The sequence below is a fragment of the Pezoporus flaviventris genome, unplaced genomic scaffold (assembly GCF_033815535.1).
Source record: "Pezoporus flaviventris isolate CSIRO_AGI_PZ_B2104156 unplaced genomic scaffold, CSIRO_AGI_Pfla_v1 ptg000037l, whole genome shotgun sequence".
Taxonomy (NCBI): domain Eukaryota; kingdom Metazoa; phylum Chordata; class Aves; order Psittaciformes; family Psittacidae; genus Pezoporus; species Pezoporus flaviventris.
Genome location: NW_026892585.1, coordinates 16,117,052 through 16,261,230, shown reverse-complemented (window position 1 = coordinate 16,261,230; position 144,179 = coordinate 16,117,052). Strand labels below are relative to the sequence as shown.

At 39.7% G+C, this 144,179-nt stretch overlaps 1 protein-coding gene across 1 annotated transcript; it reads left to right on the top strand.

The window, feature by feature from the left end:
• The first annotated feature begins 32,953 nt into the window (after window positions 1-32,953).
• Window positions 32,954-116,871, top strand: HIBADH (3-hydroxyisobutyrate dehydrogenase). Its single transcript, XM_061464834.1, has 8 exons — window positions 32,954-33,086; window positions 41,355-41,515; window positions 45,816-45,925; window positions 48,393-48,514; window positions 103,444-103,577; window positions 104,136-104,212; window positions 111,182-111,338; window positions 115,864-116,871. The coding sequence occupies exons 1-8, from the start codon at window positions 33,017-33,019 to the stop codon at window positions 116,020-116,022; spliced, it is 990 nt and encodes a 329-aa protein (XP_061320818.1). The 5' UTR covers window positions 32,954-33,016; the 3' UTR covers window positions 116,023-116,871.
• The last annotated feature ends 27,308 nt before the right edge of the window (window positions 116,872-144,179 follow it).

Here is a 144,179-nt window from a genome sequence, read left to right as displayed (position 1 = left end):
GCCTCCTTTCCCCCATGGCCCTGCTCTTCTCCCGTCTAGGGAGATCACTATTTCTTGGTGCTTTCCTTCCGGAGCACACGTTTGATGCCAGCTCAGGACACCGTGTAACCCGGCATCAAGCTCTCCCTGCACAGCTTCTCCTGTTTCCTGCCTTCGCTTAGGAAAGCTTTTGCAACAGCATCGCTGCTGCAGTTCCCTCCAGCTCGTCTCCCTCTGCCTGGGCTGCAGCTCTGGTGTTTCACACCGGTGTCTTCAGCACACGCCCTCCATCGCACTGACCAGGAGGGCTGTGATGTGAGGAGTTATTTGCACTAGCCCAGGAGATAGGGAGACAGAGACAGAAATGTCGATACAGATGTAGAGATGTAGAGATAGAGATGCTATAGCTTTAGCTGTAGCTAGAGCTAGAGCTAGAGAAGGGAGTGTTTGTGTATATTGTGTTTTCCTTGCTGTTTCCAAGAGGTGCTTACGCTCACTTTCTACCAGAACTGGGCAGAGGCAGCAGCATTTTCTACTAGTGCATGTGAAAAACAAAGGTGTTCTGCCTAAAAAAACAGTTTGCTCAAAAAGACACCAAATGCCCTCATTTCAGACAGGAACGCAGCTGGGGCTGCCTTCTGCAGCCTGCACCGGCATCTCCAGTAACAATCTCGGTGACTTTCCCTTTTCCCACCCCGACAGACCACTCAAGAAATGAGACCATGGGAGAGAGACCAGCGCTCATTCTGCGTGTCGAGGAGCTGAACAAACGTGCTGGGGGGATTTGTTGCCAATCTCTCAATCTCTGCCCTCCACACAATGCCCTTACGTGATGCTTAAATGTCCTACAGTACTGAGTCAGTGACTTGTTTAGCCTGAGCGCTGCAGGGAAAAGCTGCTCAGTCCACGCAGCTCAAACCACATTGGGATCAAAACACTTTATTGAGCTATCGAGAACATGGAATTAGGCAGCAGCCAGTGAAGTGTTGCATTCTAGTAGTAATTCCAGAGGTAAACCCCCAAGCTGGACACGTGAATGTTACTGAACACAAGCAAATACCTAAGCACCCCGTGTAACAAACGCAGAAGAGGTTCCTGAAGTTCTGAACACACAGATGCATTTACAGGGACGCCCCGCAGCGGTGCCCGGTGCGTGGCCGCCACGGGCAGAGCCATCCCCCTGGGCCTCCTGGGCACAGGCACTGCCTCAGGGCCAGCAGCCCGAAGGCCTTTCTCCAAGACGTGCTGGGAGAAGGGGCAGCAGCAGCAGGGCTGGGGTGGGGTGAGCAGGGCTGCGGGGGGGGCCCCGTCTACCCCCGTGTCATAGTGCCAGCACCCGGCAACGCAGCATCACAATGCTCCGGGGCACTATAAGAGCAGCGCTCTCCCCCAGGGCTTTGGAGCTCCGGTGCCAGGCACCGGAAGGGTTCTTGCTCCCAGGCTAGATCAGGCCAGCGGCACTTTGCTGCTCTTGGAAGCCCCTGCGGTGGCGCCAGGTGCAGGCAGAAAAGGCAGCGCCAGCGTCCCCTCGTCCCCTCAGAGGCATAACCAGCCCGGGGACCGGGAGCAGGTCTCGCTCACGTGCTCAGGGAGTAGCCGATCGCCAGCACTGGGGTCAGGAAGGAATTTTCCCCCGGGGCAGATTGGCACCGGTCCCCGGGGGTTTTTTGCCTTCCTCTGAGCACTGAGCGTGACCACTTGTCAGGGCTCCTCTGGTCCTGCTGCTCTGCCTTATCGCCTGGTGCTCATGCACCACGAAGGTGGCCCCTCGTGTCCTGCAGCTGGGGGGGGAAGGCTTTTTTGTCCCCAGGCTGGACTAGCAAGTGTCCCCAGGGTTTTTTGCCTCCTCCGCAGCCGAGCACAGCCCCTTCATGGGGCTCTTTTGGGCTATTGTAGCCCAAAGGCAGCTGCTCGTGCTCCACGCAGGTGGCCTTCACGCCCCGCATGCGGGAGGGAGGAAGCCTTCTGCACTCCCAGGGTGGCCGCAGGGTGGTCCCAGGACTTGCTGCTTCTCCTCTGTTGCATTGAGCAACCCCCCTTGTCAGGTCTTCCCTGGCCCATTCTGGCTGGGTTCTTGCACTACTCTCGACCCACCATGGCACCGCTACTGCCCCAGCTTTCCTTTCTCGGGCTGCAAGGGAGGGCTTTTCCAGCTAAACTGAAGGGCGGGTCAGCCTGCTGCTGGCTACATGTCTGCATCGGGTTAATGCTTCTGGGCATCAGCCCTGCAAGGTGTAGAAAAAAGAAAACAGAGTCTAAGGTAAGCTAAAGTTTAGGCTAAGATAAAGTCTAACCGCTGCTAAACTCTAAGGTAACCTAAAGTCTAAGCTATGCTAAAGTCTACGCTAAGCTAAATTCTAACCTGTGCTAATGTCTAAGCAAAGATAAAATCTAACCTATGCTAAAGTCTAAGCTAAGCTAAAGTCTAGCCTATGCTAAAGACTAAGCTAAGCTAAACTCTAAGGTAACCTAAACTCTAAGCTGTGCTAAAGTCTAAGCTAAGATAAAGTGTAAGGTAACCAAATGTGTAAGCTAAGCTAAAGTCTAAGGTAACCTGAAGTCTAACCAAAGCTAAAGTCTAAAGTAACCAAAAGTCTAAGTGAAACTGAAGTCTAAGCCAAGCTGAAGCCCAAGGTAACCTAAAATACAAGCTAAGCTATAGTTTAAGTTAACCTAAAGTCTAAGGTAAGCTAAAGTCAAAGCTAAGATAAAGTCTAAGCTAAGCTAAAGACTAAGCTAACATCAAGTCTAAGCTGAAATAAACCCTAAGGTAACCAAAAGTCCAAGGTAAACAAACCTCCAAGGTAACCAAAAGCCTAAGGTAAATTGAAGCCTAATGTAACCAACAGTCTAAGCTAAGCTAAAGTCTCAGCTAAGCTGAACATGTAAGGTAAACTTAACTCTAAGCTAAACCCAATTCTAAGCTAATATAAAGTCAAAGCTAACCAAAAGTATAAGCTAAGCTAAAGTCGAAGCAAAACTAAAGCCCAAGGTAACGAAAACTCCAAGGTAACCAAAACACCAAGACAACCAAAAGTCCCAGGTAAACAAAAGACAACGATAACAAAAAGGCCAAGGTAACCAAAGGTCTAAGGTAACCAAAAGAACAAGGGAACCAAATATCCAAGGTAAATAAAAGTCCAAGGTATACAAAAGTCCAAGGTGAACAAATCTCCAAGGTAACTAAAAGACCAAGGTAACCAAAAGTCCAAGTTAATCAAAACTCCAAGGTAACCAAAAGCCTAAGGTAAGCTGAAGTCTAGTGTAACCAACAGTCTAAGCTAAGCTAAAGTCTTAGCTAAGCTGAACATGTAAGGTAACCTTAACTATAAGCTAAACTGAATTCTAAGCTAAGCTAAAGCCTGAGGTAATCAAAAGCACAAGGTAGCCAAAAGACAAAGGTAACCAAAAGACCAAGGTAACCAAAAGTCCAAGGTAACCAAAAGTCTAAGGTAACCAAAATCTAAGGTAACCGAAAGAAAAAGCTAAGCTAAAGTCTAAGGTAACCAAAAGTTCAAAGTAAACAAAACTCCAAGGGAAACAAAAGTCAAAGGTAACCAAAAGTCCAAGGTAACCAAAAGTATAAGGTAACCAAATGTCCAAGGTAACCAAAACTCCAAGGGAAACAAACCTCCAAGGTAACCAAAAGCCTAAGGGAAGCTGAAGTCTAATGTAACCAACAGTCTAAGCTAAGCTAAAGTCTCAGCTAAGCTGAACATGTAAGGTAACCTTAACTATAAGCTAAACTGAATTCTAAGCTAAGCTAAAGTCTAAGGTAATCAAAAGCACAAGGTAGCCAAAAGACAAAGGTAACCAAAAGACCAAGGTAACCAAAAGTCCAAGATAACCAAAATCTAAGGTAACTGAGAGTAAAAGCTAAGCTAAAGTCTAAGGTAACCAAAAGTTCAAGGTAATCAAAACTCCAAGGTAATCAAAACTCCAAGGGAAACAAAAGTCCAAGGGAAACAAAAGTCCAAGGTAACCAAAAGTCTAAGGTAACCAAAACTTCAAGGTAAACAAAAGTCCAAGGTAACCAAAAGTCTAAGCTAAGCTAAATTCTCAGCTAAGCTGAAATCGTAATGAAGCCTAAACTCTAAGCTAAACTGAAGTCTGGAGCTAAGCTGAAGTCTAAGCCAAGCTAAACTCTAAGCTAAGATAAAAACTAAGCCAAACCAAAGCCTAAGGCAACCAAAGTGTAAGATAACCTCAAGTCTAAGGTAACCAAAAGTCCAAAGGTATCCAAAAGTCCAAGGTAACCAAAAGACCAAAGGTATCCAAAAGTCCAAGGTAACCAAAAGACCAAGGTGACCAAAAGTCTAAGCTAAAGAAAAGTGTTAAGGCAAACAAAAGTCCAAGGTAACCAAATATCCAAAGTAAGCAAAAGTCTAAGGTAATCAACAGACAAAGACAACCAAAAATACAAGGTAACCAAAAGTCTAAGGTAACCAAATGTCCAAGGCAGCCAAAAGATCAAGGTAACCTCAAGTCCAAGGTAATCAAATGTCTAAGGTAATCAAAAGTCTAAGGAAACCAAAACTCAAAGGGAACCAAATATCTAGGGTAACCAAAAGTCCAAGGTAACCCTAAGACCAAGGTAACTGAAAGTCCGAGATAATCATAACTCCAAGGTAACCAAAAGTCCAAGGTAACCCAAAGTCTGAGGTAATCAAAAGTCTAAGGTAACCAAAAGTCTAAGCTAAGCTGAAAGTGTAAGGTAACCAAAACTCTAAGCTAAACTCAAGTCTATGCTAAGCTAAGCTAAAGTCTAAGCTAAAGTAAAGCCTAAAGTAAGCAAAAATCCAATGTAACCAAAACTCCAAGGTAACCAAAAGTCTAAGGTAACCAAATTCGAAGGTAACCAAAAGTCTAAGCTATGCTAGAGTCTGAACTAAGCAAAAATCTAAGGTAACCGAATGTCTGAGGTAACCAAAACTCTAAGGTAACCAAAACTCCAAGGTAAACAAAACTCCAAGGTAAACAAAAGTCCAAGCTAATCAAAAGTCTAAGGTAACCAAAAGTCTAATCCACGGTAAAGTCTAAACTAAGCTGAAGCCTAAGCTAAGCAAAAGTCTAAGCTAAACTAAATTCTAAGGTATCGAGAAGTCTAACGTATCCAAAAATCTATGGTAACCTGAAGTCTAAGGTAACCAAAACTCCAAGGTAACCCAAAGAGCAAGGTGACCAAAAGTTCGAGATAATCATAACTGCAAGGTAACCAAAAGTCTAAGGTAACCAAAGTCTAAGTTAACCAAAAGTCTAATCTAAGCTAAATTCTAAGGTAAACAAAAGTCTGAGCTAAACTAAAGCCTAAGGTAACCAAAAGTCTAAGGTAACCAAATTCGAAGGTAACCAAAAGTCTAAGCTAAGCTAGATTCTGAGCTAAGCTCAACTCTAAGGTAACCAAAATCCCAAGGTAACTGAAAGTCCAAAAGTATCCATATGTCCAACGTCAACAAGGTAACCAAAAGTCCAAGGTAACCGAAAGTCTGTGGTAACCAAAAGTCTGAGGTAACCAAAAGTCTAAGGTAACCAAAAGTCTAAGCTAAGCTGAAAGTGTAAGGTAACCAAAACTCTAAGCTAAACTCAAGTCTGTGCTACGCTAAAGTCTAAGCTAAGCAAAAGTCTAAGCTAAGATAAAGTCTAAGCTAAAGTAAAGCCTAAAGTAAGCAAAAATCCAATGTAACCAAAACTCCAAGGTAACCAAAAGTCTAAGGTAACCAAATTCGAAGGTAACCAAAAGTCTAAGCTATGCTAGAGTCTGAGCTAAGCAAAAATCTAAGGTAACCAAATGTCTGAGGTAACCAAAACTCTAAGGTAAACAAAACTCCAAGGTAACCGAAATTAAAAGGTAACCAAAACTCCAAGCTAATCAAAAGTCTAATCTACGGTAAAGTCTAAACTAAGATGAAGCCTAAGCTAAGCAAAAGTCTAAGCTAAACTAAATTCTAAGGTATTGAGAAGTCTAACGTATCCAAAAGTCTATGGTAACCTGAAGTCTAAGGTAACCAAAACTCCAAGGTAACCCAAAGAGCAAGGTGACCAAAAGTTCGAGATAATCATAACTCCAAGGTAACCGAAAGTCTAAGGTAACCAAAGTCTAAGTTAACCAAAAGTCTAAGCTAAGCTAAATTCTAAGGTAAAAAAAAGTATGAGCTAAGCTAAAGCCTAAGGTAATCAAAGGTCTAAAGTAACCAAAACTCTAAGGTAACCAAAAGTACAAGGTAATCAAAATTCCAAGGTAACCAAAAGTTTAAGGTAAACTCAAGTCTAAGGTAACCAAAAGTCCAAGATAATCAATAGTCCAATGTATCAAAAACTCCAAGGTAACCAAATGTCAAAGGTAACCAGAAGTCTAAGGTAACCAAAGGTCTAAGGTAGCCTAAAGTCCAAGGTAACCAAAGGTCTAAGGTAACCTAAAGTCCAAGGTAACCAAAGGTCTAAGGTAACCTAAAGTCCAAGGTAACCAGAAGTCCAAGGGACCCAAAGGCTAAGGTAACCAAAAGTCTGAGGTAACCAAAAGCCTAAGGTAACCAAAAGTCTAAGCTAAGCTAATCACTAAGGTAACCAAAAGTCTAAGCTAAGCTGAAAGTGTAAGGTAACCAAAACTCTAAGCTAAACTCATGTCTATGCTACGCTAAAGTCTAAGCTAATCTAAAGTCTAAGCTAAACTAAAGCCTAAGGTAACCAGAAGTACAAGGTAACCAAAAGTCCAAGGTAACCAAAAGTCTAAGGTAACCAAAACTTCAAGGTAAACAAAAGTCCAAGGTAACCAAAAGTCTAAGCTATGCTGAAATCGTAATGAAGCCTAAACTCTAAGCTAAACTGAAGTCTGGAGCTAAGCTGAAGTCTAAGCCAAGCTAAACTCTAAGCTAAGATAAAAACTAAGCCAAACCAAAGCCTAAGGCAACCAAAGTGTAAGGTAACCTCAAGTCTAAGGTAACCAAAAGTCCAAAGGTATCCAAAAGTCCAAGGTAACCAAAAGACCAAAGGTATCCAAAAGTCCAAGGTAACCAAAAGAACAAGGTAACCAAAAGTCTAAGCTATGCTAGAGTCTGAACTAAGCAAAAATCTAAGGTAACCGAATGTCTGAGGTAACCAAAACTCTAAGGTAACCAAAACTCCAAGGTAAACAAAAGTCCAAGCTAATCAAAAGTCTAAGGTAACCAAAAGTCTAATCTACGGTAAAGTCTAAACTAAGATGAAGCCTAAGCTAAGCAAAAGTCTAAGCTAAACTAAATTCTAAGGTATCGAGAAGTCTAACGTATCCAAAAATCTATGGTAACCTGAAGTCTAAGGTAACCAAAACTCCAAGGTAACCCAAAGAGCAAGGTGACCAAAAGTTCGAGATAATCATAACTCCAAGGTAATCAAAAGTCTAAGGTAACCAAAGTCTAAGTTAACCAAAAGTCTAAGCTAAGCTAAATTCTAAGGTAAACAAAAGTCTGAGCTAAACTAAAGCCTAAGGTAACCAAAAGTCTAAGGTAACCAAATTCGAAGGTAACCAAAAGTCTCAGCTAAGCTAGATTCTGAGCTAAGCTCAACTCTAAGGTAACCAAAATTCCAAGGTAACGGAAAGTCCAAGAGTATCCATATGTCCAACGTCACCAAGGTAACCAAAAGTCCAAGGTAACCCAAAGTCTGTGGTAACCAAAAGTCTGAGGTAACCAAAAGTCTAAGCTAAGCTGAAAGTGTAAGGTAACCAAAACTCTAAGCTAAACTCAAGTCTGTGCTACGCTAAAGTCTAAGCTAAGCAAAAGTCTAAGCTAAGATAAAGTCTAAGCTAAAGTAAAGCCTAAAGTAAGCAAAAATCCAATGTAACCAAAACTCCAAGGTAACCAAAAGTCTAAGGTAACCAAATTCGAAGGTAACCAAAAGTCTAAGCTATGCTAGAGTCTGAGCTAAGCAAAAATCTAAGGTAACCAAATGTCTGAGGTAACCAAAACTCTAAGGTAAACAAAACTCCAAGGTAACCGAAATTAAAAGGTAACCAAAACTCCAAGCTAATCAAAAGTCTAATCTACGGTAAAGTCTAAACTAAGATGAAGCCTAAGCTAAGCAAAAGTCTAAGCTAAACTAAATTCTAAGGTATTGAGAAGTCTAACGTATCCAAAAGTCTATGGTAACCTGAAGTCTAAGGTAACCAAAACTCCAAGGTAACCCAAAGAGCAAGGTGACCAAAAGTTCGAGATAATCATAACTCCAAGGTAACCGAAAGTCTAAGGTAACCAAAGTCTAAGTTAACCAAAAGTCTAAGCTAAGCTAAATTCTAAGGTAAAAAAAAGTATGAGCTAAGCTAAAGCCTAAGGTAATCAAAGGTCTAAAGTAACCAAAACTCTAAGGTAATCAAAACTCTAAGGTAACCAAAAGTACAAGGTAATCAAAATTCCAAGGTAACCAAAAGTTTAAGGTAAACTCAAGCCTAAGGTAACCAAAAGTCCAAGATAATCAATAGTCCAATGTATCAAAAACTCCAAGGTAACCAAATGTCAAAGGTAACCAGAAGTCTAAGGTAACCAAAGGTCTAAGGTAGCCTAAAGTCCAAGGTAACCAAAGGTCTAAGGTAACCTAAAGTCCAAGGTAACCAAAGGTCTAAGGTAACCTAAAGTCCAAGGTAACCAGAAGTCCAAGGGACCCAAAGGCTAAGGTAACCAAAAGTCTGAGGTAACCAAAAGCCTAAGGTAACCAAAAGTCTAAGCTAAGCTAATCACTAAGGTAACCAAAAGTCTAAGCTAAGCTGAAAGTGTAAGGTAACCAAAACTCTAAGCTAAACTCATGTCTATGCTACGCTAAAGTCTAAGCTAATCTAAAGTCTAAGCTAAACTAAAGCCTAAGGTAACCAGAAGTACAAGGTAACCAAAAGTCCAAGGTAACCAAAAGTCTAAGGTAACCAAAACTTCAAGGTAAACAAAAGTCCAAGGTAACCAAAAGTCTAAGCTATGCTGAAATCGTAATGAAGCCTAAACTCTAAGCTAAACTGAAGTCTGGAGCTAAGCTGAAGTCTAAGCCAAGCTAAACTCTAAGCTAAGATAAAAACTAAGCCAAACCAAAGCCTAAGGCAACCAAAGTGTAAGATAACCTCAAGTCTAAGGTAACCAAAAGTCCAAAGGTATCCAAAAGTCCAAGGTAACCAAAAGACCAAAGGTATCCAAAAGTCCAAGGTAACCAAAAGACCAAGGTGACCAAAAGTCTAAGCTAAAGAAAAGTGTAAGGCAAACAAAAGTCCAAGGTAACCAAATATCCAAAGTAAGCAAAAGTCTAAGGTAACCAACAGACAAAGATAACCAAAAATACAAGGTCACCAAAAGTCTAAGGTAACCAAATGTCCAAGGCAGCCAAAAGACCAAGGTAACCTCAAGTCCAAGGTAATCAAATGTCTAAGGTAATCAAATGTCTAAGGCAACCAAAACTCAAAGGGAACTAAAAATCTAAGGTAACCAGAAGTCCAAGGTAACCCAAAGACCAAGGTAACTGAAAGTCCGAGATAATCATAACTCCAAGGTAACCAAAAGTGCAAGGTAACCAAAAGTCTAAGGTGACCAAATTCGAAGGTAACCAAAAGTCTAAGCTATGCTAGAGTCTGAACTAAGCAAAAATCTAAGGTAACCGAATGTCTGAGGTAACCAAAACTCTAAGGTAAACAAAACTCCAAGGTAACCAAAACTCTAAGGTAACCAAAGTCTAATCTAAGGTAAAGTCTAATCTAAGGTAAAGTCTAATCTAAGGTAAAGTCTAAACTAAGATGAAGCCTAAGCTAAGCAAAAGTCTAAGCTAAACTAAATTCTAAGGTATCGAGAAGTCTAACGTATCCAAAAATCTATGGTAACCTGAAGTCTAAGGTAACCAAAACTCCAAGGTAACCCAAAGAGCAAGGTGACCAAAAGTTCGAGATAATCATAACTGCAAGGTAACCAAAAGTCTAAGGTAACCAAAGTCTAAGTTAACCAAAAGTCTAATCTAAGCTAAATTCTAAGGTAAACAAAAGTCTGAGCTAAACTAAAGCCTAAGGTAACCAAAAGTCTAAGGTAACCAAATTCGAAGGTAACCAAAAGTCTAAGCTAAGCTAGATTCTGAGCTAAGCTCAACTCTAAGGTAACCAAAATCCCAAGGTAACTGAAAGTCCAAAAGTATCCATATGTCCAACGTCACCAAGGTAACCAAAAGTCCAAGGTAACTGAAAGTCTGTGGTAACCAAAAGTCTGAGGTAACCAAAAGTCTAAGGTAACCAAAAGTCTAAGCTAAGCTGAAAGTGTAAGGTAACCAAAACTCTAAGCTAAACTCAAGTCTATGCTACGCTAAAGTCTAAGCTAAGCAAAAGTCTAAGCTAAGATAAAGTCTAAGCTAAAGTAAAGCCTAAAGTAAGCAAAAATCCAATGTAACCAAAACTCCAAGGTAACCAAAACTCCAAGGTAACCAAAAGTCTAAGGTAACCAAATTCGAAGGTAACCAAAAGTCTAAGCTATGCTAGAGTCTGAGCTAAGCAAAAATCTAAGGTAACCAAATGTCTGAGGTAACCAAAACTCTAAGGTAAACAAAACTCCAAGGTAACCGAAATTAAAAGGTAACCAAAACTCCAAGCTAATCAAAAGTCTAATCTACGGTAAAGTCTAAACTAAGATGAAGCCTAAGCTAAGCAAAAGTCTAAGCTAAACTAAATTCTAAGGTATCGAGAAGTCTAACGTATCCAAAAATCTATGGTAACCTGAAGTCTAAGGTAACCAAAACTCCAAGGTAACCCAAAGAGCAAGGTGACCAAAAGTTCGAGATAATCATAACTGCAAGGTAACCAAAAGTCTAAGGTAACCAAAGTTTAAGTTAACCAAAAGTCTAATCTAAGCTAAATTCTAAGGTAAACAAAAGTCTGAGCTAAACTAAAGCCTACGGTAATCAAAAGTCTAAGGTAACCAAAACTCTAAGGTAATCAAAACTCTAAGGTAACCAAAAGCACAAGGTAATCAAAATTCCAAGGTAACCAAAAGTTTAAGGTAAACTCAAGTCTAAGGTAACCAAAACTCCAAGGTAACCAAAAGTCCAAGGTAATCAATAGTCCAATGTAACAAAATCTCCAAGGTAACCAAATGTCAAAGGTAACCAGAAGTCTAAGGTAACCAAAGGTCTAAGGTAGCCTAAAGTCCAAGGTAACCAAAGGTCTAAGGTAACCTAAAGTCCAAGGAAACCAAAGGTCTAAGGTAACCTAAAGTCCAAGGTAACCAGAAGTCCAAGGTACCCAAAGGCTAAGGTAACCAAAAGTCTGAGGTAACCAAAAGCCTAAGGTAACCAAAAGTCTAAGCTAAGCTGAAAGTGTAAGATAACCAAAACTCTAAGCTAAACTCATGTCTATGCTACGCTAAAGTCTAAGCTAAGCTAAAGTCTAAGCTAAACTAAAGCCTAAGGTAACCAGAAGTACAAGGTAACCAAAAGTCCAAGGTAACCAAAAGTCTAAGGGAACTAAAACTTCAAGGTAAACAAAAGTCCAAGGTAACCAAAAGTCTAAGCTATGCTGAAATCGTAATGAAGCCTAAACTCTAAGCTAAACTGAAGTCTGGAGCTAAGCTGAAGTCTAAGCCAAGCTAAACTCTAAGCTAAGATAAAAACTAAGCCAAACCAAAGCCTAAGGCAACCAAAGTGTAAGATAACCTCAAGTCTAAGGTAACCAAAAGTCCAAAGGTATCCAAAAGTCCAAGGTAACCAAAAGACCAAAGGTATCCAAAAGTCCAAGGTAACCAAAAGACCAAGGTGACCAAAAGTCTAAGCTAAAGAAAAGTGTAAGGCAAACAAAAGTCCAAGGTAACCAAATATCCAAAGTAAGCAAAAGTCTAAGGTAACCAACAGACAAAGATAACCAAAAATACAAGGTCACCAAAAGTCTAAGGTAACCAAATGTCCAAGGCAGCCAAAAGACCAAGGTAACCTCAAGTCCAAGGTAATCAAATGTCTAAGGTAATCAAATGTCTAAGGCAACCAAAACTCAAAGGGAACTAAAAATCTAAGGTAACCAGAAGTCCAAGGTAACCCAAAGACCAAGGTAACTGAAAGTCCGAGATAATCATAACTCCAAGGTAACCAAAAGTGCAAGGTAACCAAAAGTCTAAGGTGACCAAATTCGAAGGTAACCAAAAGTCTAAGCTATGCTAGAGTCTGAACTAAGCAAAAATCTAAGGTAACCGAATGTCTGAGGTAACCAAAACTCTAAGGTAAACAAAACTCCAAGGTAACCAAAACTCTAAGGTAACCAAAGTCTAATCTAAGGTAAAGTCTAATCTAAGGTAAAGTCTAAACTAAGATGAAGCCTAAGCTAAGCAAAAGTCTAAGCTAAACTAAATTCTAAGGTATCGAGAAGTCTAACGTATCCAAAAATCTATGGTAACCTGAAGTCTAAGGTAACCAAAACTCCAAGGTAACCCAAAGAGCAAGGTGACCAAAAGTTCGAGATAATCATAACTGCAAGGTAACCAAAAGTCTAAGGTAACCAAAGTCTAAGTTAACCAAAAGTCTAATCTAAGCTAAATTCTAAGGTAAACAAAAGTCTGAGCTAAACTAAAGCCTAAGGTAACCAAAAGACTAAGGTAACCAAAATTCCAAGTAACTGAAAGTCCAAAAGTATCCATATGTCCAACGTCAACAAGGTAACCAAAAGTCCAAGGTAACCCAAAGTCTGTGGTAACCAAAAGTCTGAGGTAACCAAAAGTCTAAGGTAACCCAAAGTCTAAGCTAAGCTGCAAGTGTAAGGTAACCTAAACTCTAAGCTAAACTCAAGTCTAAGCTAAGCTAAAGTCTAAGCTATACTAAACTCTAAACTAACATAAACTAAGATAAAAGAAGTTTATTTATAAATAAATAAAATACTCTTTCCACCTGTAACCTGACTTGTGCCGTATTTGTTTTTGAATGGAATGGCATGGAATGGAATGGAATGGAATGGAATGGAATGGAACGAGATGTAATGGAATGGGATGGAATGGAACGGGATGGGATGGAACGGAATAGAATGGGATGGGATGGAACGGAATAGAATGGAATGGGATGGGTTGGGGTGGAATGGGATGGGATGCAATTGGATGGAAGAGAGCAGAATAGAACAGAAGAGCTATGATATGTTATGCATATAGTTCTGCATGACAAGCTGTGATCTAGGTCTGAGGGGCTATCTGCAGTGCAGGTGCCAAGGAAGGCCGGTCCCGGGCACTTAGGCCTATGAGCACCCTCTGGATCCTGACAGAAGTAGACCAGCGTTCCTCAAATGCTCTCCTTCAGACTTGCATGGGGTGCCACTGGAGAGAGAGTATTGGGCCAGAGGGACTCCTTATGGAGCGCTGCTGTTCTCAAGCTCTTGTGCTTGGTTCTGTTTCTCCAAAAGAAACAACTCAGGCATTTTTAAAACCCAGCATCTGGGGGAAGGGTGGGGTTGGGAGTGGGGGGAAATCACAAGGAAATGAGCAGCTACTGCCCACATAATGAAGATTTGCAACCACGGAGTTCAGGAGCGCACCCTGCTTCAGGCCGAGGGCTCGATCTTGGAGCCTCACTGAGGTCAGAGATGTGGTCTTTTGCTACCCTCTGGAAACCAATTAAACTGGATGAGCACAGAAGAGTTTCAAAAACCAGTTCACACGTGGTTTTTTGCAAACCTCTTCAGGTGCTCAAATGGTCGAGAGACAATCGACATCTCTCACCCCCATCAGAAGGCACAGGCCTCCTTCCCACAAAGTGACAGAACCTATGATGGGACATGATACCCATTTGATCCCTTTCAGTAGTGCAGGGCTGGGAAGAAATGTCCTCTGGTATTTCCCCAGCAGGTACTCTTAGGGAAAGAAGGAAGTGGAGAGAAAAAGACTGGAACTTGGAAGAGACCTACAGTGATCATCAAGTGCAACTGCTCAACCACTTCAGGGCTGGCCAAAACTTAAAGCATGTTATTAAGGGTGTTGTCCAAATGCCTCTGAAACACTGATGGGCACAGGGCACTGGTCACCTCTCTAGGAAGCCTGGTCCACTTTTTGGCCACCTTCTGGGTAAAGAAATGCTTCCTGCTGTCTACTCTAAACCTGCCCAGGCACAGCTGTGAACCATTGCCATGTGTCCTATCAATGGATCCCAGCGAGAAGAAATCAGCACCTCCCTCTCCATTTCCCCTCCTAGGGAAGAGCTGTAGAGAGCAATGAGGTCAGCCCTCAGCCTCCTTCTCTCCCAACTAGACAAACGCAGTGTCCTCAGCCGCCCCTCACAGGACATGCCTTCCAGCCATGTCACCAGCTTTGTTGCCCTCCTGGATGCATTCAAGGACCTTCATGTTCTTCTGAAATGGTGGGCCCTAGAACTGCACCCAGTGCTCAAGGTGAGCCTGCACCAGCACTGATTACAGCAGGACAATCACCTCTTCTGACTGGCAGGTCATGCTGTGTGCGATGCACCCCAGGATGCCGTTTGCCCTCTTGGCTGCCAGGGCACATTGCTGACTCGCACTGAGCCTGCTGCCAACCAGCACCTCCAGATCCCTTTCTGCAGGGCTGTTCTCCAGCCACCCCTCTGCCAGTTTACACTTGTGGCTGGCACTCCTGCATCCCAGGGGCAGGATTCAGCATCTGCTCTTGTTCAGCTTCATGCCGTTGGTGATTGCCCAATGCTCCAGTCTATCTAGATCCCTCTGCAAGACTTCTTGTCCCTCAAGAGAGTCAACAGCACCTCGCAGCAAACTTGCCAATGATGCATTCAACTCCTGCATCCAGATCATTGAACAGAACTGGAACTAGTATTGAACTCTGAGGAACACCACCAGTGACCAGTTGCCAGCCAGATGTAGCCCCGTTGGCTACAACCCTCTGAGCCCTGCCATTCTGCCAGTTCTTCACTCAGTGCACCTTATATCTGTTCATCTCACAGCTGGACGATGTGTTCAGCAGGGTGCCGTGAGGGACAGCAGCAAAAGCCTCACTGAAACCTGGAAAAATTATATCCACCACCATCCCTTCACTCACTAGGCTGGTGACCTTATCACAGAAGGAGCTTGAGTTAGCTAAACAGGACTTTCCCTGTGTGAACCCGCGAGTTGCATGTCAGTTTTACACTTCCACATTAAAGGGCATGTTACAATGAACTAAGCGAGGACTAATGATTCTGCCAGGACCCACAGTGCACTGCACTGTAATTTGGGGTGCTGTGTTCAGTGGATTTGCTTACCATCGACATTAACAGACAAACACTTGTGAGACTAGATTGGAGAATTTTTTTCTGTAGAGGACCATGGGTACAGGCCTGACATACGGGCCCACGAATGGATGTGCCAGCCTGTGCAGAAGAACACCAGTCCTTTGCCTGTCAGAGCAAAACTCGTCAGTGCTTCCCTTTACCGAGCATGTGATGTGTGGCTGTAACACAGAGAAGAGATTTCAATCCATCGCCTCCTTTCCCCCATGGCCCTGCTTTTCTCCCGTCTAGGGAGGTCACTATTTCTTGGTGCTTTCCTTCCGGAGCACACGTTTGGTGCCAGCTCAGGACACCGTGTAACCCGGCATCAAGCTCTCCCTGCACAGCTTCTCCTGTTTCCTGCCTTCGCTTAGGAAAGCTTTTGCAACAGCATCGCTGCTGCAGTTCCCTCCAGCTCGTCTCCCTCTGCCTGGGCTGCAGCTCTGGTGTTTCACACCGGTGTCTTCAGCACACGCCCTCCATCGCACTGACCAGGAGGGCTGTGATGTGAGGAGTTATTTGCACTAGCCCAGGAGATAGGGAGACAGAGACAGAAATGTCGATACAGATGTAGAGATGTAGAGATAGAGATGCTATAGCTTTAGCTGTAGCTAGAGCTAGAGCTAGAGAAGGGAGTGTTTGTGTATATTGTGTTTTCCTTGCTGTTTCCAAGAGGTGCTTACGCTCACTTTCTACCAGAACTGGGCAGAGGCAGCAGCATTTTCTACTAGTGCATGTGAAAAACAAAGGTGTTCTGCCTAAAAAAACAGTTTGCTCAAAAAGACACCAAATGCCCTCATTTCAGACAGGAACGCAGCTGGGGCTGCCTTCTGCAGCCTGCACCGGCATCTCCAGTAACAATCTCGGTGACTTTCCCTTTTCCCACCCCGACAGACCACTCAAGAAATGAGACCATGGGAGAGAGACCAGCGCTCATTCTGCGTGTCGAGGAGCTGAACAAACGTGCTGGGGGGATTTGTTGCCAATCTCTCAATCTCTGCCCTCCACACAATGCCCTTACGTGATGCTTAAATGTCCTACAGTACTGAGTCAGTGACTTGTTTAGCCTGAGCGCTGCAGGGAAAAGCTGCTCAGTCCACGCAGCTCAAACCACATTGGGATCAAAACACTTTATTGAGCTATCGAGAACATGGAATTAGGCAACAGCCAGTGAAGTGTTGCATTCTAGTAGTAATTCCAGAGGTAAACCCCCAAGCTGGACACGTGAATGTTACTGAACACAAGCAAATACCTAAGCACCCCGTGTAACAAACGCAGAAGAGGTTCCTGAAGTTCTGAACACACAGATGCATTTACAGGGACGCCCCGCAGCGGTGCCCGGTGCGCGGCCGCCACGGGCAGAGCCATCCCCCTGGGCCTCCTGGGCACAGGCACTGCCTCAGGGCCAGCAGCCCGAAGGCCTTTCTCCAAGACGTGCTGGGAGAAGGGGCAGCAGCAGCAGGGCTGGGGTGGGGTGAGCAGGGCTGCGGGGGGGACCCCGTCTACCCCCGTGTCATAGTGCCAGCACCGGGCAACGCAGCATCACAATGCTCCGGGGCACTATAAGAGCAGCTCTCTCCCCCAGTGCTTTGGAGCTCCGGTGCCAGGCACCGGAAGGGTTCTTGCTCCCAGGCTAGATCAGGCCAGCGGCACTTTGCTGCTCTTGGAAGCCCCTGCGGTGGCGCCAGGTGCAGGCAGAAAAGGCAGCGCCAGCGTCCCCTCGTCCCCTCAGAGGCATAACCAGCCCGGGGACCGGGAGCAGGTCTCGCTCACGTGCTCAGGGAGTAGCCGATCGCCAGCACTGGGGTCAGGAAGGAATTTTCCCCCGGGGCAGATTGGCACCGGTCCCCGGGGGTTTTTTGCCTTCCTCTGAGCACTGAGCGTGACCACTTGTCAGGGCTCCTCTGGTCCTGCTGCTCTGCCTTATCGCCTGGTGCTCATGCACCACGAAGGTGGCCCCTCGTGTCCTGCAGCTGGGGGGGGAAGGCTTTTTTGTCCCCAGGCTGGACTAGCAAGTGTCCCCAGGGTTTTTTGCCTCCTCCGCAGCCGAGCACAGCCCCTTCATGGGGCTCTTTTGGGCTATTGTAGCCCAAAGGCAGCTGCTCGTGCTCCACGCAGGTGGCCTTCACGCCCCGCATGCGGGAGGGAGGAAGCCTTCTGCACTCCCAGGGTGGCCGCAGGGTGGTCCCAGGACTTGCTGCTTCTCCTCTGTTGCATTGAGCAACCCCCCTTGTCAGGTCTTCCCTGGCCCATTCTGGCTGGGTTCTTGCACTACTCTCGACCCACCATGGCACCGCTACTGCCCCAGCTTTCCTTTCTCGGGCTGCAAGGGAGGGCTTTTCCAGCTAAACTGAAGGGCGGGTCAGCCTGCTGCTGGCTACATGTCTGCATCGGGTTAATGCTTCTGGGCATCAGCCCTGCAAGGTGTAGAAAAAAGAAAACAGAGTCTAAGGTAAGCTAAAGTTTAGGCTAAGATAAAGTCTAACCGCTGCTAAACTCTAAGGTAACCTAAAGTCTAAGCTATGCTAAAGTCTACGCTAAGCTAAATTCTAACCTGTGCTAATGTCTAAGCAAAGATAAAATCTAACCTATGCTAAAGTCTAAGCTAAGCTAAAGTCTAGCCTATGCTAAAGACTAAGCTAAGCTAAACTCTAAGGTAACCTAAACTCTAAGCTGTGCTAAAGTCTAAGCTAAGATAAAGTGTAAGGTAACCAAATGTGTAAGCTAAGCTAAAGTCTAAGGTAACCTGAAGTCTAACCAAAGCTAAAGTCTAAACTAAGCTAAAGTCTAAAGTAACCAAAAGTCTAAGTGAAACTGAAGTCTAAGCCAAGCTGAAGCCCAAGGTAACCTAAAATACAAGCTAAGCTATAGTTTAAGTTAACCTAAAGTCTAAGGTAAGCTAAAGTCAAAGCTAAGATAAAGTCTAAGCTAAGCTAAAGACTAAGCTAACATCAAGTCTAAGCTGAAATAAACCCTAAGGTAACCAAAAGTCCAAGGTAAACAAACCTCCAAGGTAACCAAAAGCCTAAGGTAAATTGAAGCCTAATGTAACCAACAGTCTAAGCTAAGCTAAAGTCTCAGCTAAGCTGAACATGTAAGGTAAACTTAACTCTAAGCTAAACCCAATTCTAAGCTAATATAAAGTCAAAGCTAACCAAAAGTATAAGCTAAGCTAAAGTCGAAGCAAAACTAAAGCCCAAGGTAACGAAAACTCCAAGGTAACCAAAACACCAAGACAACCAAAAGTCCCAGGTAAACAAAAGACAACGATAACAAAAAGGCCAAGGTAACCAAAGGTCTAAGGTAACCAAAAGAACAAGGGAACCAAATATCCAAGGTAAATAAAAGTCCAAGGTATACAAAAGTCCAAGGTGAACAAATCTCCAAGGTAACTAAAAGACCAAGGTAACCAAAAGTCCAAGTTAATCAAAACTCCAAGGTAACCAAAAGCCTAAGGTAAGCTGAAGTCTAGTGTAACCAACAGTCTAAGCTAAGCTAAAGTCTTAGCTAAGCTGAACATGTAAGGTAACCTTAACTATAAGCTAAACTGAATTCTAAGCTAAGCTAAAGCCTGAGGTAATCAAAAGCACAAGGTAGCCAAAAGACAAAGGTAACCAAAAGAGCAAGGTAACCAAATGTCCAAGGTAACCAAAAGTCTAAGGTAACCAAAATCTAAGGTAACCGAAAGAAAAAGCTAAGCTAAAGTCTAAGGTAACCAAAAGTTCAAAGTAAACAAAACTCCAAGGGAAACAAAAGTCAAAGGTAACCAAAAGTCCAAGGTAACCAAAAGTATAAGGTAACCAAATGTCCAAGGTAACCAAAACTCCAAGGGAAACAAACCTCCAAGGTAACCAAAAGCCTAAGGGAAGCTGAAGTCTAATGTAACCAACAGTCTAAGCTAAGCTAAAGTCTCAGCTAAGCTGAACATGTAAGGTAACCTTAACTATAAGCTAAACTGAATTCTAAGCTAAGCTAAAGTCTAAGGTAATCAAAAGCACAAGGTAGCCAAAAGACAAAGGTAACCAAAAGACCAAGGTAACCAAAAGTCCAAGATAACCAAAATCTAAGGTAACTGAGAGTAAAAGCTAAGCTAAAGTCTAAGGTAAACAAAAGTTCAAGGTAATCAAAACTCCAAGGTAATCAAAACTCCAAGGGAAACAAAAGTCCAAGGGAAACAAAAGTCCAAGGTAACCAAAAGTCTAAGGTAACCAAAACTTCAAGGTAAACAAAAGTCCAAGGTAACCAAAAGTCTAAGCTAAGCTAAATTCTCAGCTAAGCTGAAATCGTAATGAAGCCTAAACTCTAAGCTAAACTGAAGTCTGGAGCTAAGCTGAAGTCTAAGCCAAGCTAAACTCTAAGCTAAGATAAAAACTAAGCCAAACCAAAGCCTAAGGCAACCAAAAGTGTAAGGTAACCTCAAGTCCAAGGTAACCAAAAGACCAAAGGTATCCAAAAGTCCAAGGTAACCGAAAGACCAAGGTAACCAAAAATCTAAGCTAAAGAAAAGTGTAAGGCAAACAAAAGTCTAAGGTAACCAAATATCCAAAGTAAGCAAAAGTCTAAGGTAACCAACAGACAAAGACAACCAAAAATACAACGTAACCAAAAGTCTAAGGTAACCAAATGTCCAAGGCAGCCAAAAGACCAAGGTAACCTCAAGTCCAAGGTAATCAAATGTCTAAGGTAATCAAATGTCTAAGGTAATCAAAAGTCTAAGGAAACCAAAACACAAAGGGAAACAAATATCTAGGGTAACCAAAAGTCCAAGGTAACCCAAAGACCAAGGTAACTGAAAGTCCGAGATAATCATAACTCCAAGGTAACCAAAAGTCCAAGGTAACCCAAAGTCTGTGGTAACCAAAAGTCTGAGGTAATCAAAAGTCTAAGGTAACCAAAAGTCTAAGCTAAGCTGAAAGTGTAAGGTAACCAAAACTCTAAGCTAAACTCATGTCTATGCTACGCTAAAGTCTAAGCTAAGCTAAAGTCTAAGCTAAACTAAAGCCTAAGGTAACCAGAAGTACAGGGTAACCAAAAGTCCAAGGTAACCAAAAGTCTAAGGTAACCAAAACTTCAAGGTAAACAAAAGTCCAAGGTAACCAAAAGTCTAAGCTAAGCTAAATCCTCAGCTAAGCTGAAATCGTAATGAAGCCTAAACTCTAAGCTAAACTGAAGTCTGGAGCTAAGCTGAAGTCTAAGCCAAGCTAAACTCTAAGCTAAGATAAAAACTAAGCCAAACCAAAGCCTAAGGCAACCAAAGTGTAAGGTAACCTCAAGTCTAAGGTAACCAAAAGTCCAAAGGTATCCAAAAGTCCAAGGTAACCAAAAGAACAAGGTAACCAAAAGTCTAAGCTAAAGAAAAGTGTAAGGCAAACAAAAGTCCAAGGTAACCAAATATCCAAAGTAAGCAAAAGTCTAAGGTAATCAACAGACAAAGACAACCAAAAATACAAGGTCACCAAAAGTCTAAGGTAACCAAATGTCCAAGGCAGCCAAAAGACCAAGGTAACCTCAAGTCCAAGGTAATCAAATGTCTAAGGTAATCAGATGTCTAATGTAATCAAAAGTCTAAGGCAACCAAAACTCAAAGGGAACCAAAAATCTAAGGTAACCAAAAGTCCAAGGTAACCCAAAGACCAAGGTAACTGAAAGTCCGAGATAATCATAACTCCAAGGTAACCAAAAGGCTAAGGTGACCAAATTCGAAGGTAACCAAAAGTCTAAGCTATGCTAGAGTCTGAACTAAGCAAAAATCTAAGGTAACCGAATGTCTGAGGTAACCAAAACTCTAAGGTAAACAAAACTCCAAGGTAACCAAAAGTCCAAGCTAATCAAAAGTCTAAGGTAACCAAAAGTCTAATCTAAGGTAAAGTCTAATCTAAGGTAAACTCTAAACTAAGATGAAGCCTAAGCTAAGCAAAAGTCTAAGCTAAACCAAATTCTAAGGTAACGAGAACTCTAACGTATCCAAAAATCTATGGTAACCTGAAGTCTAAGGTAACCAAAACTCCAAGGTAACCCAAAGACTAAGGTGACCAAAAGTTCGAGATAATCATAACTCCAAGGTAATCAAAAGTCTAAGATAACCAAAGTCTAAGGTAACCAAAGTCTAAGGTAACCAAAAGTCTAAGCTAAGCTAAATTCTAAGGTAAACAAAAGTCTGAGCTAAAGCCTAAGGTAACCAAAAGTCTAAGGTAACCAAATTCGAAGGTAACCAAAAGTCTCAGCTAAGCTAGATTCTGAGCTAAGCTCAACTCTAAGGTAACCAAAATTCCAAGGTAACTGAAAGTCCAAAAGCATCCATAGGTCCAACGTCACCAAGGTAACCAAAAGTCCAAGGTACCCAAAGGCTAAGGTAACCAAAAGTCAGAGTAACCAAAAGCCTAAGGTAACCAAAAGTCTAAGCTAAGCTAATCACTAAGGTAACCAAAAGTCTAAGCTAAGCTGAAAGTGTAAGGTAACCAAAACTCTAAGTTAAACTCAAGTCTATGCTACGCTAAAGTCTAAGCTAAGCAAAAGTCTAAGCTAAACTAAAGTCTAAGCTAAAGGAAAGCCTAAAGTAAGCAAAAATCCAATGTAACCAAAACTCCAAGGTAACGAAATGTCTAAGGTAACCATAAGTCTAAGGTAACCAAATTCGAAGGTAACCAAAAGTCTAAGCTATGCTAGAGTCTGAGCTAAGCAAAAATCTAAGGTAACCAAATGTCTGAGGTAACCCAAACTCTAAGGTAAACAAAACTCCAAGGTAACCGAAATTAAAAAGTAACCAAAAGTCCAAGCTAATCAAAAGTCTAATCTGCGGTAAAGTCTAAACTAAGATGGAGCCTAAGCTAAGCAAAAGTCTAAGCTAAACTAAATTCTAAGGTATCGAGAAGTCTAACGTATCCAAAAATCTATGGTAACCTGAAGTCTAAGGTAACCAAAACTCCAAGGTAACCCAAAGAGCAAGGTGACCAAAAGTTCGAGATAATCATAACTGCAAGGTAACCAAAAGTCTAAGGTAACCAAAGTCTAAGTTAACCAAAAGTCTAAGCTAAGCTTAATTCTAAGGTAAACAAAAGTCTGAGCTAAACTAAAGCCTAAGGTAATCAAAAGTCTAAGTTAACCAAATTCAAAGGTAACCAAAAGTTCAAGCTAAGCTAGATTCTGAGCTAAGCTCAACTCTAAGGTAACCAAAAGTCCAAGGTAACCAGAACTCTAAGGTAAACAAATCTCCAAGGTAAGCAAAAGTAAAAGGTAACCAAAAATCCAAGGTAATCAAAAGTCTAAGGTAACCAAAAGTCTAAGCTAAGCTGCAAGTGTAAGGTAACCTAAACTCTAAGCTAAACTCAAGTCTAAGCTAAGCTAAAGTCTAAGCTATGCTAAACTCTAAGCTAACATAAACTAAGATAAAAGAAGTTTATTTATAAATAAATAAAATACTCTTTCCACCTGTAACCTGACTTGTGTCGTATTTGTTTTTGAATGGAATGGCATGGAATGGAATGGAATGGAACGAGATGTAATGGAATGGGTTGGAATGGAACGGGATGGGATGGAACGGAATAGAATGGAATGGGATGGGTTGGGGTGGAATGGGATGGGATGCAATTGGATGGAAGAGAGCAGAATAGAACAGAAGAGCTATGACATGTTATGCATATAGTTCTGCATGACAAGCTGTGATCTAGGTCTGAGGGGCTATCTGCAGTGCAGGTGCCAAGGAAGGCCTGTCCCGGGCACTTAGGCCTATGAGCACCCTCTGGATCCTGACAGAAGTAGACCAGCGTTCCTCAAATGCTCTCCTTCAGACTTGCATGGGGTGCCACTGGAGAGAGAGTATTGGGCCAGAGGGACTCCTTATGGAGCGCTGCTGTTCTCAAGCTCTTGTGCTTGGTTCTGTTTCTCCAAAAGAAACAACTCAGGCATTTTTAAAACCCAGCATCTGGGGGAAGGGTGGGGTTGGGAGTGGGGGGAAATCACAAGGAAATGAGCAGCTACTGCCCACATAATGAAGATTTGCAACCACGGAGTTCAGGAGCGCACCCTGCTTCAGGCCGAGGGCTCGATCTTGGAGCCTCACTGAGGTCAGAGATGTGGTCTTTTGCTACCCTCTGGAAACCAATTAAACTGGATGAGCACAGAAGAGTTTCAAAAACCAGTTCACACGTGGTTTTTTGCAAACCTCTTCAGGTGCTCAAATGGTCGAGAGACAATCGACATCTCTCACCCCCATCAGAAGGCACAGGCCTCCTTCCCACAAAGTGACAGAACCTATGATGGGACATGATACCCATTTGATCCCTTTCAGTAGTGCAGGGCTGGGAAGAAATGTCCTCTGGTATTTCCCCAGCAGGTACTCTTAGGGAAAGAAGGAAGTGGAGAGAAAAAGACTGGAACTTGGAAGAGACCTACAGTGATCATCAAGTGCAACTGCTCAACCACTTCAGGGCTGGCCAAAACTTAAAGCATGTTATTAAGGGTGTTGTCCAAATGCCTCTGAAACACTGATGGGCACAGGACACTGGTCACCTCTCTAGGAAGCCTGGTCCACTTTTTGGCCACCTTCTGGGTAAAGAAATGCTTCCTGCTGTCTACTCTAAACCTGCCCAGGCACAGCTGTGAACCATTGCCATGTGTCCTATCAATGGATCCCAGCGAGAAGAAATCAGCACCTCCCTCTCCATTTCCCCTCCTGGGGAAGAGCTGTAGAGAGCAATGAGGTCAGCCCTCAGCCTCCTTCTCTCCCAACTAGACAAACGCAGTGTCCTCAGCCGCCCCTCACAGGACATGCCTTCCAGCCATGTCACCAGCTTTGTTGCCCTCCTGGATGCATTCAAGGACCTTCATGTTCTTCTGAAATGGTGGGCCCTAGAACTGCACCCAGTGCTCAAGGTGAGCCTGCACCAGCACTGATTACAGCAGGACAATCACCTCTTCTGACTGGCAGGTCATGCTGTGTGCGATGCACCCCAGGATGCCGTTTGCCCTCTTGGCTGCCAGGGCACATTGCTGACTCGCACTGAGCCTGCTGCCAACCAGCACCTCCAGATCCCTTTCTGCAGGGCTGTTCTCCAGCCACCCCTCTGCCAGTTTACACTTGTGGCTGGCACTCCTGCATCCCAGGGGCAGGATTCAGCATCTGCTCTTGTTCAGCTTCATGCCGTTGGTGATTGCCCAATGCTCCAGTCTATCTAGATCCCTCTGCAAGACTTCTTGTCCCTCAAGAGAGTCAACAGCACCTCGCAGCAAACTTGCCAATGATGCATTCAACTCCTGCATCCAGATCATTGAACAGAACTGGAACTAGTATTGAACTCTGAGGAACACCACCAGTGACCAGTTGCCAGCCAGATGTAGCCCCGTTGGCTACAACCCTCTGAGCCCTGCCATTCTGCCAGTTCTTCACTCAGTGCACCTTATATCTGTTCATCTCACAGCTGGACGATGTGTCCAGCAGGGTGCCGTGAGGGACAGCAGCAAAAGCCTCACTGAAACCTGGAAAAATTATATCCACCACCATCCCTTCACTCACTAGGCTGGTGACCTTATCACAGAAGGAGCTTGAGTTAGCTAAACAGGACTTTCCCTGTGTGAACCCGCGAGTTGCATGTCAGTTTTACACTTCCACATTAAAGGGCATGTTACAATGAACTAAGCGAGGACTAATGATTCTGCCAGGACCCACAGTGCACTGCACTGTAATTTGGGGTGCTGTGTTCACTGGATTTGTTTACCATCGACATTAACAGACAAACACTTGTGAGACTAGATTGGAGAATTTTTTTCTGTAGAGGACCATGGGTACAGGCCTGACATACGGGCCCACGAATGGATGTGCCAGCCTGTGCAGAAGAACACGAGTCCTTTGCCTGTCAGAGCAAAACTCGTCAGTGCTTCCCTTTACCGAGCATGTGATGTGTGGCTGTAACACAGAGAAGAGATTTCAATCCATCGCCTCCTTTCCCCCATGGCCCTGCTCTTCTCCCGTCTAGGGAGATCACTATTTCTTGGTGCTTTCCTTCCGGAGCACACGTTTGATGCCAGCTCAGGACACCGTGTAACCCGGCATCAAGCTCTCCCTGCACAGCTTCTCCTGTTTCCTGCCTTCGCTTAGGAAAGCTTTTGCAACAGCATCGCTGCTGCAGTTCCCTCCAGCTCGTCTCCCTCTGCCTGGGCTGCAGCTCTGGTGTTTCACACCGGTGTCTTCAGCACACGCCCTCCATCGCACTGACCAGGAGGGCTGTGATGTGAGGAGTTATTTGCACTAGCCCAGGAGATAGGGAGACAGAGACAGAAATGTCGATACAGATGTAGAGATGTAGAGATAGAGATGCTAGAGCTTTAGCTGTAGCTAGAGCTAGAGCTAGAGAAGGGAGTGTTTGTGTATATTGTGTTTTCCTTGCTGTTTCCAAGAGGTGCTTACGCTCACTTTCTACCAGAACTGGGCAGAGGCAGCAGCATTTTCTACTAGTGCATGTGAAAAACAAAGGTGTTCTGCCTAAAAAAACAGTTTGCTCAAAAAGACACCAAATGCCCTCATTTCAGACAGGAACGCAGCTGGGGCTGCCTTCTGCAGCCTGCACCGGCATCTCCAGTAACAATCTCGGTGACTTTCCCTTTTCCCACCCCGACAGACCACTCAAGAAATGAGACCATGGGAGAGAGACCAGCGCTCATTCTGCGTGTCGAGGAGCTGAACAAACGTGCTGGGGGGATTTGTTGCCAATCTCTCAATCTCTGCCCTCCACACAATGCCCTTACGTGATGCTTAAATGTCCTACAGTACTGAGTCAGTGACTTGTTTAGCCTGAGCGCTGCAGGGAAAAGCTGCTCAGTCCACGCAGCTCAAACCACATTGGGATCAAAACACTTTATTGAGCTATCGAGAACATGGAATTAGGCAGCAGCCAGTGAAGTGTTGCATTCTAGTAGTAATTCCAGAGGTAAACCCCCAAGCTGGACACGTGAATGTTACTGAACACAAGCAAATACCTAAGCACCCCGTGTAACAAACGCAGAAGAGGTTCCTGAAGTTCTGAACACACAGATGCGTTTACAGGGACGCCCCGCAGCGGTGCCCGGTGCGTGGCCACCACGGGCAGAGCCATCCCCCTGGGCCTCCTGGGCACAGGCACTGCCTCAGGGCCAGCAGCCCGAAGGCCTTTCTCCAAGACGTGCTGGGAGAAGGGGCAGCAGCAGCAGGGCTGGGGTGGGGTGAGCAGGGCTGCGGGGGGGACCCCGTCTACCCCCGTGTCATAGTGCCAGCACCCGGCAACGCAGCATCACAATGCTCCGGGGCACTATAAGAGCAGGGCTCTCCCCCAGTGCTTTGGAGCTCCGGTGCCAGGCACCGGAAGGGTTCTTGCTCCCAGGCTAGATCAGGCCAGCGGCACTTTGCTGCTCTTGGAAGCCCCTGCGGTGGCGCCAGGTGGAGCCAGAAAAGGCAGCGCCAGCGTCCCCTCGTCCCCTCAGAGGCATAACCAGCCCGGGGACCGGGAGCAGGTCTCGCTCACGTGCTCAGGGAGTAGCCGATCGCCAGCACTGGGGTCAGGAAGGAATTTTCCCCCGGGGCAGATTGGCACCGGTCCCCGGGGGTTTTTTGCCTTCCTCTGAGCACTGAGCGTGACCACTTGTCAGGGCTCCTCTGGTCCTGCTGCTCTGCCTTATCGCCTGGTGCTCATGCACCACGAAGGTGGCCCCTCGTGTCCTGCAGCTGGGGGGGGAAGGCTTTTTTGTCCCCAGGCTGGACTAGCAAGTGTCCCCAGGGTTTTTTGCCTCCTCCGCAGCCGAGCACAGCCCCTTCATGGGGCTCTTTTGGGCTATTGTAGCCCAAAGGCAGCTGCTCGTGCTCCACGCAGGTGGCCTTCACGCCCCGCATGCGGGAGGGAGGAAGCCTTCTGCACTCCCAGGGTGGCCCCAGGACTTGCTGCTTCTCCTCTGTTGCATTGAGCAACCCCCCTTGTCAGGTCTTCCCTGGCCCATTCTGGCTGGGTTCTTGCATTGCTCTCGACCCACCATGGCACCGCTCCTGCCCCAGCTTTCCTTTCTCGGGCTGCAAGGGAGGACTTTTCCAGCTAAACTGAAGGGCGGGTCAGCCTGCTGCTGGCTACATGTCTGCATCGGGTTAATGCTTCTGGGCATCAGCCCTGCAAGGTGTAGAAAAAAGAAAACAGAGTCTAAGGTAAGCTAAAGTTTAGGCTAAGATAAAGTCTAACCGCTGCTAAACTCTAAGGTAACCTAAAGTCTAAGTTATGCTAAAGTCTATGCTAAGCTAAATTCTAACCTGTGCTAATGTCTAAGCAAAGATAAAATCTAACCTATGCTAAAGTCTAAGCTAAGCTAAAGTCTAGCCTATGCTAAAGACTAAGCTAAGCTAAACTCTAAGGTAACCTGAAGTCTAAGCTATGCTAAAGTCTAAGGTAACCAAATGTGTAAGCTAAGCTAAAGTCTAAGGTAACCTGAAGTCTAACCAATGCTAAAGTCTAAAGTAACCAAAAGTCTAAGTGAAACTGAAGTCTAAGCCAAGCTGAAGCCCAAGGTAACCTAAAATACAAGCTAAGCTATAGTTTAAGTTAACCTAAAGACTAAGATAAGCTAAAGTCAAAGCTAAGATGAAGTCTAAGCTAAGCTAAAGACTAAGCTAACATCAAGTCTAAGCTAAAATAAACCCTAAGGTAACCAAAAGTCCAAGGTAAACTTCCAAGGTAACCAGAAGCCTAAGGTAAGCTGCAGTCTAATGTAACTAACAGTCTAAGCTAAGCTAAAGTCTCAGCTAAGCTGAACATGTAAGGTAAAAAGATAAACTGAATTCTAAGCTAAGCTAAAGTCTAAGCTAAGCTAAAGACTAAAGTAAGCTTAACTCTAAGGTAACCTCAATTCTAACTTAATCTCAAGTCTAAGGTAACCTCAAGTCTAAGGTAACAAAAACTCCAAGGTAACCAAAAGTCCAAGGTAATCAAAAGTCCAATGTAACCAAAAGTCCAAGGTAACTAAAAGTCCAAGGTAACCAAAACTCTAAGGTAACCAAAGGTCTACCAAAAGTCCAAGGTAACCAAAAGTCCAAGGTAAACAGAAGTCTAAGGTAACTAAAAGTCTGAGGTAACCAAAAGTCTAAGGTAACCAAAAGTCTAAGCTAAGCTAATCACTAAGGTAACCAAAAGTCTAAGCTAAGCTGAAAGTGTAAGGTAACCAAAACTCTAAGCTAAACTCAAGTCTATGCTACGCTAAAGTCTAAGCTAAGCTAAAGTCTGAGCTAAACTAAAGCCTAAGGTAACCAGAAGTACAAGGTAACCAAAAGTCCAAGGTAACCAAAAGTCTCAGCTAAGCTAAAGTCTCAGCTAACATAAAGTCTAAGCTAAACTAAAGCTTAAGTTAACCAAAAGTCTAAGGTAAACAAAAGTCCAAGGTAACCAAAAGCCTAAGATAACCACAACTACAAGGTAACCAAACGACAAAGGTAACCAAAAGTGCAAGGTAACCAAAGGTCTAATGTAACCAAAAGAACAAGGTAACCAAATGTCCAAGGTAACAAAAAGTCCAAGGCAACCAAAAGTCCAAGTAAACAAATCTCCAAAGCTCCATAGCTAATGTCTAAGCTATGCCAAAGTTTAAGCTAAGCTAAAGTCTAACCTATGCTAAAGACTAAGCAAAGCTTAAATCTAAGCTAAGCTAAACTCTAAGGTAACCTAAAGTCTAAGCTATGCTAAAATCTAAGCTAAGATAAAGTCTAAGGTAACCAAATGTGTAAGCCAAGCTAAAGTCTAAGGTAACCTGAAGCTTAACCAAAGGTAAATCTAAGCTATGCTAAAGTCTAAACTAAGCTAAAGTCTAAGTGAATCTAAAGTCTAAGCCAAGCTTAAGTACAAGGTAATCTAAAATCCAAGCTAAGCTATAGTCTAAGTTAACCGAAAGTCTAAGCTAAGCTAAAGTCTAAGATAAGCTAAAGACTAAGCTAACATAAAGTCTAAGCTAAAATAAAGCCTAAGGTAACCAAAAGTCCAAGGTAACCAAAATTCTAAGGCAACCTCAACTCTAAGGTAACCAAAACTCCAAGGTAACCAAAAGACCAAGGTTACCAAAGGTGGACTTGCAAGTGTCCCCTGGAAACCTAGTCCACGGTAATCTAAAGTCTAAGCTAAGACAATGTCTAAGGTAACCGAAACTGTAAGGTAACCTAAAGTCTAAGCTAACCTAAACTCTAAGGTAACATAAAGTATAAGCTAAGCTAAAGTCTAATCTAAACTAAAGTCTAAGGTAACCTAAAGTCTAATCTAAGATAAAGATGAAGGTAACCTAAAGTCTAATCTAAGATAAAGATGAAGATAACCTAAAGTCTAAGTTAATGTCTAAGGTAACCTAAAGTCTAAACTAAGCTAAAGTCTAAGGTATTGTAAAGTCCAAGCTAAGCTAAAGTCTAAGGAAACCTAAAGTCTAATATAAGAGAAAATCTAAGGTAAGCTAAAGTCTAAGGTAACCTAAAGTCTAAGCTAAGCTAAAATCTAAACTATGCTAAAGTATATGGTACCCGAAATTCTAAGCTAAGCTAAAGTCTATTGTAACCTAAAGTCCAAGCTAAGATAAAGTCTACGGTACCCTAAAGTCTAAAATAACCTAAAGTCTATGCTAAGCTAACATGTAAGGTAACCAAATGCGTAAGGTAACCTAAAGTCTAGCTAAAGACTAAGGTAACCTAAAGTCTAAGGTAACCTAAAGTCTAAGATATGCTAAACTGTAAGCTAAACTCAAGTCTAGGGTAACATAAAGTCCAAGCTAAGCTAAAGTCTGAGGTAACCTAAAATCTAAACTAAGCTAGTCTTAGGTAACCTAAAATCTAAGATAAGCTAAAGCCTAAGGTAACCTAAAGTCTAAGTTAAACTAAAATCTAAGCTATGCTAAAGCCTATGGTACCCGAAATTCTAAGCTAAGCTAAAGTCTAAGGTAACTGAATGCGTAAGGTAACCTAAAGTCTAAGCCAAGCTAAAGTCTAAGGTAACCTAAAGTCTAAGCTAAGCTAAAGTCTAAGGTAACCTAAAGTCTAAGCTATGCTAAAGTCTACATTAACCTAAAGTCTAAGATATGCTAAACTGTAAGCTAAGCTAAAGTCTAAGGTAACCTAAAATCTAAACTAAGCTAGAGTCTAAGGTAACCTAAAATCTAAGATAAGCTAAAGCCTAAGGTAACTTAAAGTCTAAGTTAAGCTAAAATCTAAGCTATGCTAAAGTCTATGGTACCCGAAATTCTAAGCTAAGCTAAAGTCTAAGGTAACCTAAAGTCTAAAGTAACCTAAAGTCTAAGGTAACCAAATGTGTAAGGTAACCTAAGGTCTATGGTAACTTAAGGTAAGGTAAAGTCCAACCCAACTAAACTGGATGAACACAGAAGAGTTTCAAAAAACAGTTCACACATGGTTTTTTGCAAATCTCTTCAGGTGCTTAAATGATCCAGAGACAATCAACATCTCTGACCCCCATCAGAAGGCACTGGCCTCCTTCGCACAAAGTGACAGAGCCAACGCCTATGATGGGACGATACCCTTTCAGTCCCTTACGCTAGTGCAGGTTTGGGATGAAATGTCCTCTGGTATTTCCTAAGCATGTACTGTTAGGGAAAGAAGGAAGTCGGGAGAAAAAAGTTGCAACTTGGAAGAGACCTACAATGATCATCAAGTCCAAGTGCTCAACCACTTCAGGGTTGGCCAAAAGTTAAAGCATGTTATTAAGGGTGTTGTCCAAATGCCTCTGAAACACTAATGGGCACATTGCATTGGTCTCCTCTCTACGAAGCCTGTTCTAGTTTTTGGCCACCCTCTGGGTAAAGAAACGTTTCCTAGTGTCTACTCTAATCCTCCCTTCACCGTAATGTATTCTAACCTAAGTCTAACCTAATCTAACTTAACCACAACTAGCCTAAACTAACCTAAACTAAGATATAAGAATTTTATTTGCAAATAAATAAAACACTTTCTCCACCTGTAACCTGACTTGTGTCTGATTTGTGTCTGAATGGAATGGAGTGGAATGAAATGGAATTGAAGGGATGGGACAGAATGGAATGTGATGGGTGGAATGGAATGTGATGGGATGGAATGGAGTGGAATGGAATGGGATAGAATGGAGTGGGATGGAATGGGATGGGATGGGATGGAAGCCTAAACTAGCCTAACCTAACCTAATCTAACTGAGATAAAATAACTTTATTTATTAATAAATAAAATACTCTTTCCACCTTTAAAATGATTTGTGTGTGATTTGTTCCTTTGATAGTGTCTTTGGTCCTGAAAACCTCTTGGCATTTCAGGTAGATAACGGTCTCATCATGATACTACTCACAACTGTGAGTGTAAGGAATGGAATGGAATAGTCACAGAATCATAGAATAGTCAGGGTTGGAAAGGACCTTAGCATCATTTAGTTCCAACTCCCCTGCCATGGGCAGGGACACCACACACTAAACCATGTCACCCAAGACTGCCCAACCTGGCCTTGAACATTACCAGGGAGAATGGAACAGAACAGAAGAGCTATGACATGTTATGCATATAGTTCTGCATGACAAGCTGTGACCTAGGTGTGAGGGGCTATCTGCAGTGCAGATCCCAAGGGAGGCCAGTCTCCTGAAAGACTGTGCCCCTGCAGCGAATGGAAGTCTATGAGGAGCAGCAGGTATCTACTTGCACCCCCTGTAGGACCCCACAGTGGACCCAAAGCAGGCTGTGATCCCATGGGAAGCATGTGCTGGAGCAGGCTCCTGGGAGGACTTCTTACCTTGTGGAGAGAGGAGCCTGAACTGCAGCAGGTTTGTTGACAGGAGTTGTGACCCTGCAGGGGACCCATGCTGGAACAGTCTGTTCCTGAAGGATTCACCCCATGGAGGGGACCTACTCCGGTGAAGCCTGTGAAGAACTGCAGCCTGTGGGAAGGATTCACATTGGAGAAGTTCATGGAGGGCTGTCTCCTGTGGGTGGGACCCCACACTGGAGCAGGGGAAGAGTGTGAGGAGTCCTCCGCTGAAGACGAAGGAGCAGCAGAGAAAACATATCATGAGCTGACTGAACCCCCATTCCCTGTCCCCCTGTGCTGCTGAAGGAAGGGGAAGTAGAGAAAACTGGGAGTAAAGCTGCGCCCGGGAAGAAGGAAGGGGTCCTACTCTGAGATTTGTATGGCAATAAATTAATCCCTATCCCCCCAAGTCGAGTCTGTTTTGCCCATGCTGGTAACGGCTGGATGATCTCTCCTCTTCCTTGACACAGGAGCCTTTCGCTGTATTTTCTCTCCCCTGTCCTGTGAGAGCGGCTTTGATGCGCATCAGCCGTCCAGCCAGGGTCAACCCGCCACAACGACGAAGCCAGTCACAGCCTATGTGCTGACTCGGCAAAAGCAGTACGAGGTGCCTTTTTCGCTCACCCCGAAGGTGCAGTTTACACCATGCTGCCCAGGCCGTGCGTCCCCGCATCTTCGCACCATGAACCGGACCCTCCCTTCACTTCAGCGGCGACACAGGAAGGGGAGGCCGCAGCGGGCAGGCGCAGCGGAGGAGGGCTCTAAGGAAACACCCCCCGGGGGCGCCGCAAGTCGAGGGACGCAGCTCCCCACCGCCCCCCCCCTCCAATGAGCAGCCCCAGCGCCTGCCCGGCCCCCGACCCGCCCCTCTCCGCGCACCGGGCGCGGGGAGAGAGCCCGCCCCCATCCGTCACTGGCCGGCGGGCGGGGCCGGCCGGCAGCAGGGGCGTGGCTTTGTGCTCCCATTGGCTGGGCTCCGCCGAGGGGAGTCTGTAGTTGGCTGCGGCAGCTGCCGCTCGCAGCGCGCTGGCGGTGGCGGGCTGGGAGGTGTCGGGGCGGGTGGCGCGGGCCGGAGGTCACTCGGCGCGGGGCGCAGCATGGCCGCGGCTGTGGTGCGCGGGCGACCTGCGGGCTGGTGGCGCTGGCACAGGCGGGTCGCGGCGATGGGTAAGGACCCCTCCCCTCGGCTCCAGCGGGTCCGCTCTGACCGCCGGGCGGTCGTTGCCGGGCGGGGAAAAGCCGGGCCTTCCCCCGGGCTCGGCCGGAGAGCGCTGCTGCTGCACTGCCTTAGGTGGCCCACGGGCCCTCCGCACCCCGGGGCCCGATGCAGCAGTCGGCCCCGCGCCTGACGGGCCCCGGAGCCGCCTGGCTGCGCAGGACGCCCGGGAACGGACCCCACAGGGCAGTAGTGGGGGTTGTCAGTGGCCCGGCGCGCTCCCGCGAAGCGGCCCCCGCTGCTGCGTTATGTGGGGCCGTGCTGGAGCTTCGGAGTGGCTCAGCTCAGTAAATGTTTTCATTCACTTGCTTAAAATAGCATGCCTGGAATTATCAGAGCCCACGAGTGGTGCCTGTGGCACCAGTGACGTGTTGGCAGTACCTGTTACCTAGATTTGGGGTGTTTGACCCTCTCGATCATTGTATATGATTATTTTCCTAAAATTGAAGGTAAATCAAGCAGCACTTCCCGCTGTTCCATCTCCACAGGCAGTCACTCGCATATATGTTGGTTCACAGGCAGTGGAAGGAGCAAACACATTTAAATGTCCTGTCAGTGTAAGTGAAGGAAGAATACATTTGCAGAACTGGACCTAGGTGTTTTCCCTTTTCAGAGTCCTGAAAATCATGCTATTGTTTTTTAGCACTGTTTCCACTGCGGAAGCAAATGATTGAAAATATACCTTTAGTAGCCTTTTCAATATAATATTGATAGCAGCCTGTGGTTCATGTGTGCCACTGTATAGTTAGGCTCCACACCAAATAGGTGAAAGTTTTTGAAGTAGCAAAGAGGAGGAAATATGTATTTTTAATGCTATATGGTTCTAAAATATTGACACTTTAAAAAGTGTTTCAAGAATTACTCAATTACTTTTTAGTAACTTTTAAACATTTGTAATTCTCCTTTAAACCTCATTTAAACTGATCAGTGAAAAGTGTTTGACACAATTTTGAAATTAGCTTTCAGTGTTATCTTTGCTTGACTCTCTCAGTAATGCATGAACTTTATGGGGTTTTTTTACAGTTGCAGCTCTGGTACTGTGCTAAGTAATAGCTCAGGTGCAGTAGGCATATTGGTCACATGCTAGTAAAGTTAAATACAGGAGACCTGTTTGTGTATTTAGTACCGTCTGTGATAACACAGTTCAAATCAATAGCTTTCAGTATATTTTGAACTTGCAGTGCATGGTAGCTGGTGGAATTTTTGTAAGAGCTTTGAAATACACTGTCTTTGTCAATATCCCAATGGTCATATTTAACATAGAGAAGATAGAAGAGATCTTGTTTTTTAGTGGTAAGAGCAGGTGTGAGAAGCAACCAAAAACATTACACTGGCCCTTAAAGTTGAAAAATACAGTTTGTCCTTGCCTGAAGACCTGAATGAGAAACTGTGACTGAGTCTAAACAGAAATTGTGACTCTCCCAAGAAACTTCCATAGAACAGAATTTCACTCACAGCATTTATCTTCTGGCTTAGTAGTGACTGCTGAAAGTCCTGTTGGCTCTGACAAGTGTTTATGAGATGAAGGTCTAAGTATTAAGACTTCTTAACTGCTAAGCTCTACTGCTTAGTTATATGTCGAGATTTCCCCATCTCTAATGCGCTTATTAGGCTTGCCATCCTTTTCTTTAGTTTTGAATAGCCTAGAAGTTGTCTTTAGATCAGTGTTTTCTTCACGTATCATTCTGAGTGAAACGCCATCCTAGCGAGAGAACTCTGCCAGATCCAAGAGCTGTCCAACACCACAGCTTTGTTAGTGAGCAGACTATCTTCATTCACTTACAAATGCTCCTCAATTTCTTGTCAGTTGCTCTTTGCAGCTGGTGCAGACCATGATGGTTTGTTTCTTCTGTATGATTATACTAGAGACTGTTAAATCGTCAAGGAGGAAAGTAACAGAATGCAGATTTTGGAGGAGCATCTAAAGTGTGTATGTTCATGTATTATCAAGTTAGACAGAGACCTTGTATTGTAATTTGCAGTTGGCAGTCACTGGCAAATGTGCTTCATGGAGAGGGTGTATATGACCTTACTTGGAGATACGTTTTTGGTGTATGTGGAAAAATCCTCCCCGGGGATTACTAGAGGGGATAAAGTGGGGGTTAATGAGGTGTCATGGCTGAGAAAGGAAGATTTTTCTGGTGAATGAAGATTCATCAACTCAAGTGTTCATCAGAGGAGACACTACCCTGCTAGAGAAAGAAAATGTCTTTACAAGTAATTTTGAATGAATAGTAATGGCCCATTCAGTTAATAGTTAAATAGTACTTTTGTTGGTGCAGGAGTTGTGTTTGAACTGTCAAATGTTTGCATGCTCTGTTGCACAGAAGCGTTAATTAGAAAGCAAGGATTATGACAGAAAGACATGCCATGACACAAGTCAAGCACATTGCTAAATGGAGGGATCAAGTGTAGCGTACACTTGATACTCTTTTAGATGAAAAGTACTTCCTACATATTTTTGTCCTTAATGTATTAGCAAACACTTAATGAGGTATAGCTACAGATAAGAAAAATGAGGTAAGAAGACTCTGACTGTTGCAGGATTGCATGTCTGGTTTTCATCATCAGACCTTTGCGGAGGCAATGAAAAGTAAATTGGATGTTTTTAGTGTAAAGCTGGCCAAATTTTGAGTTGGATAATCTTAAATTATGATTTTGGCAGAGTGCAGTTCTGAAAATCATTGCATAACCTTTAAAAGCCTGTGACCCTGGGGCAACTTAAATTCCATTGGCAAAGCTGCTAAGAGCAGAAAGACCTAATTCTGCCTGTGTACAGCTGGCCTCTCTTAACTTCTATGTTTCTCCATCTAGTTCCCTCCAGGATCTAGATCAGTAGAGGTTTTGTAAGTTTCTATAGAGAAGTCTGCAAAGAACACAGAATCTCTCTCTCTTCATTTTTTTCAAAACAGGAAGGAGAAAAGGGATCATGTCTTCTCTTGTACCAGACTGAGGATGCTAAATCAGTGGCAAAATCCTTTGTTTAGTGGCTTATATTGAATTGTGTCCCTCTCCTTGTTATGTTACTTCATATGCAGCAGTACTTCCTGAGCAAAACAAGTGACATCAGTAGCTGAGCTTCCTCTGTGAATCTTCCCCTGCTCCTGTTAAATCTCTCCAACTGGGTTGGGAAAGAGCTCGTTTGACTGATGCGAAGAGATCAAGAATATTAATGCAACTTTGATTAGGAAATTTGTATGGGACAGGAATGTGTGTGCTATTCTCTCTTGTTCCAGATTTATTGGTTTCATTTGACTGTGGGGCCACAGATTCTATCCCAAGAGCTAGAAATTTTGGAGAGCATGGTTCAAAATAGATTTTATAAAGCCAAAAAGTAAGTAATATAGTTGAGATTACAATTTGAGAGTTGCTGGTTTCTCAGTCCTGTCCTTGGCCGGTTAGTCTGTGCTTTCCAGCCGAGTACAACCATGTTGGACCTTCTCCAGCTCTACTGTCTGTGGTCCTATCCAGCTGTTAGTTCCATTTTGTTTAAATACGAAGAGATTTCCTCTACACTGCATATTGTAGTGACTGTGCAGTCTGGTATTTGCAGTGAATTCAAGGCACCACTGGAGCTGAAATTTCTTCTCAGAACTGTAGGAGTCATTAGGTTGGGAGACAGTGTAAAATGAAAGGTAAACATCTAAACTTGTAACTGTAATCATTCAGATTAAAAAGATAATTGTTTGAGTATCTTTATGTAGAAGCTTGAAAAGACAAGTTTTAGGTCATCGTATAGGCCAGGTATTCTATGGTCAAGATTGCAGACTGTGCATTCCTGAATTTGCTCTCTTAATGGATGTGTTCTATTCAAGAAAAGACATTCAAAGATTCACAAACACTTAATTATTTTTTAATCAAATTATTTTTAAGGTAAAATTCTTATGAAATTGTAGATTAGGCCAAGTGCTACTATTGTAGGCTGACTTTTCAAAGCAAAACATTTTAATCTGTATTGTCTGTAAACCCCCAATATGGCAAGAGGGTCATAAATTAATTCTTCTCATCAATGGAGTCTCCATAGTCATGGGGCTCTATGAGCACATGTTCCCTCAAGAGTATAATAAAAAATCTCCTGGGGAAAGCCCGAATTCTTTGGAGTCAGTGTAGCTGTAGCTGGTTTTACTGTCTATTAAGTTGATCTATAGATTAATCTGTGTTACTGGTTCTGTTTCCAGTGAAGGAGAATTAGTTGCACATTGTATCAGTGCTTATTTTAAAAGTACCTTCTGTTGCTTCTCTGTCCTGTTAGAATTTTAATGTGCACTGAGCATTTTTCCAGGCATGTGATTGCAGCAGGTTACCGTAAATTTTATGGTTGAAGTAAAATGGACTCAATGCCACAGGGACAGTTTCTGCGAATGCTTGTACAATTGGTTGGATTAGTTAAGCCTATGTGTATGTGGCTTTGCAGAATACCATTGTTCAAATTATACATTTATTTCAAAACTGATCCTGTACCATTTATCACATGGTGAACAGTGCCTGGATATTCAAGCTGGACATCACTTTCCATGATAGCACCTGTGGAGTTTCATTTAATATGAAGATGTGAAAAATCATGTCTTAAACATCCTCTGTTTGGCAAACCCCCGCTGTCTTAAGCAGTCATTAAAAAATATGCCATGATTCTAAATGCAGTTGATTCAAATTTAATTGAAATTGGGTATATCCGTGAGCTAATTTTGTCAGTCCTTGAAAGCAGTTTTTCTCTATTTGAGTACCTGGGGATCCGGAGTTTTTTTTCAAAGCTGTTTATCAAATTATATAATTGTGAAGTGTCTAATTTAACACTGGGCTGTGAAAAGTTAAACTACACTAAGAAGTCAGAAACCGAGTCAGGAATAGAACTATTTCTCTTACAGGGCCCAATTCCTGTGGATTTCAATATGTTCTAGCTAGCACAGACAGAAAATGGTCCCTGATTCATGAACTAACATAAGAGAAAATCAACAGAGACAGACAAAGGGGAAAATAATAGAATACAGTGACTCAAAACTAAAAATACCAACAGCATGTTGCCTTGTATTCCAGCTCAGCTGTTGCTATGCCTTGTGGGGATACTGCAAAATTATGATTTTTAAGGAAGGTCTTACAGTAGAAGAATGAGTTGGTTTCATGGATATTTACATTGTGAACAGCTGCCTGAGAGAAGTAATAGAAATGCTTGTTGGCAACAGGCCTGTCATTGCCGTCCAATTACCAGTTCATGTCTTCATAGTAAGATGTGATGATAGCCATGAAAAGTTGTCAAAGCAAAGCAGTCTTAGGTGACATAATAGAGAAAAGTATGGCAGGATGCAAAGAAGGAACAACAGAAAGTAGCATGGGCAAAATGTCCTTCTGAATTCCCAATATTTCCATGAAGATCAAGGCAAGATTATTTCTATTAAATTAACCCAGATGACCATGTTCTGAAGTAGCTGAGATCTCAGATGTGATGAATGAGGAATTGATAAAATTTAAGCAGATCATGGATGGATCTTCTAAGCTTTAGGTGTGAGTGACAAGCATCACTGCTGGTGTTCTGATACAGAAAAAAAAAAGGTATCAAGAAAGTTTTCTGAAGATGCTGAAGAGATTTCTTGATGTTTAGCTTGAGATGATGGTTAGATGTCCATGAGATAGTATGAGGAAAGCAGCAATCAGGATAAAAGTGAAGTCTACAAGAATGAGCCTAGACATGGCAGCCAGATTTATGCTTCTGATAAGGTTACTTGGAATTCACAAAGAAGACTGAGGTTTCGAAGCAAGGCTATCTTTAAAGGTAGACCAGGTTGCTCTGGGTGCTCCAAGGTTGCTCCAAGGATGTAGGTTCCACCACTTCTCTGTGCAGCTGTTGTAGTGCAGAACCTTTCTCATCATCAGGGATGCTTTTCTTATTTCCAACTGGAATTTCCCTTCCTGCAGCTTCTGGCTGTTGTCCCATGTCCTATTGTTGTGCACCTCTATGAAGAATCTGGCTTCATTTGCCCTGTAACTCTTCTTTCCTCTCACTCTGTATGTAATAGAAGACTGCAGTTAGCCTTTGCTTAAACAAGATAAGCAAAGACAGTTCCCTTAACCTCTGGTCATACACCATATCATCCAGCTCCTTGGTCATAATACTTGATATCTGCTGGGCTGTCTGCAGTTTGACCACATCTCTTGTGTATTGTGCTGTGGGGGGTGGAATCAGCAATTTCTTTGACTTGTTCGGTATGTCCTTGCTAATGTTGCATGTTATGTCATTTATCTTTTGCTGCATGGATGCACTACTTACTCAACTTGCTCTCTGTGGGAATCCACAGGTTCTGCAGAGCTGCAGCCTGTGTAGCCAGTCCTCAGCTTGCCATGACATCTGCTGCCCAAAGCACAGGACATTGTATTTGTCTTTGTTGAACTTCTTAAGGCCCGTGTCCTCAACCTTTCTGACTGGTAGTCCTACCCTGCAGTTTTTCAGCTATTCCCCCCATTTGGGTGTCACATGTGGTCTTGCTGAGGGTGCTTATGTCCCATCACCAGAGTCACTCATGAAATTTTTAAATAGCAGCAGCCCCAGTATTGACCTATGAGGAACATCACACATAACTGACTGTAGCTAGTCTTCGAACCACTAATTACTGTTGTTTAAGCCTAACATTCCAGACGGTATTTCATCCATCAGTCCAGTCCAGTGCATACTTTCCACATTTGGCTAGTGGAATATTAGAGGAGACTGTTTTGAAAGCTTTGCTGAAGTCAAGGTAAGTAAGATCCCCTGGTACTAAGTGGTGGAGAAAGAAAGATGCTGAAAACCAGGACTTGAACTTCTTCAGGAAGCTGGAATCTTTGGGCCAACAAGAGGAGCAATCTTAGAGTAGTGTAAGTGATGTACTGGGTACATGATGATTGCTATGGCTCATGATGGTGGTTTAGGCTCTTAGTTCATTTGTTTCCTAGATCTGACATCTAGAGCTTCTAAAAAAAGCAACGTGCTCTTTTCGTGACTTATCTCAGTTCGTACTCAGCATTTTCCCAGTGCAGTTTTCTTTTAAATTGTGCTACTTCTTTAGCTATGTAATTGCTGCAGGCATCCGTGGAAACTGTCTCAGACCAAAGTTCTCTCAACAAACCTGATTTATTAAATGTGACACTTCCAGAATAGTGCTGCAGATCAAAGAGCATGGCCATTGCTGGCTAAGAAGGAGCTTGAAGTCAGAAAGACTTTAAAATGATTAATCAAGTGTTATTGGCCTAGAGAGGATTCTTTGCTAAGCATTAGGACCTCTTAGAGTCTCGATCCAGCTTAGACATGCTCTCTGTATGTGTGCTTCAGTTACAGTAGTTCTGTAGTTAGTTAGCCTCTTTCTGGCTGCTTAGATGCCACATTCCTTAGTGTTTATTCTGCATAACCTTTTCCTTTGTTGTAAAGGAGAAATTATTTTATGAATTGGCAAAGAAATCTCAGCACTGGCAAATTGTGCTAATTTGGAGTGATGAGATGGTAATTGCGGTAGATGAATACCTGCAGTGCTATTTATTGTCCAGCAGTTGATACTTGCTACTACTTGTAAAAACTGACTGAAACTGTAGCATTTTCCACAGATTGTAGGTTATGCTTTATAGTTCTGTATTGTTAGTACAGCAGATAGAATGCAGGAGTTATTCCTGTAAAGACTTCATAATACGCTATAGTTTGTTTCAGTTTTCAGTATTTACATGGCTTAAAGTATTTGCAATGATTTATTATGAAAACTGTCACCTTGTATGTGGGTGCAGGATCAGAAGAGTCTAGTTACTGTCTGTGAGGGGCAGCATGAAATAAAGTGACAGCCTTAGTCTATTTCTAGAGAGGAGGTGCTATATCCCAAGGCTGCAACCAAAGTTGCAAAGGAGTCTGTAAATTATATATAAAATTTTATTTTGCCTATCCAGTTTAGGATTTAGACACATAAAAAAATACAGCCAAGCCTGCATGTTTTAAGTCTGTGTTTGAGCCTTCTCAGACCTTAGCTTTCAGGGATGTTGCTGAAGTTTGATTATTACTATACTTTGTGAAACACCCACATAAACCTTTGATATTAGAAAAACCATTCTGGGATGGTTTAAATTATGTAGAATAGGATTCACATTTCCATTGTTTTAAGCATGAAGTTGATTAATTCAGTGAAAACAGATAACATGCTAGCTTTTGTTTCAGCATTGTTACACATTACTCTAAAATACAAATATATTGATATATATTGTTTTGAAATCAGTGTGTTCTAGGGCAATGGCTTCCAAAACCCCAGTTGGATTCATTGGGCTGGGTAACATGGGAAATCCAATGGCAAAAAACCTGTTAAAACATGGATATCCAGTTATTGCATATGATGTGTTCCCAGAAGCTTGCAAAGAATTTCAAGACTTGGGTGCTCAGGTATAGTAATAAACTTTCTTTATTTCAACAATGACTGTATGTGTTGAATGGTTCCTGCATGCAACTCAACTAAATAATCTGGGTTTTTTTCTTGGTTAAGATCACAATTGGAATTAAAACAGCATAGTGAATGCAATCAGAACCTAGGAGGTTTCACTTGTGGGCAAAGACATGATTCTAACCTAAGTAATTTTCATGCTGTTAGCCAGAATTGCTACCTTGCTGGACTTCTCTAGCTGGTTTTTTCTTCCCCCTCCTTTTTATGAGAGTAGGTTGATGGCCTGTTCTTTCACCTCCTTCTTTCTCATGCTTCCTCTTCCCCCAGGTCTAGATGTCCAGTGGGCTGCTTTTCATCTGGTTCCTACTTTGACCTTTTCAGGTTAAATGACCCTAGTTAAAAATTCCTGCTGGCATAGCTGTAAGGGTTATAGGGACATATGAGCTTTCCTGCTGCTTCAAGGTGCAGTCCTCAGGGGTAGGGGAAAATTCTAATTATTTAAGGAAGGTTATGGTGAGAGAAGAGGAAAGAACAAAAAAGAAAAAGGAGGGAAGGAAATCGATCACATTAAGGAGCTTTACCTTCCTGCCACATACCCTGCAAAATCTTGGCCCTGTTCAGTCAGTGCTACTGCTTTTGTTGATCTGTTAATACACCCAGAAACCCTTTCAGTCTCTCAGATGGTGGGTTATTTCTAGGTGTCTGAAATGCATTTGAATGTTTTTAACGTGCTTCAGAGCAATAGCAGTTTAGACGGTTGTGAGTGGGTGGATAGGTGCATAAAACACTGAAACAAAAGAATGTACTCGCATGAGGAGAAACCAATGGAAAAATAGTACTCTGATTTGACAGTGTAGAGGATGGGAAGGAATTCTCTAGCAGTGGCAGGGAAATTGTAGGTAGATCTAGATAGAGGAACTGCATGCATTGAAAGTCTAAACTGTTGAAACTTATTGCAGCTGTTTTATAATAATGAGGTAATATCAAGGTTCCCAAAAGATGAAATGATAAAGTGTACCTATTGGTAATTAACTGCAGCTCCCCTTGAACAATTACAGAATCATGGCCTCAAGTGGGAAACTAAGCTTTGCAGCTTCTTTTCCTAATTACCCTTTTTATTTTGTTAAAGCAGCTGAGATCCTCAGGAATGAACCAGACCCTTCTTGGGTCAGAGACTGGGCAAATGGAACAATTGGTTGTATTTTTAATCTGTATTCTGCAGTGGGATCTCTTTGCTGTGGCTGCCCGTTTAGATAGCTTATTGCCATAGTAATAGAATCCTTGGCATCCTCTGCAGGACTTAACATGTGATATTAAAGCTGAACTGTAGTCCTTTTAAAAATAAATCCCAAAGTATGTTTTAAGATCATAAATCACTAAGAGAATACATGGGTAGGCTTAAATACAAATAAAACACACTTAAAGAAAATATGCAAACATAACTTCTTCTTCTTGATCTATAGGTGTAAATCCTACCCTGACGTTTTTTTTCAGGAGCTGGAAAATTGTGGGTCCAGGGGGCCTTATAGAAAGTGCTGTAGAAGGAATATTGGGCTCCAAGGGCTGCTTTCTCTTTAGTCTGGCTGGTAGGGTAAAATCATCAGGAGTGTTACAGAGGTGAATAGATTCCCCCCAAGAGACAGTAAAGTTGTCAGATGTTCATTTTTAAAGTCAGTGCTACTACCAAGGCATATGGAGGGTGATGGATGCTTGATCATGATTCCATATATTCTGTGACTCCACTTTATCTTCTAAAGTAAAGAACTGTGAGGTAATGTATGTCAGGAGGCAGCCACCTGCCTGCTGATGGTGAATAGTAAGGGAAAAACTGTCTGAGCAGGAGCATATGGAACCGCTTGCGGTGAAACTTGGAGAAAGTTGCAAGGCTGCAAACAAAGGCAAATACTGCTCACGTGCTGTGAGCAAGTAGGCTGCCTCCACACTCTACTGTCTTTCTCCTTCCTCCTAATTATCACTTTCTTTCTCACACATATGTGTCACACAGTTGCTTTGCTTCAGTTTATGTATCTATTTGACAGTTTGAGAACGTTACTGAAGTCATCTGGTGCATAAAGCAGCATAAAAACAGAGTTTCCTTCAGTGTATTCAGTAAGAATGGCATTTCAGGCAAGCAGAATTATTGACTTATCATAAATATAAATAAAAAATTAGGAAAGCATTTTGGACAGATATAAGCAGATGCACATGTTGAAGGGCATAAACCAATGTCCAGTTGAAGAAAAGTCTCCCCTACCTAGCTGCGCCCTGGAAAAGTTTGTTTGAACTGGCAGGTGTCAGAACATATATGAAACTTGGTGAGTATCACTTGGTGATACTCCAAGCCCGTATGCTCTATGTTAGTAATCAGCAATTAGTATTTGGTATGTTTTTTAAAGTTACACACATATTCATAATTATTTCAAATGCTTAATGTTTCTTTATAGCTTTCAAATAATTAAACTTGATTTCTGAGACAGAAAGTCCCAAATAAAATAAAAGAGGTTGTGTATACTGCTTGTTGAACCAGGTAAATAGGTTTCCTCTGGAATTATTAATCGTATTTGTTCACAGTACCAGAAAAGTCAAGAATGGCAATTCCACTTCAATTCCTACTTGTTTTTTTTGCTACTTACTTCAAGGTAACAAAATGATTTTCCTTTGTGTGGTTGTGGAAGTACTGTCCTAGTCTATGTACATTTTTAATCTCATTTTCTTCCTATAAAAGGTATGTCAGTATTCTGAAACATATGGGTGGATGGAATAAATTAAAGACACTACAATGTTTTTTTGTATATCTCTGTTGCTTAAGAATTGTTTAAATCTGTAACAAAAAAAACATCTATATCCTGTCTAGCCAAGTGCAAATGTGAGGCTGATGTAGTTTTTAAGCTGTGTGTCCAATATAGTATGTTTCTCAGCTTCTGGTCGAAAGGTGAAAATGGGTCACAAAGTCTTCAGCTGAAAACTTGTAAACCTCTAAGAATACTGGAGATAATAGTTTCAGATAAGAAGATGTATATAAATGCTGGTTCCAGCTACACACATCTTCTCTCTTTCTGTAATAATACCCATTGGAACTGAACCAAACCAAAGATACTCAGAACTAAAGACAAAGGTTTCATACTCTTATATAAAGAGCTAGGTTCTCCGGTCTCCAGGGAAGCAAGTCATAAAATTAACTAATCAGATATAGAAGCTTTTCTGCTTATAATTGCCTCATTTATTCCTCTTAAGCTTTGTTCTTTAGACTAGGGTATGTTTCCTTTTATAACTGTGTGGTATACCAGATGTTTTGTGTACTATTAACTTATTCTTTCAAAACCAAACCTGCCTCTTTCTAAGTCCCGTCTATGCCAGTTTCTTTTCCTTTTTTTTTTCTGAGTGAGCTTTGTTCAGTGAGTATATACATTCTTTTCTTCTCTTACTTATTTTATAGTCAAAATCAAGAAAGTTTCTTCTGCTGTATCCCAGAAGTCCTTCAAGATCGTATTCAGCATTTCTTACAAATGTGTATATAACACGCTTTCTTTGATGCTGAGTCATTATAAATGCATTGTATCTAAAAAGTGAATGTATTTACATAGGGCCATTAGTCTCAAAACTAACAAAAATGGTAACAAATACCTGTAGTTATCAATAGATAAGGAATGGTGAAATGAGGTCATCAATTTGTTATTTATTTAGCAGCCAATACCTAATGATATGTTTTGAAACTTGGTCAGATATTTTTAGTGAAGGATGCTTGAGTTGATAATTTTCCTTTTAAAAATGTCAGCTGTAACATTGTGAGGAACATCAGTTCATCTGATTTTTTTTTTTTAAGGGGAGGTTGAAAGGTGCATTAAGTAATATTTTCTTTTACCTCAGTCTTCCTCTCCTCCAGTGTTGTACATAAGACAAGAAAAATAGCGAGATTTTTGTGGTGCTTCCTGTTGTCCCTCTTTAGAAATGTTCTAGAGCAATATTTCGTATAGAGGGGTGGTTTACAGTGAATTGAAGATTCATGAGTGGATTGGTGGGATGCAAGCATCCCCATTGACAGATGTTCTGGAGGACCTTCTGTGATAGGACATCCTTTCCACATTTTTTTGTTTTCTGTTACTGGATCCAATTAATCAATGTTTCCATTAGGAGGGCAGGTTTTGCTGTGTTACATTTTTTTACCTAGCTTTGTTGTGACCAGTGCCCTGTGAATACTGAAAGCAAACTCAGGAAATGTGTCTGATGTCTCTTTTTCAGGAAGTGTAAGCTTGCATAATTTTAATATGGGTTTGGTTTTTTGTTTTTTTTTTTCTTTAAAAGGTAACAGATTCCCCAGCAGATGTAGCAGAAAGAGCAGACAGAATTATTACCATGCTGCCTTCAAGTCCCAATGCAAAAGAAGTTTACACAGGAGCAAATGGAATTCTAAAGTAAGAATTTTTTGCAGTTTGGAGCATTCCCAGTCCTGCTCATGGCTGTATTACATTGTTTGTCAAATGATTGCTGTTGCTGTGACTCTTGCTGTGCCTTCAGGGCACATCTTGTTTTCCTCTGCTTGTCATTACTGATATTTCTAATTACATGAGTTCTCTTAATCTGTGTTTGCATTTGAATGGCTTTTAGCTAAACTCTTCATTTATTTTCAGTAGAATAATAGTTCATGTGAATTTGAGGTAATTTAACTATTATCTACCTTCTCAGTTGCATGTTTCTTTTACTGTATTACAGACAAGTATAACTAGAATATTTGCTGGCAAAAATTATTTGCTCCAGTGCTTCATTCTTTAACTTCAAATTCTATAAATTAAATGTTCTGAAGTGATGTCATTTTGTCTCATGGTATTAAAGTGCATTAACATGGAATACCTCACAAGGCTTTATTGTTTTATACTCTTATTGCCTGTTTATTACACAAGAAATTATCTGAAGAGTTTGTTTAATGCAAAACTGTTTTTTAACTTTTGTGGAGAGATTTCCACAAATCCATAGTTTGGGGAATTCTAATACTCACAGTTTTTGGACTTTTCAAATAAAAAAATAAATAGTATTTAAAAGGTTTTTCTGTACACATGTGCACTGCTCCTGACAGGCTGACTAAGGCTACTCAGTACCTCTGGGGATTATGTAGGATCTCACAGCTATCCGGGTTAATAATATAAAGGAAGAAACATACAGAAGACAAAAACACAGTAGATTGTCTAAAACTGATGATAGGCAATATTAAGGTGGATGATAAGAAAATGAAGTAGAGGAGGATTATTTCTATTCTTCTTGCAATATCAGAAATAATAGCTGCTTCCTTCCCTTACTGTCCATAATTAATTCCTCACAAAGTAGGACTGAGCAGATCTAAGTATCCATAACTTAAGACTCTTCAGGGAAGGGTAATTGGATCAGTCCCACAATGCTGGGCAAGCAGCTGCAGGAGAATTGTATCCAGGATGGCGGCACTTGAAGACTTTGCAGTACTTACTGATGTAATACAGCCAGTTAATCTTTTGAGGACCTAGTAGATGTGGAAGAGCACAGGGGGAGCAGGGAATGTGGAAAGCAGTCCTGCATTGCTGCAGTTTTTCAGCCACTTCAAGAGAAGAAGGCGTAATTTGACAGTAGTGGTTAATTGTCACACTAGAGTGACCTGGTCCTTGGTGATTGGTTTGACTTTGATCATGTTCTGAAGAAGTTGGTTTCTTTATCTACTGAAGAAAACACTGAGGCTCTGAGTGTTTAAAGGTTAACTTTCTCATCCTGTTGTGTTACCAAGGAACTGCTCCTTATTCTGAATGTTAGGGGAGATGATGTAATACTGTATCTACCACAGTGGTTTTCATTTACATATGTTCAAACTAACTGCAGCAGCTCATCCCACCTGTGAAAAAGGACAGGTTCTGCCCAGTATGTGGCACTGTTTGAATCTGAAGCTGTAGTAGGGCCCACGGTTGTATGTGTGTATTCAGACTATTTCCAGCAATCTAGGCAGTTTGATTCGGCAAAATTCACTGTACTGTCAAGAGCACACAAGGTGCAGCAAAGCTCTTCATCTGTTATGCATAGCTTCAAATTACTTGCCTTTTTATGACAAAAAAATTATGCTGTTTGATTTCATGGTGGTTGCTGGTCCAGTGGACATGAAGTCATGCAATTGAATGGAAAGAGGGATAAAAATATAATCTTTTTTATTATTGTTGAGGGCATTAGAAAATTGTACTTTAATTGCATTTTTTGAACACATATACAACTTTTTGTGTTCTACAGTTTGGGGTACAATTCTTCTGCCTAAATTTAGCAGCTATCAATGGGAAAATTTAACATTTTCCCCCCTGCTTCACTTTAGAACTGCAGTGGGTTTTTGTGGTGTTAGTTAAGACCTTTATGTTGAATAAATTTTAGCAATGATTAAAAGAATGCAGTCAGGCTATTCTGATAAGTACTTAAGATATTGTATATGTATAGAAAGAAAATTGTATTAGTATATATGAAATTTTAGGCTGCTTTACCATTTAGTTCAGTTGCTTGCAGTACATCTTAGATGATCCTTATGTGATATACTGCCCAAACTAAATGATTTTGATGTCCTTTCCAACCCTAACCATTCTCTGATTCTATGGCAAGTTTTCCTAAGGCACCATTTTTGTGTATTTTTTTTAATAATAGTGTTTAGGAAGCATATCCTTTCTTGTGTTCAGATTTTATTGTGTTTGAGTCATTTAGAACTGCAGTATACATACTCAGCAGTGTACATACTGAGCAGATCTTGCTCAGTAACTTTTAAAACTTTCTGTTTATTAGTGTACCAAAAAGTGTCTCTACATTTATCATGTTGAGGAAAGCCAGTACCGTGATAATAGTTGCAGATGTCTTGTACAACAAATAGTTAACAATAAATCTTAATTTTAGGAAAGTGAAGAAAGGCTCATTGCTAATAGATTCCAGTACTATAGACCCTGCAGTTTCAAAAGAATTAGCCAAAGCAGTTGAAAAAATGGGAGCCGTTTTCATGGATGCCCCAGTTTCTGGAGGTAAGTCTTCATTAAGAGTTTGCCTCATATTGGACATGTTGTCTCTTTGTTTGCAATTTCAGCCATCAGTTTGTACCCTTGCTGGTAAAAGTTGCTTTTCTTTGCTACATGTACAGCATTATTTTTTATTTATTTTTTTTTTAAGAAATGTGTGTTATTGTAGAAATATTTTTAAGATTGAAGAATTTGCTTTTGTGTTAGACCTGGGAAAACTGAGCTTTCGTATGATGTGGTACAGTGGTCCTTTTAATTTATTTTGTAAAGTTGTATTTTTATGCAGGTATTAACATCTCTTCAGTCTCCATACATTTCTTTCTGTTTGGGAAAGACTGTTTAGTTACCATTAAGCAGTTCTGCTCCTTTTTCCATTAATTAACAAGGAAATAATGAAGAGAGGGATGAAGGATTTTGTTGTCTGAAAAAAAAAGAGAGCTTTCCTCTGGTTTTATAACAGTTGAAGAATGTGGGTGATACTTATATATTCTTGAAGTTGCTGATTACTGATCAATGAAATACTGAGTATTTCATCTCTTGTAAGAAATAACATAGGGCAGAGAGGTCTTTTATTCTGTGGAGAGAGGAAAGCAGAAGCACCAAATTAATGTTTTGAAAACAGAGCCATCATTGAATTCTTCTCTAAAACCCCTAGAATTAGAAGGTGAGGAAAACTCATATTGTGTGGGAAAATCTCAGAGTATTTACAATCCACTCTAAAATTTAATATTAGTGGCATCATGAGAATTCTTCATTTTCCTGTCTTTAATGAGGTAGTTCAGATAGTTGTACCTGAAAGAGGATAAAAATGTGAAGGGTAAGAGAATGTAGCCTTACAGAATTTATAAGAGGTATGATGCTCAAGCTAGAAAGAGCATAGCCTGAATTACAGCTCATGAAGATGAGTGTGGGTGAGGAGCAAAAACTAACCATCCTTTTAATTTTCAACTGAAAACTAAGGCAGGGTTTGGCTACACACTAGAAGCCAAAATTTTCATTCAAATTCTAACGTTAACAGAAAGTTGGAAGATTAAGGTAGGCAATATTGAAAAAGATAATGGGGAAGACAAGATTCTTGCTTCTCAGACAAAATATTAATCCCTTTTTTTTATAAAATTAGATAACTTGTCAGCCTGGGAATAAAAACCATGGGAAAAAAGTATGCTGTGGGCTGATTATATATATCTGATCCTTTTCTAAACACAGCATGGCCTTCTACTTATCATTTGGGCAATTCTGACATCTTCCATGTGGTTCTTTTCAGTCGCTTTCCCCCAAATATGTTGTTTACCCAAGGGAATTATTTACCTTCTAGAAATCTCTGTAATTGTTTTTTAACTGCGAGGCTTTAAGGCTGCTATAACTACGAAGAATGAAAGAAAACCTTGATTCCAAACAACCCTACCTGTCTTGGGGGTTTTGTTTCTTGAGAAAATGGTGATGTTGAGTCTGGGTTTAATATACAGTGGACTGGTCTGAATACAAATTGCCTTTTTGGCATTAGTGGTTTATCTGAATACAAGTTATTTGGTGTTTAGTGTCAGTTACAGATGGAGTGATATTCTGAAGGAGGGAAAAGAACTGAGATTTAGCTTTCTAGTACATCAACATTTGTGAATGCCAGGGAGTGCTCTGTACAAATCATGTTTGAAGTGGGCAGTTGCTAGAAATGTGGAGAGGTTAAGTGTGTTGGAAAGAGATTTTATGTTATGCTTTGTTATTTCCATCTTTCAGGACCTAGCACATCAAGTTTTTGGGTGTTTTTGAATGTCCTGACTGGATTGTTGGCCTTCAGACAGAAGACTAAATGGAGAAGTATGCTCAGCTCTTTAGAAATTGGCAGGCATTATTCTGTTGCTGTAGACTTGGCAGGAGTGTGAGGGAGGGTGTTTGTGGGATGCAGTGAGGAGGAAGAGAAAGCAGCATGCCTGAGCTGTTGTCTTTAGATCTGTCTGTTTACTAGCTGTTATTGGCAGACAATTCCACTTGTGTTTTTAGATATTTGGGTGTTGCCTGATGGACGCTCATGTTCATCTGCACTGTGAACAAGTTATTTCTCAAACTAAATAATATTTTGAATATTGCTTGGGTTATAAACCTTACAGAGAAATAATGGTGATTTTAATCCTGTCTTGATATTGCAACAAAGTATCTTAAGGCCTAGTGTTAGTGCCAGATTTTATTGGCTTATTTGCAGCCCTTAGCCCTGAAAGATACCCCTGATCTTTTTCAGATGGCCTGTGCACCAGTGTAGTAGAGACGTCTTCTTCATATGATTCATCTGCAGCATTTACTTGCAGCTTACAGTCAGGACGCATTAGTGGAAATTGATGCACCAAGTTATTTTGTATTAACTGACTTTGAAAGTACTTCTTATCCCTGTAGTTGCATGCAGATTATGCTGCTAATGCTGTCTAGAGATAGCAATCGGTTTACCCTGGGATTAGGATCTCTTGCAGGTCCACATGAGAAAGTTGTGTCAGAGTTCCCAGTGCTGCCCTGATTTGTGAGCTTTGTGAGAATATAACAAATGAGGAAACTTCTTCAAAATCTGTGTGGTTAGGTTTTTTTATTGTTTTGGTTGGTTGTTTTTTTAAATCTGGAGGAGTATATCTTTTTGCAAAGATTGGTTTCTGCATCTTGGTATGTATTAAAGGCTTTTAAAGCACACATTATCACAGAAGCGTATTTAAAACTGGCTTCTCCTGGTGGTGAAGATACTGCTGGTTGAATAAAGGATCTAAATTTAGCCTTCAAGAATTGGATTGAGTTTGTCCTTCCACTGATTTCACTGACAGTATGATACAGATTCCCACCTTGCAATCCAGAACAAGCCTTGCTAATGCTTTCACTGATGTTACTGTAACATTTCTCTGTGAGTCCTTGAAGGGCAAATTGCAGATTTATCTCCTGTATGACCAGATATGTACTTAATATGGAGCAAAGAAAAATAATGTTTATAAATACTGTGAAGATCTTTTATTTCATTTCAAAGAGCAGTATATTTCAATATTCCAGCTTTTTTATTAAAATTAAAAGAGGGCACCTGCTCAGAACTGAACGTATTTCAGTGGCATCATCACACTGATAGCAGATTAAATAGGCCAAACGGTAACTGGTGAATGTGATTCTCTTACTTGAACATTGAACGTTTACTGCAGTGTCTTTTCAAAGGGAAGCAGAAGAGAGGGTCTTGAAGAAAAGTTAAAACTATGTATATGCACACCAGTGCTTGCAAAGATGATTTGAAAGATGTTTTCAGGCTAGACTAAATAATAAAAAATAGTAATTAGTGGTTCAAATGTTGTATCTCTTAGCTTGTAAATTCTGTTGTAATAAGGAGGCAAGGAGACATCACTGATGTGTTTGCCAGATGTTTTGTTTGGTTTTGGCTTTTTGACCTGCTAATTCAGTGGCTGGAATATCTGTTAAGATCCTTGAAACACTGGCATGATGAAGCAGGTTTATGACTTTGGAACTAATAATTCTGACCTGTCACCCTCTATGGCAGGTGTTCTTGTCGGTGAGGAAAAGATCTAACGGCATAGCAGTATTTGCTCCATTGTTATTTCTTGATTTATGCTTTTATGCTTTCTTTCTAAAGCCTGAATGCGTGTACTCAGGATGGCCGCAATGTTCTCTGTGCTCCTGGTACTGAGCATATAATTTTCACATCATGTCTTCTTCAGTTCTTCCTCAGCCATTCCACATCTTGCCTAATCTTTCCTAACATGTTTCTTAATTTCTGTGTGTTCATTTTTTCTGGGTATATCTGATCTGATTAACTTTTTACAAAGTTGGTGATGTAGGTATGGTGGTAGAAATTACAGTGTGCAACCTTAATGTTAAAGGTCATATGAAAAATGTTGTTGAGTTATTCTGAAATTTAAATGAGGTAAAAGTATTGCAGGAAGTAACTGATAAAAAAAGGGAGAATCAAGTGAAATGAGGACAAAGAAATATTTTGACATCTGAGATGGTTAAAAACCTTCTGATTCCTAATAGCTTACATTTTAACCTCTGTAATAATACTTACGTTTGTCAGAATTAAGCTGGTTTAATAGACTTATTTTGTTTGAGAGAAGATGGAAATTAATTAAGATCTTGAAAATGTTACACATTCGATGAGGATGCAAAAGGTAGCAGGAGGCATGAAGAATAAACAGGTTTGTTGAGGGTATCATCTAAAAGTGTTCACTGAGGTGGAGACAATTATCGTACTATGACTAAAAGGGTGAAATGACTGATTTTATTAAAGTATAGTGTATTTTTTGGCTGTGCAGTTGTGTGTAGTCTGGCCAACTAGTGACCAATGTGTAGGAAATATATCTGTCTCCATTTATTCAAAGGTGTGAAGATGAGTTATTTGTGATGACCCAATGGGATATAACTAGGAATAATAGGCTGGAAATCGTTAAGGAAAGAAAAAAATTCATGCTGTGTCTACCAGGAAAAACGTCTTATTGACATTCTTAATGCATTGTGGAATAATTTTCCAAAGGAGGTAGCTGAAGCCAAGTATCTCAACATGCTTTAAACTGTACTGGGCAAAGTGCTAGGAACTATTCTGTAGGGAAAAATCTTTAACTGGCAGGAGGATGGCTACATGATCTAATAGGTCTTTTCCATCTCTAATGTCTGCAATTCTGTTGTGTTCTCACACATGGTGTTCAAAAACAGTTAAAGGAACACTGTCCAGATGGAAGTTAAAAATCCCTATGGCACTCTTTGAAAAGGAGTAAGGGATAACTGTGGAATTAGAGCCAACATTCCTTTTCTCAGTAAAACTGGTTCTAATATACATGGCTGTATGTGAGCTGTTACGGCATTGCTAATAGCTGCTCTGTTTGCTTGTGGTTACTTTAATGCTAGTATCTGTCTCATCCTGTCATGTGTTCTGTGATACACAGAGTAAGAAAGTTCTTCACATTTTAGCCTGTCCTAAATCCTAGGGAATAAAATCATTTAATTTCATCTTTTAAATGTTGATTGCTTCTTCTAGAGAACCTTTAAAGTTAAGGAATTGCAGGTGGTGGTTGGAAATGTTTCTGGAATGCGTGATGACTTTGAAGCTTTCTACAAAGTTTGTTTTAATTTTGTATGTTTGTAAGCTTTTTCTCTCTTTTTGCTCCTTAGACAGAGCCTCATGTTTAAAGTGTATATTTTTCATTTAGTCAAAAAAATCTAGTATGACTTCCGTGCTCAGGACAGTGGGGATGATGAGCACCAGACCTTAATAACCCCTTGACTTCTTCTGAGTACTCATACTGTACTATGCTACTATGCTGAATGTGGATGGCACACGTGTCAGCAGCAAGCCCAACACCCCACGCACCAGAGCAGGAAGTACAGACTGGAAGGTGCAGCACAGAGTAGAACTGGAAGAGCACTGTACTGGCACAGCAGCCTTCAGTGTGAGGACAGTCCTCACCCGCTACAAGCATTGGAAGTGCCACTGGAGAAAGTGCAACTTACTCTGAATCTTAATGCATTGAAGTTATACTTGCAATTCAGTGTTGCCTTAAACAGACTTTTTCAGTCTGTGGGTGCAACTCCTGTTGTTTAAAAATAATCCAGAGAAATAGTCCAGAGAAACCTGATTTACTGTCTTGGTTTTGGCTGGGAGAGAGTTAATATTCTTCCTAGTAGTTGCTACAGTGCTGTGGGTTTTGGATTTTTTCTGCGAATAATGTTGATAACACACCAATGTTTCAGTTGTTGCTAAGTAGTGCTTATCCTGGTCAAGGACTTTTCAGTTTCCCATGCTCTGCAACAAGGAGGTGCATAGGAAGCCAGGAGGCAGCAGACAGGACACTTGACCCAAAGTAACCAAAGGGATATTCCATACCATGGAACATCATGCTCCGTATATAAAATGTGGGGAGTTGGCCAGGAGGGGTTGATCGCTGCTCAGGGACAGGAGTTGGTCAGCAGGTGATGAGCGGTTGTATTGTGCATCACTTGTGTTTCTTGGGTTTTACTTTTCCCTCTCTTTTTATTGTCTCCTTTTTAAATGACTATAATTATTATATTATATTTCATTATTATATTTCATTTAGTAAACTGTTCTTATCTCAACCCCCAGATTTTACTCTTTGTTCCAGTTCTCCTCCGTGTCCCACCAGGTGGAGGTGATGGTGCGAATGAGTGGCTGTGTTGTACTTGGTTGCTGGCTGGGGTTAAACCACAATACTTACTTAGATGGATTGAGCTACTGAAGACTTAGAATTACATGTTTTATTTTATCTCTATTCTGGTTTCATCTGGGAAAATGTTAATTCTTCCTAGTACTTCCTATCACAGTAGACAATGGGATAAAGACAGTCTCTTAATCAGCAGGGGAGATCTGCAGATCTTAGACTAGACACATGAGAAGAAACATTAACATCCTAAGTAAAAAAACCCAAACCAACCAAAACCCCAAAAACACAATAGATGGGGGAAACTATTTGTTAGTCAGGGTCAACTGACCTTGCCTTTGAAAGTAAATTGTTTGTTGATCCCCTAAATGGCAAAATCCAGGATCAGCAGGAATGAATACCAGTCTTCTATAAACTCATATCCGGATGATGCTAGTATTCTGGGTTACTTATGTTTTCTTTTTAAAGTCATGGTGATGAGTTGGGCAAGGATGGGATTTAGGTGTGACACTCCAGAGCCATTCTAGGTCACTGGTTCGTTGCAGAAAGTTCTCTTGTAGAGGAGGATATCTTTATATTTTGACAAATTTCTTGAGGTGTGCTAATAAAAAAGGGGAGAATGTTCTGTTGGAAGTACTCTCTCTGCAGTTTAAACAAATATCTAAAAATTATTCTGTATTTATAGTGCTTACTGTAGTATCGCCTGTTGTGAAACAATTCAATAGCTTGAGCTTTTGTCCTTGGCAGGACTGCTTGTAATTAATCCACAGAGAGCACATAGAAATATCAAGATTTCCTAATTCCTCCTCCTCCAACCACAATTTAAAAATCTTTATTGTTTATATGATTAAATAAAAGCATAAGAGAAACAGTATTGCCTTTTACAGTTGATAAGCATTTAGTATTCAGCTGTGAGCGTACAATCTATGTAAACATTCACCTTTCAGTTTTAGTCCTGTTGGCTCACCACTTTGATCTACTGAAATGCAGGGGAGAGAGGAGAGTCACATACAGTTCTTTCATGCCAAGCACAACACAGGACCTGAAGTGAAAACAGAATTACTTACTGCACTGTATTTGGCCTACAACTTTAAACCTTAAAACTTAGTTATCCTTTTCATTGCTGTAGTTTCTCTGGGACAAAATTTGTAGAATTTCCTAGACTTTAGACAGCTTTAGTCTGAATCTATTCATAGGAAGAATTAAAGGGTGGCTTGACAGGAACGCAGTAGGGCATGGAAATACCACCCTAATGCTGACCCTTCAGTTTCTGTTCCTGGTTCTATAAGCAGTTGTGTTTTAATTATTCTGTATTTTGAAAGAATGTTAAATTTATCTGAAGTAAAATGGGGGGTGGAGAGGAAGAAGGTGAATTGTGGAATACTGTGTAATGCTTTATTAAAACCTGTACCGATTTTAAATAAATCCACCTAATGATTTTATAGCATCCCTTTAGGTTGTTTAAGTGTTAGTAAATAACAGGGATTTTAGAAGCATGGTTTAGGTCAGTATCAAAAATACTTATCTGACATATAATCATTATCCATTTGCTTTATTTGATATGAGCTGCTGCAAACTGTAAGATCCTAGGTACTCAGTAACTACATTGTTTAACCATATGCAGTCAGAAACAACACGTTTTTGCTGTCATTTTGTTTTGCATCTGTGTTTCCTTTGCTTTCTGAAATTGTATGGTGGGAATGCATGGCTTGTGGCTCTTGGCATATTTGCAGGTGTGGAAGTACAGAGAAAGTTACACTGACTTTTAGCTCTGGCTGGGGAGCACACGATTTGCATTTCATTTGTGTTAGATTTCTTGGTTTTGCTTAAAGTCTTGACTTTTCAAAAATCAATATAAAAGGAACTTGTAGATGTGTGCATATACATGACTATACATAGCTCTTCAAACTCCGTTGATTTTTGATGTTGAACATTTCTCTGATTAAACTATTTCCCAGAATCGCTACAATTACCAGAAGTATAAAAGCAGTACTTGGGAGCAGCTAAAGGTTTTTTGTCTTGAATAAGGCATTTTATACTGAGTATGATGGAATAATAGAGATTTCTTCTCTCTTTTAAAAGTTGGAGGACAATTGGGAAAAGGAATTTTCAGTAGTGTAATCAGCATGTGGTACATTGTAGTAGAGCTCTTGTCAGAGTGTGTGTAACTTCCTATTTCTGCAGATACTTATCTTAGAATTTATATTAGTGGGGAGTTGGGGGTGTTGCTGGAGTAGTGGGAAGGTTTCATAGCAGAAGTGTTAAATGAGAAGCTGATGGGAATTTGGCAAGCAGGAGAGTTTCCTGAGATGGAGCATCCTCTTAGCAGCCTTGGGCTGAACCCTGGCTGCTTCTTAGGGCTCCCACCCTGTCCAAGATGGAAGTTCCTGCAGAGAGCACTAATAGCATCCCTTATGGCTTCAGTGTAATATGCTAAGGCATGGGGTTTGACTGCTTTGAAACAATGCAATAAATGCCTCCCAGGGCCAAAATGGACATGCCTGATCACCTAAATGCAGAATTCCTGTGCTACGACAAACTGGACTATAGGAAGGTATTCCTATTTGTGGTGCAGTGACTGCACACCTAATAAAGAAGGTGATTAATCTGTTACTGTTTGGTCACTGGCACTTTTTTCCCACTGTATTAACATGCTTAGCAATTCTTAACACTAAATAGGTGCACGTAGTCACATTTAGTATGTTGTTTTCCTTAGCAGACAATTACACCAAGCCTGAGTGGAGCATTTTTTGGTAACTGGGTTAAAGGATCCTTAGAAGATTGAAACAGTAGGCAGCAAAGCTTGTTAAGGAGCTTTTATTTTACAAGCCGTCAAGAATTCAGAATATGGCTTGCTTACTACTTAAAAAAGTCCAAACGTCCCTTAAAGACTCCATTTCAGAGCCAGCATCAAGTCTATGCTGTACTTGTCTAAAAATCCAAACATGCACTCTTAGCTGTTACTGTTTACTGAATCAGAACCCTACTGTTTCCACTTGCACTGTATCTAATTTATCCTAAGTGACCACAAAAACTAAAATTATTTATATGTTGGCACCTAACAGCTCCACCATAGTTAAGGGTCTGTTGGCATTTCCATTATAAACCTTCCCTTTGAGAGGTTTATAACTTGGTGGTTTTACTTTTGCTTCAGGCTCAAATGTGGCATTTTCCTCCAATTCTTCTACAGAATTTCATTTAAGCCAGTTTGGCCATTATTTATTTTAGAGTGTGTGTGTTGGGGAGAGGAAGGGAACACACTATTTAATTTTGGTTTCAGAAGCTTTTTGGTCAGACTATATAATGAAAGAAAAATGGTGCTTTTTATTTTATTTCGTAGGTACTTAACCCTTCTTTTCATGTGTCCAAGTTACTAAACCCATGCTTTTTCGGGTTGCTCCCAGTGTTCATGTGCCACACATTCATTCCCACCAACTCACCCATCTTGCCTGCCCCAACCCGATGACATGCTTTAAGGAAGCATCCCCTTGGCTTCTGGCAGGGAAAGGTTTTGGGGGGAGTGGATGCAGTAGCATACAGTGGATGTCCTGTTGAGACGCCTCAAGCCAACCAGTCCAACCGAGAAAACAGATGGAGCTTAATTGGAAAAAGACAGGCCAAACGCAGTTGTCAGTCAAATGTAACCCTGTGTGGTTAAGAGTGGCATTTCCTATGGCTCTGCCATTTCTTGTGGGATGTGTGTAAATTGCTGCTTGGGTGCAGTAATCCTCTGAGTCTAAAAGTGGAGTGAGTTGCCAGTTTCCCTTGCTCCTGAATGCTGAACCACAGAGGAATTTCAACACTTTTTAAAGTAATAAATTCTTGCCACAGTACTCTATTATGATGATAATTAAGTTCTTGCCACATAAATAATACCTATCTATAATGTTTCAGTACTAATCATAATAACACAGTATCAGTGTCCTTTTACATCGTGGTTTAAGAATACAAAGAGGGAAATTGTGTGCAGAGAGGTAGAAGCTTTTATTAGACCAAATGATACAGCTGAAAATAGAAGACAAGTTTCTGAGTCAGTTCCTTCATCACATGGTGCATTAAGCTGGAGAGTACAATAATGCTTTTTTTTTTCCCCCTTTTGCTATTGAATTACAAGAAAAAGCTACTCAGTGGAAAACAAAGTGGGGAGAGGATATGTGGCTTGACAACTTCTTGCATACTCATGATTGTGGGATCTTCTTTTTGCAGGTGGTTCATGCAGGTTAATCATTGGACAAATAAGTAATGAAACTGCTTTGTTGTATTTTGTCTTCTGTTTTATTAACAAGAGGGGGAAGGGAAGCATGAGTATAATTAATTATGGCAGCAGATACCTGTAGCTCATTGAACCATAAGGCATTAGATCCATTTAAGTATTTGAGTCTTTTCCATCTTGGCTTTTTTCCCCCCCCCTAATTCCAGATGTTAATGAGTTCATAGGTCCAACATTCCAAATCTTGAATGTTTAAAATTTTATTAGTTTATTTTTAGTTTGTTGGCATTAACATTTAAAAATGCAGAAAGCTGAAACTTAATTATATATTCAAACCTACTATTTTCAGCTTTGGAGTCTAGAAACAGAAGCTTACAGAAACAGCAAATGTCAAAAGATGTATAATTACTTCATCGCTATCAAAACTTCAATTTTAAATACATTTTCACTGGTGTCCATTTATTGCTAAGGATCAAGAAATTTAAACTATATGCAATTGTGGAAAAGAAAATCATTAGAAGTACTTTAATAGAGCACATCTGGAAAGCTCCAGTTCCCATACTTAAGCATCTAGTGAAGACCATCCATTACAATGGGAATTTAGTGCAAACTGAAGAGGTATGTCCTTAGTGTCTGTTCAGTGTCTGCAGGGTAATCTGTCTTACACTTCTCAGTGACTGTCTTTGGAATTGAAGGATTTCAAAGCACTACATAGAGCTGACATCCTGGGCATGATTTGGGTGGAGTTTTCATGCAGCTATAAGCTAATAATTTTAATTATTTGGAAATATCCTTCATCACAAACTAAACATAGAGGATTTATTATTTGGTGTCAACTAAGTTCAAGCATTTATTGTTTGCTAGTTTCAGAATCTAACCTCACTACTACATTGTTTAAACCCTGTTAAATTAAAACGTAGCACAATGACTTACACTCCTTTCTGCCTTTCCTGGAAATGGAATAGTACTGGGTTAAAATATTTCGTAGTTAGTTTCAAAGCAGCATCTCCCGCAAATGCGACCTTGAAGCAGAACTATGTATTTAGGCTTCACAATTTGTTATGTTTCGTTACTACTTCATTTATGTGTCTTCAGCACAACAAACACTGACTCACTTTAAATGCTGTCCATCTCTTCCTGACTCTCTAATTGAAGCAGAGATAATGTCCATCCGCTCTAGTAGGTGTATTACTGTTTCTCATGAGGTAGCAGCTGGGTATGAGCATTCCTTAATCTCTATCACTTTACAACTTGAGTATCCTCTACACTGGCTGATGAAATAAAACACATTTTCTGAATTCCAGTTGTTACCCTGGATTTCCAGTGACAAAATATGTGGGGAAAAAGAACTGGAGGATTGTTAGCTGAAATGTACTTGTCTATAAGTACGTGGTGTAGACTGCAGTTGCAAAGGAGTGTTTCTTTTATTGGTGCATGGCTTTGGTATAGGTGTAACTGTTCCTAATGCTCCTGTAGGTTGCTGAAACCACTGAAGTTTGTTTGCAGCTTTGCCAAGTGTTATTAGAATATATAACAACAGCTCTCACTAGGACAGTACCTACCTGCACTTGGTCACCTGAATGTGTTGCTTCAGCTGTATTTGAACTTCCCACGCTGAGGATGTGTTTTTGAAGGGCAACACGATTTGGATACCTTAGAACTCTAGAGATAATTTGTGCAGACAATCATTACTTTGCCTCGCTCATTGGATAGTTCTGATGAAAGCCAACAGATTTAATTGTCACTGTGAATAAGTACTCACTATGGTTAGACAGAATTCCACAGTTTTTACGTATTTAAATAAGGCCCTGTTTGTAAGTGTTGCACATAGGCTCTCAACATTTTTCTTTTCCTTAAAAAACAAATGAAAGCAAACAAACTAAAAATGGCCACAAATATGTAAACATGCTCCCAAAAAAAGCCAGTTCCTGATTTTTTTTCATATATTCATGGAAATTTCTGTACTTTTTCCCCAGTATTTAGAAATTGTCAATATTCACTCACACTTATCTATGTTTTAGTGTACATGTTCACTATAGAAGGATATTCAAAAGTGCACAAGGTAAATATTACATGCAGGTGCTCCTGTTAACTCAGAAAAAAAAATTAAAATTTTAAAATCTAAATCTTAAAATTAAAAATTTAAATCTAAATTTACAGGAAAGACATAGGATAAATCTGATGTATTTAACTGATGATAATGGAAATGGTACCAACAAATACAAATAACTGCTGCCCCTTCTAAAATATGAGATTGTAAGAAAGTGATTTATGTTATATTACAATACAGTAAAATCATATAACTTTACATGTATTAGTGTTTCAGTTATTAACAGTTAATATTTGAATGTTTCACTTTCTCCTTCTTCTCTATGTTGACTCCATGTACAACTCAGTCAGCAGCAGTTTCTTAGTATGAGTTTCTTAATGAGTAGAGATGTTGCACAATTAGTTTGATGGACTTTTCTTCTTTCTTTCTCTAGTTCTGTTGTGTATTTTAGGCCTCTTATTCATGTAGAAAAGTAAATAAGGATTTAATTGCACTTCTCCCCTCAATGCTAAGCCACATATTTGGCGTATAACTGTCATAAGGGTTTCTTTTCTATGCCTAAGAATGACCTTAATTTGACCTAAAATGACTAGTTTCTGCAGGGATTGGAATTGCTCAGGCTCAGAAAGGTTCTTGTCTGTCACTTGGTGACTGGTTCTTGTGCGTGTGTTTTAAATGACATCATAGTCTCTGTACTATCAGTTCCTAACAAAGACAGAAAAACTAGTTCCACATATTTTAATACAATCTGCATTAAAATGCTTCCATATACTCAGTGGAGCAGCAGAGATATCTATAGACACCATGGTTTTCTTTTTAAATAATACATGCTGGAATTATAATAGGTTTAAGATATCTGTCTGTTTCATTGCAAATCCATCTAAAATACTGATCATAATTCATGCTCCCTCATTCTTTCCACATTTAGGGGTGTTACCTGGGTTTGGAATAGCCAGCTGTCTCAAACACTATCCACGTTTTTAAAGGAATAAGAAGTCTTGGCAGACACTGGAACAATTAATTGGCTTTTTCAGCCAAGTCAGGTTAGGAAAGTATTTTGTGGGGAGGGGGCTGGGTGGGAGGGGAATACAACCTCCTGGTTTCAAGTTTGAGTTCTGTTAACCCTTTAGGAATGGTGGTCAGACTTTGCTATGCACAGTTCTCCATCTCTGACATTTGTGAAATTTATTTCTTAAGTGAAAAGATTCTAAACTATTAACATACAGGACAAACATGTTTTATTAGGGGGAGATGCCTGGTATGAGGTGACAAGTATTGAATTTAAATCATGGTGGGTTTAAAAATCTCTGAGGCTAAATAGAATTAGCATTAGAATCTGTATTAAAGAGCACTAGCCTCCTAGTATATACTTTTAGAACAGAAGGAGGAAGGTGACATCTGAGCACAGGATGACGCTCTATTCCCATTGAGTTAAATGAAATATTTCCATGCTGGACTTGCTCACCACATTCAACACCCTGGCTTAACCATGGATGCTTAGTTAATATTTAATTTCCAGTTCTATAGCTTCGCTTATTTTCATTCTAAACCAGAACAAGTACTAAACACCAAATTTTAATTATGTCCTGAAATGTTTATTATGTTTATTATGTCCTGAAAGTATGTCCTGAAATGTTTAGTTTGAAGTCCTGGAATTGTTACTCAGTCTGCTTTTTCACAATTCTGTGTACATTTTAGTGCCAATGAATCAATTTATGGCAAAGAATTTTCAACTCAGTTGCTTTTAACAGTTGGCAGCCCTTGTTCCAAAGACTGTTTGTTTGTTTGTTTGTTTCAATTGTCTTTTACAGCGTAAACTGCTAGCAGTTTAGACTGGAAACTGTAAAGTTAAACTTTTTGGAATCGTTACTGCCCCAAGTGGGAATATAAACCATATTGAACAAAATTTATTTAGTCTATTAAAAAGTCAGCCTAAAACTGCATTTAATTAGTTTACACTATTACATCACTTCTAGTGGGGAGTAGAACTTAGGCAGAGTAAAAGGAGCTCTATCAGGTGAGCTGACTGTGGCCCATATGGGGCTTTAAGATAATGATGAGTTTAAATTTCCTCTTAGAGCTAAGTGAGAATAAAACTGGAGGCAATAAATACTCTTGGCCAAAGCCATTAAATGAAAAAGCTGGGAATTCTCCAGCTCTTGACTTAAATTGTTTGTTTATCAGCTGGCGCCTAGTCTGGAGTCAAGAGCTGGAGATTTCTATCTGTGACAGAACTTTGAAACTCTTGCAGGACACTTTCATTTTAACTTAAGGTAACTTGAGTTTATAGCTTTGGCTTTAAAGATTACTAATGATTTACTCATTTCCTTACCATTTAACCAGAGAGGACTTTTTCCCAGGAAGGGATCTGTGTTTATTTAGGGCCTTTGTCTGCGGAGGGATTAAAAGGCAGCCCACCAGCATTGTGAACTTGATGGTAATAAAAGGTCACCAACACACACCATAAAAACATTCTTACTATGGAATTAATTATACAGTGTAATTTTACAAAGCATTTCAGTAACCTTCCTTTTAAACTTTTGCTGTATTTGATTTTTCCTCAAATGGGGGAAATTCAACTTCGGCATTAATTGTGTGAATTGGACTTTGTGTGTATGTGTACAACTGTTTACAGTATAATATACTCATCGGCAAGTTCAACTCACAATTGAAAACAATTGTAAAATTCCAGCTGAAGTTAGACCTAGACATGAGAGCTTAAAGACTTAAAATACTGCACACTGGGAGCAACAGAATGCAAAAAAGACTTGTTAGCTAAGAAATGCAAATGGTTAACTTAAACATTGTTGCCATGTTTGGTATTTTTATAGAATATCACATATTTTCCAAGCCATTAAACACTGCTCAAACAAAATCCTCTTATTTTTTCTAAGCCACCAGGTGGCATTGCAGCCCAGCCTGCTCAAAATAGGCAATTGATCATTTATAGATTAGTGCAGAAGACATTCTCCCCTCCACCCCGTTCATTTTCTTTTACTTTTAGGGCTTAGCTTAGAATATCTGATAATGATGTTTAATATTCCTTAAAACCATGATTTCATTCTAGGTTTTGTTCACAAAGGTAAAAAGTGTTAAAATTGTCATAGCAGGGTATTGGCAAAACCTTTTTTTTTGCTTCAGTAATGTGATAGCAACAGAATTATGTTCCTGTTTAACTTAGGGAATGAGCTTAGATTCATTGGCAGTGAAGTTCACGAAAATATCTTAAAAGCTGTGGAATAGACAGGAGTAGAAGAATACGTAGAGTAATCTGTGTGATTTTCTGTATCAAGTGCAACGATATCTTGCTATATTCAGAATAAAGATGAAAAAGTACAATTATGAAGTTGTGGTTTTTTCTCTTTTGCCTTAGAAGGATATATTTCCTCTATTTTCAATTAGCATTTTATTATACCTCCATACTCTTTTATAAATGGGCAAAAGAGATTACATACCCATGAAAAATAACTAGAAAATTGCCTTTCACAGATTAACTGAAATATTAAATAGCTCGTAATGTGTCATGTAGCCTGTTTGACAAATCTAATACAATCGCGTAGTCAAAAACACGGTAAACCTGTAGCGTGACTAAGGAGGATTCTTTTTCCCCCATTTTGTATTTTTTGAATGTGTGTTTTTATTCTTTCTCCGGAGACAGATGAATTTAAAGTATTACTGCAGTAATTTATCTGCAGTTTCACTAAATGCCACTCCTCTTGTGCTGCTGCCCTTTTTCTTAGGCCATTAAATGAGCATAACCCATTTTAAGAAATGTATATGTTTTCAAAGTAAGTGTCTCTGACCTCCCACCTTGTTGAAGTCCAAATGTACATATTCTGCTGTAGTCTGAGTATCTGAGATGCAGCCTAACTGAAACCCCAAAAATTCAGATACTAGGGGAATAAGAAAAACCCCATGTGGTAATTTAGGTAATGCTTTCAGCAAATCATACTTCAATATTGATTTCTTCACTAAGGAAAGTGGTACCTAAGATTAGGTAATTGAGGCTTTTGACCCTGGATATTAAACTTTTAAACTTGATACAACAGTCTGCCTCTAAGCTTTGTGGTATACTGATATTGCTACTTACTTAACATCAAAAAGCTGTGGTAGTTTGCCTTTATAGATTGCGCCTGTGTTCTGGAATTGCCTCCTGCTGTCCTTGAACTGTTTCTTAGTTTAACGTGTTAGATTTTCTCATCAAAGCTTTTAAGCACAATGTTTAGTTAACACTTGTTCTATCAAATCTGATACAGTAGACTGGTTTGGAGTAAAACTGTTCTTTTCATTAACAAACACGATAGCTTCTTTCCCAGCACATCATGGGGTTTTTGTGTAATGATATGCACATGCAGATTTTACATTGCATGTAATCTTTATGTTTGCCCAGTTTGCAGTCATTGCTCTAGGACTAGAGTAAATGACTGTTCTTTGCCAAGATTCCAAAAGTAAACGGGCCTCATTAAAAATAATGGTTGCTGAGGAAAGAATCTCTGGAAGTTGAAGCAGTTTGCTTACAGACCTGTTTAACCATAACGCAATTTTGATTCCTTCTGCTGGTTCAGTTCAGTGTGACACCGCTGCTGCTGAGAGCAGCTAGGGGATTCATGGCACAGAGGTGAAAAACAAGAATGTCTGGATAAAGGAAAAAAAAGATAGATTTAAGATCCGAAGCAGTGTTTGAGCTGGATAGACAAAAACTGGGGAGTGGGGAAAGAAAGGAGAAGAACAGAGTAATAAAATGTCTTTTAATGACTTCAGAAAACAGAATTCTCTTTGACTTTCCATTTGACATAATGTACATATTGTGTCAAAACCATGGCAATGCTGTGGATTGCTCTACCCATTTTTGAAGTAGTTTGAGAAACATGTTTTTTTAAATAAAAAATTCAATAAAAGCATATAATGGTAATGTTTAATTACTATAATGAGTTACAGCTACAGTCATTTTAGAGTGGGTGGATTTTATAGTATTTGTGTACTTACTGCTTTAAACTTTACAAGAGTTATTTCCTACATAGACACTTCTCTTTTTTTTTTTTTTTCATCCTTCTGTTTGTAAATGTTTTGGCTTGCGTCAGTGAAAATGGAAAAGCTTAAATATGCAGCCTGTGATCTTTAGAAAATTTGGAGAATGTTTGGCTACTTTCTTGTTAAAAGTTGGTGTTTTTGAGATACATCTACACGTGCACAAAGGATGTGGCTTTGCATACGATTTTTTGCAGTTGATATTCCTAGTAATATTTTGGTTTAACCCCATGTGAAATTTCAAAAGTATAAAAAGCCCTTTTCTTAAGGGGGAAAAAAAGTGCATGTTCCTGAAGTCTCTCAGATTTGTAGCAGATGCACTGAAATGCCACTGCTAAAGTAAAACAAAATCCAATTTTTTATTTTTTTTATTAAAAAAAAAACAAAAAACAAACCACTAGTTAGTGGCCAGGTAAAGATACCACACTAGTGAGAACATGTAAAACTCCTAACCTCTGTTTTATACTCCAGGTCATACCTGCTTGAAAGTAAATGTAGAGGAAGAAATTAAAGCTGCTTCTGTAGAAAAGCCCTCAGGCTTTTAAAATAGATGCCCGGAACAATTGTTTTCACCATTTTCTGGGATTAGAGAATTATCATTTCATAAACTGGGGGTAAAATAGATAAGTAGAGAGATTATAAGGTAAAACCCTTAGAAGTCCCAGCAAGTTTCAGAACTGAAATCTGCAGAATCTACTTTGAAAGCAGAATTCGCAGCTGGCCTGTGTTGGGTAGTGGAGCAGGACTGAGAACAGTTCAAACGGTGTCTTCAAGAAGGTTAGTAACTTTTCAAAGGTCAGTCCTGTTACTCATAGTTATACTTTCCTGTACCTTTGCTCAGGGCTGTGCCTGACTGGATTGCAGAACTTCTCCTTCCAGGACACCAAGTAACTATTAAGAAAAGCTGTTGTGTGGGAGAAGTGGGGTGTAGGCTGGAGTGTTTGTGAAACAAGTGTTAAACAATGAGGAAAATACAGCGATTGGAGTAAAAACCATTCTACAGCAACAGGAATATAAAATCCTAATTCTTATATGGTCTTCATGTGACCCACTTCATTTGATGATAAAGAGGGACGAGAAGGTGTCAGGGAACATCTTTTAAGTGTGTGTTTGTTTGACTGTTTCAGATTATTACTCTGTTGAAAAAAATAAAAAAAATACTCATTAGTGCAACAGGCAAGGGTTTCCTCTCATAGAGAAATAATACATGGCCTGAAAAGCATTTCTGTCCTTTCCTGGTGTATGAACAATGTGCCTGATATAAATGCTTTTGGAATTTTTCGTTTTCTTAAGAATGTCTGTTAAGTAAGGTGACAACCAGTAAATTCAGAATATTCAGTCTTGAAATTTTAAGTACATCATTGCTTATTCCTAATTTGACTTTTTAAAATTACTTCAGAAATAATGTTTTAAGCAAGTAATAAACTGTTTACAGTTCTCACCTATGGACTATATACTTTTTAGGTGCTAGTAGATAGGACATATTAAATAGCGTTTATGTGCACGTTTATATCCATGTTCTTTTCTCTTATCTTATGGTGCTCTACCTTGCATATCAGAAATTACCCAATAAAATGAATGACCAAAAGTGTAAAATTTGCTTACAACAACAAGAACCTAAAATAACCATTTTATAATGCCAGTGAGGTAGCTGACTATGTGTGTTATGGGGTAATAAGATATTCTCTGATGTGTTTACTGCATTCAGACTTCCATGTTAACATGTATTGAAGCCATAAAATGACAGTAATTGTAGTAGCATACACCTTACCTTCTTGCTGAATTATTTCTGTTGCATTCAACATTATCGAGTTAAATAATTTTTGTTGCAACTATAAACATTTTATGGAAAGGAGAGTTGGTAGATTTTCAGTTTGTCAGTAACTTAAGTATATTGTGATCTCTAATTTTTTATCTGTGTAAAATCATGTAATGGTTAAAAGTTGCAGCACTGCACTGCCTCACAATATTGAGAAAACTTTGAAATTATTTACATATTAATATAGTTTATTACATATGTATGATGTATAGTGTTATAGGAAACTCAGATTAACATGATCAGACACTGGAAAAATATTTGTTACCATTTTTGTCAAAACTGACATTCTCTGTCGTTTCCACCAATGTGTTGAATAAGGGTGGTTGTGTTCTAAACATAGTATCAACACTTTGCCTTTTTTAATAGTGTCACGTTTTATATCATATTTTATAAGAATCCATTCCCTTTTAATTTAAAAAGGTTTTAGGTTTTTATCCATACTAATAAACTGTAGGAAAATTGTTAACATTTTGATGGTTTTGAAGAAAAATTAACCAGCATAGTGCAAGTTGTATCTGTTTCATTAAACTATACTTTGTCATGGATTTAGATTTTATTATTTAATACTTAACAATCTTCCTTACATTTTCCAACGCTGACTCACGTAACTATAGAATGTATCTCTGTTCCTCTGTTAACTTTATTTTTCAAGTGACACACTTTTGTCTTATGTAATGAAAATAACCTGTATCCTTTGAAAACCATTAGAGTAACAATAAGAGTAATCAACGTAAGAGTACCAAACAGCAGGAGTAATCAGTATATGCATGGGAAACAAACAGAAGGTAGCAATTGAGAGCTGTAGATACTGAATGACAATGAACTACTGAACGATGTGCTTTTCTTCTACTGATAGGACAATTTGAATGACTGAGGGCATGAATGTCTATGGTGAAAGAAAGTGAGGATGGAAAGGTATGTGTTTCCCAGTGAAAACAGACTGGCAAGTAAGGTGTTGGAGATAGTTTTGGGGCAAGAATGTTCTCTAAAGGAAGGAATTGAAAAGGCAGAGAAGACTGGCCTAGAAGTCTTAGTGTAGTCTAACATTTTCTCCTAAAATTTCTTGGGGAGGAGGAGGTGCTTGACTTTTTGGGGGGCGAATTTTTTCTAAAAGTGAAAGTAGCATGCTGAAGATGCTGCTTTGCTTCATCTGTTTTCTTCATGTAGTCTCTGAAGCATGCAGCTCTAGATAGGTAAACAACTAAGAGAAGCAGCTAAGTAGAAAATGCTGTAATGAGTATCGGGGGAGACTGTGACACTGCTGGATTGTGGACTGCCTAAGAAAAAGGTGAAGTGTCACCTACATACATAAGACAGATCCAGAGTTACTAAGGGGAAGCAGGAAGGGGGTCACAGGGACCCCTGACTTTGAGAGTTCTATACTGATTAACTCAAAGTGCCAAGGGTTTATGTCTCTCTCCAAATGAAGAATGGGATGCTTTTACACCTTGTTTTTGTGGGAGGAGTTTGTCTGAATGAGTATATTATACCATAAAGGAATAGCTTTGTTAATGTTAAGCTGAAAGTGTTCAAGGACAGGCTGGATGGGGCTTTAAACAGCCTGGTATACCAGAAGGTGTCCCTGCCCATGGCAGGGGGGTTGGAACTAGATGAGCTTTAAAGGCCCTTCCAACCCAAACCATTCTATGACTATATGATTCTTGCTTTGACTAATAGAAAAACTATAGACCTATTGGATGAAGAATATGATTTCCTCAAAAGCACATACAACCTGAGCACTGCAGAACTACGAAATCTAGAAAGTAATATTGTTAGTACATCCTAGACTACTTCCTGCATGTCAGAGCTGTTGTGAAATCCAGTCTATTTAAGGGGGACAAATTCTGTCACTCATTAGAAAGGAAGTATCAGCATGCTGTACTGTCCTGGTGTCTCATTTTCATAAGAGCTCTGATTTATAAGGACTTTCGGAGGTCATCTAGTCCAGCCTCCCCCTTGAAGCAAGACTGTTGCAAAGGTTGGATGGGGTAGACTGTGGCTTTCTTCTGCCAAGTCTTGAAAACCTTCAAGTGTGGAAGTTCCGCTACCCTTGTCTGGTTAACCAGATTTATTGACGAACTCCTGTCCCAGCAAAAAAGTTTTGCAGCCATTTTGCAGAGATTGGATATATATTCCAGAGTTATATCCCAAAATGTTGGGGAAAAGAAGCATATGGAAGAATTAAAGCCCTTTGTAGGTATACTTTTGTAGTCAGTCCTTATATTTTTGAGATGTGACAGACCTGAAAATTCTGTGTCTTGTTTCATGAACACTGTACTTTAGACATGTTGCTGGAATCTTAAACATAACAGTTCCGAGAGTCTCAGAATTGGTCTTAAAATATTAAACAGTGTCAGTAATCCAAAGACACATATAGCTGGACTTAAGATTCTCATTATCTAAGTAGATTTGAAAATAGGCTTTGCTTGTCAAGTTGTGTTTGGGTTCCAGAATTCAGACAAGTTGATAGATGATCCTATAATTTCTTTGAGCATGTGGTTTTCACTGCATGGATTCAGTCACAAATTTGGTGGCTTGTCTTTGCTTGGATAGATAGTGACAAAGCCAGAAGAAATTAAACAGGCAATACAGTTCTTTTTCTAACTTTTCGGCCTTCAATAAATTGTTGATATATTTAGTCAATCAGCTGCTTGTATGCTTCTGTAAAAATGAAAAACGATGGTATGATTAGGACATCTATAGCAATCCCATGACAACACAGTTGTTAAGTGATCTTTTATTGTCTGCATGTAATCTTTTTCTTAGAGGTGGGTCCTTTTATCACAGGGAAAAAAAGCTTATCTTCTTCTTTGATCAGTGTTTTCCTGTGTGCTTACATTAATAAGTCCTGGGAATTCCTTAAGAGTAGAAGCCTAATAATTATCTCTTTGCTGTCAAAGAGCTAGTCTAGTTGATGCTTGGTTTTTGCAATGTCTAATGTCAAGGTTCTATACCAGTAATTAGTACCAACACTTCCCACATACTGAATTTATGGCACTGTGACCACATTTTTACATATGTTGAGGGATACTTCAGTAACCCTCTTAACATGAGGATATTAAGAAATATGCTGTTATTTCTCCCTAGAAATTTAATTTGCTCTGGGTTTTGGTTTTTGCTGTCTGGCAGCAAGTGTAATATTGTGTTATTCTGTTAATGTTTTTCACCTAATTATACATGATATTTTATAGAAGCATCCTTTCCATCCTGCCAATGCAAAACAACTTCTGTTGAAGACCCTTTTAACTGGTAGAAGATATTAAGTGGCCAGATAAAGCAAAAACACAGGGGGCCTACCAGAATGCAAGTTACTGATATTGAATCTTTAACCTTACAATATTCTAGGAATGAATGAACAAAGGAGTAACTTCTTCTCACAAACTGGCACATGAGTAATCAATGAAAGTGGGATAAAAATCTTTTTTTTTTTTTTTTAATGCTACATGAGACTACTTCTAATGGGGTCTTAGGAATTAATTTCTGTTCATTGCTGACTGAACTAGAGTTAAGGGATTATAGGAACCTATTTTGAAAAATGCGTAGCAGAAGCACTGTCAGCAGCACACATGTATGTGTTATCAGTCTTACCAGCAGTACCTATGTATTTTGCTACAGGTCAGATGGTCAAGCCCTTTTCTGACTATGAACAACACATCAGCTGTAAATCCTTATGCCTAAATTTCAGTGTTACAGAACTCCTCTGTCCGTTGCCATAATAATTGAGCTGTTTCTGAGCAGAAAATACTATAAATAGCTTCATTTGAAGCTTGCTTAGTTTTTAGGGGATTATTTTCATTTGTATGTGGAAAAACCACACAATCAGTTTTGGCTTGGAATGTATTGTAGCTAGTGGGTGACTTCATATTCTTCTCTTTAATTTTTCTTTTCATAGGATTGAAATCCATAATCTTGGAGTAATCGCCATACAGTTTCCATAACTTGTCTACATACAATTACTGTTGGTAAATGAATATGATAGATGGTATTTGTTGGAGGCTGAATTTATCAATGGAAGGAAATGTTTCTTTGATAGCTAGATGCACAATTAGGAGCATCAGTAGAAAAAATTATAAAGATTGTGAAATCAGCTTAGGTTGCTGAGGGACTAATACAATGCGGTTGTTACGGGAGAGGAATGGGCATGTTTGCTTACAGTGTTTTATGCCAGTACATAATTTTTTAAGTGTATTTGGGAGTTTCTGCATTGTGCTCTGTGGTGGGGATTTTTTCTGTGGCTGTGCTGGACCTTACTCTTTCTTTGTCATCACTTCACTTCTGTGACATGGGAATTCTATCCTGATTTGTATCTGCAGTGTGTTATTACAGTGTGTCCAAAGCCCAGTAGACTGGCAGACTTCTAGCTAGCCGCACATTGTGTGTATATGTTCTGCTGCCGGAGAGTTGGCAGGATTTGGTATCTGATCCTCTCCTTTACTTGTGTCCTCTACTGCACTCACACCATGGAATGTAGGTTCTCCAGCTCATTTCTGCATTTTGATGACTATAATACTTCTTGCTAGTGGCATTTACTTTCAGTCGTCTGTTTTTCATTTGAGCACTGATTCTGGTTTGCCTTCTTTTAACTTTGAAAAAGGTGAGTGATTGTCAAGAATAAATATAAAGAAAAAGTAGTTCTGAGCTTCCCTTCACGTATTCCTGGTGCTTCAGTCTACGCTGTTTCATTGGCTTTCCTACAGATCATAAATACTGTTTGAGTGAGAGGTTTAGAAAATGACATTTAACATTATATAAATGATTGGTGCGTTATTATTCACTGCAAAGGCCAAGGAGTAGCAGTAGATAAGGATTAAAGTCATGGGTCTTCTCCAACTCTGAAGTTCAAGTACAGATCATAGAGATGCTTTTTCATACCTTGTGATGAAAAGAGTTATGTCTGAATGAAATCAGTACAAAATCAGTATAGGGATCTTATTTCCCACTTGTTCTCATGGGAAATAATCTCCCTGGGAGATCTGTAGGAAGGAGCCTATATGCCTCTTTAGCTTAATATAGTCAGTGCTGTGCATACATATGGAGATTACTGTAGGAGTTTCCAGTAAAAAAGACTTTGCTTTAGGGGTTTGAAACTCTCACTGAAGAAGTACTGTTTGGGTGAATGTCATGACTTATTAGGGTGATGAATCTTAAGGAATATTTCAATTCATTCCTCTTGACATAGCCTTCAGTTCTGGTACCTGCCGTTTAGCAGCATTTCCAGAGTAACTAGGGTACCTAGGGTGCACAAGCACCCTTGTTTTGGTACCTGCAGTTTAGCAGCATTTCCAGAGTACCTAGGGTACCTAGGGTGCACAAGCACCCTTCTTTATGTAACTCATACAATTTTACTGTAAGAGCTAAGGTGACTGTACCAAAGTCCACCTACTCTCTTCTCTGGTGGCTGGGAAGATGTTTCTAGAAACACTCCGATGACTTCTTTTTTTGCAGTGGCTCTACATTATCACCAAGACCGGTACTATCAACTTTGAGTCATTAAACATGGGAGAAATTGATTTAGGATGGGGCAGATTTGGAATGTTGCTTTTAGAACAGAGAGAAATAAGTGATGAATAAAAAGTGCATTTCCATCTCCATCTCTGTCTTTTCTAGGAGAGCATTTTTCCTAATGAATAATATCCTTTTGCACTTGCTGCAATTAATTAGAGTATCCAAGTGTGGCTGGGTGTGGGACTGGCCAGAACAGCTATTCTTTTGAATAGATCCCTCAGTTAATACAGCTGAAGGAGAGGCTTGATCAACATAAATAGGATGACAGAGTGCCAGGACAAAAGGGAGGTGGACACGGCTGCTGTAATGAATTGTGGTGGGCTTGTTGCAGTAGAGGTTTGGGGAAAATTGCAGGAGGCTGGCTCATGGCTGGATGCTGGTACTACTATCCCAAACATGTGACCCAGCCTTTGTGCTCAGCAGAACATTAAAAGGGAGTGTATTAAGCGGTAAGAAATTTAATACAGTGCTTCCTACTTTGAAGCTGAGACAAGCCTGCTGTAGGGTTTAATTTTGCTTGGAAACTGATGCAGCAGGCTGTGCAACACAGCAGAGTAGAAGCAGAGTACAAAAACTGCTTGTAACATGTGACAAAGTCAATTGTGAAGAAGCCATTCAAGGGGCTAGAAGGAAGCCTTCTTTATCTAGGATGATTGAAAATTGTGACTGAAAAGTTCCTGCCTGTCATTCCATGAGATTAAATTCTCTGACCCACCATACTTTTTTGTTTTTCTACTGGGTTATCTTATCTATGGTATAGCTATCGCTTTGATGGTTTAATTGTATGTGTTTCTTGACCTCTTTAATGATAGCCTTCTGTTGGCCTACTCTTACTTGACTTGATCAGGTGACCATATGGCATCATGCTAAGTTCCTCCACTGAAGTGTTTCAATGGAAACTGCTCCTCCTATGCAAGGGAAACTTCCTATAGTATAAATCTCTCTTCTGCTTCTCCCAGGGTCTCCTGTTTGTGGCTTGGGTCTCGTGGGTCTCATTGTGACTCTGCATTTTCCTTCTCCAAGTCTCCTCTGGGCAGATCTGCTTCACACCATCTCTGTAGTTTGCCATCATCTTTTATTCCTGATGTTGCAGATTTTTCTTTCCATGTTTGTCTTATTCATAGGTTTTGTGACTCATAACTTCATTCCCACAGTTCATCGAAGTTCAGTAGGAGATGCTGGGAGCAGTGGAGAAACTAAATTTCTTTTCTCATGAAGAAGATATGGCTTGTCAGGTCTGGGAAGTATACTGAGAGTAGTTTCACTTAAATCTCCCATTAAATGGTTGAAACACAAATCTCAGATAATAGCCTGCTTGGCCAAAGCAACTGTGCTGAGGAAAGTGTGGCTTGTAGTTTTTTTGCTCAAACAACAAAAATAAATGCCAAATTCAAATGCCTTAGATTTAGTTAGCATAAACATCTTTTCATATGAGACCTCAGAGCCTCTGTTTGAAGGAATTGTTCCAGAGAACATGATTGAAATTGAAAAGATTTATTCATAATTGGCATCAACCTCACAACTGGGTGATGTTTCAGTTTGTGAGTTAACTAGTTTGTCTGACATGAAGTGTAGATTGTGCTGTAGACATGCTCGAAGCAGAAATCTGGTGACATTGGCACAAGGTTAAAAACTAGAAAATAGTTCAGTATGATCACAGAGTTTTTATTACCTCATCTTGATAATATTTAAATGTAAAATCAAAGGGCAGAGCTGAAAGGAACAAGAAGTCTGTGTACAGAGTGAACTTGTGTATTTCTTGCCTGGACTTCCTTTTGCAAAGTAATAAAGCTGCAGTAGTGGTGTACTACTGTTGTGTCAAAATTACACAAATTAAAGTTTGGGACAAAAATAAATGCAGAATTCCATCAAGGCAGATCTACATCCATAGCATGCATTTTTATTAAATACTCCTTATTGTAATACAGTCTGTATCCACAAAACAATTTGTGGAGATATATCTGTAGTAAATGTTCTTGTACCCCTGTGGTTTAGTCTTTTTGAATGTTCTTTTTATGTGGTGGAATGGGAGGTAAATGTAAATATCAAATTTTATGGAGAAAAATATGGTGAAAAAAAATCTTTCTCCGGATGTTCACCTAATGATAAAGGAGGGAGCAATTCCTGATTTTTTGGCATATTAGAGATTCATACACCTTTTGGACAGGGCCATTCTAAAATTTGGTTTTGTTTTCATAATAACACTGTCCAAATAGTTTTTGTCCATTGCCGCCTCCTTACAGGTGCCTCTGTCAGGCCATGTCCTTGCCTATATTTGCAATTATTTTTTTCTTTCCAAAGGGTGAAGTCTACAGCTCATCTTTTGTGAAGTTCTGTGAAATGCTGGAACTGTTAATTATTTATTCTTTTACTTGGATCATGTGTGTTAAAATCTTGCAGCTTAACTGTATTTGTGTGTTTAGTGCGAGCTGGATGGAAGCTTGCTATATGGAAATAACGGCTCCCATCTGTTTTGGAATAAATTAGTTGTCATAGTGTCTTTACAAGGTGAACACTTGTCATAGATATCCTTCTGTTCTGCCTTGATTATATTTCTGACTTGACCACTTCAGTTTTCAGAGAACTTGAAAATTGCTCAAGAATGACCTTACAGACTCCATTATTAATCTCACGTACATAAAGGAATGGTTTTCACAGAAAACATTCAGCACTTTGCTCATAATGAGCTGAGGCAAGGAACATACGTGTTCCTACTTTCTTACCTTCCTCCTTTGGCTTGTATTTTGATAGAAAGGGATAAAGTAAAAGCAGATGAGCTAGGTTTTTGCACCAAGTGAAATACTGATAGAATTGCACTCAGGTCCACATATATATTCTTTTCTGGGCCAATTTAATGTCCGCACTTAATATTTGTGTACACATTGGGTCTAGTATGAATTCCTTTATGAGAACAGGTTCTGAGAAGACGCGTAGTGATTGCTGGGAATGTGGGAAAGGTACAGCAGATACCAAACAGCTGCTGTTGAAAGGAGCCCAATACCATGCAGATGACACCTTCAGTGCAAAGGATACTCTCAACAGTATTTCAGTGAGCCTAGGAAAAACCCTGGCTGCCATCAGTAAGTAACTGAATGCAACAGGCTGGGTAACCAAAGTGAATCTTTACAAAAGGATGGGACCAAACGTTTTCCAGCAGCCTGGATGAATGATAGCTCTTCCTAGACATAAAGCTTGCCCTTTTTAACCCTTTAAAATGCCCTTGAATCAATGTCAGTGGCCCTAAGTGAAACAATTCTGATCTAATGAGGTTTTCCTCTCTAATCCCTCTGAAATCTGCCAGATTTCAGGAAAACTAAAGCTATCTTATTCTTCCTTTCTGTTCTGCACCTTTCACTATCTGCTGCCACTCTGTGAAACTATAAATGTTATGGATGGTAGAGTTGCCTCCCACCCCCACAAATTTATCTCCACATTGTGAACTGATTATCTTGAAATAAAAGGAAAAAAACATACATTTAGAAGTCCTTCAAAATTGTTTTGGTCATTTGAGAGTAGAAGAGACCAAGATACATTGGCTTTTGTGGGATATGATTCCAAAAGAACATTCAATTAAATTGTACAGCAATAAATTAAGATACGTGATCAAGCAGCATGGGATCAAATACAGTTCAGTGTTGATAAATATAAAGTGGTACTCACTAAGGAAAAAACACCTGATTAACTCCTCATTGCTGCCTGATTTTGAATTAGCTGAATGCACTTAAGACATTTTCTTTTTTTAGGCCCCTCACTGTATATCTTTGCATGCTAATTAGTGAAAGCTTCTGTATAATGTGGATGGATGCAAAACAAATAAATGTTAGCATCTATGAGAAGCAGGTCTGAAAAAATAATACTAAAATGTTAATCCAGTATAGAAATGAGTGATGTGTCACACTGCTTTATGGATAATATATTCTGGTTGTACTGCTTTCGCAAGGATGCAGCTAAAATGGGGCGACTTTCAGACCATTGAAATGGAATTTGAAACAAAGGAAAAGAATAAAATAATAGTTTACTTTACAAAATTAAATCTCTGAAGGTAGGCAGTGGCAGAAGTGTACACTGGCACAGTGTAGACTGAATAAAGAGCTTATCCATGGTTGACTTTTCTCAAGGTACGATGATAAAGGGACATTCAACCATATTCTATGGCAACAAAGTAAAAACTAGCACTCAGTTTTTTTCTCATGCAGTGCAGTATTAATCTATTAAATGAATGCACTTATGTAAGTTATCATTTAGGGCAGAAGCTTGTTAAGATTAAATTAAAGAATTAAATCAGCATATGTACCAAGATTTATCAGTATAAATCTACCAAGAACACCCACAGCTTCATTAGACACAATTAAACAAAAATCTAGGAGGCATATACATTTTCATACTTCACTGCATCAGGTACCTAGGAAATGACAGAGGTTAAGAATAAATTATTCTTATGTTATTCTCATGTAGGATTTCAGCCTTTCAGATTGAAAAAAAAAAAGAAACCCCTGACTGTTAACTGGAATTTTTGAATATGTGTGGGGGAGTCTAAGTTGTTCAACCAGTTTTAATGAGAACTTTGCACCACTTGAGCTTTAAAGCTGATGTTTCAAATGAAACATCAGTGTGGAATCCTGCATAATTCAGAAGTAGAACTTGCCATGTGAACTGCATGATCAGACTTTCTGATTTCTTTGGCATTCTTGGAGAAAACCACAGTGTTTTTATAACTTGGTCTAGAAAAACCTGTGAGGTGCACCTCCTTACTTCTGGTAGGGAACAAGAGATTGGGATGAAAGAGTCAACAATAAGCTATTTCTCCAGTGGCTGCTTGCATTCGTTCTCTTGGGAGAAATAGTTATACCCTTTTTCTTAGCATGAAACAGAACTATTAGGAGCTAGGTTGTTAATTCTGTGACTAAGGAATACAAAGAGTGAAATTACTAGTTGATGTAGTTAGGGTGGATCAGGGTGGATACTACCAGCTGGTGTAGTCCTGTCATCTTGAAGGTACTTTGCAGGTGACCTAGTTAGCTGACATTAGATTTTCTCCATTTTTATTGAAACACCTGTCTTTGTATTACCTATCCATGTCTTTTTTGCCAATGGAACGTGGGTCAGTATTGCTTCTTAACTTCCATTTATCTTGATTTGCAATAAATAAATGTTAACGTCATATAAATAGCAAAGAGCCTGATAATTTTGACAATATTTGCATAATTGTTACAGAAATTTTGTAGCAAACTTGACTTGGGTTTTTTTCAGACACTAGTATCCTGGGGGTGGTGTCATCAGAACTGTCTATATTGTTTTGTCTGGAGGGTGTCATTTAGGATTATTTCAATTAAACAGAACTTTCCCAGGGTACTCATTGATCTCTGCATAGGAATAATGTGGGTTTTGTGGATGCAACGTAAAATGAAACTAATTTTAGATTTGGTATTCTCTCAGACTTTCCTAGTCTCCCATTTTTTTTAGAAAATGCTTTATCATGCCACCTCTTTAAAAAGGCGAGGATGAGGAAAAGGGATGTGAGTTCCATGCACAGCCCTCAGTTGATTTTCACAAGAATATCTTTGGCTTCGTTAGGAGTGAAGCCCTTAAAGCTTCTTCAAAAGCAATGCTCCTAAATTAAAACCAGATATGCCAATAGTGTGCATTTCTATTATGCTTTTGCTCTTTCACTCTTTTTACCATCTACCCCCGCCCAGTTCAATAAAAATAATTTCCTTTGGGAAATATAATCTTTCTGACTTCTCTGAGGTTGTTTACACCCCTTGGTAGGATCCTTCAGCAAGGCTGTTAAGTTTTTTGATTGTTACTTTGCTTAATTGAATTTGGGTACCTTTATAAGAATTGAAGAGGCTGTTTCAAAATCATTTCTTCTGTCTAAGTTTTGTTCTGAATTCAGACATCCATTTTCTGATGTACTTGCAGATGGGTCTTTATTTTCTTTATCCCTCCCCATCAGTAGTACTTTTCCCTTTCACACTCCAGTCCCACTCTCATATTTCACTTCTGTTCAATTTTTTTTCCAGTAAATTGGGTGTCTTCTAAATATTGCAGCCATTTCACTTAGTTTTGTTTGAGAATCTTCCCATACTATTGGTATGACTATGGTCCATGACCCAGTTATCTCAGGCCTTGGCAACTTGCACATTTTTAACTTCTCCTTGGCTTCTCATGATCTTTTGTCTCCCTGCTATTATCTTTCACATAAAGTCTTCATTTCTTGCAGTCTGCTGTATTTCCTGGAATCCTTTTCCTGGTTTCTGATCTCTGTCTGCATCACGTATCTTCTCCTTTCAAGAATTAATGCAACAATACCTCTCTCTCAAATACATCTTTCTTCCCATCTCCCTGTCTCATACCAAGCGTTCTGCCAGCACGGTGTGCTGTGCCATTTTCCAGTTTCTCCAAAAGCTTGACTCATATCTTCCTTCACAACAGCTCAAGTTCCTAGGCATTAATGAACTCATACTGTTATGATTGCATCTTGATATTTTTCCTCAGTCTTCCAGCACTGATTTGTTTTAAATTAGGTTAGCAGTCATTTTTGAAGACAAAACTTTTGAGGGTAAGTGATAACTTTTTGAAGTAATTTTTCCCCTAATCCTTTTCTCTTTACAGAAGCTCTCTGTTGAAAGGAGTTGGAAAGATGACTGAACACTTAGAAAGGCTTCTTCATTCCTGTGAAGAGAAAGAGAACTAGGTTAGAGAGACTTGGTTTGATTTGTTACCATCTGCCCTGAGACTTGAGTTGGTTGTAAAAGACACTGCATATTGATCTAGCTAAGTAACCATGCTGTAGCCTTGTACTCACTGTAGTTTAAAAAACCTCTCTAGTATTCCTGTTCACTAGCAATATTTCTTTTGCTTGGTGACAGTTTGAAAAACTGAAACATTTTGAAATTAATAGCTGCTAGTTACATACTTACACTAGTTTGTTCTGTGTTTTATCTGCTAGCATTTGATATGTCAGCTTTTGAATAACTCTTCAAAATTAAGGCATACAATTTCACAATAATATTTTTAGCAGAAACTTTTATTTATGCACTGAGCAAATCAACAGTACAATGCTTTCTAAATCTTCACCAAACTTTTTCTGTTGTACGTTTTTATACTTATATGATGAATTCTTTATGTAAAATCTTTCTTGTCTCTGCATCAGGGAAAACTACTAATAGCTCAGACTACATCTAAATTAGAATCAGTAAATAAATATTTTATGAAAGAAGTAGGTGGTTACTGCTGCAGCAGGCCTGCTAGTTGAACAAATCTGAACAGCAGCATGCTGGATAAAATGAGAAATCTTTCTTTTCATTACCTGTATCCCTGTTAAAGCAAATACCTCAAACACAATTCACTGCTTGCTTGAATATTCTGTTTCACATTTATTTGTTTGCCTTTTAAAATACTCGTCAGATGAGCTAGAATTCTGTCAAAGTTTTATAATTCCTGTTTCTAGTGGCAAATTATGTAGATAGTGTGGCTTTAACTCATGTTTGATTAGATGCTGTATGTTTTTAAATTAATTTCTCTCTAGCTCTTTGCAAGGAATAGTAACCCACTGCAGAGAGGTTACAGTACTATGGACTCTGCCTGTTCTGCCTTAATGATACAAGGGAATAGTTGAGCAAGAATAAATGAGGTACTTTTGGTGGGTAAAAATGTGAGCTGACTGTCAGTGTGAGATTGGTTCTAGGAACAGTTAGCAAGCAGTAATAGGGCACACTTGAGTAATTGAATTTGCATAACAAGGCTTGCTGAAGAGATCTGACAGGGCCAGAGATTTGTCTGGCTGGAGATCTCCAGATGGACGTGACCACACAGCAGCTGGGTGGCACGTTTCTCAGCATGGTCAGCAACACCCAGACTGTCAGCTGGCCTCTGCAATTGCAAAGCCCTGGCAGGCCAGCTGGTGGCTTCTGACAGCCAGTGGCCCCGTTAGAGAATCTTTTCATTCTGCCTGTCAGGGTACAGGACCTGCAGGGACCAGTGGTAAGATGTAACAAGTCACCAGTGAGGGTTGTTAAGATGCTTCAGAAACCTGCTTCTGTTAAATACCGCTGTGAGTGAACCTTCTGAAAGCTTTTTCCATCCTTTAACAAGGACAAGACTAACCTGTTCTCCAGCATTTTGTTTGGAAATCTATCATTTCGTGTTAGTTTCTACTTGTTTAGTTTCAATACCAATATTACTGCATCTGACCATGCGTGCCCAGTGACAGAAATGCATTTTTATGTGCTTAGCACTTCTGTGAGGCAAAATACTAGAGCTTTTTCCCCCTGTATCCCTTCAATGGGCACTAATGTTGCTATATTCTAGATTTAGCAGGTTCAGTTAAGCAGAGCTGTTTATGGAAATATGCTGTAAAGGAACGTGTTAGTAACAGTTGAGGCAACAACTATATTACTCGAGTAGTGCACAGAAGTGTTTTATATAGGTTGGAAAAGAATATGCGTAAGTCTAGAAATCTCTTCCTCTCTCATCCTCCAAGAAAGTGATGTAAAAAATTAGGTCTATCCCTCTTTTGTTCCAAGTTGCTTGGTCCTAACATCCTTGAGCCCCAGGCACTAAGGATTAAGGTGTTGGATTTAAACTCTGTACCCCCTTGCAAACTCGGGAATGTTCCTGTTCACCAGGAGCTTAGCATCCAGGTCATTCCACTCCCAAAACAGTGATTAAAACTACTACAGAGAATTACATACTCTTACCCGCTTATTATTTCTGTCCTTACTGATGTTACTTTTCCCCGTTTACAAGGTGACATAGTCAAAAAAAGTAGGTGCCTGCTGTCTAACATACAGGCTACTGATTTGGGCAGGTTTTTTTCTGATGCATGCAAACTCCCACAAACTGAGGGAACTACAAACAGGTTTTTTATTGGAGGTAATATCCCTAGCTGTTCTGATCTCTTGAGGATCATCTTGCCTCACTGAGTTTATTTTACTTTCTTTTGGGAAGACTGGAGAGAGACCTATTTTCTGTTGTTCTTTAACAGTTAGTGTCTGGATTGTTCCTATGGTGTAGTCATCTATAGAGTTCTGTCAGATCAGTAGCCCTAACTTTTACCTGTTTTCTGAGAAATTCTGTTTCAAAGTTGAACATCAGTCTCTTCCTATTTTGTTCTCTCTCTTTCTGGCAAGTAGCATTCAGCCTCTGTAAACCTGACCAGTTGATTCCGCCACCAGGTTTTCTTTCTTCCTCACTTGATTAGTCCTGTCACTTACGATTATGACTTATCACAACCTTTATGTAATCCTACCTTCCACTTCTGAAAGCTTGGGTACTTTTAACAGGCATTCCTAATTCTACTGCAGCCATGCTCTATTACCACTCTCAGGTCAGGGCAGCCTGGCTGTAGGCTCATCTCTACTCCCTTCGTAATTTGAAGGTAGCCCGGAGACCCTTATGAGACTCCTCTAATTTAATGATTCCACCTCTGCAGGTAGGCTGGGATTCCCTGCCTGTACTACTGCACCCTAGCTTTAGTCACACTGCAGTGTTTTTTTTGATGGAGGGTGTTATACCCAACTGATAGCAGCAAAGGCATTCTTGTGCTCAGAGGATTCTGTATGGGTGAGAGCAGTGTGAAACAGCCTCATGAAGCATCTCATTCATTCGGTCCGTGAGCACGCTCTAACACACTAATTCAATGCTGGATTCCTACTCCATTTCTTTGCAAGCTGGCTTGAATTCCCTGCCTGAACTACTGCAACCTGGATTTAACAGTCTGGTGGTCTTCTGGCACTGTCTAGAATCAGCTGTATAATGTCCTAATGTATTTTGTCTCTTTAATGCATCTTGTGTTGTTGCAAGATGCATGAGTTCCTTTTTACTTAAGAAGATACAAATTAGAGTCTAAAAATAAGACCAAAAACTTCAGAATTTCGAGGGATATGTGAGTTTCTTTTTATCAAGAGCAATTTGATACCATCTCAGAGACAGTTCAGAGCAGCTTTTCTCTTTTAAAAGAACTCCATATGAATGGAGACTGAATAAGAGAAACTGTCAAAATAAAGACCACTTTGATTGTTTTATATAAAACAAGCTTTAGACATTTGTACTTGTATTTTTTCTTACTGACTGCAATAAATGCTCAGCATGCAATAAGTAATTTACAGAAAGTTTCACTTTGAAAGGAGTGGAATAATGCCATTAAACCTTTTAATTATTTTTTTTATATTTATATTTATTCATCAAAGAAGACTGAAATAACAAGTTATAAATTTTGTTGAGTCCTGTGGTGCCGCAACATAAAATTCACAGGCTGTGACTTGTAGCATGGGAACCTCAAAGCATTTCTGTTCAAACAGCAATGATCACTAAGCAAACCACTACTTTGGGTCTATCAGGTTAAAAAAACAGGCATTTAAAGGACATACTTGACAAAACTGTCTTGCCTTGCCACCCTGAATTTTTGATACGTACATTGTTTCTGGGTGGGGAAGTATTTTAAGCCTGATGTGTATATAATTCCTGTAAGTCCCTATGCTTAAGAAGCAGAAACCTTTTGAGTGCACTTGTATCTGATTCTGGAAATTTCCTTTTTAGGTCATTAACCTGGAATTTAAACTGGTTTTGCATGAAATACCATTGACCAACCAATCTCTCCTGGCACAACAGTGCAAATCTCTAATCAAAGCACTGAACAGCTACCTCAAGAAGGAAGGCCTGGCAATTTCTGGAAATGCCTACATAATCATCTTACTGTTTCTTATGTTGAGTTCTAGCTAACCCTTGACATGAGATAGAAAATAACCTTTTAAAACATAAGTGTGAATCTTTGCTTCCTGTAGGTGATTCTGATCCCTTTCCTTCTTGTGTGTGTGTGCATTTTGCACAAAGAAAAGCAGGAGTTATACTTGATATAAATACATGGAGGCTGCACAGAGGTAGGAATGCATTCTGAAAAACTGTACACACAGCGAAATGAACTGTTGAATGCCAAAGTGCACCTTATATGTTTAGCCAAAAGTGATTAAGGGGCTGGTATTTCAAACAATGTAGCAGGTCTGATTACCTTCCCTGATAAGATCATAATATTAGGCTGTGTTTAGCAGATCTGATTACTGTCTGTGTATAGTCTGTGCTAATTTTAGTAATTTCTGGTGTGGATGCTTTACTTTTATGCCAGTTGCTCAGAAGCTGGTTCAGACATTTAATTTTTTATGTAATTTCAAGTTTTAAATTCAAATTTGGGGCAGTAATTTATTTAAGATTATAGAGAATTAAATAAACAACTCTCTTCTCTCTTCTTTCCTTCACTCTCCAGGAAAAGGGAGATGCAGGTGTCATCAAAACCTCTTTTTTGAGGTTTCTCAGTACAGAGAGCACAGATTGGCTTCCTGCTGAGTCTCTGGATATGTAGCCAAAAAAGTTTCTATCAAGTACTGATCTGGTAATATTTCTGTATTTTCCCTACTCAAGCCCCCACAGAACTGTAGTTTGTCAATGAATAAGGGGTACAGCAGGAGCCAGGCTGTGTACTTCATGTACATGATTCACCTGTTAATCTAAGACTGTTTAAGAGTGTTAGAATTAACTCCATACTCTGAAATAAATTGCTGTAGTTCACTTATCATTGCCAGTTTCCTCATCATTCTTCATGAATGAAAGCCCAAATCTCTGGTTGAGCTACATTTGGGGACAAAAAATAAGAATGTTTCCTAATTACATAAGACCAGAGTAAGTACAGAAAGACTGCAGGGTAACTTCTTAAAAACCTTATTTTCCGTGTTTATATCAGGCAAGTGCTGTTCTTTCTTCATCTACATTCCTGTGTACTTAAAAAGCTAATTTGAAACTGTAATGTTATCTCCCTATGAAGGCAAATGTATGTTTTCTTCTCATTTAAGAGCTTTTAAAAGCATACTTAAAATTATTCTAGCCACTGTTTTCTCTTTGCTAACATTTCAGAATGATCTAGGATATTTTATAGATAGCTATAAACCAAGTAAAAAACATGCCAAATTACATTGTTTATTCCATGTTCTTGCTTCCTTGTTATTTTTTTGTGACTGAGGAGGAAAAAAAGCAGTCCAAGTCTACTGAAGCAGTTACATGCATGCCAAAGTATTATAGAGATACTTGAAAATGGGAGTGTTTGGACTGTTCTCTGACTTCTTTCTTTAGTATTAACAATAATTACGTCTCTTCAGTACATGCGATTTAGTGCATTTCCAATGCACTCTGATTTTTCTAAATAAAAAGTTTTGAAAATAGAAAAAAATGTGGCTTAAGATGAGAAAATTGTTCACCCTCAAGGATGGCTGTTTCTTTCCTTCCAGTGTATAAATCATGTACGTTCTCTGCTTTATTTTTGGTCCTTCCTTTCAACTATATTCCTAGACAGGATGCAGTTTTGTCCTCCATCCTTGTCTCTCCACCTTTCAAACCGTATTTGTATCTTTCCTTGATTACTTACATGCGCTTCCACTCTAGCGTTGATACCTGCAATTTTGCTGAGTTTATTTACAGTGCTTGAGTTGCAAATAATATATATTGTATTTTGGTTGTTTTGTTCTCTTATATGAACCTCTTATATAATGAGGAAGAGTAGAAAGCAAATAAAATAACACAGCAAGTAAATAAAATTAACTGAACTACAGAGAGTTTGGAAAATTGGGATTTGGTTGGTTGTCACCTGCCTGCCTCTAGCCAAGAATGACAGGTCCCTTTTTTCTCAAGGTTCATCAGTTCCGTCTTCCATGTTGTGGTAAGCTAAGCTACCACCATCTTCAAGGTATTCCTAAGATGGTTTGGGAATCTGTCTGTCCAACATTAAGTAAGAATTCTCTTATTTGATACATTTTAACTGTTACTTAGAATCATAGAATCGTAGAATAGTTAGGGTTGGAAAGGACCTTAAGATCATCTAGTTCCAAACCCCCTGCCATGGGCAGGGACACCTCCCACTAAACCATGTCACCCAAGGCTCTGTCCAACCTGGCCTTGAACACCGCCAGGGATGGAGCATTCACAGCTTCCCTGGGCAACCCATTCCTTACATTCCTCACCGCCCTTACAGTAAAGAATTTCTTCCTTATATCCAATCTAAACTTCCCCTCTTTAAGTTTTAACCCATTACCCCTTGTCCTGTCACTACAGTCCCTAATGAAGAGTCCCTCCCCAGCACCCCTATAGGCCCCCTTCAGATACTGGAAGGCTGCTGTGAGGTCTCCATGCAGCCTTCTCTTCTCCAGGCTGAACAGCCGCAACTTCCTCAGCCTGTCTTCATACAGGAGGTGCTCCAGTCCCCTGATCATCCTCGTGGCCTCCTCTGGACTTGTTCCAACAGTTCCATGTCCTTTGTATGTTGAAGACACCAGAACTGTACACACTACTCCAGCTGAGGTCTCACAAGAGCAGAGTAGAGGGGCAGGATCACCTCCTTCGACCTGCTGGTCACGCTCCTTTTGATGCAGCCCAGGATACGGTTGGCTTTCTGGGCTGCAAACGCCCACTGCTGGCCCATGTTCATTTTCTCATCGACCAGCACGCCCAAGTCCTTCTCTGCAGGGCTGCTCTGAATCTCTTCTTTGCCCAACCTGTAGCTGTGCTTAATACTTAATGTACTTAATATGTACTTAATACACGTTTTTATCTTCAACACCGTGTTTATATGCAAAATCTGCCATTTGTGAGACTTGTAGTGTCTACCCAGCATGGCCAGGACTATGAAGGGTTTTTACCTTAGTCTGAAAGGAATTCTCTGTTGCTGGACTTTGATTGTGTTTGGACAGGGGAAGAACAAGTCCCCACTCCCTTGTTCCTCTTTCTTTCCAGGAGGCAGAAGTGGTGAAATGACGTTTATTTGAACAGAGCAAAAATGACTATGGTGAACAGAATCTCTTAAAGGGTTTGTAGTATGAGTGAGCAATGAGGAGCCATAAAGGCAAAGCAGCTTTGGATAGCGGAAGAGACTCACAGGTGAGCTAATCTGCAAGAGTAAGATGGGACCATGATTATGAAAGTGGTCATTAGTTACAGATAACAGAAGGGGTTTGGGGCATCCTATCAGACAGGTGTACAGTTTGTGTTTGATGGAGACGTAAATAGAACCTCTCTGTGTTAATGCTTCTTATTGCTAGATCTAATGCTTCCACGAGTGAGCACACCATGGCTGTGCTACTATATGGCAAACCCCTCTTTCCCTCTGTAAGTTCAGAGGAGGGGTGCAAAAGAGGTTTTAAGCTGCTGTCAGATACTGTTAACCTTTCAGACACACTGCAGCTAGCAGTATTTGCAGCTGCATAGGACAGCCTTTGCAAAAAAGCCAACACTTATTAGTCAACTGGAATACAAGAGCTGTTGGGTTTCTGAATGGAAAAGCAAAGCTTAAACATATGTCTGTGCTGGCAGCATGAATTACTTTCCTACGTAAGTATCCAGAATTCTTTTATTCCTTCTTTACGTTTCCAGCAGAGCTCTGAACTGGGAATTCAGACTTTAGGGTTCATGTGTTGTCCAAGTTTTAGTCAAGTCAGTTTGACATATTCTTTCCTTGGCTGCCAGTGGTTTTAAGTCAGTACTTTGAGTGATCATTCTCTTCTCACCCACAGTCATTCCATTCATATGTGGGCAGTTTTGGGGATTTCACTCAGTTCTTTTGCAGTCCCTTCTCCTGAAAATCCCTTAACCCTTTCTGTACCAAATGACAACAATGCAAAGTGAGGAGTTAAACCATTGTGGTTTTCATTTTAAAAGTAACTGCAGCAATTTTCACCTATTTTGCAATACTGTGTGTTAGCAGTAAACCCTAGTAGTCACTATGCTTGTGCCAGTTAGTATAACTTGACAGGTAAATGCCATGTAGTTCTACCAGCTTGTCTGGTTTATTTATATACCCTGATGTGCAGAATCCTGAAAAGCTGCCTTTGAAGTTCTGTGTTTTCTGTAAGATTACTAGCCAGGTTAAATTAAAGAGATCTGGAGAAGATACAGCAAAATTGTACTAAACTCACTGTTACGGTAAATAGTGGGTTGTTTTCTTGTTTTCATGGTTTATTCTCCACAGACAATAGATATATTTATAAAAATTGTGTTGACTGGGGCTGTATCATAATGAATTACAAAAGGAAAAAACTTCACTGTAAATGTAATAAAATGAGGAGTGCTGCCCATATATTCATGAAGATAACTGGCACAAGTTTCTAATCTTCTTGAAGCGTATTGGTCTTACTAAGCTAAAGTAGCTTTCTACTATGAGCTGTGCAGCATCACTCGTACAAACCTTTTCCTACTTACAGATCTGTATTCTTATTGCTTCATTGACCTTAGAAAAGCAAGAACAATTTCTGATCATTTCTTGTTATGAATTGACAGTAGCAAGTCTTACACTAGCATATTCTAATTGTTTTTTCTTATTTGTATCAACCTGGGGTTTGTATTTGGACAGCCATTTTGAAATGTTTCACTGTACATCAAAATAATGGGTCCTAATGGATTGCTTCCTGCTTGACTAGACAGAAGTATATTTTATTTCAAATTGTGCCATAGCAAGTTAAAAAGAAACAGCAGAGCAAAATAAAGTAGATATTCTGTTAATGGCTCTGCTTGATCAGGTATTTGTATTCTGTGTATGGTTTTATTATATATTAAATTCTGGCAATAAGGTAGCTTTTCCTCTCAGAGGTCAGTAGTGTTCAGATTAATCAGGCTGACATTTCATGCCGGTGGGTCATGAACTGTTGATAATAGCATTAAATGGTGATTCACTTGCTGCGGGGAGCACAGCTCATTATCCAGTCACTATATTAAATCATCGCCACAAACAGCTAGAATCCTGTGTGAGTGCACGCACACACAGACATGAAAATCAGGGTGGGGATCTCTATCCTGTAGTTGTACATTTCTCTGTTTGTAACAATTGTTAAAGCTGTTTCCAGAATACAGGGATGATGGACTTCTCCCTGTTTGGGAGACTGGTATAGTTCTCTCTGTGAAATCTGTTTATGTATGAAACAGGGCTATGTGGTTTATTTTCTAGCCTCTCTCTGATAAAGGGACATTATCTTTACAGTCAGTTCCATGTTAGACAAAAGCAAAGAAAAATACATGCACATCGTTCCTACAATGTTAGCGCTGAAAAAAGGAAATACACAAAATGAAAATAACTGAAATCTAAATTATTTGATTGATTGCATTGAGTATGGATTTTTATTTAATACTGTGTTTCAGGGGCTTCTATATTAGTATCAGATGTGCTACTTCCTCTTAAAAACATTCATACTTAGAAAAAAGAAAAAAAATCACTCTAGTGTAAGAAAACATGTATCTGTCATAATGGAAAATTTTAAAATAGAAGATTGTCAAAACAGCTTAACAGTCGATTAGTTATGTTGAATGAGGGTAAATTCCACCCTCCCCTTACAAGATTTTGCAGTTAAATGCAAATCTCAGTTAAATTTAAGTTGCATATTTTAAAAAATGAAAGTTGGGTTAATAGCATTGCAAAGTATGTGTTTAACAATTAATATGAAATGTTGGGCTTTTTTCTCCTACCTGGAGCAGAGAACTGGGGATTTTTCTTCCTCCCTATCCTCTGCCCCCTCTATCTGGGCTAGTATAATTTCTTCTAGTGTCTGTTGTTCAAAGGCAGTACTTAGAGATACTTCAAGATACAAAGGCTTACTTAAGTATGAGCTTCTCAAGGTCTTTGTAACTAGCGCTGGAAAAGTGATTTTGTTTTTAATGTGTTATATATTTTTTTCTGGAAGAAAAACATATAAATATTAATTAGCATGAGAACCGTGGTAACCTCAGTGTTAACTTTAAAACTGAGAAGTTGGGGGGGTTTCACATGTATGTACATTTTGATACTTTTATGCAAATGGTTACTGAAAGGGAAACCTTTTTCTGAAGCAATTAGCACACTGTATACTTTAAGAGAAGTAAAAAAAAAAAAAAGAATTGTGAAGGGAAACATTTTAAATTCCTCAAATTGCCTTTTTTTTCTTTTTCTCTTTTTTTTTTTTTTTTTATGTTAAATAGCAGCTGAAACTGCCGAGAGAAACAAGGTAACATGAAAAAAAACGTAGGCCACTAGAGGTCACTGTTTGGTAATCAACTTCTAATGAACCAGAACTGTCAAGAAGCCCAATAAATTACACTGTGGATTTTTCTAATTATGAATTCCTATTTAATCATTCAATGACAAGTTAACTGTGGCAGCGGCTCTATGTACTTTGCATACGCAGTTATGTTAATGTACTATTATATTTCTTAGGATGGAGGTCCTCCATCATTAGAGCAGTTCATTACCAAAGACTCTCTTATCTAATCATAATTACTGATTATGAGAAATAATTAACTTTGTTACCCTCCTGATTCTGTTCATAGGCAAAATGCACTCTTCTTCTTTATTTTTTTTTAATGGAAGACCAGGGCATGTACTGACTTTTGATACCTTTACGTTAAAGAAAAGAGGTTAGTTTGGTTTTGTGCAAAATTGCCTAAGTTGTAGTGTTGGAATAATTACAGGTAGCAGGGGAAAAAAGAGGTACACGAGTTATTTTATAGTGGGTGTCCTTAAGTTGTCATTCGGTACAGTGAAATGTGAAAATGTGTTTTGTTTCATGAAATTGCAGCATTTGGAGTATGTAAGGATTTGCAAATTTAAACCATATGATTGCATATTTGCTTGTCCTGAAACAATAAAAGTAATAAGAATAGTATCTCTTTTTAAAGATATTTCCATACTAAACTTAGAATTAGTTCATACATAAGGAAGGATGATCTTTAATTAAATTACGAGGGTTTGAACTCATTGGATAAGTGGCATCAAGTACATTTGAGAACACTGAAGAGTACAGTGCATTTTAGGCTGGAGGGCAATGCTAAATCTAGTTCTCTGAAAGAGATGTACTATCTGTTTTGCAGAGGAGTAATAATAGAATTGTGCACAGAGGATCCCTAAACAGGAAATAGAACTGGGAAAGGCCTTATAACGAAGGGATTCCTTAAATGGAAGTTGTGTATCTTTCCAATTTAGGCTGCTTTCCTAGCAGTTGTTGTCGTCTTGCGTTATTATACTGCTTTGCTTTTTCAGTGCCAAATAAAAGCTTTGAGAATTAACTCCAAATATGCTGAAGTTGGGCAGCAGAAAATGCTTTGTTACTGTAGGGATAGAGAGTTAGGTGTGCTTAAAAATAAGCATAAATTTTAAAGGAGAAGCTGTGTGGGCTGTTTACTGTATCGGAGGACATGTTTCAATGCTGAAGTGCCTTGCAGAAAGGACAGACGTACCTGAAGCAATTCACTCTGATGGTGGTTCATGTTATCAAAAGAATCATTGGTTTCACACCACTGATTACACTTTAAGGAACAAGGTTCAAAAGTATGTTCAGAAATGTTCGATGCAGTCTTCTGTCCTATTATTTAAGCATTTCTTTCCCATTTCAGTTGGTAAAGCTGTGTCAGTTGTCCTGTCATAGACCATACCCAAAAGAGGTAAAATCCAAATTCACAGTCGGGCAACTCCAGCAGAAAATAAATACTGGAGGTGGATTTATTTTAAAATTATGAGCCTGACGCTTTTTTCTGGCTATACATTGCTATTTTATTTTAAAATTTTGTTGAATTCCTGCTATTAAATACTGGATACTTTTTTAATGTTGTGAATGTCAATTTGCCCCTACTGTTTGTGATTGGTATGTGGCATTGCTACATCTTCAGCTCTTAAATAAACCAGAAATTCTTAAGAATAGGTATGCTATGCTATTCCACTCCATTTTAATGCTTTTTACTTTATTTTTCTGTTTACAATGCTTTATTTTCTTATATAACAGGAAAGGACTAATGAATGCATCAATAGAAATTTGCCTGCATGACTTAAGGCTTCTGCAGCTGGCTTTCTAAGCAAACCTTTTATTAAGGAGAACACTTGAACCCATGCCTACCGAGTAATGAAGTAAAATGTGTTCCTCAGTGTGATTATTTTTTTAGCAATGGGCTTAATGCCTTCATTATTCAGCAAAAAAAAAAAAACCACGCCTGCAGTGTTTTGGTGCTTTGGGGGGCCTATATGAGGGTAGCATGGTAAAGAAAATCGTAAAGAATTGAAGTATTTCAAGCATTTTGTTTTTGTAAAAGGGGATTAATGTCTTGTTACAGTTGCATTAATACTAGAGAAATATGTAACCGATAATATTAAATTCCTGGTTTATTTTTTCTTCAAAGATTTTTGGTTTTCTGTTATAATAAAAAGGTTTCAGCTATTAATCTGTTCCACAATGTTGTGTAAACAAACTTGCATTTTGCTATGGAGTTAAGGTAGAATGCAGGAGTATTTCATCTGTTCCCGATAGACATTCAAGTCCAACTAGCAGAATCTGCAAACAGGGTGGTGTATGCCTAACTGCTTTTTGTAATATAGAGAGTTCAGCAGGGTTGGCCACGTGTCTGGTTTTGAATTTGTATGTATGTTGCTCAGTCAGAATAGATGAGATGAAAAGCCATGATGGCAAAGTGGACTGTTGACTGTATTTGTGGCTTTTGCTATCCCACACAAAAATTAAGCTTTCAGGGTTTGATGTTGTTTGTTTTGGTATCGTCTGTGGATTCTAGTTAGAGCAGATAGAATAGCTCTTGTGGGATTTTGCCTTCTCTTTTTCTAAGGGGACATAATAAATGTTCAACCTTTTGAGTTTTAGCTCCTATAGTTCCATAGCAGTCTTATTTTCTGGTGTCTGATCTTCTGCATAGAGTAGCAACGTCTGAAGAAAGTGGGTTGTTATGGTCTCTGTGGGTGTTAAATGTGCAGCTCTGTCACCTTTCTAATGCAGGCAAAAGTTATTCTTGTTTCTGTACTATGTGATTGAGAGTAAGTTTTATTTCTAGGACTTGAAGCCTCATCTGAGCAAGTGGGAATTGTGCTAGAGCCCGTCTGTCGGATTTCAGTTGTGCAGAGGGTTAACGCTGGCCTACACAGTTAAGAAGCTGTGTGCATGTTCATGTTTTATTTTTGGAATTCCCTTAAAATACTAGAAATAAAAACGGTAGTACTGGGCAAGAAGATGGTGGGTTATTTTCTTTGTTTCTCTTGTATTTGATACTTCTTTTGTATTTGATACTGTGCTTACTTAGAACCTAGCAATGGTTAACCAGATAGCTTAGTGCCATGTGCTTTACATTTGGGCTGTCCTGAAGGCTGCTTTGAAACTTTGGTGTCTTGGATATATGGAGTGTACTGTTCTCGTTCTTCACTGGCTGTCCAACCTTCTTGCTAAGATTCAGATGAAAAATGAAATACTTATTTTGAGCTGTGCTAAGCTCTGTGCAGTTAGTTTTGCTGTCCACAAGTCTAGATGCTTGCAGTTGTTGTTGTTAAATTTCAATATTTCTGTATAAGTCTGCAGCCCCAAGTCAGATTTTAACCATATATCTAAGTATTAGAAATGGGTAAAGGAGTAGCTCAATCTGGTACTTCAGCAAAAAACACCTAAGGGCTTTTTCTGTTGTCTAGGGCTTTCTGGTGGAATATGGATTAAAGGGGAGAATAGGAAAGATGTCTGGCATGAGCTACTATTTTTAGATGGTTTTGATAGAGTGTTTTGGGTACTAAAAATAAATAATCAATCATACTTCATTTGCTTATTGCAGTACTGTTAACCTTTTTACTTGCTAACTTTTAAGGTGCTTTGATATTTCTCTTTGATATTACAGTGACTAGAAATAAATGTAATGTTTTTAAAAAACCTGCTGCAGACAGAACAATCTCATCAGGCCTTTCAGCTTGTACTCTGTTGAAAAAGTTAAAGTATCTTCTCTGTGTATTTGCCTTTTGCAACTTAACTTATTTTCTTTGGCTAATCCTTTTGGAGGCATCAGTTGCTACTTAATACCATCTCGTAAAATTTTTCTGGTCCGTTCTGCTCATATTAAACTGCCTTAATAACAGCTTCTACTCAGTTTTTGAATGATTTATTGAGAAGGGCATAATCTTTTCTATGTTTTGGCATCCTTCTATAATACATCTAAATCAAATTGAAAATTTTTATTCTGGTGTCCATGGCCAAGTTCAAGTACTGATCCCTATGCAGTTCCACTCAGGGCTTCCTTTAAAAACATAAAGCTGCTCATTAATATTTTGCCAATTTTGTTTAATCAGTTCTTTATCCTTCCTTCTACAGTGCTTTCAACCTTAAGTTCCTGATGGTGTTTACATCATTTTTTGTCCTCCCAAAAGGGATATTCTCTGCTACTATAACACATGTATATGCCTATTGTTTATATACATGTATCCTCATGGTTCATGTAAATCCCAAAGCATGTTCTCCTTGAGGCCCCCGAGGATCCTTGCATTTACAACACCACTTCTCAGATTGGCATGTGGGACTGGGGAGTTTGGTGCTGTCTTTTGTCTTCGGACAGCACCCAGCAAAATAGGGACCCAACATGACAGCAAGGGAAGTGCTAAGGAAACATTGTTACAGCAGTTTCTGGCTGCACCTTCTACCTTCTTCTGATTATAGGAGGCAAAATCTGTTTAATTACTCCCTTTCATGCTGGGCTGCCCAGAACAGGTAGCATATTGTGCACTTCTCTTGCATCTTTCTTTCAGTCTCTGCTAGTGCTAGGAAAATAGCTGCATAGAGCATTAATGCTGATGCACACAGTCTGATCCACTCGTCTTCATTCTTGCCTCTGTGTGTGGGAGGGGGGAGTGGAGGAGGGGGAGGGAATTATTATTCTGCTGCTGACACAGGGAGAATGAGAGTGGCTTGATGCAACAGAAGATTATGTTCCCTGAGGATAAACAAACAGAAGGAGATAAATTAGGAGAGAGGATAATCCTGTTAATATGTGCATTCCTTAATTCTGATTCAGTTTTTCAAAACTTACAATTTCATATTGGTTAGAGATTTAATTACTACCTGTAAACCATCTCTTAAAGTTTACCTTTTTGATTGTGGAGTACCGCTTTGAGTTGGCATTTGAGATGCACAAATTTGCCCATAAATAGGAATTGTAGGTCGTGATATGAATATCATGCGAGTGAATAATCATGTGCACATCACCATCCTTTCCTCAACTGAAAAGAAATAATAAACTTTTCTTCTCTGGACTTTTTCACAATACTGTTTGATAGGAAGTCAGAGCACCTTATCCTTGCAGTCTTCTGTTGCTTTTTCAGCAGAAGCTGGGCCATTGTGATATTTATCTGAATTCAAACAAGGCTAATTAAAAGAGCTGCTGACAGTTGTTGTGATCTGACTTTGACTGGAGCTTGATGGTCATTATGGGTAAATAATGAACCAGGTCTGCAAATGTAGCAGCTGCCAACTTGGGATAGAAGAACAGCTATTGCGTCCAATTTAAGGATCTATCGACCGCTTCCCTTCTCCCTGCAGATCTCCTTCGTAGCAAAGAACTAATGTTTTCTAGTGCTTTGTTTTGTGGTTTCAGCTATTTCTGATACGGTCTATAATTTCCTCTTAAATATTTAACCTAGTCCATTATTAGCTTTCAGAGTTAACAACTTTTCCATTGGGCTTTCTTTGCATTTTTATTTAGTTTTGTTTCGTGGGAGGGGTTTTTTTGCAGTTTGTTTTTATGTACAATGTAACTGCCTAAATAATGATGATAATGTGTATTTAATTTGCCTGTTGCAGCAGAATAAAAATCCACTAGGCTTTTTTCTTTCTTGTAGCCATAATCTAACAAATTATATAATTGGATTAAGCTGGAAAAGAGATGCTTCTACTTCCTTAGGCACGCTTTTGTCTGGAGTAATATTGAATGCTTGTTGAATAAATCTTCAAAGCACTGACCTGAACCTCCATTTCCATTTTTGTTGAAACATCACTAGTTTATGAGGTACGGTGATGCAAAGCTCTATTTATCAGAAGAGAGAAACAGCAATGACTTTCATTAAGGTGCACTTCCAAGTATGTTGTCACTTCATCATGAGCTTTGCCTTGTCCCATTAGCAAGCAGGAACAGTGCTTTAAAGTGAAAATGGCAAATTTTAATAATAGGTTAATTTAACTTTCTTCTAGAACCCCTGCCATTATAAATACAGTACAGGCATTTAAAAGCCACTACAGAATTTGATATACACAAGAACTTGCACATCTACCCAGCATTTGCTCAACTGCCATTAAAAAAGGCAGCGTGCATTATGTAAAATGTACGAAGGCGCGTGTGCATAGTGCATAATGCAGCAGAACTAGGGATCTTGCTGGGAAGAAATGATCCCAAGCGTGCCCCTAAAAGACAAGTCTTGCTTTGAGCTATAATGATGAAAAATTGCCCATTTATTTGTGTCTTTGCGTTTCAGCAAAACCGAAACTTTGACTCGTTGTCTGTGGTGCCGCCGCAGGGGTTTTGTGCATGTATGTGTACGTCCACGGGTGTTTCTGTGCTTGCTCTGGAAAGGCCAGCAATACGTTAACAAGGGGTTATGTTATGCTGGTTTATGTTAAACCAGATCACCCCCTAACATGTGCGGAGCCATTCATCTGTGTCACCAAAACCCAAGAGAACATCTGACATGGACTTTGAAACAGAAACAGTGATCACTTACAAATCAAACATGGCACGCTCTAAACCGATTGTGCACGGCAATCTTTTCGAGAAAGGACAACTAATTGAACATGATAAAGTGTAAAGTTAATTAACACCCTTAAATTTGTTGATTACTTTCACGGGATTATATTGTTCGTTGAGGAGCAGCTTTCCATCCCAGCTGTCGCCTTTTTAGCGAATGTCGCTGGTAAACAATAGAGACACCATAACAAGTCGTAAATGGTCCCTGTGACAGCAGCCCCTTGTGAGGCTGCATCTGTAGAAAATGATTAGAACAATTGCATTTTAAAGACGGCTCACATTGCAGCCGGGTCCCATAGGCCCTCTTCTTTATCTCCGTTGATGGCAGACTGGTTAAAACATTTAAGTTCTTTTGAGCAAATTAAGTGATTTACTGTGTTTTAGTTATAGAGCAGCAGAATAGCTTCATAGGTCTAGCTTTGATGCTGATTTTTACAAAAGCCCACTGAGTGGTGTGTTGTGGGAGGTTTTTTCTAAGATTGTTCTGTTTACTTGTATCTTGGAAATAGATTGAGGATGGCAGATGTTGTCTATGAAGCAAATAGAAAAAATTGATGCCCTATTAATATTTTATTAAATAACTAGTATCCTCGTGGTTGTTTTAAATGTTTAGTATGATCTGCTTTTATTTCCAGGAGGGTTTTGTAGCTGATTTTGCCTATACATGTCTTTTAGTTGGTTTTGGATTTATATACATAGAAAACAATAGTACTTGTGTATCTGGGTTTAACTTTTTGTGAGTTGCAAAAGACAGAGTATTTCATGTGAGTTGGCAGGTACTTAATAAGAACTTCTCAGTCCTTAAAAACACATGCACAAGCTACACAGATGCAGGCTCTCAAGTTCAACCTATCTGAAAGAGAACAAACATGACAAGAACTTGCTTGTTTGAGGCAACTACGGTCGCTTAAACTGCAAAATTTTGCAAAAATATTGAAATAAAGGACCAGTGTTCCCTTGCACTTGTATAATAGACAAAGCCTATTACAACTCTTAGGCTTGACATGTAAAACAGGAGAGGGGATTCAAACTCTAGCAACATTTTTCTTGTTTACTTTTTTATCCAGTTTAGGTCACAAAAAGAGTTGTTAAAATGGCTCAGTAGAGTACATGTTGAATAGAAAAATTACGGAATAGATGCTTTTTCCCTAAGCTTCTTGAAGTCATAGCCTTCATCTCCAGCCTGTCCTTTGGAGTCTCTGAAGCAGCTGTGTTCACATTGTCTCAGTTTTTCTTCTCAACTTTGTCTGCAGCAGTTTTTTTTATCTGCAGGTGCAAAGCAACAGCGGTTTCAATATTTTGGCACAAGGGTACACGTGGCTGCTCTGTGTTTTCAGCAGTGTAACTGTTTTCAGTATTAGTACTGTGATGGTGCTGTAATGAGTAGCCTTATAATACCACTTCTTTTTAACTCATTTGTACTCTGCTCTTCTTATAGAAATGTAATAAAACTGAAACCAAAAAACAGGTACTTTCCTGTAACATCTTTACATTAACATCTTTTCTCTAGCAAATTGTATTCTTAATAATCAAACTGAAAACAAGATACTATAATGACGTAGCTTTGGAGGTAAGACTTTAAATCTGGAAACGTGAGTGGCAAATTACAATACTTTTTCCAACATGTTAAAAACTGTTGTAATGAGGACAGAAAAGTGAGTATTGAAGGGTAAGTTGGCTCCTGAACTGCCTGGCCTGGAGGCTAAAGCTTGTTAGGTCACCTCTAAACTGTCCCAAGATAGCTGCGACCAGTTGCTGCTGTCATATGTGGGCTCCTAAGCCTTTTCATCTAATATTCTGAACTCAGTAACTGCTCTGCACCAGGTTCACTGAGCAATCCATTGGCAATCAAAATGAGAAGCATGTGGATTGAACTGTTCCTTGCCCCACAGGTTACTCGGCCAGATGCAACAGGATGCTTTGAAGAGCAGTGGTTTATGTACCGCTTCTGCTAAACTAATTTTTCAGATCTTAGTCCAAAACTTTCTATACCCGAGTGGGAAACCCATCTCTAAGTATGTATGCCATAGTGCAGTGCTAGTCTGTAACTTCTCACCATGCTTTTTCACAGATTAACTTTTTGCATGCCACCTCACTAGCTAGATCTCTTACAATATTTGTCTGCAGACCTGTTCCTGACAGTTTATATATCTGGGAAAAATTCTGGTGGTGTTATGACCTTCGGACTTGATGTATGACGTACTGAGCTGCTCTGTGGGATCTGTTGGTGTGACCTCCTTAAAGGATTCTGCACAAAGATGTGGGGGAGTCATCCTAGAGAGGCCACATGTAAGACTGCAGCCATGGGCTCCAGCAGTCTTGCTTTGCAATGGAGGGAATCTTACACATGCTAATCACAAATACAGTTTCTCAGAAAACTATCCCTGACAATGAGAAGAGGCTTTTAGTATCTTAGAAAGAGCAAATAGATTCTGAAGGACTTTTAACCTTAATCAGCAGTGGTACATAAAGCACTGTCTTGGCTGGTAAGATGTCTTTAAAAAAATCAAAATATGGAAAATAATTGTTAGCTTTTTTAAATTACATTAGCTGCTCTGCTTTCTCCATTTCTGTCTTAGTGTTAGAAGCTGATAATACTTTACTGGCTTGTGTTGTTGGTATGGAATCTGTGATTGTGAAATAAAGCTGTGTGTTCCCATCTCATGATTTTTTATTTCTATTTTTAGCTGAAGTTAGCTTCTGCACTCCTAGACTCCCTGCCAATTGTTGGGTGTTTTTTTTTTAATTGCCAGTGTTACAAATTTGCTGTGTTGCTTGTTTAATTCTGATAAAATAGCTGATCGTTGACAAGGATTCTGGATGAAAAAAAATTACCAGGTTTTAAATTTAATTTAAATTTAAATTTTAAATTAATTTAAACGAGTTTTTGTTTTTTAAAAGAGAATTTTCCAAGCCTTCTACATTATACAACAAATTACTCTTTTTTTTAGTACTTAACTAATTTATTTTTTCTTCTTGAAATGTAAGCATTTGAACAAGTGAGAGAGTGCAGCTGTCAGAAGATTAACCAGCTGAAAACTATTGTCAGCATTAATTTTGCTCTAATAAATGACTCTCTGAAGCTATTTAGCAGTCTGTAATCTAGATACAAGGCTATTGACCTATGATGGATAGTACTGGATTTTGTTTGTAAGCTTTGACTTAAATTGTCTACTTAATTTGCTGCAGGTCAGATCGCAGGATTAGTGGTAAAGGCCATTATGTGGTTTGAATAAAAATAGCTAGAGGAATGGAATGAAAATCATTGTGTTTATTAATGTAGCAATCTTTGCAGTCATGTACATAGTAAACTAGTAGCCAACAAGATGACAGTGACCTATTTGTGTTAGGGTTTGCTCTTAGCCCAGTCCTGTGAGTTGCCTGGGGAGGAGTTGTTAAGTAAGATTAAGGATTGGGTACAAATAGGGTGTCTTTCAACCTGAGCAAGAAGAGCTTTACCACTCTAGATACTGGTGCCTTATAGACTGTAAATCTATGGGTCTGACCAAGTTCTTCTGGATGCTCCAGTTCTGGACTCACCAGTGCAAGAAAGATACAGATTTACTAGAGTGGATCTGGCTAAGCACCATGAAGATGATGAAGAGACTGAGCATCTTTCATTAGAGGAGAGAGAAAGCTGAGACTGTATACCACAAAGAGAAGGTTCAGGGGGGATCTTATCAATGTCTATAAAAACCTGATGAGAGAGAATGAAGAAGAGGGAGCTGGACTTTTCTCTGTAGAGGGAGCTGGACTTTTCTCTGTAGTGCCCAGTGACAGGACAGGAGGCAATGGGCAAAAAGTAAAACAGATGGTGATTGTAGGAGGTCCCTTCCAATCCCAGCAGTCCTGCAATTCTGTGGCTCTCGGTTGTAATATAGGTTGAGCAGCTACTTCATCAGTGGAAGCCTCTTTCCTCTACTCTGTTGCTTATTTTCTCATAATTGTAGGCTTTTCTTATTTTTGAGACCTTGATCTGTGAAATTTGTCTGAAATTATTTGGTGACTTCCAAAGATGGTACATGTTCGAAAGCAGGATCAGGGAAATAAATGTATAACAGATACAGAAAGGGGCATTTGTAGACATAGAGGAGTTGCACCAAGACAATGCATCAAGTGAAATTTTTATGGGAAAGCAAACAAAAATTCTTAAAATTCTTCACTGTGAGGAGCTGCAGTGTGGCTGTCCTTGATGTCAGAAAGGAAGTCCAGTGCCAACCACTTCATTCTTTTGCTGTGGTATAGTGCTTACCTAAGGCTTAAACTTGAGATAAGCTTTGATTAGCATGCTATGATCGCACACTTTATCAGAACCTTTTGTGCACAAACTTGGTTGCCATGGTGGCTTAGTTGTAGATTTATTATTTTATCTTTCTGATGTTTTATCCTGCATAATTTCATTTATTAATGGGAAACAAGGAAAACAGAAATGCCCTGTGTAAGTTACTTTAACAGAATAACTTCCTGTTGTTTGAGGTTCAACTGTATTTTTTCGTTTGTTTTACAAAACTCTTCAACTAATAAACTTTTTAAGAGTGCATTTTCATTTGTTCCTGCACAACATCTAGCTCAGCAAAGGCAGTTCCAGTTACACTTTGGAAACTATTTCAGTTGAAACATTTCTTAATGTTTATTATGGTAGCTAGTTCGTGAGCAAGAATCATGAACCACAGCTGGAGAGCAGCCTGACTTATGGTAGAAACAAAATGGTCCACCACGTGGAGTAAGAACAAATTTTCACTTGGACATTCTGTTTGTAAGAACACCATACCTAGTTGAGCACATTTAATTTGAAAGCAGGTCATCATCTGCAGCTGTATGTCCTAACAGGCCAAAGTCTGATGCATAGCACAGAAAATGTATAGTAGCTATGCTTCTTGACAAAGTGAAAAATAATGAGGAAGTTGATGTGTTCATCAGTTTGGGCCAAATTTTCCTAGCAGCTAGCAGTTCTATCCATTAAATGTTGTGGATAAGATTAAGGTTGTATCACTAATTCATGTTAGAATTAGGCTTCTTTTAAGAAATAGTATATTTCATGGAGATTATAAATATCACCTGACAAAAAAAATGCTGGTTTTGTCCTTAGGAACTGTATAGTAAGTTCAAGGTCCTACCTCTGTGTTGGGGGCAATCCCAGGCACAGGTTGGGCAGTGAAGTGATTGAGAGCAGCCGTGTGGAGAAGGACTTGGGGTGTTGGTTGATGAGACACTAAACATGAGCTGGCAGTGTGCACTCGCAGCCCAGAAAGCCAACCGTATTCTGGGCTGCATCAAAAGGAGCGTGACCAGTAGGTCAAAGGAGGTGATCCTGCCCCTTTACTCTACTTTTGTGAGACCTCACCTGGAGTATTGTGTGCAGTTCTGGTGTTCTCAGCATAAGAAGGACATGGAACTGTTGGAACAAGTCCAGAGGAGGCCACGAGGATGATCAGGGGACTGGAGCACCTCCCGTATGAAGACGGGCTGAGAAAGTTGGGGCTGTTCAGTCTGGAGAAGAGAAGGCTGCATGGAGACCTCATAGCAGCCTTCCAGTATCTGAAGGGGGCCTACAAGGTTGTTGAAGAGGGACTCTTCATTAGGGACTGTAATGACAGGACAAAGGGTAATGGGTTCAATCTTAAACAGGATATTTAGGTTGGATATAAGGAAGAAATTCTTTACTATGAGGGTGGTGAGGAACTGAAACAGGTTGCCCAAGGAAGTTGTGAATGCTCCATCCCTGGCAGTGTTCAAGGCCAGGCTGAACAGGGCCGTAAGCAGCTTGGTCTAGTGGGAGGTCATCTAGTTGCAGCCCCCTAAAATGGGTCCTTTCCAACCCAAATCATTCTATGATTCTGTAATCGAAGAGCTATGGTGTGCGCTTACTGACCTGTGGTAAAGATAGGGCAGACTTACAGGAACTATATAGGAACAAAACTATGAATAGTGTGTTTGTGTGTGAGAGAGAGAATCATGTTTACATTGTTTTTTACAGAGTTCTTTCTGTCTTTCTGTATGTGTTAAGTTTAGGAAACGTAGCACAAAGTTTCTGAGATTAAGTAGAATTTTGCTTCAGGTTAGAAACATAGCAGACTGCAGAGGTTCAGAAGGCTTGGTTTTATATGCCTGTGTCCTTTAGATGTTCCATTATGTGACAATCAGGAAGCGTTAATGAAAATTAGCCCAGGTTTGGAAAAGCTGATAAAAGCAGAGTTAACTTTGCGCAGTAGTTTGTCAATAATCGCATGGGAAGAGTAGTGCGACAAAACAAAGTTTTTATTTAGTAGTTCAGATACAGTGAATTTTGTGGGGTGCGAAGGTGCAGGAAGGATTGATTGTTTCTTCATATGAGGCTACAAAGAGCAACATTGTCAGTTTTCTGCATGTCTTGTGAATTGTTTATCTGCCAGTATGCCTGAATCTAAGGTGGCTTTGTCTTCACCAAATGTTTGAGAATTAAGATCTGTGATCCTGTAAGTAGTGGGACTATAGGCTTACTGGAACTATAGGCTTACTTTTACATAGACTTTGAGAAGTTCAGAATAAGTGAAGTATGAAGCGCATAACTTTTACATCATCAGACCCTTACTGGTAAGATAAACTACATAAGTTGTTTTTTTTTCAAATAGTGATATTAAATCCAGTGTTGCCTTGATTCAGGTGTTGGAGCTGCTCGGGCTGGAAACCTAACTTTCATGGTTGGTGGAGTGGAACAAGAGTTTGATGCTGCCAAAGAGTTGCTGACATGCATGGGTTCTAATGTGGTCTACTGTGGAGCGGTTGGAACCGGACAGGTAATGCTTCCTGAGGCATTGCTAGTTACCTCAATCTTTTATTTTTGTCGCGTTGTTTTTCTTTACTGATGCCTACTCTTTTATTCCAGAACTAAAAGCATGTTAATATCTCTTTATACTTATTTGCTTGTTTACTTGTCTTCAACCATCTGTTTATAAAATAACCTCATGGCACTCTTCTCCACCATGTTGCATAGCTTAGCACCAAAACATCTGATGTGGTACTTCTCCACACTGGCTTGATGATACTATACTTCTTAGAGGACACAGGTTTAATTTTGTTTCTTCTGAATTTAAGTTTACTGAATGTTCTGAAGGACAAAGAGCCCCATACGTGCCATGTATACTAACTGATCTATTGTACTAAATAAAAAAGGAACCATAGGGCAGCTTTCATTAACTTTATACTGTCATAGATCTGTGCTTACTGCTGCTGCTTTTAGAAGAGAGCTGTCAAACCAGATTTGATCATACTGCCCCAGACCTAGTTAAAGAAGATTCTTATGTGTTAGGTCTATGAAAATGCAGAAGCTAATTGATAGTTTAACTTATTTTCAGGCTGCAAAGATCTGCAACAACATGCTTTTGGCCATCAGTATGATTGGAACTGCTGAAGCAATGAATCTTGGAATCAGGTTTGTTTGATTTATGCTACTGGATTGAAACATTTTTCACTCTGTTAACAGGTTTTGTGGTTTACGGTTGACTTTTGCTGAGAGAATGATGGTTAGATGGCATAGATAAACTTTTGCCAGAAGTTCTCCTATAAAACATGCTAAAGGGATTATTTTACAGAAAGTATGGCTCTGCACAACAGGAATATTCTCTTATATTGGCTGTATAGGTTACATTCTGCATCTGAAGTTATGAGTTCATTTGTTCTGCTGTAGTGCAATGTACAATAATGTTTATCTTGCATTATAAACATATAGAGGTAATATAAAGGTGACTGTATTCTAAGCTAATGTACAGTGTATTCAGAGTATTACACTCCCATATGGCTTGTTTGCTTTGCTAAATTGTTCCAAAATATATTGTAAAGTAAAATTTCCAGTACAGTGTGTATATCAAATTAAGTTTCAAAGCATAAAAAAGAATATCTACCTTTCTGTTTGACTTTATCACTGCAGTTTGTCCTAATTGCCAAAACTGCTACTTTGTCAAAAGGATGGAGTATGCTCCACTGCATTATTGTCAATGCTAAAAGTACCATTTCTTTTCTAGGAGGTAATACATTTGACTTTAAGTGGCAGCATATTGAAGCAAAATTATTTTTCCATTCCAATTGTATCCTATTTATTTTGCTGTGGTCTTTGGGATTTTGTTTTGTTTTCCAATAGAGTGCATGGAAGTACCAGTTCAGTATCACAATATTTGAACCTTTCATAAATTCTCTTATCCAGATCTAAGTAATTTGCAAATTTATAACCAGGCAAGTTTTATGTTTAAAGAGATTATCCTGCAATTGGGTATATTTTAAGGGTTCTTCATGAATTATTTATTTGCACAGTTGCATCCTAAAGTTGGCCTGCTAAAACTACAGATATCATAGATACTTACCAGCTGGGCTTTAGACCATGTGTTCGTGTGGTTTTGATACACTATAAAAGCCAGCAAGAGGGCATCAAGTGCTTAAATAAATAAAATAGAAGGCCTACATATGCACACATATACAAGGCAATGTAATGGATTCACATTTCCTCTTAATTACCATATCAAGATGCAGTTGTTTTATTGAATTGCCCTTGTCTCAGATGTTAGACTATCTTGACCTATTAAGTTGTCATGTTGTAATTGAGATAAAAGAGGAATTTGCTTTGCATCAGTGCTAATTGGTTTATCAATATCCTGTACCATTTACATTTTAAAATTGAGAGTCTGTAAGATACTGAAGCATGTCTGCATCAAGCTATAATAAAAACAGTAGCATTGTTTACAACTGTTGTAGTCCAATGTAGTGTAAAGCTTTCATCAGGTTCTGGTTTAAGTCATTGTTCACTTAATATAGCATGTGCAACTGATTTTTCGTTATATTTTTATCTACATTTGTAGGAATTACTAGAGTTACAATTTGAGATAAAATAAAATCAAGAGATTTGGAAGACACATATTCTGGGCATGTAAGCCCTGTGCAGAATGAGTTGATGTCTGCAGGCACTATAGCTTGAGGGGTTTAGAATTTTCATTTTTAATTTTGTCCTTTTGCAGTTTAAATTTTGACTGAATTTATATTTAGCATTTCTAAACAGAAACCCAATGTGAAGGTGACTATGCAAGCCTTCCTACCCTATAATCATGGTAATCAAGGAGGAACTGTATTTATTTAGAAGAAACCTCCTAATTGAAACCCAAATTATACAAAGAGCAGAGTCTTGTTTGTCTGAAAGCTGCATGAGATTTAAGACAGATGCAGTAATTTAAAGTCTTACGAAGTAATTTAGAGCCCTTGCATTGATTTTAATGTGCTGTGATTTAAATCCTGGAGAAGATGGTTTCTGCTTGTAACTAAAATAAGAGCTTTTTGCTTCTGGTGTGTACAAATTTCTTATGTACAAATTCACAGTTGCAATTCTAATTCTAAGTTTTGCTGTATTAATACATTTATTAGATTTTTTTTTTTTAAGTCTAAAACTAGAAGGACAGTATGGCTGCCTCATCTGGAGAGAGTAGGAAGCTGAACCTGATTTATTAGACTGATGTATATCTGGTGAAGAAACTCTGACTCTGACCTAATAAAGGACACTGGGATTCTAAAAGATTCATAATAGGAATTAGGGAGCTTAGACATGTTCTCAACTTTAGATAGAGTATAAAATATTGTCATGCCATGCACTGTGTATATCTGCAGCATCATTTAAATCTTGAGGTTTAGGGATTTTGGATAATTAATTATTCAAAAAATTGCTGACTGAACTAGGTGTAGCTAGAAAGTGATATTACAGCAGCTTCCAGAAACCAATATATACTCTGAGCTGATACTACCACAATGTCCTCAAAACAGGGTAGTATTAATTCTATTAATAAGCCACCTTTTCTCTAATGTTTTCCTAAACCATGTAGTCTAAATTTTCATGTTCTGAAGCAGAAAGTTACTGGTTTATTCATTTCAGATTTTTAAGTTACATCTGCTATTGGTTTATTTATTTCATATTTGAAGTTACAGGATTTTTCCAAACTTCAACATAAGTAGTAAATAGACTGTGGTGGGGAGGAAGGAAAACAGACATTAATGAGCAAAAATTCCACAGTGAACTCCCAGAAAAATAGGCAATATTTCTGTGTAGCTTCTGAATTTATATTTCACTCAGTTTTCTGCTTTAACATCACCTTTATGTACAAATCATCTTCATTAACAAATGAAGATGTGTGGTTTCATTGGAAGTGATTTTGTTTAAATTTCAAACTAACATTAAAAAATAAAAATCTATCCTGAGTTCTGACCACTGAAATTCTTGTTTTCTTATAGTTTGGGTTTTTTCCATTAATTTCCTGATGTTTTACAAATGGTGCCACTGAAAGTTAGAATGTGTGGCAGGTGTTCTGGAAATGAATTCACATTGTCATTTGTATTTTCTTTCTGTTCTAGCATGAAAGTGTGACTTGTCTGTAGAAGAATCTTGAGTAGATTTTGCTATACAGTTTTACAGATAATGTGGGTATTGCAAAATGCCTTACTGACCATGTCAAACCAATACACAGAGTACATGTAAACTTCACAAATAAGAAATAAAAACATTAGGTGATACTGTCCACAGCCAGAGACTATTTTTCTTTTTGCTGATCATCTCAGTGTCAGTAACTTTCTTTTACTGAGCCCTGAGTTCCAGTGATATAATGTGGAATACTAGCAAAATAAAGATCAGAAATTAAATATTGTTAATACCTGGTTTGTGTTTAGGTCAGGTGGAAGTTGCTGCCTGCCAAGGAGTTTGCCATCCCTTCAGAAACTGCCTGCACAGGCACAGGGAAGGGCTTATATGGCAACACAAGGCAGGGCAAGATTGTTTAATACGGTTGGGATATAAGGGACTAGGAGAGGAATAAGGGCTCTATGGTAATAACCTCACTGCAAAATCACTTTTGTGTTTCCAACAGTAGAGAAAGGCTTCTCTGTGAGGGGGGCCTGCAGAGGCACCCAGATTTATGCTAAAAGTTGCAACTACAGCTCTTTCCTAAGCAATTTTACTGTGTATGGATTTGTGCCTGCTTCCTTTTTAAGATACATAAAGTGAAACAATGGTAAAAGAACCTTGTCCTCTGATGCTAAGTCTAAATATGCTTCAGTCTCTAGATCTGGTTTCTGTGAGCACCCATGGATTGCAGCGGAAGACATGAGCAGAAATGGGAGTCAACAGCACAGAGAGGAGCATATGCTGCAGGCTGAGGGATGATTAGCCCTGGGCACATCCCCACTGCAAATTTTAGAGTGCCTTGAAAAAAGAGAACACTGCAGCTCTCTGCTGTCTTCGGCATGGAGCTATAGCTAAATGTTGTGAAAGTTAGTAATGACGCTTGAAAGCACTTACCTTGTTTAAATTGCCAATGGCAAAGTCATTTTTAGCTGTGGTAGAAGGGTCCTAAGGGTCTGCTTGAGCATTTGCAATTTCATATGGTATTTGTCCAAAGCACCTTGAGACAGGAAACTCTCAACAGTTCAGCTACTTCAGTTGTTACACCTTAAAATGAGACAAGGATGTATCTTTTTTGTGAGATGCCATTTAATTTTTCTGTCTGTTTCAGACTGAAATATTGGAGGAGTGTATGAAAATTACAGTACATGGTTTTATCAAAGCTCAGCAAAACTTGAGTTTTGAGAAGTGGCTCGCAGAGATCCTATTTTAACCTTTTTGGGAGTGTGCATGTATTTGTTGCTGAGTTTCTGCTGTTCAGTTCATTAGGAGTGTTATTGAAGAAGCGTTGATTTGAAGGAAGCAATTGGTTTTGCTCTGTTATAAGTACAATTATACATGGGTTTCTTTTCTGCTTATAAGGGAGAAGAACATTTTGGTAATTGTAAATTCACACGCGCATGCACAAGCTCTTGCCACGTCCAATGGCAAGTTGTTATGGGGACTGGCAGACTGTCATCATTTTGATAGCTTGAGCAGTATATCTCTTGAACAGAAATGGAGCTCTTATGCAGAGAGTATCGTATGTTCCCAGCCAATTTACAGGGAAACAGCAATAACATTTTATCATGGTTGAGAGCCCAGTAGCTGCTTCCTATTAAACTTGCCCTTTCAGATACCTGTCTTGGATTAATTTGTTGATTTCAAATGGAAACTCAGTCTTCTCCACTGAAGCATGTCTTTCTAGGATAGACTCTCCTTGAATGACAATTACTGTATATTCTAGCTGGTTTCAGACCATTACAAGCTTTGGGCACAGGGGAAGACAGAGGACTTCTTCAGTAACTGATTTTAATATATGTCTAATTTTAACAGTCAGTTATATATGCACCAGTGGATGAATCCTCAGAAAGATGAAATGCAAAGCACTTCTAACTTGCTGTTATTAATGATACACTTGCTCAAAGGAGGAAAAAAAAATATATTCAGGCCTCCTGAAGAGAATCTGTGTGGTGTTTAAGAGCAATGAATTTTGAAGAGGCAGGGATTTTAAACTGACACCATATTCCTTTTTCTTTTTCAAGAGCAAAAATATGCCAAATGTAGTGCAGACAATATTTCACATATCTGTATAATACACACATATCTTTTAAAGTATACTTTCACACTGTGAGAAGAGCATTCTTCGGGAAGGTTATATGTGTTTTGAAATAGCAAGCTCTCTGTCTTGCAGCATACTCTCAGCTGTAATTATGGGCCTCTGCATGCAGCTAGATAAGGCACAGGCAGGCACTGCATTGTTAAAAACACTGACCTGGGTGTAACAATGATAAGGAAACAAACAAGCCAAGAGATTTGTTTGGGGAAAAAAAAAAGCAGCCTCTGTATATTTGAAAGCTCAGGTATTTCCTGCTCCCAGTGTGGGTTTTTTGAATGACAATTAAAGCTGTTATTCAGACTGGCTCTTGATAAAGATTTTGATGCACTGTGTAAGATGAAAGTACAATTCAAATACTGTGAAAATATATTGGTGCTGGAATACTTGGGGTTTGGGGATTTTTTTTTTGTAAATAAATGGCCATCGAAAGCATTCAGTTGAGTCAGATGGTTGGAAAAAAGTGGGGAGGAGAATAAAGCTTGATCCCATTCAGGCCAGCAGGGGACTTCCCATTGAATACCAGGGGCTGCTGCAGCAATTCATAAATAAAAGTGCACAGCAGTAATGCTAAAAAGCTACTTTGGCGGTACAGAAAGTGATCCTAATGCTTTGTATTAGAAGGGCGGAATTGTAGGAGACACTTGCCGTCACAGGAACAGTAGTCATGCTGCAGGGCCCACTGTCGTAAGTGTATTTTTCAGATCTGAAATACCTATTGGAATAAATAGACATCAATTTTAGCAACTGTTCCATTGACAGGGAGCACCCAAAGCCTTGGGTCCTACAGCACCTGGAAATGGTGCTAGGATTGCCATGGCTAAGGAGATCTGCAAAAAGTCTGTGGTTTTAGAGCTAATGTAAAAAGTGTTGACTTCTATAAAAAATCTTTCTAGAAGGTTGTGATAGATCCCTTTTAAAATGTCCTTTCCTCATCTTGGAGTGTTACTGGAGATAATTCCCTTGCTTTCTTTTTTGTCAGGAGTGTAACTGAATATTTCTACAGGGCCAGATAAACTGCTGCTGCTTGTCACTGGTATAAATGCAGTTGGTGTAAAACTACACTTGCAACTTCGTAATAGCATAAATATGAATTCATAAGAGGGTTAATTTCCTGTAATACTGAAGAGCTTTCAGGGTCTACACTGAGCAGCAGTTTATGCCATCGGCTCCATGATAGAGCAAATGATGTTTCTACTTAGACAAGCTTTGTTTTATCGGGATCAGTAACCTTATCAACAGTTGACCCAGAACTGTAATGCATGTTTGCGAATAGATAACATACGTCACAGAGCCAGATTTGCGTGAGTATATGATGATTTAATAACAGATGTATACAGCAGTAATATTTTTTAAGAAGTGTAGCATTTCTGTTCACATTAAAGCAGGATCATTTGCATTATCTTATATCAAAAATGCACTAGTGTTCACTTATAAACACATCACACAGGTACTTTCATGCTGCCACATTTGCTTGTGCTTTTTTTCCTTTGTTCAGCTTTAGAGAATATAATTTTGATAGGAGGAACAGCTAGGTGACCTAATAAGTAGCAGAACAAAAAATGCCTTTTAGTAATTGAAATACAAGGGAACTAATGTTCACTGAGGACCTTTATTTTTCTTGCACTTTCAGAATTGCTAGGTGAAGGGGATATGCTTAGTACAAAAGGAAAAAAGGTCTGAAAACCTACTGCTTAAATGGTGAATTGATGCTCTTTAATTTATGATGCAGCATCCCTACCCCCAATATCAATACTCTGTCATTTTTCATGACTTATAATAAAGGGAGAGAAATGATTGTAGGGTCCTAAGATATAAAACAAGTCACCCATGTCTTGTGCATTTTGACATTAACACTTTTCTCCCTTGACCTTTGACAGATTAGGCCTTGACCCAAAGCTACTGGCCAAAATCCTAAATATGAGCTCAGGTCGTTGCTGGTCAAGCGACACATACAACCCTGTTCCTGGAGTGATGGAAGGAGTACCATCTGCTAATAATTATCAAGGTGGCTTTGGAACGACACTCATGGCTAAGGTACATAACAGTTGCATGTAAAGTATGTGCAGTTGCTTCTCTCTGGGCTTCTAGCAAATGTTCTTCTCATTGAAAATTTATGATTACAAGGAAATATGTGTGTATGAATAGAGAGGAAAACAACCTCTTATGGTGGCTCTGAATTAATGTAGGGGGCTTTTCCTTACCCTCTAGACCCTTTCTGTCCACTATTACTGCTGAGACACTCAGTGAGATTATATGCACTGTCTTTTTGAGTTCTGCCTTAATCCAGGAGTCCTGATGGACGCGTGTGTATGGCAAGCATTCAGCAAGCCATTTAGGTACCTTTTACATGACTGCCCTACAATTTAGGAGCCTGAGCTCAAGAGAACAGTTCAGGGAAATCCAGGTGACCTAAGTAGGTGTGAATAGTGGCATAAACACTAAGATTTTGGGCTTAATCTCTTCTATATACCTTAAACTGTGCTACTGGACTAGCATCCCTTTTCCTTGCTAAGGCAACTGCCTATATGCTTGTCTTTCTGCCTCAGGCCATTTGTAATGCAGAAAGAGGTTTCAACGCACACCCGGCAGACTGATTTTTCTGCAGGTATCACCATGCTGTGAGCTCTACTGAATTGTCTTTGTTGGTGGCAGAAGTAGTGCTTCTTCTTATGAATAATAACCTAGTAATCTAAATTACTTGTCCACAAAGTGAGAAATCTGGTCCTTCTCAGTATGAGGAAGTAAGTGGGAAACAAATCCTTCTCAGTATGAGGAAGTTGTAACCTGCAGTTATCCTACCCCAAGAGAATGTACTTACTGCTATGCTCTTGGCTGTTCTAGGAAAAGCTCTCTTCTGAGTCACTCTGTGGTCAGGAAAGCAAAGCTCTTATAGGCCAAAGGAAAGTAGGCAAGGAGGTCAGGGCCTGCATCCCACTGATGAAGACACACAGCTGGAGGAAGGAGCTATAGAACTCTGACTGTTGAACTACTTTTCATTCAGTGCAGTGGTTGCCTAAGGTAAATTATGAAATCAACCCTGGAAGAGAGCTCTCATCTAAGCATGCAAGTGCAGTAAATCTTTTCACACTGAATATTAGTATAATGGGGATACCGTCCTGAGGGAAGCATTTGTGTTCATACATAGAATCATAGGATGATTTGGGTTGGAAGTGACCTTAAAGATCATCTAGTTCCAACCCCCCTGCCATGGGCAGGGACATCTTCCACTAGAACATGTTGCTCGAAGCTCCATCCAGCCTGGTCCTTGAACAGATGGGGCAGCTACAGCTTCTCTGGGCAACCTGTGACAGTGTCTCACCACCTTCATAGTGAAGAATTTCTTCATAATATCTAATGTAAATCTACCCTCCATCAGCCTAAAGGCATTCCCACTTGTCCTGTCACTACATGCTCTTGAACAATGCTATGTTAAACTATATGGATGTAAGACTACTTGAATGAGACAGCTGATCATGTTCAGAATATTATTTGATGCAGTGGTGACCTCTCCTATGACACTGCTCCTTAATTTGTGGAAAGACTTCTGCTATGTCCATTTCATTCTGGTAAATGACATATCACGTAGATTGTGAATTGAGTTGGAGAATTTTTTTCTCGGAAATACGGAGCATGCTTTTGCCACTTAAGAAAAGAGGAAAGCTATAGTCAAAGGAGAAAGAGGTAGGCACAACCCTGAGGTTGAGAAGAAAATACTTCACAATGAAAATATACAAGTGACTCAGTAACAGTCACTAAACACAGTTACTAAACTTCAAGTTACTGCTCACATATCAAATATGGTAAAAGTCAAAGGTTTTCTTAAAAATATTTTGTCAGCAATGGGTGTGTCAAGCAAAGCCAGAGGATGCTTAAGTGTTTGGGACAGAAACGTTTGTCAGACACCTCAGAAAAGCTCTTCAGTCTTGAAATCTCATACTGAAACATAGAATTTGGTCAACAATGTGAAACCTTTTAAAAAGGTTTTAAAAAAAAAAAATCTAGTTTACTTCACCTGTCCATCTTTGTGTCCAAGGCATTGAAGGCCAGAAGTTCCATCATCCATTCACAGCACAGTTGCTAATTAAATGTCATCTTTGAATCCTGAAAAGAGGTAGATTTATGTCATACTATTCTTGAGTCATGTCAGGACAGCCTTTCAGCTGTATTCCCAATGGCAGTTTCGTTTATGTCAATAAAGGTAAGGAACCAGGTATTTCCAAAGTAAGCATTGGAAGCAGATTCTGAAAGAGAATTTGGTTCCCTATTCCAAGCTGAGAAAAAGCGATTAGAATAGTCGGTACAGTGAGGCATCTGGAAGATGTCAGTTCCAGAGAGTATGACAGAAGCCATAAACAATTATCTGATTTTTACTTTTCCATAAAGGTCAGCAAAAGGCAAATTTATTTCAGAGCTGTTTTGTACTATTTCACTCAAAGAACTTCCAAACTCAAGACAAAAGTGCAAAACACCTCACAGCCTGAAAACTAAAGATAAGCTTTACTTACGTTTTGTTTGGTTATTTTTTTTTTCCTTCAAAGCTCTAATTTGTAGAATGGAATTTAAAAAACCAAACCAACCTTCCTGCACTTTGGGATTAGGAGTACTTGTCAATTTCATTATTGATACCTTAGCTGATGTTTCAGCCGTCTTGGAGAGAGAGTTTCATTATTAAAGTGAACAGACCTGATCTATAAATTTATATTTGTGCTAGTAGTCTATTTATTCAGAATTTTCAGGGATTGCTTCTATGAATGTCCCTTAAGGAAGAAATGTATCACAATTATCCCTACCAAAAACAAGCACCTTCACTAGTTTGAAGTTGGCTATTTTGCCATTCTACTATTCCATGACATGATTTAAGCTTTTTTGAATAAATTGATAATATGGTAATAGGTTTCACATAAAGGGATTAGGACAGGCTAAGAATATGTCATGGCATATCTTATTGTAAGTGATGTTAAAGTAACTGTTCCTGGATTTGTCAGGTCATCAGTCTTTCAACAGAATTGCTAGACAAGAAGGAATGATCTGCCCTGGTGCAGATGAAGAATATTTTGGACCCTGTGACATCTGATACGTATGTTTTTCCCATTTTCCTAGATCTTGAAGTCATTCGAGGGTAATAGGAAGAGTAACTGTAATTCTGATTGGTATCAGAATGACCTTTATAGAGCCGATTTACAGATCAAAGTGACATTTAGAGAGTAGAGTAAGATCTTGAATTTCCTTGTGCTAATTCAAATCCAGACACACAGAAAGTAAAGACCTGTCTTGTAAGTCATCTCTTGAGAAGCCAAAAGTGCATTCAGCAGTACTACAGTCACTCAGTTCTTCTGTATCAAAGATTTGTTATTAAAAGAAAATAAAAATTAAAACACATCAGATTTTATAAACCACCATAGTCCTGGATGGACAGAAAATCCAGGCATTTCCTAGTAACACTTGAGAGGTTCTTCAGCAACTTTCTTAAAATGTGGGCCACAAACTGATTTTGTTAGCAAGACACTGTGTGCAGGCATTTCTTTCATACTTAAACAAGAGATCTGTTTATATATCTAAGACCTTATTAGCTTTTCCTTCTTTGATTGCTTTCGTGTCTGATTCAGGTTAGACTTCAAGACATCCTCCAGCCTGGCTTGTCATTTCTGTACAGCATGCGTGAAGCTGACTGTTTCTAGCTAACTGTGGTTTGTCATAGTTCCTGCTACTCACCTTTGAGTTCTATCCTATTTATTTCAGATTATAGGTGTAGTTGATGAAGGACTCCTGGAGGAAAGGTTTAAAATTCATCCTCTTTGCAAAGTCCCCTTCTTCTTTTGCCCCAAATTTAACATTTAAAAATGCAGTGGAATTATTCTCTATATCCCTTTATCTTCAGTCATTAAAGAAATCTTAATGTTGTAGCAGACCCAGGGCAGTCCCCTAAGGAATTCTTTAATACATCCTTCCAGTTAGGCTGCAAACCATTCATATTCACAAAGTGGCCTATGCATCTCATTTGGTATTAACTAGTCACATTACAGTAAATGTATGTATGCTAAGTGGCTTCAAGTTTGTTGTTATTTAAATCCTTCAGCTTGATTATTAACTTTTTTTTAGAAAGGAAGATGTTCTCTTGCCCAAACAAGAAAATGATGACATTAGAACCTATGTGAAATGCTTAAGTGAAAACCCGGGGAAACTTAGTTTTTGGAGATGACATAACAAAGTGAGGAAAACAAGTCTGAGTCTTGCTACCAGGCTATGTAGTGATCTAGACCCGTAAAATCCCTCCTGTCCTGAAGGAGATCACCTGCCTTGCAAAGTTTGGTTTTTTTCTGTTGAGTAACATTTAGTTACTGTTTTGAAAATTAAAAACTAAACAAAACTCCCTTCTTCCAGGACTGGAATTTTAAGACTGGAGTGTTGCCTTTGTTGTCATTAGAGCTCTCTTCACAACAGAAACCAAATAACCTATAATATGTACTGGCTATTTACATCCTTGTTCCTCCCCTGAATTTTTTTCTTTCCCTCTATTTTTTCTGTCTGTTGTCTTCCTCACTCTACTCCCTTCCCACAGGATCTTGGCTTGGCCCAGATTTCTGCCACCAACACAATGACACCAGTTCCTTTGGGATCCCAGGCACATCAGATCTACAGGATGATGTGTGCAAAAGGCTATGCCCTGAAAGACTTCTCAGCTGTGTTCCAGTTTTTACGTGAAGAGGAAACCTTGTGAGCTGTCCTTTGGAAATGGACATGATAACAAACCACATTTTTTTTATCCTTATGGCTCATTTGAGAAGTATGTGGGTTTAATCAGATACTGTGCGTCCTGATCCTATACAGACTAATCATCTTTGGTTGTCTAGATCACAACGAACTCCAGAGTTTTTTCATGATTCTTGAAAAAGCAAGCCAGAGGACGGGAATGTTTGGCAATTAGCCAGGCAGTGATTTCTTTTTTTTTTTTGTTTTGTAAGAAGCATCAAAGTTTGCTCTTTTTTTCACTAGATGCAATAAATAAATACTTTTTTTATTAAACACTTAAATACTGCATAAAAAATAACTTACATTATGGCTACAAACTTAGGTGAATCTTGAATAGTAAAAGAATGTTGTATAATGATTTTATGACATAAAATGATCTATTAAAATTAAAAATTAATACTTTATGGAAAAAGGGAATATTTGTTTAATGAAGAAACACAGCTCAAGATGGTTTGTCGGGTTTTTTTTTCCCTTGGACCTACTAAGCCTTGAATTGATCAGTAGTGAATTTTTCCTGGGATTCAGGCTGCAGATTAAGTTTATAGGCACACATTTCTAAGTGGAGAGCTGTTACAGCATGTTTACCTGTCAGACTTAGTTAAAATAGAATATGTGTCCCTCGTGTAAAGCTCCGTTACTGTATTTTGCTAACCCAATTTTATATTTTCTTGTTTTCTGTCACGCATTTTCAGAACTCTAGAGCAGCACTTATCGGAAGTTCTAACAAAGTGTACTTTTGTTTTAGGTAATTATTGGAGTATTTTAAACCTAAACAAACCCCATTATTTTGAAAAGAAATAAAAATCTATACTGGTAAGTGGTTGCTGTATGATTATTTGCTTTTTGTTTTGATGCGCTCCTGTACTCCCACAGTTAACCAAAACCTTGTACTAAGTTACCTCAATTTTTAATTTGCTTGGTTTTCTACAGATTATCTTGCAAAATCAAGCTTTTCAAGAGCTCTTGCTGTGAAATGCAGATGGTAATATATTTGCATATGTGTTACTTTAACCATTCACCATCCCTTTGGTCTTGCAACAGTACAGGTACACACTTGGCTTTATGAATAGCAATACTTACGTTGATTTCACTAGAACTACTTACATTCAAACTTACTTGCAGGCTCTAGGCTTAATGGTCAATTATGCATTTACATTCCTGTTTTGGTTGTATGACAAATCCTTTTATATATGCACATTTAGGTAACAATTGTGTGCTCGAATTAGCTCAAGTCTGTGAATAATCTTCTGAAAATTTTGACATTATATTTTAACACCTTAGTAACATTATACAGAAGTCATTAAACAGTACTGATTGATCTGTTCTCCTTTTAGTTTTCTTTGAAAACAGTTTGATATTCTAGGTTATTCAGGGATATGGGGCTCATGAATGTTATGTATGAGTGTAGGACTACTGTGAGCAATCTTACGTTTACAAATTGTTTGTCTCTCTTTTGATAAAACTACTGACTCCTGCCTCACTTAATACAAAGGATGGATCTAGCCTCATAGTGAATTTGGGGTTGGGTAATAAAAGATGTTTTCGCCAGTAGGATCCTTGTTCATTTAGAAGTCTTGTGATAATGTATGAGGTAAGGAATTGTAGGAGAATCCTGGTTAAGTTTGTCTCTTCTGTGTTTGACTTGGGGATCTGGCTGGCATCAGCAGGACTGCTGAGAGATGCTTCCTTTACCCCAGCCTGTAGCAGTGTTTGCTATGAATGTGTTTGCTGGTAGCACTGGGATTACCAGTAGCCCTGGGCGTCCAGGAACCATAATCATTTGTTTTCTTTATGCATTATATGCACACATAAATGTTGGGATCTATGAGGGAAGAAATGCACTCAGTGAGACTTTAGGAAGTCTCTAGAAGCTTTTAGCTTCCAAAATCATAAAGTCTCTGTTACAAATGTGGAAACTTCATTGTTACTTTTATGTTTCTCACAGAGGCTTGTAGCTTAGGCTTCCTGGGATTCATTTCTCTTCCCCCACAACCTCTGATCAAATTTTCAGTTCCTACTCCAAAGCATAGGGCGCTCAAGTTGGAGGAAGGGCTGCCAGAATGCTATTTTGGCAAACCAGCAGAATGTTTTGTGGTCTCCTTCTTGGAGGAGGATTTTGGCTGAAATTAAAAACAAAACAACAACAAAAGCAAAAACCCCCAACTTGAGGGCAGACAGCCAGCATGTAAAGTTTTAGAACAAGCAGTTAGTTTGGCAAAGTTAGAAACAACTTTTTAACTAGGTCTTATTATGGAAAGTGCCTTGAAACTTTTAATGATGTCCAGTACCTGAGGCCAGTCATACAATTTATATTAGAATACACATTTCTTTTCCTAATTCTGCAGGGGAATGTTGTATGACTGGATACCTGTAATGGTGGTGGTATTCATGCTAGCAATGCTATGCTGCATGTGCATAAAAATATAATGTATCTTTTGCTTGGGTTATAATTCTGGTCTGTGGAAATTAAGCAAGTAATAAACTTATTGTCACTGCCAGAAACAGGTGTCGAAAACTGTAATTTGTTGAGTTGAACAGAAAGATTGTAAAATTGGTTGAATTTCTACACTAATTACCTCCCAGTACATACACACAAATTAGGTGCAACAAATTAACTGCATATTTTGTATATGTCCCAAAGGGAAACTTGAGGTAACTTCTTTTTAAATTAGTTTGAATGTTAAACTAGCCCTCCCATCATGCTTAGTTTAGAAACTCATCTATATCAAATGCATTTATTAACTAACAGGAAAACATTGACAACCAATAAAAGTAGTGATGGTTTAAAAAAAAATATATCCTAAGCAGCCTTCTCTCATTTATGAATCAGTATAACCCGTCTTGAGCGACTATTTTTGGTGGTCGTTTAACAGAGGAGGCCTTCTATTAAAACTGGTGAGTACTATATTGCTTTAACTTTATTTATGGCTCTTACAAGCCTCAGGAGGAAGAAGAGGTATTCTGACCAAGTATTATATGTGGTATTCTGGCTCTGCTTTAATCAGTGGGAATTTTGCCATGAGGTGCAATACAGCCAAGATTTCACAGTGTGTGTTGAATGCCCATGTGATTCCAGTGCAGATGTGGCCAAGATGTAACCCTGGAGCAGTTCGAGCACATCCCTCTAGCCAGGGATTGTGCCACGTTACTGGCATCAGGAATATGAGAAGTTGGGGTGGTGGCCGTGAGAGGAAGGAGCCAGCATGAACTGCTGAAGTTGATACTGCCTGTCTCCTTCCCAGCCTTGTTCCACATCTCCTGGATGGGAGAGATGCTGAGTAGGACAGAACAGCTGCTGTCCCTGCCTGCCTGAGAACAGAGCTACCTGTCTTTTCAGCTGCTTAAATCTTATGGCTCTTTGCCACAGGAAGGTTTTATTAAATGGTTTGTGGAACAGAAAGACTGTGGCCACCCCTGGATCAAGTAGAGAAGGGCTAACATCATACAGGGCTACTGTATTTATGCAATAGATGTCTTTCTATGCTTTCAGTCCACCAGCTTGATTTGTAAGACCAAATTTTTTTTTGTCCAGGCACAACACTGAGGGTACTAAACTGATTGGTAGCAATACCTGTTGCCTTCAGTTTGTATTTACATCATCATATTTGGCTTCTCCTTCATATAAAAACAGATTTAAATCAGCTGTTCTCAAGAAAATTTGAGAATCCTGTCTGTCTTTACAAGGCTGGCTAATTTTGTTGTGGAAACTTCAAAGCAGTTTAGAAAGCTCTGTTGGGTTTTCTTGGTGCGCTGGCACATGTGGAGCTGGGGTTCTCTGCAGTATTTTAGACCTAAGGTTTGCTAAGACCCTCTTAAAGTCTGTGGGACTTGTGGGAGGGATGCCTTTTTATTGACTTCAGCCTGAAGTTCTTAGAACTGTTACTGCAAGCCTTGCAAAAGTGAAAAATGTGTTTCACTAGTGGGAGAAGTTCAGTTCAACATCTACAAATTAGAATAAACAGTGCTTTTGACATGCTCAGGCTTTCAGTGGCAAAGATGTCTGCCATTCTGTGCAAGAGCATAATGGATGTACAGTCTTTGAAGGCTACTGGTCTGTTTAAGATTTGTTGTTTTCTGTATGTGATTTGTCACAATCCATCCTGCCTGCTGGCACAGTTACACATTCATTTTTTTTCCAATAAGAATAGCAACAGTTACAAAATTTTCTTAGGTGGACAGAGAATGAGTATTTCGGTGGTTGCTGTGTTCAATACATGTATGACATGCATCTAGGTGTCCATATGGTGACATTTTTTGTTGTTGTTTTGGCATTTGCCATGGATTGTGAGCACTTGGGGTAAATTGAAACAGGTGGACAAGCCTTTCTAAACTACTCTATGTCTCATAATAACCAGTGTATAATTAAAAGCCATAATACATTTCAGTCCTTACAGCATTTTTTTAAATTGTATTTTGTCTTCTTGAATTTCCAAAGAGAAGCCAGACAAGTAAAACAAAAGTAATAAATGTGGTCAGACATAAGCTTTATTTGGCCAGAATCAAGTGTTACTGCTGTCTGTCTTCCAGTTTGAGATGCATTACAGAACTAGCTTGGATTTATGCAGGCAATTTATAGAACCAGCAGCTGTAGCGAAGCAAGTGATGTGGGAAGCAACTTAAATAATACTTCTTAAAATCTCTGAGCTGCCTACTTTCTTCTGAGCACTTTCTTCCAAATGATTTAATGGTGTTAACTGGACTGTAATCACTGAATGCAGGCATGCCTGAGCCAGCTGTAAGCTAGCTTGTTTGCCTATCTGCAGATTTCTAGTCCCAGAGGCTTTCCTAGGAAGCTGGGTAAATAGTGGGGCAGCAGTGCTGTGTGACAAGCTGTTTCCAGTAGCTAAACTGTCTAGTTTGTGGCTAGAAATAGTAGGCCATTTTTGCTTTCCAGTCATGTTACTCCATGACTGTAGAGCCTGGAAGCTTTCAATGACTGGTATTTAGTAGGCTAATAATGCATTAGATGTTGTAGCTGTTACCTGTTTTACAACATCATCTTGGCAGTCTGTGCCTTTTTCTCTTCCTCTGTACGATGCCTAGGACAAGTCCCCTTGGTGTTGTGTAATTGTGTCAGCCAGCCATCAGTCTGCTGTTCACAAAACAGACTAACTTCAGTCACTCACTGGTGATTGAAGCTGGAGCCACAGGCACGTGGATTTAAGATATGCTTGGATTCTTCTCCATTTCTACACACAAGGTTTTCAATACAAGCTCTACCTTGTTTGAACCTGTGTATAGCATAGCACCAAGAGTCCACAATATGTCAGGTGGTTCTTTTTTTCCTGCATTTGACTGTGTCTGGGCTACATTTACTGTTCGTGCTTAGAAATAGCCAATTCCTCATCCCTGTCAGGAGAAGGGGAGAAAAACACTGCTAAGCAATTGGAGGTTGGTAGGTCACAGCAGCTGATGCCAACATGTTACTCACACTGGAAAGCAATTGGGTACTGTCCCTACCCCATATTGCTATGACTTGTTTCCTCTGCTTGTCCCTGGGCAGAGAACTGTGTTAGCTTATGTGCATGCAGTGGAGCCTGTGATTAATAAAAGAGGAGAAGTAGGCAGCATCTTGTGCTGTGTGACCTATCAGGGGAAGGTGGTTTCTTGTTAAAGAGATAAGGGAACAACAATCTGCTCCCTCCGGCACCATGATAAAGACGGAGACACCAAGTCTGCAGACATCTTTAGATACCACCACTAAAGTCACAGCCAGCAGAATGCAGTTCCTGTCCCGCACTGCACCACCCAGCTCTGCGTCTGAGCAATAAACATCACACCAGCCTCTCCAAACTCTCCCTGGGGCCACTTGTGGCTCTAGTTTTGGCAGCTTTGTCTGCCTTGGCCCTGGCTGCCTGGAATCTACTTCTGCGCTTCCTCCCAAAAATTCCTTTTCCAGTGCTGTGCCCGAGCTGACTGTAGGCCTTCAGTGTGCCTGCAAATAAGATGTTAGGTCTTACCCGCTTTCCATGTGCTCCCAATAGTGCCAGAAAGCACATAATGAATGTGTCTCCCTTGTTTCTTCCAGACTTAATAAGTAAATGGAGCTATAAACAGTAAGCCAAAAGGATGGGGATGGCAGGCATTTATGGGGTAATAGGAATTTGTTCATTGAACTGGTCGTTGTGCTACTTCGTGACTGCGGTATCTCAGCTTTTTCTGAGAGTGGGAGCAATGTGTGTTTCTTTTCATAGAAAGAGGAGCCAAAACTGGCTCTGTCCACTGACCTGTGGCTGTCATTTTGAAGCAGACTCATTTGTTTACATTTGCAGTAAAAACGAAAACTAGCCCTTTTCTTGTATTAAAAAATAGCTGGTTTGCTTTGTTGGGATTTTTTTTTTTTTTTGATCCACTTTCCAGAAATGGATGTTCTAATCTGTTTGCTAGTGTTTTATTTGCTTCTCTATCTATGTAACATCCTGCGTGGTTTAGGCTACATATAACATCTACAGTCACGTTCCAGAATCTATGAGAAACTGGAGTCTTAAGGTACCCCTGCCATGGTGCTGTTAATAACACGTTGCAAACAAGAAAGTAGTAAGTGGAAATAATGCACTCATTTAGAAGTAATAAATCCTTTGATCTTTCTTTGAAGCAAGGGTATATGCTTAAACTACCAATTCAGGGACAACCAGATGCCCATAAAGAATGGTTCTTTGCTTTGATAGAAAATCACTGAGGCCTGCCCAGCAGCTCTGGTCTGTAAACAGATTAGTTAAGTGCTCATCAGCTCCGATTTGCATAGGACAGTCATTGCACACAAACCCTACTTTCAGCCTTAACGAGCTATTTACTTGCGGGAAAGCTACTGGGTTCCTTTTAGATATCTCAGCAGAAAATTGCTTTGTGAGGAGGGGCAGGATCCTGATTTGGAAATAGTGCCTTTCCTCTACATAGATGTTAATAGGCAACTGATGACTGGCAGTCTGGCATGTTTGCTGAGCCTCTTTAGACCCGGAGTGGGGGAATTAGAAAAATAGCTCATACTTGGAAATTTGGAGAAGAATTACTTCTCATTGGTGGCTTTCATCCTTGGCTGGATAAAGAATGTACATGGGAGAGGACTGGGAAGCAGACACTTGTATCTGCGGGAGAACGATCGCAGAGCTGAAGTGTTCACTGAAGAGGATTTCGCTAGGCTGTAAAATACTCATCGCCTTTGAATAAAAATAAATGCCTCATGGATGCTTGCTGGTTTGTGTGCAGAAATTGTATGCAGCCTGCAAATCTGGCACTTATGTTTTTTCCTCATTTAAACTTCTTTTGATCCCTGCAATTACTTTTGTCTAATACAAAGGGAGGTCAGTCTCAGCCACAAACATAGCAGATGGTGAGATTCACCCTGGGTTGTAGAAGAGCTACAGTACTTCAGTGTCTTTGCATTTTAAAGTGCATTACATCTCAACTGACTTCAGCCTAGCCAACAGTTTGTTTTTCTTCTGAATCAAGAAAGCAGCAAAACTGCAGCTCTTTCTGATGGGTCGAAAAAGTATCAAAAGGGGAAAAAAACATCATAGAAGTGTTGCTGACCAGTGTGAGCGGTTTCAGTGTAAACCTGCTGCGGCTGTAAAGGTCTTAAAAAGGACAGACTAGATTCTTTCTTCGTTTCTCACAAACTTTTGAGTGACAGGTATACAAATAAGGGTATAATGCAGGTATGTGTGGTTTAAAACATAATATTGATGCTAGACATAGGGAATTTAATTGTGTAGTTCTGCCGTGCCCTCATAACAATGAAAAATGTTACAAATATATTTTTTTCACTGCTTACGCTATTTCCATTTTGTGTCCCCTTTTGCATGGAAAGTAAACTTAGCTTTGTGTCTTCGTGCCTGAAAGCATAGGGTAGAAGGCTGGGCTGAGGAAAATCCATATAATTTTCATGGACAGGCCAAATGTAGTTAGAAACTCTTCCCTGGTTCTCATTTATTTATTTCATCAGCCAGATGCTAGTTTTTCAATTCAACTACGGTAAGAACATTACCCAAGCACTTCCTCAAAAAAATAAAACCTGCATTGTTGCAGGGCACTCTGCACTAGCCCATCAGCTGTCTGCCTTTGAAGGCTTGTGTTCAGCCCCTTGGTTTTATAGTGCCAAGATTCAAATATGGGATTGCTAGAGGAAATTAATTACTAGTAAATTTAGAACAAAGGAAAGAACCTGCAATTTCACAGCATGTAAAACACCTTTTGGAATTCTTTGCTCTCTTCTTGGAAACCAGTGTGTCAAATTCTTGGAGTTATTTTAAACGGCTCGGTAAAATATGTAGCTATCAAACAGGCCATAATAAAATCTTATGCTTAAGGATATAAATAGCAGGCAGAAAATTATTTTGTCTGTAGCCACTTTAGACCACAGCTATTCAACATGCATTGCAAAGCACTGCGGGGCTTGCTTTTCTGGTGCTGAGGGTGCTAAGTATGGCTGTGGGCAAAGAGTGGAACCTGATGGGATAAAGCTGTGATCCAAGGTGGAACATTCTCTGTTGCTGTGCCTGACCCCTGAGCTCTACAGCTTCTGCCTTCTTCCCTTCCAGCCCAGCTCCTATCCACCACCAGAGTCCAGCCAGGGGCAAGAGTGGGCTCAGGGACCTGCATGGCTTCACACATCAGATGTCCCACATGTCCAGCAATACCTGCATCTTTCCGAGCCTTCTGGAACCCTCTTCTGTCTTCAGCCACTTCTTAGGTACCTGTATCTGTTCATACTGCTTCATGTCACCTCCAAGGTGGTTAAGGAAACATCTTCATTTTAGTGTGTATAAAACTAGCCTTTTCTGTTATTCTCTTGATGCTGATTCTCACTTCTCTCTCTCTGACAGTTCTTCTCTATCATTACATCCACATCACAGGCTGTAAAAAGTGTCTGACTCGCCTCCTCCCATAGCCACTGTGTCTTGTGGTCTTCTCCTCCCTTCTTCCATCACACCTGAATGTGTATGTCTTTTTCTGTCTCAAAACACCATCTGCAGAGACACATCATTCTCATGCCTAAAGTCAGCGTATGATTCCAATTCCACCCCAACCATTGCTATAGGTCTCCTTCCTTTTATCTTGTTAGCTAGCATGTTTTGTCTCCATTGGCTCTCCTGCTCAACTTAAACTGCACTTTTTTTCTCTTGTACCTTTGCAACCCCTAACACTCACACAGGTGTTATACACACTGTGTGGTCAGTTTGAAGAGTGATTCCTGAATCATGCTTAAGTTATTAAGAAGGTTGGATTTTATGTCACTGCATTCACTTTTTCTCACATCTTGTACCTTGTCCTTGCTCCCAGAATTGACTTTTTGACCCAGTTAGCATCTAGTGTCCTCTCACTTCTTCAAAAACAGCTGCATCACTATCAGTCTTTAAGGCTGTGCCTAAACCAGTGGGGCAGCCCAGAGCAGGAACCTCCTTTACAGCGTATTTTCTGACTGTACCTATTTACCATACTTGGATTCACATTGCAGAGCAATCCCAGAGTATACAAGCTGGTTTTCTTTCATATGAAGCAATGTAGCAGGATGGTGCTCCAGCTCTGTTTCAGGTACTTTGACTTGCTCATGGGCCTTCTGTGCACAGGACCCATCCTAAGGCTGGGTTGGACAGGGCTTTGAGCAACCTGGTCTAGTGGAAGATGTCCCTGTCCATGGCACAGGTTTGGAACTGCATGAGCTTTAAGGTCCCTTCCAACCCAAATCATTCTATGGTTCAATGAACAGGCTGCATCTGGTCTGAGCAAGCTCCAGATACACAACACGTACGAGTGTGGACACCGGCTCTCCAAAACCAACTGTGTGGCTTTCCAGATTGCTCCTGCTGTGCTGCTGGTGTAGACAGATCCTGTTCACCCTTTCAGAGGAGCTGGTTTTTCACTGCTGCTGTAAACCTCTGTTATTTTAACATCTGAGAACACCTGTGCCACATCAAGTCAATGTGAGATTGCAAGCTTTAGCCTTCCACTAGTGGGGAGCGGATCCTGTTCTTACTTACACTGATTTTGTATCCGAGCACATTCATGGACTTCTGTGGGGATTCTCTTGGTGTCATCTGAGGTGAGATTCACACTGAAAAGTATCTTCTGTTTAGAAAAATATCATGTCTGCGACCATATTCTGCATATTGTAAATACTCACTCTGGGAAACATACTGATAATGGTCTAGATGTTTTTGTAATACTGGAGTTGCAACACTCAGTTGGCTTTATATTCTTAGTCGGCTAACCCAATTATTATTGTGGAAACAAGACATAAATTTGATTCAGAACCTGTTCTCTGTGGGGGCTCTTTTTATGACCCTGGATTTTAAAAGATTTCAAAATACATTTGCATTCATGAAAAATGTATTTTAACAACATAATGGCTATCAATCCTGCTAGTTGTAAGGAATTCCTTTGATGGTGAGCTACAAAGTCCTCAGTAGCCCTGGCAGAGATACAGGGTTTCCAACCCATCAGTCTCCCCTTTATTTTATTTATTTTATTTGAAAGCTTCCCTTCCCAAAACCCACAAAGGAAGAATAGGAAACAATCATCCGTGTGGAGGTGACTCTTCCACTTCCTTCTCTCTCATGTAGTTGTTAACAGTAATTTACAGTTGCTCAGTTACATTGAGAAGGCTGTGATCTTTCTACCTAAAGTAATAAAAATGAGTGTGTAGCTCTTATTAATTTACTGCATGCCATAAAGGCTGACAAATTGTACTGTACTAAAAGAATGCTATCGAAGTATTTACTAAAAGCATATTATAGTGAAAGTAATTCTGGCTCCTGTAGACTTCCTTATATCTGTGGGCGAAATGGTCATAGCATTAGGCATGTTCATCAACAAGACCTGAGAATCATAGTGCTTTTCTGAATATGAAGGAGAAAAACTGCAGCTGATATTTATGACACATTGCTTACATCTTCTTTCTGTCTTTGAGCTGAGTTGTGCCACTTGATCATGATTTTGCCTTAAGCAAGTAAAAAAATCTGAGTGCTTCTGGAGTGAGTGGAAATGTTAACGATTTACTGCTGCATACCAGCTAATGATCTGCCTATAGGACAACATCAGTAGGACAGGACTTTTTCCCCCATGTTAATTTTTTTGGCACTATGAAACTGGAATTGGGTTCTTCAAGTTACGAAAAGTGTCAGGTGTTTTATAAAAACTGGGTCATATCATTAAACCAATTAATTTTGCAGGAAATAGTGAATATGAAGAGTGTAGCTGATTTCTGAATTGTATTGCTGTATGACAGGATCTTTCAGAAACAGAGGGGCAAATCATCTAGACTTGAAAGTTGAGTGAGATCAACAAGTTTACTGGTGAAAGGTAGCCAAATACTGAATAGCCAGAATTCAGGAATTACAGGGTCACAGTTAGGAACCTGATTTATTTATTATTTTCATAGATGAAGAGGTAAACAAGGACAACCCATTGCTGAAATTTGCAGCCACTGCTATGCTGAGCAGCAGTCTGCCATCCCTGTGGCCTCAGGTGTGTGGAAGAATCGCAGAATCCCAGACGGCTGAGGCTGGGAGGGACCTCTGGAAGGCATCTGGTCCAACCTCTCCTGCTCAAGTAGAGACACCGAGAGCCAGTTGCCCATGACCATGTCCAGACAGCTTTTGAATATCTCCAAGGGTAGAGACTCCACTCCCTGGGCAACCTGTGCCAGTGCTCAGTAAAAAAGTGTTCCTCTGTACACATCCTCTTCCACAGTGTTACCCACAGACACCCAAGCACGCTGATCTGCAATGAGATGGCTTCTTGCTTCTTTACCCTGTGGTAAGGTTAGAAACCTGTGGCTTCACTGCAGCATTCTACCCGCAAAGGGACCACTTCACAACTGTAGAGATTCCAAACCTTCAGTGAAAGAGTAAACTATCCTTTCTAAAATAAAACTTTCTTGTTCTATTCATACTATAATAATAATAACTGGCAAAAAAAAAAGCAGGCTGTAGGTGAAAGATCTGTGCTGGTGGCCAAACCAGCTGTGTTAAAGGAGCCAGAGTGAAAATAGTTAGGGGTCTAACTCAGAAATTATTCCTACTGTGCAGCGGTTTTAAATGCTAAGTTAATTCTTTTTATGGTGGAAAAGAGCTAGCTTATGTCTAATACTGTACAAATTTATCTCTTTTCCTTTGTAGGCTGGCCCTGTGAGTTTTTATAGTCTAAATCAAGGTGAAAGGCAAGCTTTGCCAGGCCACCCTGAATGTAGTGGCAATGTCCTATGAAAGCTTTTCTGCTAATGGGTAGAACATACTTAGAATTCAACTGGCAATAATTTCATTTGCTGCAACTTGATGAAGTGCGATGAATTTACACATGACTGCCTAAATCTTCCATTGATCTAGACTCAAGTACTATCCCTAATTTGAGATAAGAAATAGCAAGCTGATCATAAACAAATAATGAACAGAAGGAAAATCTGAGTTGACTGGATAGGTTATTTGCTGTGAAATATTGACTCAACTCTATAAATAACATTTGGTTTCCATCCAGAGGAGGAATCATTTACTTCACCGAACAGGTAAAATAGAAAATATAACAAGACCCTAATACACTGAATGAAATGAGAAAATAAAAACTGTGATAGATGTGACCTTTGGAGAAATATTCAATTTTGTTTGTCACTGCTTGGAAACAAAACAATGCACCTACCAGGAGGTAAGAGCCAGTCAGCAGAAATGTCACTGTTTTCTGTTACTGTCTTAATTTGGAATGCAAATTTTTAAACAGATCTAATATATTTTAATAGTTTGATCACTTTCTCTCATTCATAGAGTTTTTGTATGTGGAATCCCTCCACCTTGTGCTCTATAGCTTGTCACTGTCACACATGACCTAAGTATTGCTATAATGTGCAAATGTGTCTACAGTTTTTTCCGCAGGATTCCTGAGCCTTTAGTGTGCTGATGAGCTGGTTTTTTTACTTTGTTTCTTCTGATTTAGATCAAAAGAATGACTTGCATTTGGGTGAGCCCCTTGCAATACATTTGATGCTCTTCCAAAACAGTGGTGATAAACCTCATTTTTATTCCCCTGTAAATCTGCATGTTCAATACTTAGGAATTTTGCAGAGTCTTTACTTACAGACATTATACCCCAAAAAATAAATCTCTCTTCTCATAAAGACCCTACTGAAATGAGCCCCTGGCTACCTTATGTTCCCTCTTTAGTTACCATCGACCTTTAAGGAGGGAGCATGCTGTGTATTGACATGCAAAACCAAGCTCCAAAGAAGAGACCTGCTGTGTCCGGCAATTTCTCTACCAAGTAGGTTTTAAACTAGAATTAACCTGAGATTTCAGCCAGTCTGCTCATTTACACATCAATATCCTAATGTTCCTCCTTAGTACTGGTGATGTCCCAGTGTTACTTTTAGGATAAGGTGGCTAGCTTTGATATTTAGAGATATGCGCACATTAGAAAGCTGGATGTGATCCTGAATAAACTTTCAGGAGTGTTTTGGATAACTTCATGGGGCATATGTTAGAGATCTTTGTAAAAACTACAACTTGGAAAACACTCATGCATGAGCTGTCATTGGGAAAGATGTGTTTAGGACAGCTATAGACAGGTTACACCACCAGAAGTGCTGGGGAACCATGAGTCAACTGGCTTTCCAAAGAGGAGGTAAAGAGCAGACCTGGTAATGATGAGAGAACACATCCAAGACTGGCCAGCCCTTTAGCCCAGCAGAGACACAAACTTCAGTTCTCTTCCAGTGTTCAACACTGAAGCCTGAAAAATCCAAGTGAGGGAAATAAAGGTGCTGTTTGCTGGCTGACAGCAACAGTAATTAATCATCAAACAGTTCACAAGAAAAAGTGACAAATTCATCCTTGGGAATTCTTTTAACAAGCATATTCTAGCTCAATCACCCAGCTACTGGGTTTCACAGGATCACTAGAGGATGTGTGACAACATCTTTGAATCTTTGTCATCTTCTTTGTATTCAATATTAAACAGAGGCTCTGGCCTTTAATTAGTGTTCAATACATTTGTCCTTTAGGATTTGGGGTGAGTTTTTTGGCTTTTTGTACTAATGATTTGTGGTACAAATGCCCAGTGATAGCTAAATGTGAGATACAGGTGTCTTCCTGATGGATTTGGGCACTTACTGCTATTTTCATAGCAATAGAAGTTATTCCTGGGTCCATCTTCCCAATGTTGTCAAGAAATGAACTTCTTATTGGCATGAATTATGTTCTCAGCTACGTCTCCCGTTCTTCATTCCCCCCTGTTTAGACTCAACTATACTTGGAGGAGAAATCTGCAAAAGTTTGAAGTTTGCACCTCAAGCAAATATGGCTGTTAATAAATGCGGTGATTTTTTTTCTTCTGTGAATGTCTGTTCATATAATTGCGGAGAAACAGTTCCTGTGAAACAGTTCTCTTTGAACTGTAGTCTTGTGTAAGAAACAGCTCACGTCCAACCATAAAGTTCTGCCTCCTGTCATACATAGCAATAAGCGATGGAAGTGGAGAGAAGAGTGTGACAGCAAGGGAAGCACACCATGAAATTTCTCCAGTCTGCTCTCCTGCTCTCTTGCTGGTTTCTGTACTTTTTTCTAGTTTTCCACTGGCCTGATCCAGTGAGTAAAGGGCACGTAGCCCCTCTCACAGTGCGCTTTGCATGACTTCATGAAAGATGTATTAATCTTGCCAGATCTCTGGCATTTGAGCTGAAAGGTGCAGAGAAACTTCAGGGTTAAAATGGGCTTCCCCTGGAGACAAAAGCCTCAAAAGAAGCTGTCATTTAAGCTGTGGAGGCAGGTAATATGACTATTTCCATTTTTTGCTGTCAGGAAAACGGCTTGTGCTTAATCCCACTTGTGTTACATGTACAGAAATAATCTCTTCAGACTCTGGAAATGTTACATTTCCTTTTAAAAGCCCAGGGGGAGGACTCAAGCGCACAATCATTGCTTGTATTCTACTGGTCTTGATTTCCAGACTGTGTTTCCAACTTTTGAACAGATGCTTCTTCCATTTTGCCTTTGTACCTACTAAGCAAGGAGTGACCAATATCTGAGTTGAGATAATGTTAACAAATTCCACTGGTGGTCCGCTTTCATCAAGTCTAGAATTGAATGCAGAATAATATTAAAGTAAATTAATCCTTAAAAACAAAACCAAACAAACCAAAAATCCCAACAAAAAAGCCAAAGGTTTTGAAATTCAAGTAATATCTTGATATTGCCAAAGCATCGTGGAGTTAAACCTGCTTTCATGGACCCTGTTGTTGTCAGTAAAGGGCCTTATCCTCAGTCAGGAACCAATCCTAATCATCTGAGAGACATCCTTTGAGCATGGAAATATATGTTACAATGTTTTCCTATTTAATTGCTCCAATTTTATTTATAGAGGAGGTTAGGGTATTAGGAAACACCTTCAAAGCATGTAGAAAAGATTAGTTGTGGGATAGGTAGGAGGCTGTTTTCTCACTGGGATCTTCAAAAAGCAAAGATTTGTAAAGCTTTCAAGATGACTGGGGACAGGATTGACTTCTTGTTAAATCAGATAGGGACCTAATTAGAGATTTATGAAAGCAACAAAGCACCCTGCAGCAGGCAGTTTCCCTGCTGGGAGAGAACTCACTGAAACATGAGGGTAAGGCTAATAGCAGCTACTAAGAAGAAAGAAAAGAAAAAGAAGGAAAAAAAAACCAAACCCAAACACATCCCTTTTAGCTGTTTTAAACCCTGAAGCAATTGGACATCCCTGTCAGGGTTCAGAGGAGATAGCCTAACTTGCCTGATACGAAGACAGGAGACACAAAACTGTTGCCAAAGGGAGCAAAGAAAAAAAGACTAAGGTGATCAACAGATGAGCAGGTATCTCCCCTCCAAGTAGAGGGATGAATTAGCTTTACAGTTGCTAAACTCAGCATAACAAATCTGCCTAAAGCCTTGCTTCCTCATTGGGAAAATAACCATTGAATGGATCTCTGGAGCAAGAGAAAGAGATCAAGGAAAATGTGTCAATTTGGGATAATAAAGGAAGCAGAAGGGCCATAAATAGAGCAGATATGCATCCCTAGGCAGCATCCACCTTTTTTTTTTGTTCTAGCAATTGAGAGTAGCCCTCGAGGTGTTGTTACACATGATGGGTTCTCAGCCTTGATACTGCATTTCTCTTATTGCCATCTGCATAATATATGACCCTTTGCTTTTGTATATATGAAACAATCTTGTGATAGAAATGTGAACACATGGGGGGAAATTACCCACGCTCCATCTGTTTTGGTACATTCGGATTCAAAATAGGTATTTTTCTGAATCCATTTTTACAAATGGAATACAAAGACTAACCTGAACTTTTGATTTTCCTTTTTCTTTTGCAACCAATAGAGGTTGAAGTCTGGAAACTGAGAAAGCTTTAGGGCAGAAACCTGAATAGCTTCACTTAGAAACATTCTCTCATAGAAACGGGCATTCATAGCTCAGAAACAACATTTCTGTGTTCAGCAGGAGCTAGGCAGTCTGGCATGCTGGACCTCCTTTTGCACTTTCTAAGTGAAAAAAGGCTGGTCATTGTTTTCATGGATGAAGTTATTATTATTTTAATACACTGCAGCACCAAAAATATTGTCCTGAAAGTTTCTTTAATGGGAAATAGCAAACAACAAAAATTACTGAAGTCATTTGCCACTAAGCATGATAAGCTCATTTATTCAGCACTGAAGAGGTGACAGAGGTCATGCCTGTATGTCATATCATTCTAGATGAAAACAAAACTTCCACTATTTTCCCTAATAAATGTTGAATACTTCAGTAATTCTTGCATGCTTAATTTATGCATGCTGTGCTAGTTTAATTTTCATAAACTTGATTGATTCAAATGTTGACTTTACTACCATAGCTTTTATATCCTCATCTAATCAAACTACATGTTTATTATTTCAATTTTACATATTTTAGTAATTGTGTACCTTAATGGTACAGCAAGGTTTTGCATAGTTTACTAATGAAAAAGCTGACTTGATACTGTTTTCTCCTATTCCAGTGCAGTATTCTTAATCTTTCTGGGACAACCTAAGATGTTCAGAAATTACTTTACAGGAAATATGTATGATCAGGTTGAAGGGAATTAAATGAGACACAATTCGTGAGCTCTTGCATCGCAGCATTACTTCTGCTTATCACTTGGGACTCCTCCCCTGAAGCTGCCTTAGCCTGATACAGTGGTCATAGCTTTTCAGATTCATGCAAGTGGACCCAATTCCTATATGATTCTTATGGCCTTCTACTTGGACAATAAAAACTTTGAAACTTGCAACAAATACTCAGTTTTGTCTTCTCTTTCCAATTTCTTATCATAGGGACAATCCACAGAAATCATTCCTTCTTTCCTTTAATTTAATTTTCCAGATAAAATAATCAAATAGGATTTGAAATGCCAAATTCAAGACTTCTGGTGAAAATTAGAGGTGTATCTGGTTGGACATAGGCTTCCCAACTTGTTAGTCAGTCTTGAAAAACCTTTATAAACATATGAACCATATAAATATTGCAAGGACTGTTTTTCATCTCCGCATATTTTTAAAAGTTTAGTAATTTAAAAAGGTAACAGCCTAAATCCAGTTTATCACAATGCAAAAAGTATTTTTTATAGATAATTTGTCATCAAAATATTCAGGTTGATTCAGAAATCTATTTTTGCTGATGTGCTCTATGTAAAATAGACATCCTCTATGAATTGCTAATGTTATTGGATGAGTCTAGGATTTCTGAGGAGAGGGATAATCCAGGTACCATTTGAAATGTATACTCCTTTTATTCATGTTTTATATTACCAGAGGGGCTGTTACACTTATTTTTAAAACAGATTATGTGGTCAATATATGAATTAATGTAATTTATTGATTAAGCTTTATGTGTTAATAGCTTGACTTCTGTGCCTCAGTGGTATTATGTTTTAAGCAAGTACCTTTATGTGGTTTTTATAAACAAGATGATAACTGAAAGTAGATCTGACCGGTAGATCGTATTTTGCTAAGAAGAAAGTGTAGATTGGATGGCAAGTATTTTTTTCTCTAATATTCTTCTCCCTTTTACTATGCTTTTTTACACTTTCCAGTGCAGGCATATTGCTTAGGTTGGGGTGGATTTGTGGCTGACAAGGGCTTGAGCAGAAGGGCTCTGAGGAATGTGTTGGTGCCACCATGAGTGGCACCCATACTTAGTAAGTGGCAGTCTGGAGTTGGAATTGAACTGCCAACCCAGCCTGGAGCTTAGGAGACCATGCTCATGGAGCTACTGTGTTTTGGGTGAAACCTAAAACCAAGGCCCTGTCTGTTGTGGTCATTAGAGACTTTTGGCATATATCCTCTACTAAGCTCCTACATGGTATTGCATTAAGAGTTGTTATTTCAAAGTGGATTAAGAGATCCTTTTGTACGGTTTCTAAAGTACTTTAGGATTTGGGGGATAAAAAAAACCTATATAAATGTAAGTTACTATAATAATAAAATGAAAACACTCTCTTCTTCAATGTTCAAACAGGAGCACATCGCCTTTGAAAAAACAAAACCAGCTCAATGTTTCTTTAGAATGTAAACTCAGAAGCTGTTGACCAGATGTGACTTAAGATCAGCTTTAAATTCGGGTTTGGGTTTCAAGTTAAAGGCTGAACCTTGGCTAAGTTTCAGATTCTGGCTTAATGGTAGGGAAATCCCATAAGGGTCTCCAGTCTCAACTTTGTGATAATTTCATGAACTCATGTGTTCTCCTGAGATTCTCTTATTTGCCCTCATGTTCAAGAGGATCCTTCTCCTCAGGCTCTGAAAGACAAAGGAGCAGAGGGACTAGATTTAAGTTGTTGAGTATGACTTAGTGCTGAGACCTGCATGGCGAGGGTTCACGCCTGGTAATCTCACTGGGGCTTGGATCTAACACCAAACACAAAAATAGGTTTGGAAGGAGAAAGAGGAAAGTGCTATAGAATATAATGTAGCTTTACTGCTTTGTATTTAGCATAACTCTAAGTCTTCACTGATCACTTCTAAGAGCCACTTGGTAAGCAAAACTGTGTAGGTACTTAGGCAGCACATAAGCTTAGATCTAAACTATCCACGCATCATTTACAAATATTCACAGTTAGCACTTTGGGAACCCATGAAAACACATGCCTTCAACCCATCACTTTCTAGCTCTGTGGTAATCCATTTTGCTGAATACTTGTCTTTGCACAGGTCAGCACATTTCTGTCAGGCTGGCAGTGGGGGCAATATAGTAGTAGATCGACATTATCTGTAATCATGGCATGAAACCGCCTGCATGCTTCAAGTCTGTCTTTGCCTCATCTCCTCCATTTATTGTAGGATCTGTTTTGGGACAGATCTGTCCCAAACTGTCCAGGTGGGCATGTCAAAGAGAATTTCCCTCTAGAGATTAAAGACCACGTGGTGGTAAAAGCTGATTTGGGGATAGCTCAGACAGCTATGTCATAGTCTACATTTGTGATAAGCAACTGTTGGTGGAAATATATAACTGTTTGAAAGCACAGTTGACTGGTAACCATGAGCTAGAGGAATGAGTTCAGGAAGAAATACTGTCCAACAAGATAATATGGTATGAGATCAGAAAGCCCATGCAAGTAAAAGATGATGGGATGATCAGTTTTACTCAGGTAAGTGTGGCTGTAAAACAGGAATTTTGTCTGGAAAAAAAAAATCCCAGTGTTTGACATTTGCTTTGTCTTGTGATAAAACGAGGCCTCAAGCTCTATCAGTTTTAAATGGAATAAAAAATATCCAGCTCAGAATTGCTGAGGCAAACCCAGGAAAGGTGGGTATTTGGGAATTCAATCCTGTACATTACCAGCTTACTCTGTTCCCTCTGACCAGCCATTCCGTTCTGGATCCCCCAAATCTTTGCAATATTTATGTAAATGATATTTTCTCACAAAACGTTCTGATGGATGGACCTTCATTTTTCTATCAAAAATGGTTTAAAACATTATTTTCCTGATCTTGCTTTCATTTTCATGAATAGGTGGGTAGGTGTAAAGGAATGTTTGGATAACAGGGCAATAGGACAATATTCTGTAGAAGTTGGCAGTAATAGACCAAAAAATTAAATAGGTCCTTAAATATGCAACCTAATCCATGGCTGCTTGCTGACAAAATCATGAACCCTCTGAAGACAGTAAAAATCTTCCTGAATGATGCATCAGGCACTTGGTAGAGTGTTAAATAACTTCAGTTTCTCTTAAAGCTACAACTTTCAACGTTGTGTTCTGTGTATAAGAGGCATAACCTTGGAATACTTTTATGACCTTTTCTGTGTCTCTGGAGCCAAGGAAAGTATTTGGGCTGAGAACATCACAAGACTGGGACCAGGAACATCAAAATAGATGCATGTACTTTAAGTTGTTCCAGCAAAGGAAACTCTTTCATTGAAGTGCTGTAAGTTGATCTAAGTGAGTTTTCTGATGTAATGAACTTTATCACTTTGATCCCCATGAAGAATCCATCTGAGTCAAAGCCAGAAAAACATGTAAATCTGATGCTACAATAGGAACATTTGTTTAAAATGAGTAACACATCTTAATAGTTTTTTTGATAGCTGAAGTTTATGCAGTACAGTCTTGAAAGCCTGAATGGATAAAACATGTTTTAGCTCTAGTCAGCTATTCTTTCTTTCTGATTCGATACAATAAAAAGTTAAATAGTTAAATCCTCTGAAGAGTCATTGTACCAAACTGACTGGGTCTGTTATGATAGAGCACATATTATAGTAAAGAACTGGTTTCATACAGATAATTGTTGTGGCAATAGAAACTGAAGCAGAGGCACAGACGCTTGTTGTGTTCTGCTAGTCCTACCAATGGTTATTTGGAAGTCTGCAATCAAACAGAAAGATGAGAGTGTGTGTTAGGTTGCTGCACAGAGTGCTTTCCTACTAGGGTTTATGCAAACAATTAAAAATATATATTATCATATAAAGCTTATGGTGGTTCTTTCCATCTATAACTCCTGTGACTATATCAAAACAAAGTCCCTGGCAACTGCAGATTTTTATAATAAAATCACATAGTGAGGAATATGTGTAGCATATTTATTTCAGAATATTTAAATGTCCATCAGTTTTTCAGAGTTCTTTACAAAAATACAAAATTTGAAGCTTAATGTGCTCATAATGGGCATCACAGCTACACAGCTCTCAGTGAGAGGCATCTGCAGCCAGTTCCCCTGCAGGCTGTCAGCTGATATATTATCAATTAGCCAGCAGACTGACCAAAGACATCTGTGCTATGTTTTGCCTGAAGATTGCTGAATCACATTGCCTGGTACTCTAAAACACTGATGACTAAGTGCATTAGAAAGGGCAAGATGGTGGTCAAGCAAATCTAGAGGAAAAATGTGATCCTTATTGTAGAAAAGGCCAGTTTTCCAACTGCTCTGTACACAGTTATGTTTATGATCTTTCCTGCATGGCTCACATTGAATTTCCTATTCAGTGAATGCAAGTAGTTTTCCAGCAGCATCACCACAATACTGCAGTCTCAGTTCTTACATAGGGACAATTTAAAGAAACCTAATGTGTGAATACATTTTAGAAGGTAAAGAATTAAGGGATGATGGTTTCTGGAATAATCTGTGTTAATTGTTTGTGAAATAACTCAGTAAGCTTATTTCAATAGCTCACATTTAATAGAAGTATGAGACTTAAATGAAAACATAAAAACTTGAGTTAAAAACACACATTTTTGCAAGAGGCTGGGAGGGAAACATCAGTAACCAAATTCTTAGTGATTATTTTGTCTCAAAAGTACATGAACCTCACTGCATGCTATAACTTATGATTTCTTATAGGGAGTGTGGTGCTGGCATAGCAAGAAACAGCAACTGAGGTGAGTGGCTGGCTGACAAACCAATTTAAGATGATGATAAGCACAGCAATGATGAGAGGATGTGCAGAGGTGAGACTTCCCCACATCTTAACTCCAGAAACGCTGATTAATGGGTTCATTGTAAGCCCCCTGCTTCTGCAAAAGCTTTGGATGAGATGAAGTATGAGCAGATGAGTAACAGAAGAGGGCAGTGAAACAAGACAGTAAAGAGACTAATATTTCCCAGCTGAGATGGGAAGGCTTTGTGGAAGGACTAATTTCAGGCCAAAAATATGAATAATAGAGATTATTTCTGTAAAGAGAACATTAGTTTTAAGTCTACAGGGACTATTTCTAATAATAACACAGGAAGAAAACTAACAGAAAGCATCCTAAATTTGTATGTTTTTTTAAGATAGAATCAAAAACATCAATGCATATGGTGAAGAAGCTGGTAAAATGGTATCTTCTATAATATGAATTTACTTCTTGACCCAAAGTGGAAACAAAGCTCAGAAAAATATGAGATTTTTCCCTCTCTTATGTATGGTATATAACTTAGCTTTGGTCCTGTCCTTTAGGGTTTTGAAGAATTCAGATTTTTCAAGTCTTGGGTCAGAATCATAACCACTGTGCCTTCCACAGACATGAGCAGGGTGAGACACGGGAAGGATTAAGACCCCAGCATGCTTGTGGGGACATCACTTGATTCATGAAGAGACTTAGGCACTGGTTTCTGCAAATCCTGTCTGCTGCGTGTTTGTTCGGTGCCTCCAAGAAGTTTTACCAGGCACTGTCTCCTGGACTGTGCATACACATGTGCATCTGCACAGCTCTGTGTGTGTGTGCGTGCATACACATGCATGTACTTGGGGATCTCATTTGCAAATCTAATGAATCTGATCATGGATCTTGGTTTTTCTTTATGTTATTCTCCTGACTTGACTGACAACAGTGCCCTTACCGATCTGGTCAAAGTCTTTCAGAGCAGAAAGGCAAATATTCTCAAGTCACCACAACTGAAGCAGTTGGGGACATATGCAGATGCTGAATGTCACCTGTCTGGGTCAGCTTGCTGTTAAAAATTGAAATGCCAATAGGTTTAGATTGCAGTTTCAAGGAGCATATTTATGGGCTTGATTACTCGTGTTCTGTCAAGTCCTTTACAGGTCCGTAAAAGGCCACAGAGCTCCTTTTGCTGTGTCTAGCCTGGCAGACAGAGCAGGGAGGCAGCAGAGGCCAGCGGTTGTCCATGCTCCTTAATTGCAAGCACACTCCCAAGTGCAGTCCTGGCTGTGCTGATTGCTGTTCTTCCAGACAACACACAGACACGCTTCAGGGGAGAGCATGTGCCAGGGACCATTCCCAGCAGGCAATTTCGACTCCAATACCCTGGCTCTGAGGGGGTGGGGAAGGGAAAGGAGAGACTATGGTATGTAGAGCTGAGCCATGCTGTGCTGCCTGGCCTCCGGGCCAAAGCATGGTCCCTGGTTATTTTACTTACTAGACATTTCCTGTGTGTCTCAGTCCTCCGTCTGTTCAAGAGCAATAGCAGCAGTTCCCTGCCTTGCAAAAAATAAGTGCCTTTTTAATGTGCTGCAGGAAAGGTGCTATTTTAAGTGTTCACCAGAGATGAATCCAGTATTTTTGCACTCTGCGGGGGGAGTAGGCCCATGGTAAGAAATCTTTTTCCTGCAATCAAGATTTTGACTGGGTCTCAACCTGTGGTGATCTCCAAATCTGTAGGTGTTTGAATTTGCTGTTTAAGTTTAGCCCACCGTGGTGATAGCGTTTGTGCAAAGTTAAAGCTTGAAACTGAACTGGAGTGGAAGGCGAGAAGGGTTCATCTTCATTGCTCTGCCTATTGGGTTGCTTCCTCTCTGGGCTATGTAAAAAAGTCAACTGTCTTGTTTTTTCTTTTCCATGGCCAGGGCCAAAGAATGTAGGAAAAATAGCCAAGAGCAGGGGGAAAAAATGGAGCTTTGCTATAGCTTCAGGGATCCAGGATACTTGCCTTTCTCATCAGAGAGAGAGCGACCAGACTGATATACTATTTTCCATCAATCAAGTCAGCAAAGCCAGGCAGAGCACTTCCTTTGACATCAATGCAGTGGTGACAGTTGTAGAGTTAATGCATTCCTTCTTAATGGAATACCATAAATCTAGGTTCAATGCTGCCAAAATAATGGCTGCAGTTCTCACTGGAGAAGTCAGCTCTCTCCCTGAATTCCAATGGGCCTAAAACAGTTTGGTTATACAACTAATAGTAATTATTTACTGTTATTAATAAGGATCTCTAAGACAGTTTACGGGGATGATTTACCTGTTTGAAGTGATGCTGTTGCCTCTTCATTGAGCACACCATAGCCTTTTAATAATTGCACCATATTTAACAGCTTCAGAAGAGCTATATTTCTGGTTTGAAACCGTAGGACAAATCTAGAATGGAACAATTTATATTTTTTCCAGGAAGATGTTTGAATTATGTCAGAGACTCCCTAAAGCAACCACAGCTTCCTCAGGTTTAGTGTCTTATTTGTAAGGGAATATATAAAGAAGAATGCAAATGTGACAGTAGGATACAGTACTGATATGTGAGGAAAAAAACCCACCAATTAATTCACCAGCTGTATTATATTTGGGAACCAAGAGGCAGAGAGGAAACAGGTATACTTGCTCAGGAAATCATCAGATCGGATTTAGAGACACTCTGGAGGTTCAGATGAGAGTCAGAAGACCTCTTTGCAGTCTCAGAGAGTGGCTTTGCAGGTGGGGTGCATAGCCCAACAGCCTGTGGCTGAAGGAGTGACGAGTGTATACTCCATGTCACAGGTAAAATCCCTGACCCCACCAGTAGCACAGCATCTACCCAGCATATCTTGATCCTCTTCCTCCTCTCCCACGAGAATTTACTCAGCCCCCAAGGGGATATTATTTGAGATTGTCTAACTTGCTAAACAGCTTTATAGCACTATTCAGGCTCAAGGCTCTACCTCTCACTTACAAGTTTATTTCACTCTGCAGGGATCATAAAGCACTTTTCAAATTACCAGCCGCTACTGCTGGGACACAGCAGAAACCATTGTGGTACAAAGTCCATTGAGCATAGGATGTAAGTGTAGCAATGCTTTTAACTCCTCTCTTCATGACAACCTGGGGACAGATGGTAAATGCCCAAAGGGTAGGTGGTGCCGGGAGCAAAGGAGGTGTACCGTGACCATGGGGTAACCTGCATTTTGGTTCAGTGTACTTCCAAAGTGCAAGCACATGAGCAGGGCTTCCTCAGAGGGGAACCCCTAGTGAGAGAAATAGTACCTCTGCCTTCCCACTCACTTGAAAGTACCTCACTGACATACAGCTGGTGACAAGAGCAATGCCCTAATGCTGCCCACCTTCTAAAGGAAATGAAAATTATTGCCCATATTTTACAGCAGCCTGTTAAATTTGGTGTTCGATTTACGCACCTACAAGTGATCATATGAAAATCACAGCTTTGGTTTTGTTGGCAGACCTAGACACTCACTCACAAAGAAAACGTGCAGGATACAAGTAAAACATAAGCAGAAGGTAGCCTAAGGGGTCCAAGCCTTGAAGGCAGATAATATCCTGATTCAATTTTTGAAAGGAATTTCTTGTTTATTAAACAAACCACCTTAACTGGGAAGTAAAAGCTTGATCTTGGCACATCTAAATCATAAATGTTCAACTTGCATTTAGTTCCTAAATACAGTTAACAGTGAAGGTCAGATCTGGGGAGGGATAGCAGGACCTACATGCTGTGGGTCAGGTGAAAACTGTTCATGTTGGCTGAGATCACGGGACATGAGTGGAGGAAGAGTGATGCTGGCTCTCGTTGCAAATGCTTTGGTGTGGATGCATGTAGGTTGGCCTTTGGTCCAGAGCTGTGAAGACATACTAGCAAAGAAGCAACACGCATTAGGTTGCTCATGGTGCTGTGCTGATGTGTTTGCCTTCTGGGCCAGACAGGCTTGCATCTGTCCAACTAAGAGCATGGGCTCATCCAGGCAGGCACTAAGTCTGATCCCTGGGCCATTCCCCGACAGAACCGCAAAATAAACACATGCGCGTTCACTGCTGTCTAAAGCATACCGGATGTTCATAAGCAGAATAATTTGCAGTGGCTTGACTACTGCCTTTGTTTTTTAGCTTGTAGCTAATGCAGGAAGGCACTGCTGATCATTATTGTGCCAATGACCTATTGTCACGTCAGCTATTGCAAACTGCATTACTCAAAATATTGATGGTGTTCTTTTTTATTGGACTGAAAAAAACACAAGTGGGCAAGCTTTCAAGAATCACAGTCAGAGTACAGTATGTCTGCATTTAATTATGGGGTTGGAGCAATTAACACTTGGGCTCTGCTTTGTTCTGTATTCCATGGCTGGTTGTTGAGAAAATACAATTCTCAAAAGCTTGCCATTTAAAATGTATTCAGCCTATTTTTAGTTAGCGTGAAGGAGTTTACATACAATGCTTAGGGCTGTGAAGGTTGGGTTAGGACTCAGGAGACCCTGGTTCAATCCAAAGTGTTCTTTGTGACAGGGGGGAAGTCTTAATTTGTGTTGATATCTCACTGGCTTGCTGGAAAGTAATTTCTTGCTGTAAGGCAGGACTCCATTAGCTGTAAGGTGGTCACAATGTGGGCTGCTTAAAGTATGTCAGTCCTTTCTCAGGTTTTATTCTTAATGTATGACTAACACAATTTACATCAGTTTTACTCTCTTATGACCAGAGACCCTTAAACTAAAGCATTACACAATGTGCAGTTTGTACAGCTTTGCCCCTCGTTCATGAATTCCCTTAAACATCCAAGTGTGACCTAATTCAAAACGATATTTCTCAAGCATGTACCTTAGATTAAAACATATGCTTCAGACCCACTGAAGTAAAAGAAAAAAAAGTTATGTTACTAAATACCTCCTTTTTTATTATTTCCCCTCACAACTTCACCTTGCAACACTTTCTTAATTGCAAAACAATTTTGGCTTGAACTTCTATGTCTCAGTCCGCTGTACTGTGACCTAAAGAACAGTACATACACATGCAGAAATTAACTGGTCCCTCAAGACTCCTCTTGCACTGGCGAGTGAAGGAGGAGAAGGCATATTTGCAAATAGCTATATTTTCTTTCACCAACTTAATTGCTTCTGTTTGGAACTTTTAAAATCTCGCCTTACTATGTAACCATTTTCAAAGTGAGCACAGCATGACTGACCCAAAACAATCTGTTTGATTTTTTATTATCATTTCAGTTGTGATATTTTATTAGTGGGGGCTGCAACACCCCAGAGGAGTAACAGTCGGCTGGTTGTGGCACTTCTGGCATTTCATAGCATATACTCTGATTAACTCTGCTATATTAATAAAGTCCTTTTAATATGCTTTGGTGAGAATAATTTCCTAGGGCTTTCAGGAAAGCATATGGAAAAACAAGCACCATGTCCTGGTGTTACACTGACACTCCTGTGGATCATCAGCAGAGCTGGACCTTTGGACCTCTAGTAGGTGAGTTAATTGAGTAACCAATAATAGTACTAAGCTGTCATCATTCTGGGAGACTAGTACTGGAAATATTTACCAGTTTTCATAGTATTATTTTTGACAGAAGAATAGTAGACTCAGGCTGGGGATCCTAGTTACCATTTTGCAAGGATACGTAGTGACAAGACAACGGGGAAAGGCTTCAAGTTCAAAGAAGATGGATTTAGATTAGAAATTAGGAAGAAATTCTTTACTGTGAGGGTGGTGAGGCACTGGAACAGGTTGCCCAGAGAAGCTGCTTTTGACCCATCCCTGGCAGTTTTGAAGGCTAGGTTGGATGGAGCTTGGAGCAATATGGTCTAGTAGAAGGTGTCCCTGCTCATGGCAGGGGGGGTTGGAACTGGATGAGCTTTGAGGTCCCTTCCAACCCAAACCGTTCTATGGTTCTATGATTCACAGCTTTGGAAAGATCTTCCTCTCCCCTTTCAAGTGCAACCCTTTGCTGAGTCTCCTACAGCCTCTCTGTCAGAGTGCAGTATCCTCTTACTCCACTGCCCTTCCTCACTGAGCTGGGCAGCTCTTCCTACCCATGTTCACCATTCAATCCTGCCTCATATCTGAAGTCTTCTTTCTTGTCTCAATCAATCAGACCCAGCCTCCTTGCTCAGCACTTCGTGTGATCGATTGGGTCCCTTCCAGCACACTTCTCTTTCACTGGTAACCTCAGTGGTGCCTCTGATGCAGTCTCTCTCCTTTCTCCCATCCCACAGTTCCTTCCCAGTGTCCAAATCCTCTCTCCTTGCCCAGCTAGTT

Bases quoted from the DNA above. Each gene is read 5' to 3' on its own strand.
- HIBADH (XM_061464834.1), top strand. From the start codon at position 33,017: ATGGCCGCGGCTGTGGTGCGCGGGCGACCTGCGGGCTGGTGGCGCTGG. The intron at 33,087-41,354 runs GTAAGGACCCCT...TTTTGAAATCAG, and splicing joins CAGGCGGGTCGCGGCGATGG to TGTGTTCTAGGGCAATGGCT. The intron at 48,515-103,443 runs GTAAGTCTTCAT...GCCTTGATTCAG, and splicing joins GGATGCCCCAGTTTCTGGAG to GTGTTGGAGCTGCTCGGGCT.